Source organism: Pinus tabuliformis, chromosome 4_2 (assembly GCF_031772625.1).
Source record: "Pinus tabuliformis cultivar Carrire ecotype Pingquan chromosome 4_2, CPIR1, whole genome shotgun sequence".
NCBI classification, from domain to species: domain Eukaryota; kingdom Viridiplantae; phylum Streptophyta; class Pinopsida; order Pinales; family Pinaceae; genus Pinus; species Pinus tabuliformis.
The window spans coordinates 1,079,916,644-1,080,060,822 of record NC_142304.1 but is presented as its reverse complement, the minus strand read 5'-3'; the positions used below and the strand labels follow the sequence as shown (position 1 = coordinate 1,080,060,822).

General features: G+C 37.7%; 1 protein-coding gene and 1 pseudogene across 1 annotated transcript; one reads left to right on the top strand and one right to left on the bottom strand.

Moving 5' to 3' along the window:
- Positions 1–50,480: 50,480 nt before the first annotated feature.
- Positions 50,481–125,973, bottom strand: LOC149173393 (uncharacterized; annotated as a pseudogene).
- Positions 125,974–139,494: 13,521 nt separating this feature from the next.
- Positions 139,495–142,895, top strand: LOC149173392 (uncharacterized). The gene is made up of 2 exons (XM_089427925.1): positions 139,495–142,217; positions 142,350–142,895. Exons 1-2 carry the CDS (start codon positions 139,550–139,552, stop codon positions 142,799–142,801), a joined length of 3,120 nt encoding a protein of 1,039 aa, XP_089284051.1. The 5' UTR covers positions 139,495–139,549; the 3' UTR covers positions 142,802–142,895.
- The last annotated feature ends 1,284 nt before the right edge of the window (positions 142,896–144,179 follow it).

Below are 144,179 nucleotides of genomic sequence, written 5' to 3'. Positions count from 1 at the left end.
CTGGCAGCACCTTGAAGGGAGTTGGGATGGTAGCACTTCCGCGTGAAGCACTCCACCTCTTGCAAGATGGAGTAATTGCAGAAATGAGGGCCCAAGAGCACCGTGCCCTCTAGGTGATCAGTGAACAATGGATCAACAATGAACAGATGGCCCTACAAAGAAATGCTGCCATCGTCGCTGAGACCGAGGCGACCAACCAGAGAAAGAAGATCATGCAGGTCGTTGAGGAGGCATGCAGAATGGTCCCAGAGTTGGCCATTCCGAAGGAGGAGCCAGTCGAGGTCCACATCCGCAAATTGGCCACAAGGGTGCGCAACACTCGGACTGAGATGGCGCGAGTTCAGCTGGAGTTGAACCTGCAGATTACAGAGCTGCAGTTGAGGGCCCAGCCTTCAACACCGCCGAAAGTAAAGGAACAACGGGAGACTGTTGTCACAGAAGCAGTCGCGGCGATGGAAAGTGCAGTAGCAGACTGCACGCAGTTGTTTGAGCAATCATTTAAGGTCCTGACAAGCTTGCAGGAGGACCCAAATGTACAGAGGCTAGAGACGGAAGCGCATGAGCTACAATAGCGCTACGATGAAGTTAAGGGCACAGTGTGAACCATCGCAGTGACACAGAGGCTAGCCAAGCTACAAGAGGCCAAGCATCTGAAGGAACAGGTAGACGCAATGCTACAAAAGGAAGCGGTGCTGAAGGCGCGACTAAAGCCCTGGTTGGAGGAAGCTTACGCAGTCACAAGAAATATTGAAGGCAAGCTTGTGAATCTGCAAGCAACACAAAAAAAGCTTCAGGCTGACAGCGTAGGAGCAGTGATCGAGAAGATAGTGGAAGATGCAAAGCAGGCGGCAGCTCAGTGCACAGTCGAGGTAGTGGTCATACGGGTTGAGCTAGATGGGCTTCATGCAAATATCTCCACGTCTACCGAGTGACTCGAGGGCGAGTCACGATGTTTGTGTTGGGGGCCTGTTGGGAGCGGGATCCCCCAAGGGCAGTTTTGGGGCTAAAATCCCATGTTTGACTTAAATTTTTCAATAAAATGGTAAAGTCTCTGCATTTTGTGGCCGCGGAGCGCGAAGGTGTTATGTGTCATAAAGGGTAGTCTGCCCTTAGTTTTGTAAATTAAAGTCAGCTGTAAGAGTTCTACCCATGGTCCGCGGACCGTGGGATTGTATAAAAGGAGCTAAGCTCTAAGTAGTTTAAGAGACATAGATAGAATGATGAATAATGTAAGAGAGTCATAGCTCTGAAGTAAGAAGTCTAAGTCTTGGGTTGTAGCGTAGGTAGAGGCTCTACAGCTGAGTGCGCAGAGGCCTAGGGTAGAAGTCCGCAGCTGAGTGCGTGGACCCCTGCAGCTGTGTGTGTAGGGTGAACAGAGTCTGTAAACACTTGGAAGATATTAATAAAGAATGATATCTACAACTTCTTTATCTTTGTTCTGTTGATGCATCTGGATATTTTATGTATGAATTTCCTTTATTGTGCTTATATGATGTGCGAATGACCACAATTACATTGAATAATTGAACGTAGTTACGAATATCTGTTTACGCAGTATTAACTATAATTATTTGATAAGATAAGAAAGTCACTTAGATTAATTAGGGAATTTGTACGGCTCGCTGCCTTAGTAGCGCGAAAGTACCTGGGCAGCAGGCTAAGGCTGCGCGAAGGTTGATCGTACCCTTTCGTGGAGGTACTGAAGGCTGGAGTAGAGGGCTCGTATCGCAAACCCTAGAGTGAAGCAACCTACTCGAAGGCAGGGATAGAGGGAATTAAATGACATCACAACCATCTAAGGGTGCAGAAACTTGGTTTCAGCATCCCCCCATACTGCTTTGGGCGAGACTTCAGTCCGCGCTCCATGGGCTGATGCCGAAAGGGCCAGTAGTGTAGGGATTTGTTTGGCTAATTAACGCTGAACCTGGTTCAAACCCCCTCAAGCCAACAGAGGAAAATGAAGGAAAATAAATAAAAGAGAGACATCAATGATAAAAAGGCATAAGATAAATAGTTCACAACTTTTGTTAGTTTTAGCTTTGGCTCTCTTACACTCTTGCACACTTAGAGCATCCTTGGAGCACTTTAGAATTCACTTGGGTTTGGACAAAGGCAAGCAAACAAGCAAAGGAACACAAAGGGAAAGCAAAGAATGGTAGGATCAACAACTTCATCATGAGGATTTTGCAGCTAACAGGTTGCATGTATGATTTCCTTGTTGGGATGTGAATGCATGGTATATGCATTTGTTTATTTGGCTCATTTGTTGTCATTGGCATGGGTTTTTCCTGGTTTGACAGTTGTTTCACCCTTGCCTTGTCATTTCCTGGTTAGCCATGGTGTGACGAGATTCATTCTGGGCTGAGATTTGGATTGTCAGAAGGTTTTGCATCCAAGTGAGGTGGTCTCAGGAAAATCCCAAGGGTTGGGGGTGGAGATGGTTTTCTTTGGGAAGCCTTCGATAGTTAGGTGGAGATAGGAACATTCCTCAAGGTATGGTGAAGGAATTCTAAGGCATCCAAGTTTGTTTTGGTTTTGTGATCTCGAGACCGGTTTAGGTGAGATCATGATAACTTGAGGGTGGAGGTGGTTTAACCTTTGGAGTCCCTAGTTGGTTATGTCTTGGTTTATCCCATGAGATCCCACATTCATGCTTGGAATATGGCATGAGGGTGATTGGTTGAAAGAAAGATTTGGTTCAGCCCAATCTCTGGTCAGGTGGTACGTGGAAGTCCCTGACTTGGTTGGATTTTTCATATGTAACAATGAGTTATTTTCCTAATGTGATGAATGAACAAATGAATTTGTTATTATGTTGATTTCATGGCAGATTTGTCATGGTTTCTATTATGGTTATATGCATGGTTCTATGATGTGTTCTAGCTATGGCTCTTGTTCACGATTTGATAAGTTAATAAATGGTTGATGAATGCATGGGCTAACAAGTGTTGTTGTAGCTAGCTTGAGAGGGAATTGAGCCTTCTTGGTGATTCTCATATGAAGTTTAGACTCTTATGATCATATATGCATTCATGACTTGTAGCTTCTATGTTTACCATATGTTTGATGAAATGTCTATCATGGATTAGGAATGGCTAGGTCAAGTTCTTGTTCAAGTTCTAAATGGTTAGCATTATTAGCATCTTGTTTATGTTTTTGGAAACTTACAAGCAGTTCTAGGTTGTGGTCCAAAGGCTAGCCTAGAAAAGCGGCTCAGATCTCAGAACCGTTGGCATAGAACTGGAGTTTTCAGGTCATAACTGCATGGAAGCAAGCCTGTGAATGTGGTTATAGCCTTCCATCTGCATGCATGAAGTTTCAAGGGTGTGGTTATGGAGTCAGGTCAGAGAAAAAGGGTTCGTGCTCAGGGATTGATCACTTGGGGTGGCTATTTGGCTCCTGAGTGGTCTGTGGTCCCTAAGGGATGTCAAAGAGGTTTTCAGTTTGTAGGTCCCACTTCCATCACGGGAACTTGGATGTCCAGTCATGTCATAGTGACACTCAACTCATGTTTAACCTAGAGGGCTTGTAAAAGTGGGTAAATGTGGGGTGGGGCATTACACCTTGCCTCCACATATATCATTTCATTTATAAAACAATATCATTAATGCATATGTAAAATATAATAATAAAGTCAAAAGAAACTAAAATCCATAAAAATGGATAAAATGATCACAAACCCATGACCGTCTTTAACAACAAACAACCCCCATGATAAGAACAGTTGTAGCAGGGCGATTCCAGTGATCTGGAACTGAAATTTCATTGTTAATATTGACGACATCTTCATTCATGTTGTTTTTTTTTAGTAGATTCTCCAAAAAGAAAAATTCCTTGGGCAAGAAATAGGTTGACAACCTCGCAACACATATCCTTTGTTTTTCTTTTTTAAACATTTGAAACAAACCAAAAAGTGCTCTGCCTTTTGTAACTAAATTTCATTTATAAGCCTCCAAATTATGGCCTGTAATTCCTTTTAAACCATGACAAGTACCCTTCCATGGCAACTTCTCTCAATTTTAGGTTAAATTTTCACCATTTCCACCAATGCGACCTTCGTCAAACAGTTGGTGGGAAACCTGTAAAACCCTCAATTTTCCCCCAAAATTTGGCCCAACCAGGCCCAATGTTGGAAACTAGGCTCTGATACCACTCGGTAATGTCCCCAGCCTGATGCCAATGACACTACGCAGCCATAACAAAAAAAAATATTTTTTCCATAAGTTACCATGTGCCTGGCAAATTATAATTAACTAAATATTGAAGTACCATCTACCACACACATATATTTTACATCGCACACAACAAATATCGCATACCACAATGAAAACATAAGGAAATTATCTGAGCACACATATTATCATGATTGCACAGTTGAGCCATTTATAAAATTATGTGAAACCCTAGCTAGGGTTACAGTCCACACCCCACAAATTATAAGGTTTAACACACACATACAGAGGTGAGATACACAAATACCAAAACTTCCCATCTTAGGGTTTACCATCAAAGCATATAAAAACACACGAAGGAACCCATAAATCATTTCAGGGCACATAACACACGACATCCATAAAAAAATATAAAGTATACACAACAAAATTACCAAATAATAACAGACAGTTAAGCACGAAACACTATAAGAAGGGTTTCTCTCTATTTTAGCTCAACAATATCAAACATAAACAAATAAACTGATACAGGTAAATTTGAGGCACTTATCTGTATAAAAGAGGTCGACTGGCTATGGGCTCTCCACGTTCCATCCAACCATAGCCCTGGTGGTTCATAAGCTCAACCACCGGACCACCCTCAAGTTGGGACAACAACTCCAAAGGCAATGGTAACCAAAAATATCCACACATCCATGGCCAAGGTTCCAACCCAATGGTCACACTGCTCTAGGGCTCCAGACACCCTCTAGGCTATTTGCCAAGGTGCCAACCCAACAAAAATGACACTCTAGGGCTCCAAGCACTCTCTACGCCATAAAATGACATCAAGTTCCCATCAAAACTCCATTTCCGCCAAGCCATAAGTAGGGTCGTCAGACCCTTGTAGCACCAAACTCCCAGAGCCAACATAGGGGCTCACATCATAACGAGATGCATCCATATGGAATAATTAACTTAATAATTGGAACTCGATCAGTCCAGAGTCCAACCCCATGACTCACTGGACATTATTCAGTCTTAGAGTCCACCCAAAACTCATTGACTAATTCCTCCTCTAACCATCCCCTGGATGAATGAATGAATTTGTAGGAAAACATAACCTTTTATAACTGCATGGCCCTAACTAGCCAAGTGGCACTCCCTGGAGCCCCATGGGCCCCGGGGATCACTTTTCACCAAAAGAACACAATCATTTCTTTTTTGTCTAAAGTTGCACCCCCCATACTCTTTCTGTGGAGTGGGCTCCGTAGCTAGCCTTATTTTTATTATTATGAAAATATTTTATTCTATTAATGATAATTCATGCTCTAAGGCCTCACAACCTTTCCAGGCTTATAAATATTCAGGCACGTTGGCCCCACAATATATTTAACTTCGTTACATGGACACACTGGCCTCAAAATATCATTCCGGCTCACCATCCTAAATAATAATATTTAATGAAATTATGAATGGTGGGGGTATTACAATCCTTCTTTCATTGATTCTTTTGACATTCTTAGTGTCTTCCCACTAGATGGAAGCCCTTCCATTCAATTTGAAAATGGCCACTGCATTCTTTATGTTCCCTGAGTAGTTTTATACTTCGAAGCATTTCCCCAATCCTAACAACTGTTAAGGTATAAAAGGTGTCTTTTTAACTCCTATTTATCCTACATTAATTATCAATCCAGGTACGATTTTCTATTTCAAGAGTGTACTCAGTCTGAGGCGGCAATTTAATCCAAGAGTAATGTTTTCCAATTTGCAGTATAGTGCTTCAAATACAAGAGTAAACGGATGCTTGAAATAAAACCTACTTGCAATTAAAAGAAACTCAATGCTCTAAAACTAAATCATTCACTCAAGAAATTAACAGCAATTATCAGTCAAGGATGCAGTAGCAATAACTCTTTCCTTTGTCAACTGATGTAAATGAAATCAAACATAAACAAGATCCTCAATCTGAGAACTCTGACAGTAATAGCCAATGTCCTTTACAGTTGTTGATCTCACACTCCACACTAAAGCGACTGATTGGAAATGACAAGGAATTAAATCAACAATGCTACTAATAGAAATGGAATAAATACGCTAATTGTAATAATGCTAAAAGGCAAAACCAAATACTTGCAGAAAGGAAATGAACAACAATGCTATTTAGTAGAAATGAACAGCAATCTGTAATGAACAACAAAGTCAGTTTACTAGAATGAACAACGAAGCTTTATAATTGAAATGAACAGCATAACAATATAGTTTGCAGAGAGTGATAATCTTATTATGATGAAAAGGAACGGCAAAGCGATTCAGTTACAGCATATTCAATAAAAAAATTCATAAACTCTTGAACAAGGAATAGTAAAGCAATGTGATTCAAATAAACGAAAATCAAACCAAACCATCACATGACTGTGATTGTAAAGTAATGGTACAGATAGCAAGTGGATCCACCAGGGTCGGGCCCTTAGCCGCTAGTGAAGCACCGCCGGACTACTTCAGTATAAAAGAATGGAACAACAACCGACTTATGTATTAATCATATGCGAAAATGTTTACAGGCAATCATACTCTGTTTTAATCAATGAGAGTCGATGATCAAAGTGAAGATACAACAGTGAGTTCTGAATAACGATAATGAATTCCCAATCTTTACAAGCGTTGTCCCTTTTATAATGGCCAGGCGGATAAAACAAGAAATAACAGATAGTCTTTGAAATAGCGATCCCTCAGGATCAAGGGATCCTGAGGGATCCGCTCCATCTTCTAACTCCAGTCAACCCTTTGTCTTTTTGCGTTGATGCTGTGATTTTCCGTTCTTATCCTTAACTATGCGCTCCGATCTTGATCTGCTTGTCTGGATACGGCTTCCTGGTGAAGGAACAATAGTTACTCTATTTTGTCTTTTCCTTCAAAATGGTAGTTTTCCATTTCTTCTATTTCCTGCATGGAAAAAGACAATAATTAACTAATAATCAATAACTCCTTAGTTTTCACTATAATTCTTTGATATATTACCATCTTAGAACATAAAGGAGATACGATTAAGGAAAAAGACAAGGAAATAAATGTCAAATTCATACCTTTTCCCTAGCTCAACACACCCCCCTGCTTACCCTTTTTCATGCCCTCATGAAAACCATATAATTTGCATGCAAAGCAGTCAAAGAATAGGCTAGAGAGGGATTGTCATGAAGTGGTCTAAAACCATGATTTGTAGCTAAAACTTCAAAGATGGGCCCTGTCTGCCCTTCAGGCAATTCATATATGGCCTTATACCCTTCTGCAGGATACCAGATAATAGGGTTTCGGAACCTACAACCAAGCCAATACGGGCCTTCCCTCAAGATGAGGTTACTATAGGTAACCAGGCAATCTGCAGCTAACTTAAAGTTTTTGTAGTTGAATGGCTCTCTGTCCTGTATATTCCGATTGGAAGTCTTCCATCTGAATTTAGTTGTTGCCTCAATCATGTGACATTGAAAATGGGATTTGGTTTCTGGTTGGTTAATGAAGCTATTAATGATGTCGTCCTCTGTTTGGTCTTTAAATTCGAGGGCATCTTCTATGGTTAATGGTGATCTAATGTTTTCTGTCAGGTATGATACAGGTTGTTTTTTTGTTTTGATTATTGTTAAACTTGGCTAGGTTGGAGGGTATAAGGCTAAATTCTTGACATTACTCCCTCTTGCTATAGTCATGTTGCCTTGTCGATAGCCAATGTAAGCGTCAGCAGTTGCTAGCCAAGGTCTACCTAGAATTAAAGGGTGTCCATCTAGTCGGTTTTTGGGATTAATAATCAGAAAGTCTGCAGGGTATTCCCAGGAGTCTACAGATACCATTACATCATGTAGTGTGCCTTCTGGTCTGACTACCGATCGGTCAGCCAACTCCAATAAGGTTGTGGTTGGATCTAATGATGTAATGCCAAGCTTTTGACAAGTGGTGGTTGTTAGAATATTGATTTCAGCTCCTAAATCAACTAAGGCATTTGGGAAGGAGCATCCATTGATTTTCACCGTAACTATAGGATTCCCTGGGTCCTCATATTTTACAGGTGCTTCTCTTCCTGATAGTAAGTCAGATAGGGTGCCGACTACTTGGACAGTTGGATTAGTTGTTATTCTCCTCTTTGGCTTTTTTATACATAATTATTTGATGGTTTTTGCGTAAATTGGGATATCTTGGATAGCTTGGAGGAGTGGAATTTTTATACACAAATTTTTTAGTTCTCCCAGAAGATCAAAATCAGGATGTTCTATTGGGCGAGGTATGATTAGTCATTCTAGGAATGGAGGAGAAGAGGTGGTTGCTTGTTCATGAGTTTGTTGTCTAACCAAATTCTCTTCTTGTAGTGTTTGTTCTAAAGGTAACGAATTTTCAACTTGAGCATTTTTGTCTCCCTCTGTTTCTATTATGTGCCCAGATCTTAATTGAATGTCGTTGCACTCCCTTAACTCGGTTTCTAGTTCTGGTCCTTCGATTATTTGAACAGATTGAACTGGTCTATTATTGGGGTTCAGGTTGGGTTGGGCTGGGAGTTGCGGTCTTAAGTTGGTCTGGGGATTTTGTTGCAATGTATAAGGTGCTGGCAGTGTAGGTTGAGGGAGAGGAATCGTTCTAGTTAGCTGATTCATAGGTCTTTGCCAGTTCGACTGCCAGGTTTGACTCTGCGAGGTGGAGGGTGACCATTGTGTTGGATATGCATTGTTTTGCCAAAATGGTGGACAGTAAGGAAAGTTCGGCCAATTGGTTTGATTTGGCCATGATGATATGGGAAATGGTTGTTGTGACCAGCTGGGGAAAGGTGGCTGATTCTGCCACATTCCATTATATTGCTGAGCATTATATTGAGGAGACTAAAAAGAAGAGGATGGATCAATGGGCATACCTGTTTGTCGTGGCTGCCACTGGCGGCGCTGATTGAGTAGGTAAACCGGTTCTGTTTCTTCTTCTGCTTCTTTGTAGACTGCTTTCAATCTTGGGAGTGAGGGGCAGCTTTCTGTGGAGTGATCTTTCGTGCAAATGGCGCAGACTTGGACTGTATCCAGTGGGCACTCTTTGTGGTTGTGTTTCTTTCTGCATCTAGGGCAGAATATTGCCAAATTTTGCTCTACTTCTACTTGCTTTTGTTTAGCTTGCATAATGTCGAACTGCGTTGTCAGAGTCCCTAGAATATCAGTTTTGAAATCTTCTAGTAGATTGCTGATTTCTGCGCGGGTTATACCTCCACCGGGGACCTTGCTATCCCTTGTGATCATGTCACGTTCTGCTGGCTTTAGTCTTGTGCTGCCTCTCGAACTCCTGATACACAAATCAATGATGTCAGCAAAATTTTCCTGATATATGTCACCTTTGCCCATAATGTTTAATGTTTCAACCCATTGTTCTTTCATCCCTTTAATTAATGTAGTTTTTAACACATTGTCAGGCAAGGGTAAAGATGCATAAGGAGATCTTTGGAGATTTTATTGAAAGCATTCTACATATTCCTCCAGTGTTTCATTAGGTCTTGCTGTCATTTGAAATATTTCATCCTTTAATTCTCTGGATCTACAATAATCCTGATATTTCTTTAGAAAAATGTTCTTCATCTGATCCCAGTCATTTATAACACCTCCACCTAACCCCATAAACCATTGTAAAGCTGCTCCTTTTAATGTGGAGGGAAATAATTTTAGTTTTTGGGGATCAGTGGTATAGTCATACCCCCGACATAATACATCGAACTCAAACAGAAATGCATCCGGATCTTCTGATGTTAGGCCATGGAATGTAGGAATATACTGGAGAGGAATAACATTCATAGGTGCATTAACTGCAGTGTCCACAATGGGATATTGCAGTGTGGAGGTTTGAGGTGTTTGCTGGTTCTGGGCCATTTGATCAAATATGTGCCAATATCCTTCTGGGATTTCTAGGGAGTTATTCCTAGGCTGACTAGAAGGAGTAGGAATGACCTTAACAACACTTCCTTGGTCTGGGATAATGAGTGTTCCTTTCTGCACTACTATCTGGGGGGATCTTGGCTCTTTAGGTTCTTCTGCTTTGTTTTGGATGATCTTGACAGCACTCCCCTTATCTGGGCTGCTGAGTGTTTGAACTATTTCGAGAGGAGATTTTGGCTCTTCTATTTCCCCTGTTTCTCCTCCTCCTTCGTGGAGATTACTAGAGTTCCCTTCTTGAAAAGAAATTGGGTGAGAATTCTCAATTTCTTGAAAATCTTGCTCAATCTCTTCTGTTTTGTTGTGCACCTCAGCAAAGGCTATAGATGGTGAACCTGTGGCCCGAAGGGAGCCAGTAGGTTTTCTAGAAGCAACTTTTCTAGGGCCCACTAATGGCTGAGATTCGGCTTGCTTAATGATATCGTCTATGAAGGTTGATCGACCAAGGGTCACTGGTCCCTTAGCTTTGTCAGGTTTGGGTAGCGGTTTTGGATTATTTTCAAGTTTTTTCTTCTTAGTCATACACACAACTAAAATTTTTATTTCTACCCAAAAAAATTAACAAATCTACTGGAAAGCGGGTGGGGGAGCAGGGTTGTTACATGCTTCGTACGTAGGTTCTTACCTTCCGTTTTTAATACCCAATTCTCTCCTAGCAGGCACTCATCAGATGCACACTACTCTCTGAAAGAAGAAATGGCTACACTCTCCCCGGCAACAGCACCAAAATGTTGAGGTATAAAAGGTGTCTTTTTAACTCCTATTTATCCTACATTAATTATCAATCCAGGTACAATTTTCTATTTCAAGAGTGTACTCAGTCTGAGGCGGAAATTTAATCCAAGAGTAATGTTTTCCAATTTGCAGTACAGTGCTTCAAATACAAGAGTAAACAGATGCTTGAAATAAAACCTACTTGCAATTAAAAGAAACTCAATGCTCTAAAACTAAATCATTCACTCAAGAAATTAACAGCAATTATCAGTCAAGGATGCAGTAGCAATAACTCTTTCCTTTGTCAACTGATGTAAATGAAATCAAACATAAACAAGATCCTCAATCTGAGAACTCTGACAGTAATAGCCAATGTCCTTTATAGTTGTTGATCTCACACTCCACACTAAAGTGACTGATTGGAAATGAAAAGGAATTAAATCAACAATGCTGCTAATAGAGATGGAATAAATACGCTAACTGTAATAATGCTAAAAGACAAAACCAAATACTTGCAGAAAGGAAATGAACAACAATCTGTAATGAACAACAAAGTCAGTTTACTGGAATGAACAATGAAGCTTTATAATTGAAATGAACAACATAACAATATAGTTTGCAGAGAGTGATAATCTTATTATGATGAAAAGGAATGACAACGTGATTCAGTTACAGCATATACAATAAAACAATTCATAAACTCTTGAACAAGGAACAGTAAAGCAATGCGATTCAAATAAACGAAAATCAAACCAAACCATCACACAACTGTGATTGTAAAGTAATGGTACAGATAGCAAGTGGATCCACCAGGGCCGGGCCCTTAGCCGCTAGTGAAGCACCACCGGACTACTTCAGTATAAAAGAATGGAACAGCAATCGACTTATGTATTAATCATATGCGAAAATGTTTACAGGCAATCGTACTCTGTTTTAATCAACGAGAGTCGATGATCAAAGTGAAGATACAACAGTGAGTTCTGAATAACGATAATGAATCCCCAATCTTTACAAGCGCTGTCCCTTTTATAATGGCCAGGCGGATAAAACAAGAAATAACATATAGACTTTGAAACAGCGATCCCTCAGGATCAAGAGATCCTGAGGGATCTGCTCCATCTTCTAACTCCAGTCAACCCTTTGTCTTTTTGCATTGATGCTGTGATTTTCCGTTCTTATCCTTAACTGTGCGCTCCAATCTTGATCTGCTTGTCTGGATATGGCTTCCTGGTGAAGGAACAACAGTTACTCTATTTTGTCTTTTCCTTCAAAATGGTAATTTTCCATTTCTTCTATTTCCTGCATGGAAAAAGACAATAATTAACTAATTTGCAATAATCAATAACTCCTTAGTTTTCACTATAATTATTTGATATATTACCATCTTAGAATATAAAGGAGATACGATTAAGGAAAAAGACAAGGAAATGAATGTCAAATTCATACCTTTTCCCTAGCTCAACAACAACGATGCTTCTAGTTCCTCATCTTTCTTAATTTTTCATTTAATGTAGGTGAATTTTCCTTCTTGAACTCTTTAAGTAAGGAACTCCTACAATGTCTTTTCCTTATTTTCTATGGGAACTTAATATGATATCATTGATGATAATCTTTCAAAAGTGGGTGTCCTCTCATTGGAGGATTCTACTAAAGTGTCACCGCTATGTGCATCCCTCTTGGTACTCCTCTCCCTTTTTCTTTAGGAACTTCTCCCTATGTTACTATTTTCTAGCCTGTGGTTCTAAACTTGTAATTGGATTTGTACCTTTCTTGCATGATTCCTCTTTGTGCTATTAGCAGTTGGTCCTTGTTGCAAGTTCCTTTGTATTTCAAATAAAATCTGCAACAACACTACTTTCAATTTATTCTACTTCTCTTATTCTCTAATGAGCCTTTCATTATCATGTCTACAACTCTAAAGTTCAACCTTCAAAATTCTCATTCTCTCCACCAAATATAAAGGAGTTTCTATCAACCTCATCTCATCTGATTCTTCATCTCTAATATGGGAGGTCTCTTCCATATTGTGTTGTACCATTTTGTCGATATTTCTTTACTTCATGGTCTTCTAAGTGCTAAAACAATAAGTTACAAATAACCAATCATACAATTCAAAATGCATGTAGACAATTGGCCTTGATAATGCTTTCATTGACCTCTATAAGTACAAAACTTGGACTATTCTTGCTACAATTCACACTTAGAAATTTCTATTAGTATATCAGTATAATTAACTTTCTTGCAACATTCAAGCTATTTTAGCACTGATGCAAATATGTTATAACTTAAGTTCTTCATATTTTTAGACCCAAAGTAAGGAAATAAATATAAATATTTTGTTGTGAGACATTAAGGAAAATTTTGAATCTATCATTTTTTCAATTACAAATTTTAATCATACATTATCTCAACATACTTTTTTTTATGACTAGAGGAATTGACAAATAAACCAGTTTCATACTTGCGTGACACAGGGTCAATTCTGACTGCTAGCACTATAACCTCTAGGTTCATAACATATGTCAGTTTTGCGTACACAAGTAAATCGATGGGATTTGAACCTTGAATATCATGGTACATAACACTTCATTATCACGATGATTTCCAGTTGAGCTTCCCAACAAGGGCTTATCTCAACATACTAGTTACCATCATTGGCAATTCCATTCTCTTAAGCACATATAGCCTAAATGTTGTAACATTTCTCTAATACCACACTGTAACACACGTAACCTTCCAAGTCACCTTGAGGAGATGGGAGTCATAAATCACTGCTTCTCTCTTCGATTTTGAACTCGATTTCTCAGGTTATCTACATCCTCTACTCGCCAAGATATTTTTAATGATATAGATTTCATCAAATCTTGAGTTTGACGCGCCAAATTATAGATGCCCTTGGAAGATTCCACCATTTGTGCCACATTATCATGCATGACACAATGGACATGTGGTAGATAATGTGGAATCCTACGTCCATGTGTTGCTTCGAGGGTGGTGTGGCACCAATGGAAAATCTTCAAAGGGCTCTAATTTGGCACCGTAGACATAGAATTCAATGAAATTTATATCTTGGGAAAACTCTTAATAAATAGAGGATGTTGGTAACCTCATAAATGGGATTTTAAATAGAGGAAATATGTATAAATTTACGACCCTAATCTCCCCAAGGTAACTTAGGAGGCCAGGTTTGTTATTACCACATCCACATTCCAATTGCTTTGGACTTTTTTGTTCTAATTATTGATTGTTTTATAAATTTATATATAATTATATGTCCAAGCAAACAAATTTTTTCCCCAAAAATAACTTTATGTAATCATTAACTATTACCCAAGAGCCATGTGTGATTTGGCGTTGTTATCTCTAAAATGCTAAGGACGAGATTTGTGGTTGAAGAACTAGATCTACAACTAGAAACATGATGCCAAAAACAATAGGTATTCAATCTAATTTGATTTGGATCTTGGAGATGGTACAACCTACAAATATCTTTGAGAAAATGAAGAGGGGTTTATAAAGGTTTTCTCTGATACCATGAAGATGTTTACAATAACATCCCAAGAACATAAACTTTAGTGAAGTGATAAAACACCTTATACAAGGGATAATGGAATTGATCTATTAGATTTGTTGTATCAAATATAAGAGAATGTCTACTATATATATAATAGCGAGACTTCATTGTAACTTCATTATCCACCACAATGTTCACTAGCAATAATATAGATGGTTACGCGTATTATTATTATTATTGTTACCATTTTCTCTGGAAGAAAAATATCATTGTTGAAGAAAAATAATTTAACCTCATTATCATTGTTGTTGCAATTTTCTGAGGGAGAAAAACAATTTAACGTCAAATACCTAGAGCGGGAGAGGTGTAGTGTGAATGGGGTTTGATGATACAAGGAAAGTTGCGTACCAATGGGTTAGCGTAAGTGATACTTTACCATGACTTCATCATGGAAAACTCTCACCCATCCATTATTCACAATGACGTGCACCACGTGAAGGAAGTCATCAATATTAGTAACGAATATCAGGAAAATAATAATTTTAACCTCAACTTGAGCCGGGAGAGGTGTGTGGTGTGGATGGGGAAAATTACCTACCAATGAGTTAGGTGAGGTGATTCTTACCATGACTTCGTTGTGGACAACTCAACTCTTTCAACTATCAATCATTCACAATGACGTGTACCACGTGAAATGACTGTTGACAAGTAAAAGTCTTCACAATGACGTGTACCACGTGAAGTGACTATTGAGAAGTAAAAGTCTTTGTATGACGAATTATTCCACTTAATGTCTGTGTACGAACTATTCACTTCTTCCTTTAAAGTCTTTGTTAAAAAAGTAAAGATGGAAGTTTTTTTTTTTTAACCGTTTTTATTAAATTTATTAAAAAATAAAATTATATAATTATTTTTTCTTATTTTATATTTAAGATAAAATAATATAGTTATTTTTTTTTATAGTACATAGCTATAACAATAACATAAATAATATTTTTTTATTTATTAATTAAATTTATAATTATTTTCCATAAAATTTGAACTCTATAATACTAAGTAACATTCTCCATCATAATCATGCAATCGCTTTATTAAATTAAAAAACTGCCCCCCCAAAGTACATATAAATAGAAATCATTTTTATTTTCTAAACTTGTTACTTAATATTGCAAAGCTTAAAATTGCATTTACATTTAATTTGATAATATTACCATTAAAGTTCTATCAAATAATATTTTTTTGGCATAAAGATCATTGTCAATAAAGCATTGGGAAAACATTGAAAAAATATGTAATTTTAAAAGCAATTCAATGATATGAAATAATACTCGAAATTCTTACTATGAAATAACACTGGAAATTATTACTATTTGTTTATTTTTGCAAAAAAATTACTAGTGTACAATATTTGATGCATGATTTGCAAAACAAAAACACTTCCTAAATTTTAATTTAATGAATATTGTAATCTAAAATAGATTAAATATTAAATTAATTAATAATTTTTAATTTTAGTAATCCAAATTATTGTATCATTTGTTGAATTGAGGCTTTTGTGATCCATAATATTTATAAGTAGTACTTCGGCGTAAATCACATAAAGAGAGCGTTTCGAACCAACTAGTGTGGTTCATCGTCCAGACAAGTTTCTTCGATGAACCACACTAGTTGGTTCGAAACGCGTCGACAAATATCTCTCTTTATGTGATTTATGCCGAAGTCTTACTTATAAATATTGTATCATTATTTGTTTTTCTTCTTCTAATTAATTTTTGAATATTTAAAATAAATAATTATATTATTATTTGTTTTTTTCCAACAATTCAAAAATATCATTATTTGTTTTTCTTTTCCTAATTAATTTTTGAATATTTAAAATAAATAACTATATTATTATTTGTTTTTTTTCCAATAATTCAAAAATAAATCACATTATTATATTTGTTATTTTTAATTTTTTTATATATTTATATTTAAATTTGTTAATAGTAATAATAATAATTTTCATTTTAAATTAATACATGTGATTTAAGTCACAAATTTAATGCAAATATCTAATCATTAATATTAAAAAAAAACTACAAGGTGTATATAGTCTATCTTTATCTAAAGTATTGACTCCATTGCAAGTAAAAGTCTTTGGAGGACGAATTATTCCATTTAGAGTCTTTGTACTGCTTCACTGGTTAATGACTATTCACTTCTTCCTTTAATATGTCTTTGGATGACGAATTATTCCTTTTAAAGTCTGTGTACTGCGTGACTGGTTAATCACTATTCACTCTCTCCACGTCAGTCAATACTATTCTTTGGGTTATTACATGTGCATTTATTACCAAATCTCAACAACTCAACCTATTATTGATCTCAACAACTCAACCTATTATTGATTGGTCATTTAACAAAAAAAATTAACCAATAAAAATATCCAAATCTGGTAGCAATGAAAACTAAATCAAAACGAGCGAACTAAATAAATCAAAACGAGGAAACTAATCAAGATGGGTTGTAGATGGGTTGTGTTTAGGGTAGGAAATTTTATAAAGGATGAACTTTGGATTGTAAGGGCGAACTTTGGATTGTGTTTAGGTTAGGAAATTTTATAACAGGCTAATTATATTTTTATATAAATTTTTGTGTTTTTTTGGCCAGCAATATTTTGTGTATTTTTACTTTAAAACATAAAACAAAGAAAGAAAGGGAGTTAGTTTAAAAAATAAGAAATTAGCACACAAAACAAAGAAAAAAAGGGATTTAGTTTGAGGATAAGACATTAGGAGCGGAGTAGAGGCAAACCCTATAATTTCACATGAAAATTAGAATATGTGCACCATGAGATGACTGAAATTACATGAGGGTGACATGATAGCCATGCCCAAGGTAAAGGGTAAGGATACTTTAAAATATGAGGAAGAGGATATAGTATTTATTGACTATAGATTTACTATTACATATATGGGAAAGAAGGACATAAATTATTAGAGAATCTATAAACTTGTAATGTAGGATGGAAATCGAAAATGTAATTTAATGAATTTTGCCTTGTACCAGTTTTTTTGGGTGGAAATTTAAAATGAATTTAATCAATTTTGCCTTAGACCAACATTTTAGGGTTGATTTCACTAGACTAGTTTTTGCAACAAGTTAATGATGTATGAATCATTTGTAATTGTATATCTATGTTAATAGTTTCACTAGCTGCAGTTTGGAAAGTGGTATAATGGGATAGAACTTATTTTCGAAAGGGTTGTGTAATAGGATAAAACTTTATTTTCAATGGGATAGAACTTACTTTCAAAAGGGTTGTGTAATAGGATAAAATTTTATTTTCAAAAGGCGTTGTTTTCTTTAGGTGGGTGGAGTCCTCATAGTAGCCCTCATGAGGGTTGGGATTTGACAACTTAGGTAAATAATGATACTTAATTGAGTCTAATTGGAATTAATAATAACAATTGTGTACAAATAATAATATGGCTATGTACAAAAATAAAAAATAATATGGTGACGTATAAATTAAATAAAAAATAAATGGTTGTCTAAAAATGTCCAAAATACAAAAAATTCACTTATGAAGAACTATATCATTTTGTTTACAGGACTTACAATGAAGTACTTTTATTTTAATTTTTAATAATTAATTTGATTTTCAATTTGGTTATTGTGAAATTTTGATATAAAAAGATATTTTAAAATAGAAAATATGATATTATTATTGATTATATGGAAATAATCAGATTCAATAACTCATTTGTGTGTTATGGTCATTTTGTATTTTTTGTTATGATAAATATGTGACATTTTTAACATAATTGTGTCATAGAAGGGTAATCTTTTACTCAAAACATTTTTGGTGAATGGTTAATTTATTATCAAAGCATCACTGGTGAAGAATAAAATTTTAAACATAACATTTTTTGACAAGTAGTATGAAGATCTAAAATGTCAAAAAAAAAAATGTTTGACGGGTAAAGAAGAATCCAAATTCCAACCCTGCTAAAAACTCTTTAGAATCTCCAATATTTGACATATATGTAATATTAATAGTTAATCAAAATTGATTTAATTATATAAGAGTATATTAAAATAATTGAAAATTATTTATATATTTTTTATATTATTTATTGACTTTGTATTAGATAAAAATATTTTTAGATTATTAAATTTTGATGATTTATAATTTAAAATTTTGAAATTTCACTAGCTGTATTTTAATATAGAACACGCTTTCAACATAATAATCTCTTTACTAGGCAAATATATGACTGTTGGTTTGTTTTGGAAAGTTGATTACTTCATGATACAATATAATACACACTTTACGGGGGAGATAAAATGAAACCTTTTTCGTACCATCCATACAACACCATTCGACACCCTATGAGGTTCTCATTTGAATGTTCAGTGTGTCAATGATAACATCTATGGTGAAGGGAAATGATAATTTTTTCAGAGAAAAAAGCTTCATAGATTATATTAAGTCAATATAAAAAACCATTATAGGATACAAAAAATAGCAGCTTGTGAAGCCACGAAACAAAACCATCACTTGACGGAAACATGAAGAACAGATGTGCATAAGAGCACCTAGAACAGAAGACACATAGTTATATCAGAAAAGGACTGAGAGAAGAACAGGATGAACCATATACAAAACATCCAGAACCGGGCTCAGATTCAAAGCAATAAAGCACAAGAAAGCATATGCTGATAGAAGCTTGTTGCAACATATCCATCATATATACCGAGGACAAAAAACGCCACAGCCATAAGACGGGCCCAAACTATTTGGGCAGCTTTTTTGGGATTGAGTCAAAGATTGCGATAATGTTATGCAGGATGGACTTATAGGGGATCTTTGAGTCTTTGAAAACTTTGTGATTTCTCCATTTCCATGCGCACCATAACATAATGACGATGAGAAAACGCCTAGGCTCCCTTTGCCTGCACCACCATTCGAAAGCTGCATGGATAGAAACAAAAACAACATGAGGAAAACCAAAAGAGATGGCCAGGTCATACCAGATTTGCTGAGAGGATTTGCATTGGAAGAACATGTGAAGATTAGACTCCTCATCTGCTTCACACATCGAACACCTGCTTGGGCCATGCCAGCTTCTTTTCCTCAAGTTGTCCCATGTCAGGTTCTTATTGTTAAACACTAACCATGAGAAAAGAATCATCTTAAGAGGGCAACCCGATTTCCAGAGGACCGTCGGAAATTTTGAGCTTGTAGGCGAAACCTTTGAAGAAATAATATCAGAATAAATATCTTTTACTTGTGCTGTCATATGATCATTGGACAAGGACCATGCTAGGTGGTCATTTGGCCCTCCACGGCGAATCCCGCTTGCCACTAGAGCATCTTTGACATTGTTCCAAGATGAACTCAATTCGACTGGCAAGCCGATATCAGAGGCATCCTTCCATAAGGGTGTAAGGCCGCTCCAGTCAGAAATGAGCTTGTCCCATGTAAAATAACCAATTCTGTGAAAGGAAAAAATGAGGTTGTCTGGAATGGAAATGCTTCCCCGACAGCATGCAATAGGATCCAAACCAATTATGATATTGTTTCCAGAAAAAATCCTCCACTTTAGATTCTTCAAGAAATATTTCTCGACCTTCCTAAGACTGAGCCATATGGCAGATCCTTGTTTAGTTCCAATTGCTCCTGTTCTGAACCAATATTCCAGACTTTTGCCTTTCATATATTTTTGTTTTACTGTAACACTCCATGGCCCATCCCCAAAAATCCCTCTCCAGAGCGATTTACATAATAGGGCCTTCCCAAAAGCCTTCAGATCCATTAAACCCCATCCCCCGAGATGCTTAGGCAATGAAATAAAGTCCATTTTGGAGAGATGGAATTTACTCTGTTCATATTTTCCACCCCAAATAAAATTTGCCGTGATCTTGGTCATCTTTTGAATAATGCTTGCTGGAAGGACAAATAAATGAGCCCAAAAGACCGCCAACTGCAATAAAACAGATTGAGAAAGGATGACTCTGCCTGCCAAGGATAGACATCTATGTTCCCATGCCGATATCTTTTTATAGAATCTTTCTATCAGCCATTGCCAGTCATTCCTTGAGTAAGCTTTAGCTTTGAGATGAAAACCTAAATATTTGAGGCCTTCCTTGATCGATCTTGACTCTATCCCAAAAAGCTGAGAAATCCAATTCACCATTTCCATATTGGTATCATTGTGATAGAGTAAAGATTTCGCTTTGTTAATAAAAAGCCCAGAGGCTCTTTGGAATCTTTCAAGAATATCTTTTAAACATGTCCATGATGTTCTGCATAACATTGCAAATAAGAGGATATCATCAACAAAGAGGTTGTGCGAAATGAAGTTGTGCCTACAAATCTTAATAGGTCTGCAATTGTTTTCGGCGACCGCTTTATTGATGTGGATGCTTAGGGAGTTCATGGCCAGAATGAATAAAAGAGGCGAAAGGGGGCATCCCTGACGCAAGCCTCTCTCTGCTTGAAAAAAATGAGAGGGAATACCATTGATAATAACCGCATAGTTAACATTCACTATGCAAGCCATGATCCATCGGATGGAGTTGGATCTCAGACCAATCTTTGCCAAAAGACTTTCAATAAACCCCCAATCTAAGCAGTCGTAAGCTTTTTGCAAGTCAATTTTCATGATGGTCGCTTCTGTATTTTGAGAAGACATAGAGAACAGGCACTCCTGAGTATTAGCCACAGCATCCAGAATATTGCGGCCCTTCAGAAAAGCGTGTTGGTTCCTAGATAAAAAGGAGGCCAGTGTTCCTTTAATTCTTTCAGCAATAACCTTTGTGATGATTTTGAAAGAGATATTGCATAAGGATATCGGTCTAAAATCATGAAAAGATTCTGGCACACCCTTTTTTGGGATTAGGGCAATCAATGTGGAAGTAGTGATATGGTGTATGTTACCAGTCATCCTAGACGCTTCCACCATCCTTAGAAGATCCTGTTTAATGAGGTCAAAAAAGTGGATGAAGAAATCAATTGTCCAACCATCCGGGCCAGGGCTCTTATCTTTCTTGAAGGACTTCATAATTCCAAGTAGCTCATCTTCTGTGATTGGCTGGAACAAGGCCTCATTCTTCTCATCATCAAACATCTGAGGAACCAAATCAATACCCCATAGAATGTCCCGAAAGGCAATATCATTCCTTCTGTTGTATTGTTTCTTGAAATGACTGACAGCCTCCTTTGTGATGTCATCTTGAGATACAGCGAAACCTCCATTTCCATCCCTTATCTTCCATATGGAGTTTTTGTCACGTCTGGCATTTGCATAGTTATGAAAAAACTTAGTGTTTTTGTCGCCTTCCTGGAGCCATAAAGCCCTGCTTTTAAGCCTCCAAAAGGATTCCTCTTGCTTCAACAATTTAAATTTTTTCCTTTCAAGCTCTCTTATGCTACATTTCATGCTGAAAGAGCACGAGTTTGCATCTGATAATTTCAAAAGGCTATCCAATTCCTGTTGGACTGTCTGAAGTTCCTGCCTATCTTTCTCCCTTTTTTGAATTTGCCATTTCTTCACTAGCTTTCTCATTGCTGCCATCTTATCTCTGAATGTTAAAAACGGGGGGAGCTTAGCCTTTGCTGTTAGCTCTTTCCATGCATTGGAAATGTATTCATTAAATGTTGGGTCCTGTAAAAGAGTTCTGTTAAACTTGAAGGGATATCCCCTTCTGGAACCCTTTTCCGGCCATGATAAGAGAATAGGTCTGTGATCCGATACAAGTACATTCCCCACTACTGAAAAAGGCATGCCCATCTTATCTATAATGCTGATATGTACTAGGAACCGATCAATCCTTTTAGCAATATAGGCCTTATCAGTTCTGCCATTAACCCATGTCGGCTTCATTTCCGGAGGAACGATATCCACCAAATTTTTATTTAGAAGCTCAAGCTTTATGATATCAACAAGCGGGTCCTTTTTCTTCCCGAATCCCCAGCATTCTTCTGAGCTCAATGTTACATTTAAATCGCCTGCAATTAAGAGATGTTCAATATCAAACATATCTGATGAGAAATTTTTTTCCCAAAAGGGAGCTCTATTTTTATAAGGCGCATAAATGTTTAAGATATTAATAGGAATATCTTTTCCCCTGATGGATGTTGAAATGATGATCCCAGCAAAACATTTATATGCTTTAGCTCTTATTCGCATAGGATCCCATAGAGTTGCTAGACCCCCTGATAATCCTCGAGCCTCTGTAGCCACCATATACCAAGATGGAAGCATTTTCCTGAAGTAAGAAATGGTGGCTTCGCGACTGTGCATAGTTTCTTGGATAAGAATTATTCCCGGCCTGGAAGAGTAGAAGAAATTCTTCAGCGTTAGAAATTTGGGGTCAACGCCAAGACCTCTGATATTCATAGAGATAATAAAAGTCATTTGGAGGATTCACCAGCCGCGCTTGCTCTAAGAGGCTATGAATCTGGCATGCCATAAATAGGAACATCAACCAGAGAGAGATTTCTAACCCCGCTGTCTGTAACAGTGGTTCTTCCTCTAAAATGCCTGCTGCCACCCCGATTCTTTTTTCTTACAGTTATATTTATTGCAGAGTCCGGGCTAATGAACGGCGAAGCCTGGTTCCTAGGTTTGTGGATAGTTAAAGGCTCCAGTTCGAGAGACTTTCGATTGAGAAGAAAATCCAGATCACTATCGTAAGGATTAATTGGGGATGAAGCAGGGGAGTTCACTGGGGTGACAGACACACATGGTTCTTTTCCTTTTATATGGGATAAGAGATTTTGATTAGGGGTTGGTGATGAGGACGATATAGGAATAGGAATGGATCCGACGGAGAAGTCCTTTACCCGCATGGGACTCGGGGAAGGAATAGCTTTATCATCTCTTGGTTCCGGAATGGGGGAGCACTGAAAAGCTATAGGACTGCTTATCAAAGAATTATTGTTATTACCTGGGCTGCCAGGTCTGGTTTCTGGAAACAGAGGGGGGTCCTGTGACAATACCCGCGGGGAAGCTGTTGATTTGGGGAGATGGTCTTCCAGCAACTCTGTGGAGGATGGGCTAGTCGATGAGACCTGTCTCCTCACCTTTTGTCTGAGGCTCCTATTTTTAAGAAACTTGTGATTAGGACAATTTTTTATTAAATGGCCAGTTTTATGACAAGCTGCGCATCTGAACGGGATGCCCCAGAAGTCCAATCTTTGCTTGATTATCTGATCTCTCCAAGCAATCTCAATGTGATCTGGATATCCCCCCCTGTACGATTTTTCTATGAGGATCCAAGCTATTCTCTTATCCTTTTCTCCTAGACACCAAGGATCAACGTAGATAAATCTGCCTATAGAATTACCAATCTCCTCAAGGGTTTCTTTTGACCATAGTTCTAAGGGAAGATTTGGAAATTTTACCCATATGAGGTTATTTGAGGGCGTATTTTTCAGCGGGTCGAACCCAATATACCACCTATAAAGAGCAAGGAAGCTCCTTTTAAACACCCACGGACATTTTTGAATAGCTTCAGCATCAGCAGCATTAAGAAAATGGAAGCAGTACCACTCCTTCATAAGGTTTGATATAATAGGTATATATCCTATCACTGGTTTCCAATGGATTGCTATCCATTTCCTCATATCAGCATCATTCATTTCGGGGAAATGCCATCTACCTATAAGGGCAAGGTTCTGTAGACTCTCAATCCTTTCGGTCAGATGCACACTATCAATCTTGATTGCAGAAGGCGGAGCAGTAATTTTAACAGGTTTTCGCGTCTTGTTATAGCAGTTTAGGTGCTCATGAAAGCCCTGTTCCTTCTGCTCCCCTCTATCTTCTCTACGGGATAAGTGATGGGACCTTTCCCTGTCAGCACCTTGGAAAGATGGCTTTACAACCACATCATCCAAAGTTGTTTGCCATTCTCCGGATAACGTGGCATTCTCCCATGCCCTCTCAGCCTCCATGGTGGCCCGGATCAGGTCCTCCGTGGCATTTGCATCGGGCTCTCCATCCATACGCCTCCAAAAATCTTACCTTGGATTTCAGTAATATTTTAGTCAGTTGCAAAATCCGGATGAGTACTGAAGATTTAAAGCCCTCTGGCTTCGTCAAAAGGACCTGGATAGAATAAATGCTTGGATGGGAAAGGGAAAGGGAAAGGAGTTGTCCTGATACCAGGATAGGAATATAGAATAATCGGGAAATCATAAAGGACACTAGCCAGACATCTCCAAAATTAATGCATGTACCAGCTCAGAGTAAATCAGCAGAAAGGTTCGGCATCTTAACTTATGTATGATGGCATCTGGCTGTCATTTAGACCGCAAAAAGGATGTTCCTAGGAATTTGAAGATTTTCCAGGTACGAGACAGGATATTAAAGGACAATGCTTTCTAATCCCGATGCCAATTTGAAATTTTCATGAAAAGGACGAGCAGGAAACCGATCACCGGAAGAATTTTCCGGCAAAGGGGAGAGCTACTGTGCCACACCAGGGAGCTGGGAGGATTCGAAGGCAAGACTTTTGAGAGCTATCTAAAGTGATGGAGAATCATTACATGCAAAACAACAGCAATAAACCTCAAATATACACCACCAATCACCAATTCTGAACCTTATATCTGTACACGGCTTGTATACTACTATGAACTTTCTGATTTTGTGTAAAAGATCCTTTAACATCTTGAGGAGAGGGTTCTGAGGATGTTTCAAACTAGAAAAACTTCATGAATTAACGGTGACTAACTAGAAATATAACAAAGATTTCCGGTTCTAGCTGAGAAAACTTATAGAAATAAAACCATAATAACCACTGAAGCTATGAGGCATGAAAACATGTTTAGGGACCAGCATTTTGCAAAAGAAAAAGGAAACTGAATACTAACCTTTACCGCGAGCGTCCACCACGAGCGGGAGCGCCAGAGACCGCATTCGCATGAACATCAATCCATCAACACGCAAAAGAGACTTACTGAGTCTAAAAATAATTTGCAGAGGACAATGTTTCGGACTAAGGCGTGGGAAAGCAAGCGTGAACCTCCCCAGTCCAGACGTAGGGAGGATGAGAGGCCAAGAGGGCAGAAGGCCGTGCACGTTGAAGAAGGGACAATTTTATAGAATTTGCGAAGCCTTATGGAATGTACACCTTAACAGACATTTGTCCACCCCACATCGCACATGAAGCATCTGCGAATGACATGTAGTAAAACCTTAACGAGGACATAGGCTAGTATACCTTCATGCAGATGCAGATAGCTGATGATAGGTGTGAGGAGAAGGTTGATAATGGGAGGGAATGAGGCGTGGCGTGTTATCGGAATGGCTCGAAAAGAGAGATTTCAGAAGCCAAAAAACCATTGGTCCTGGATTTATGCTGATGATCGCTGGTTCGTCACTCGTCAAAACGCCTCATGCAGCCTTTGATAAGATAACTCGCTGATAGGCTGGCCTCGTAGCTAGAAGATGCTGGTAGGTCTCGCTGTAGGCACTCTCGCTGTGGACGCTCCGGCTCTGGCTCGTCCGTCTGTGAACAAAGAGCATAAAGATACTGCCAAAGGGCAATGATAATTATATTCCATTTTTTTTATAATTTTGTTTGCATTTTTCTTCATATGGTATTTATGTTTTATTTTTTAAAATTAAATTTAAAATAAAATAAAATAAAGATGGAAGTTTATTTTTTCCATTATTTTTATTAAAATTAAAATTAAACTTAATAAAAAATAAAGTGATATAATTATTTTTTCTTATTTTACACTTCAACTAAATTAATATAATTATTTTTTTAATAGTACAATTAGCTATAACAGTAACATAAATAATATTTATTTATTTATTAATTAAATTTATAATTATTTTTCATAAAATTTAAACTCTATAATATTGACTAACATTCTCTATCATAAGTATGCAATTTCTTTATTAAATTAAAAAATTGTAAAAATTATTACAATTGAGCTTGCCCACTCAAAGTACATAAAAATAGAAATCATTTTTATTTTCTAAACTTGTTACTTAACATTGCAAAGCTTAACTTGCATTTACATTTAATTTGATAATATTTCCATTAAAGTTTTTATTAAATAATATGCTTTTGGCATAAAGATCATTGCCAATAAAGCATTGGGAAAACATTGAAAAAATATGTAATTTTAATAGCATTTTTCGGAAAAAATCACATAAGAGATATTCTCGTGGACGCATTCTTCAGGACAAGATGAGGAACCAGGCAATGTAATAAATAGATGTAGAGAGTTGCTAACTAACCGTTAGCGAATAACAACTAATTTGACGAAGGGCAGAAATAAGTCAGGGCTTTGACCAAAAAAAGTAAGGGAATCTAATTAAATATTTTTTTTGATAAAATAATTTTATAATATGTTGATTTAATAAAATAATTAAATTTTTATTAAAACTTTTTATAACCCCTTATCACCCTATTAATAAATATTATTATATATAATATTCTAAAAATATTAATATTAATGGTTCAAACCTATTCATATCCCCAAATATTAATTAATAAAAATAATTTTAGAGAGTCATATTTGGGGATTTGAATAGGTTTAAACCATTAATATTAATATTTTTGGAATATTATATATAATAAAATTCATTAATAGGGTGATAAGGGGTTATACAAATTTATGCAGTTAAACACAGCAAAATAAATATGGGACAAAATCATTCAAAGCTATGAAGGCGATACCAAGGTAAAAAGTGCTAAACTCCAAACTCTCAAAATTCAATATGAAACTCTTAGAATGCATAATGATGAAAGTATTGCTAGTTTATTTGTACGTATAGATGAGATTTTAAATCACTTGAAAAGTATGGGTGAAGAAATAAAGGACACCACTTTAATAGATAAAATCTTAAGATCTCTAACTCCTAAATTCAAGTCAAAAGTGTCTACCATTGAAGAGAAGCAGGATCTGCAGACTCTTACTGTTGTTCAACTTCACGGGATCCTGACTGCTTTTGAAATGAGGAAAAGAGGTCCCTTAGAAGTCAGAGAAGTCGCATTTAAGGCATCTGAAAAAGGAAAAGAAAAGGAAGAACCCAAGGAATTGGGATATATATAAGAAGAATATGAGGTGAACTTTGTAAGGAAACTTCAACTATGCACCAGAAGGTTCAAAGGTAAGCTCCCCTTCAAATGTTTTTCCTGTGGTAGAGTTGGCCATTATGCTTCTAAATGTCCTCATAAAGACAACCATGACAAAGGGAAGGATACTGCAAAATGCAATATGATATGGTTGGACAATAGAAGAACTTATTATACTCATGAAGATAGTGAGGCCTTGTCAAATAGTGAAGAAGGAGAATCTGATCAAGGTCTTAAATTACTCATGGCTTTTGAGAAAAATACTAATGATTCTAATGATAAATTTGTGGATGCTTTAGAGGAAAAATATTTCTTTGAATAAATTACTCAACTCAAAATTTTCTTGGAAGAAAACAAAGTGGTCATAGATACATTGAAGCATAAACTCATAGAAAAGGAAAAGCATAATGAGAAGTTAGAATGTGAAGTAATAAGTCTAAGAAAGGAAATTGAGAAAATAAAAACAGAATCTTATTTTTTCTAAAGGATCTAAAACCTTAGATGAAATTATCAAGGTACAATGCTCTCCTCTTATGAAGACAAGTCTTGGATACACTGGAGAAACATCTCAAACAGAAAATTCTTCAGCCACCACCGGAAGCTATCTAAATGCAACAAAAACCAATCAGCAAAGCTTCAGTCCTCAGCAAAAGAATAAAGGCATTCCACAGGTAAATCATGTTCACTCTAATCCAAGGATGAACAACAACAGAAGCACCAGTCAAAAGGTAAACAACACTAGAAGATTATATGATCACATAAATTTCTTCTTTAATGGACAATGTTTCTCATGTCATAATTTTGGTCATAAGGTTGCTCAATGTGTTGCATACAAAACCATCATGACTAGAGAAGCAAGAAAACAAAGGAATGAGACAGGAGTCAAGAAGAACACTTATAATAACTTCTCACCTCTTAAAGATGAAATTGAATGCTCATTTTTCAATAACTTTGGACATGAAGAATCTGAATGCAGGAGAAAATTACAACCAACATCTCAAAAAGAGAAAATATCAACAAATTCTAAGGTATGGAAAGGAAGGAGTTACAATATGAAAGTTGTGGCATAAACAAGGACAAGAAAATAAATGGTACATTGATAGCGGATGCTCAAAACACATGATAGGTGATAAAGATAAACTTATTTCATACAATGCTTTAGAGAAAGAAAATAATGTCACTTTTGGAAATGACTCACCTGTTGTCATTAAGGGTAAAGGTTCTATTTTTCTAAAATAAAAGGTTAAAGCTGGTAATGTTATGTATGTTGATGGATTAAAGCATAATTTTTTGAGTGTTAGCCAAATGTGTGACCAAGGAAATGAGGTGGTATTCCGATCAAAAGAATGTGTGGTTCGTGAACTTGACATAGGAAAGACCATAATAAAAGGAACAAGAACCCTAAGAAATATGTATATATTGAAAGGTGGCCAAGAACAATGTTACCTAGGAAAGGCAGAGGAAAACTGGTTATGGCACAGAAGTTTGGGATATCTAAGCTTCTCCCAAATAAGAAAATCAAGCAAGCTCAAAAATGTTCGTGATCTAGCTAACATCACCCTACCAGAAAGTACCATATGTAAGTCATGTCAATTCGGTAAGAAAACCAAAGTTCAATTCAATGCCAAAGAAGGATCAGCAAGTAAGCCTCTTGAAATTATACATACTGATTTGTGTGGACCAGTAAGGAAAAAGTCACCTCGTGGAGAACAATACTATATCTTATTCATTGATGACTTTTCTAGAATGTGTTGGATCGGTTTATTGAAACACAAAGATGAAGCATTTGATAAATTTAAAGTCTTCAAAGAATTAGTTGAAAATGAATTAGATCTAAAAATCAAATGTCTCAGATCTGACCGAGGAGGAGAATACATATCAGATGAATTCTTTGATTTCTGTGAACAACATGGCATAAAAAGACAATTTTCTGTAGCTAGAACTCCTCAACAAATTAGTGTGGCCGAAAGAATGAATAAAATTATTCAATAAATGGCTTATGCTATGCTTGATGAGTCTGGAATTCCTAACAGCTTCTGGGGTGAAGCTACACATATCGCAATAAATATTCTTAACAAGGCTCATGTTCGTGTGAATAGTGATAAAACTTTGTATAAACTTTGGTATGGTAAGCCTCCCACTATAAAGAATTTTAGAGTTTTTGGAAGAAAATGTTTCATAAAAAATAATTATGAAAAACTTGGTAAGTTTGAAGCTAGAGCAGATGAAGGAATACTTCTTGGTTACTCATCTAGAAGCAAAGGATACAAATGTTACAATAAGGGACTTCGAAATATTGTTGAATACATTGATCTTGTGATTAATGAAGCATGCACAAATCCCAAAAAGGTAACATCAGCAAAAGAGGATGATTATGATGAATGCTTTCCTGCATCAAATTGTAATGATATAGAAGAAGAAACTAATGAAGCATCAAAAGAAGACACATCAAACAAAGAGAAGGCTCCATCCAGGTATGTTCAAAAGAATCATCCATAAACTCAAATTCTAGGAGAAAAGGAATCTGGGGTACAAACAAGAAGAACCCTTGTAGGATCTCCTAGTTATCTAGCTTTATTATCCACCATTGAACCACAAAATGTAAATCAAGCTAGTAAATATGAATGTTGGGTTAAGGCCATGGATGAAGAACTTGATCAAATTGAAAAGAATGATACTTGGGAATTGGTTCCAAGGCCTCATGATAAAAATGTTATTGGGAAAAAATGGATATTCAAAAATTAAATGGAGAGGCCATTAGGAACAAAGCTAGACTTGTTTGTAAAGGTTATGCTCAACAAGAAGGTATAGACTTTGAAGAAACATTTTCACTAGTAGCCAGACTTGAAGCCATAAGAATTTTTCTTGCATTTTCAAGTTTTTGACATTTCAAAGTTTATCAAATGGATGTAAAATCTTCTTTCCTTAATGGAGATCTAGAAGAAGAAGTATATATTGAACAACTAGAAGGATTCATTTTGGGGAATGATGAAAAACTTGTATGCAAACTCAAAAAGGCTTTATATGGGCTAAAAAAAGCTCTGCGGGCATGGTATTATCATCTTGACAAATATCTTCAACAACAAGGTTTCACAAAAGGATCTGCAGACAACAACTTGTACACAAAAATTGAGGATGATAAACTGCTAATTATTGTTGTTTATGTTGATGATATCATCTTTGGCAGTAATGAAGAATCTATGAGTCAAAAATTTGCTTATGTTATGCAGCAATAATTTGAAATGTCTTTACTTGGGGAACTAACCTATTTTATTTGTCTATAAGTGCAACAAGAAAAAGATGCCATCTTTCTCTCACAAACAAAATATCTCAAGAAGATTATGAAGAAGTATGGGACGGAATATTGCAAACATATATGTACTCCCATGATGACAGGATGTAGCCTCAATTCTAATGATGATTCTCCCACAGTAAACCAACCAGAGTACAGGTTTATGATTGGAAGTCTGCTTTATCTAACAAGTACCAGACCATATATCATGCATGCAGTTAGGATTGTTGGACGTTTCCAAGCCAATCCAAAGGAATCACATCTTCAGGTAGTAAAGAGAATATTCAAATATCTCCAAGGAACCCAAGACTTTGGTCTATGGTATCCTAAAGATGCAGATATTACCCTTCATGCATACACAGATGCGGATTGGGATGGAAATGTTGATGATCGGAAAAGAACTAGTGGAGGTGCATTTTACATGGGGCCCCGATTGGTATCTTGGTTCAACAAGAAACAAAGTTCCATTGCCTTATCTATAGCAGAAGCAGAATATGTGGTTGCTTCATCTTGTTGCACACAACTTCTCTGGATGATACAAACATTACAAGATATACAAATCAAATGTTCTCCACCCATCTCCATCCATCATATAGTATTTCAAAAAATCCTGTTATGAACTCCAAGACCAAGCATATTCCAATTAAGCATCACTTTCTACGAGAACGAGTGCTTGAGAAAAAGGTTAAATTGGAGTATGTTCCCTCCAAAGAACAAGTTGCTGATATATTTACTAAACCTCTTCCTAGAGAAGCATTTGAATATCTCATACAGAAACTGAGAGTTTCCTCTACCTCATTTTGCTGTTAATCTAGTCTTCTCAGTCTACAAGTGAAAATTTAGAAGGTTTCTTTCTAGTTTCTTTCTATACACGGGTTTCATGAAGTATAGTCTCATATATACACGAGTTTCTTTGCAGACAATCGTGTATGTTTTTATTTGATAGAAAAACAGTGGGACATACTCAAGATCAACCTCTGACATGCTACTGACAGCTATGATTTGATTTTTCTTGGTCTGGTGTTGATGGGTACAATCTGCTGATATGGTATTGAGTTATGTTTTTCTCATTGATATTTATCTGATTGATGAATATGCTTTGATGAATGAGTTGTTGACAATGAACAAGTAGCATAGGTTCAGGGGGAGCATTAGCCTTGCAGAATATAATGCATTGTTGGCATTATGGTTGTTGAATTATGCTACTATTAAGATCTTTTGGTCTCAGTTATTAATGTCATATATGTCATTTGATGTAAAGGTCATGTGGAGACCTATGATGTAATAATTGTCATATTCAGTCATGTATGGACTTTTGAGGTCATGTCAAATATGTAATCCCACTTGGTTGGGTGGTAGTGTAAAAAATGTAATCCCACTTAGTTGGGTGGTTGAGTCAAATATGTATCTCCACTTGGTTGGGTGATTGATGTAAGTATGAATCCTTGGTGATAGGAATTTCATAATCAATTGAGTTATAGAGTCATGTTCTTCATTCGAAATTTTTTCTGAAGATTCAACCTGTGTTCAGGGGGAGCATGAACAATATAGTGCAAATCAGATCTAAAGGCAGAGCTTTGGTCCACCCTTTTCCCTTGATATCGAAGGGGAAGAGTTAACATGTTTCTACAGGTTGAGGTGATCAACACCAACATGGTTGCGATGAAGTCCAAAGGGGGAGATTGTTGGCATTATGATGCATGTGTTGTCCTTGATGGCAACTCACTTGTAACAAAACAAGTATATGGTAACTAGATGAATCCACAGGTCAGTTCAGAGGTGACAAAGTGATGGAACATAATAACAGAATGATGGGACAAAGGTTTACAGATCAAAATCAAAAGTTTGATAAAAGTGAATATTTGAAGATCTATACATGGGTTCTTCAAGGCCAAGTCGCGTATACATGCAAGTACAAAGAAGCAAAGTCACGTACATGCTGGCACACTAATTTAAGAATACCAAGGGTCCTTACCATGGTATTAGCCCACAATATTGAGCGCAGTAACAGTTACTTGATCCCGTCCAAGATTACCACCGGCACTAGTGTAGTTTTGACTCATGGTATTGGCTAAGGCTCTAACTATATAAGGAGGTGAAGATCAAAGTGCTAAGTGTGCATGTGAAAGGGTTTTTGATGAATACTTCAATCTGAAGTATATTTGCATTGTAAGGGCCATAGTTGACACATAGATCTGAAATAATTATGCACCGATGAATACAATGATGGATCAGGATCATGAGACCTGAAATGAATTTCCATTATATGATATGCTCATGGATTGACTAGATCTAAGTATTGACACATGTTTTTATCTCTGAATATTATGATCTGGGTCTTTTTGAAGTTCTGAAGAGCTGCGTAATTTTATGTCAAAATGTGTAGATCTGTACACGAGTTTGTCTCGATTAAGTTGCGTATAAACGCGGGTTCGTTTCTTCAAATTCGTGTACATAAAGGAAGGGTTTTTGTTCATAAATGACTGATCAACTTGATCAGTGCTATTGTATCTCTGTTGTCTGTCAATGATGTCCTCATGTTGATCTGGGTTGAGTGATAATGTTTGAAGTAGAACTGATTGAATGATGAAGTTGAATTTGGTTACATGTTGATTGGTTGAAAAGATTATTGATGCTACTAACTATATGAGGGTTCTGTAAGCTAACATAATATTTTAGAATAACTCTGGTCAACTCTGTGTCTGATTCAGAATTACAAGTTTTTAGTATATTGAGATTTGTATGCAGGTTTCTCTATAGAAAAGCACATATACACGCGGGTTTCCTTAAGTGAAGTAGCGTATACATGTTGGCATATGAATGATCAGGGTTGCAATTGATTTTGTGTGTTGATGCAGTATTCTGAGTTCAGTTTTGTGTTCTGGTTACAGTGATCTCATTGTTCTGTTTGAATTAAGTTGGTGTTTGCTTCAGTTGATCTACAAGTTGTGATGTATTAAAGCAGGTGGATCCAGTGTGAAAATTTATGAAATGTGGTCCACGGATGTTGTTGAGGGTTGGAGCCTTCAGTGAGGAAGTCGAAGCTTCCTGCCAGTAGTAGTTGGTAATCAGATTAGGGGGTTGGAGCTCCCTTCTAGTATGAGTTGGAGAACAGGTGAAGGTTGTAGCCATCAACAGGTGGGTGCCTGCATACTAGCATGAGTCTGCACCAATACAAGAATGTAAGAAGTCATTTTATATTAATAAGTTTGAAGACTGAGACGACAACATCGGTGGTTTTTGCCCACATTGGGTTTCCACCTTAAATCTTAGTGTTCATGTGTGTTGCTTATGTGTGATACTTTATTATTTTCTTACTGCACCTACTTAATGCTTATCAAATGCCTAATAAATATCTTACATTCTGGTTTAATTTTAACATATAAAGAATTAGTCTTTTTACAAATTTACTAAGCATACGCTAGTTTCTTTTACAACAGTCGCGTACATACGTGAGTTAGGTTCAGTAAAGTTGCATACATATTTCAGAAAAGAAAATTATTATTGTGAGTTTTTAAAACACTTATTCCCCAACCCTCTCAGTATTTTTCCCAAAACATAACTCATTGACTAATTCCCCCTCTAACCATCCCCTAGATGAATGAATGAATTTGTAGGAAAACATAACCTTTTATAACTCAATGGCCCTAACTAGCCAAGTGGCACTCATTGGAGCCCCATGGGCCCCAGGGATCACTTTTCACCAAAAGAACACAATCGTTTCCCTTTTGTCTAAAGTTGCACCCCCATACTCTTTTTGTGGAGTGGGCTCCGTAGCTAGCCTTATTTTATTATTATTATAATATTTTATTACATTAATGATAATTCATGCTCTAAGGCCTCACAACTTTTACAGACTTATAAATATTTGGGCACGTTGTCCCCACAATATATATAACTTCGTTACATGGACACACGGGCCTCAAAATATCATTCTGACTCACCAACCTAAATAATAATATTTAATGAAATTTTGAAAGGCAAGGGTATTACAATCCTTCTTTCATTAATTCTTTTGACATTCTTAGTGTCTTCCCACCAAATGGAAGCCCTTCCATTCAATTTGAAAATGGCCATTGTATTCTTTATGTTTCCTGAGTAGTTTTATACTTAGAAGCATTTCCTCAATCCTAACAACCATGCTTCTAGTTCCTCATCTTTCTTAAATTTTTATTGAATGTAGGTGGATTTTCCTTCTTCAAATTTTTAAGTAAGGAACTCCTGGAATGCCTTTTCCTTCTTTTTTATGGGAACTTAATATGATATCATTGATGCTAATATTTCAAAAGTGGGTGTCTCTCATTGGAAGATTCTACTGAAGTGTCACTGCTATTTTTGTCCCTCTTAGTACTCCTCTCCCCTTTTCTTTAGGAACTTCTCCCTATGTTACTTTTTTCTAGCCCATGCTTCTGAATTTGTAATTGGTTTTGTACCTTTATTGCTTGATTCCTCTTTGTGCTATTAGCAGTTGGTCCTTGTTGCAATTTCTTTTGTATTTCAAATAAAATATGCAACAACACTACTTTCAAATTAGTCTTCTCCTATTCTCTAATGAGCCTTTCATTATCATGTCTACAACTCTAAAGTTCAACCTTCAAAATTCTCATTGTCTCCACAAATATAAAGGAGTTTCTATCAAGCATCTCATATGATTCTTGATCTTTGATATGGGAGGTCTCTTCCATATTGCATTGTACCATTTTTTCAATATTTCTTTACTTCATGGTCTTCTAAGTACTACAACAACAAGTTACAAATAGCCAATCATACAATTCAAAATGCATGTAGACAATTGGCCTTGATAATGCTTTCATTGACCTCTACAAGTACAAATCTTGGACTACTCTTGCTACAATTCACACTTAGAAATTTCTATTAATATATTAGTATAATTAACTTTCTTGCAACATTCAAGCTATTTTAACACTTATGCAAATATGTTATAACTTAAGTTCTTCATATTTTTAGACCCAAAGAAAAGAAATATAAATATTTTATTGCGATACATTAAGGAAAATTTGTAATCTATCATTTTTCAATTATAAATTTTAATCATACATTATCTCAGCATACTTTTTTTTAATGACTAGAGGAATTGACAAACATACCAGTTTCGTACTTGTGTGACATGGGGATAACTATGATTGCTAGAACTATAACCTCATAACATATATCATTTTTGCATACACAAGTAAATCGATGGAATTTGAACCTTGAATATCATGGTACATAACGCTTCATTATCAGATGATTTCCAGTTGAGCTGCCCAACAAGGGCTTATCTCAACATACTAGTTACCATAATTGGAAATGATTTATAAGAATTGACTTCATTATTTAAAAGTCTTTGAGTTATCAAATTATTTTATTTGAAATTCATGTCTGTGCACACATATATCTTGTCCAACACAATATTAAAATCTATACAAATCCCATTACTACTATTGACTCCATTTATATATTTTTCAGATAAAAATATTTCTAGATTATTAAATTTTGATGATTTATAATTTAAAATTTTTAAATTCCACTAGACCACGCTTTCAACGTAATAATCTCTTTATCGGGCAAATATATGACTGTTGGTTTGTTTTGGAAAGTTGATTACTTCATGATACAGTATAATACACACTTAACGGCGAGATAAAACGAAGCCTTTTTCGTACCATCCATACAACACCACTTGATACCAAGTGAGGTTATCGTTTGAATGTTCAGTGTATCCGTGATGATTGTTAGTCTCAGGTGAAGGGCAAAGGCAGTGATAATTATATTCCATTTTTTAATAATTTTGTTTACATTGGAAAAATGGTATTTATGTTTTATTTTTTAAAATTAAATAAAAAAAATGGAAGTTCATTTTTTCATTATTTTTATTAAATTTTGAATTAAATTTACTAAAAAAATAAAGTGATACAATTATTTTTCTTATTTATATTTGATTAAAGTAATATAATTATTTTCTTTACGGTACACTTGGTTATAACAATAACATAAATAATATTTTTTATTTATTAATTAAATTTATAATTATTTTTCATAAAATTTAAACTCTATAATACTGAGTAATATTCTCCATCATAATCATGCAATTTCTTTATTAAATTAAAAAATTATAAAACTATTACAATTGAGCTTGTCCCCACAAAGTACATATAATTAGAAATAATTTTTATTTTCCAAACTTGTTACTTAACATTGCAAAGCTTAAATCTGCATCTACATTTAATTTGATAATATTACCCTTAAATTTTCTATGAAATAATAATTTTTTTGGCATAAAGATCATTGTCAATAAAGCATTAGGAAAACACATGGAAAACATTGAAAAAATATGTAATTTTAAAAGCAATTCAATTTTATGAAATAATACTCGAAATTCTTACTATGAAATAATATTGGAAATTATTACAATTTGTTTGTTTTTGCAAAAAAATACTAGTGTACAATATTTGATGTATGATTTGCAAAACAAAAACACTTCCTAAATTTTAATTTAATGGATATTATAACGTAAAATAGATTAAATATTAAATTAATTAATAATTTTTAATTTTAATAATCCAATTTTTTTTTTCTTCTAATTAATTTTTGAATATTTAAAATAAATAACTATATTTTTTTTCCAATAATTCAAAAATAAATTATTATATTATATATGTTATTTTAATTTTTTATATATTTATATTTAAATTTGTTAATAATAATAATAATAATTTTCATTTTAAATTCAGGCACAAATTTAATGCAAATATCTCATCATTAGTATTTAAAAAAAAAAAACAAAAAGCGTATATAGTCTATCTTTATCTAAAGTATTAACTCCATTGCAAGTAAAAGTCTTTGGAGGACGAATTATACCATTTAGAGTCTTTGTACTGCTTCACTAATTAATGACTATTCACTTCTTCCTTTAATAAGTCTTTTGATGACGATTTATTCCTTTTAAAGTCTTTGTACTGCGTGTTTGTTTTATGACTATTCACTTTTCTTTGGTCTCTCCACGTCCGTCAATATTATTCTTTGGGTTATTACATGTGCATTTAGTACTCAATCTCAACCACTCAACCTATTATTGATTGGTAATTTAAAAAAAAATTAACCAATAAAAATATCGAAATCTGGTAGCAATGAAAACTAAATCAAAACGAGCGAACTAAATAAATCAAAACATGGAAACTAGCCAAGATGGTTGTGTTTAGGTCAGGAAATTTTATAGAGGGTGAACTTTGGATTGTGTTTAGGTTAGGAAATTTTATAATGGGTTAATTATATTTTTATATAAATTTTTGTGTTTTTTGGGCCGTAATATTTTGTGTAGTTTTACTTTAAAATATAAAACAAAAAAAGAAAGAGAGTTAGTTTAAAATATAAGAAATTAGCACACACAACAAAGAAGAAAAGGGACTTAGTTTGAGGATGGGACATTAGGAGCAGAGTAGAGGCAAATCCTATAATTTCACATGAAAATTAGAATATGTACACCATGAGAAGACTAAAATTACATGAGGGTGACATGATAGCCATGCCCAAGGTAAAAGGTAAGGATACTTTAAAAGATGAAAGAGGATATAGTATTTATTGACTATAGATTTACTATTACATATATACGAAAGAAGGACTTAAATTATTAGAGAATCTATAAACTTGTAATGTAGGATGGAAATGGAAAATGTAATTTAATGAACTTTGCCTTGTACTAGTTTTTGGGTGGAAATTTAAAATGAATTTAATCAATTTTGCCTTAAACTAGCATTTTAGGGTTGATTTCAGGACTAGTTTCAGTCGTTGTAGTTTGGAAAGCGGTATAATGGGATAGAACTTATTTTCAAAAGGGTTGTGTAATAGGATAAAAATTTATTTTCAATGGGATAGAACTTGTTTTCAAAAGGGTTGTGTAATATGATAAAACTTTATTTTCAAAAGGGGTTGTTTTCTTTAGCTGGGTGGAGTCCTCATAGTAGCCCTCACGAGGTTTGGGATTTGACAACTTAGGTAAATAATGATACTTAATTGAGTCTAATTGGAATTAATAATAACAATTGTGTACAAATAATAATATGGCTATGTACAAAAATAAAAAATAATATGGTGACGTATAAATTAAATAAAAAATAAATGGTTGTCTAAAAATGTCCAAAATACCAAAAATTCAGTGATGAAGAACTATATAATTTTGTTTACAAGACTTACATAAGTACTTTTATTTTAATTTTTAACAATTAATTTGATTTTCAATTTAGTTATTGAGAAATTTTGATATAAAATATATATTTTAAAATAGAAAATATGATATTATGATTGATTATATAGAAATAATCAGATTCAATAATTCATTTGTGTGTTATGGTCATTTTGTATTTTTTGTTATGATAAATATGTGACATTTTTAACATAATTGTGTTATAGAAGAGTAATCTTTTACTCAAAACGTTTTTGATGAATGGTTAATTTATTATCAAAGCATCACTAGTAAAGAGAAATTTTAAACGTAATATTTTTTTTATTAGTATAAAGATCTAAAATGTCAAAAAAAAATGTTTATTCTACCATCTCAATTGTTAGTCAAGATTGATTTAATTATATAAGAGTATATTAAAATAATGGAGAATAATTTATATATTTTTAATATTATTTATTGAATTTTGTATTAGATAAGAATATTTTTAGATTATTAAATTTTGATATTTATAATTACGCCGTAAGGCGTTCCCTATGAGAAAGACATCCCTAAAATGTGACGTGTATGATCTTGAGCCATTGATTCTGTGTGTTAGATGATTGTGGTGTTTTCTACCGTTGATTTAATTTGTTTTTTTCATAGAAAAATATTATTTTTTCTCCTAGCTGGAAAACAGAGAGGGAGAATCTGACAATGGGCCATGAAAGGCCAGGCTTCCTGGCCATGAGACTCTTGGCAGTAACGAAACGTGTTTTTCTTCTTGATTTTCTTCCTGCCTGAGGGCCGCGTAGCCAGCGCAGGTGCTGTTATATCACCCCATACAAACCGATATAACCATGCTTCATTATTCTCGTCAAAACCAACCACGCGGCCTTCTTGATCACGAAGGGTCGGAAAACGCGGTATTTAAAGAATTGAACACGTATTCTGTTAAAAAAAAAGAATTATAGTTAATATTAAAATTTAAAATATACATAAAAGCGGACGTGAGAATCCACTAGAATTTGGAGAAAGTCTTTGACCGTTTGAAATGAGGCGGATATATAACACTTTCAGAGAACCAACATCGTATTAGTTTAAGCTCATCTCTTCTGTTTTCCGAATTGGCTTCTTTTCTTATTATTTTCTTTTGGTCCAAGGCATGGCCATGCTTGTTTATGGTTTCAGCAGTCCATTATCTTTATAGAATTTTCTTTTTTTCAACTGGTGTTTGTTGATTTTTTTAGTTTTCTTTTCCTTGTGTTTGGATTGGTTGGTCGGTGGATTTTATTAAATTTTGCTTTGAAGCGGAGCAGAAGAGATGCAGCGCATGATTTCGAGTTTCTATGAAGGAAAATCACCAGAGCAGGTATTCTTTTTTGGTTTAATTTGAGCCGATATGATATATTTATATAGATGTTCTGCCAATAAACATATACATAATGGTATGCCCTGTGTTACAGAATGGAGAATGCTATGGTAGCTTATGGTTTTTTTTCGAGTTTTTATTTTTCATTTGTATTTTAAGGTATTGCAGGCCGGTTATAGGTATTCAGTTAAAGGTTATTGGGATTTCAATAAGAGAGAGTAATTTGAGGTTTTCAATAATAATTGACTCTTCCAATCTATTTGATAGGTCACTTGATATTTTTATTTTATGGTTGAAATGAGATCTGATTCCAGGAAGAGCCGCCCTCGAAGACAGAAGGAGGCAAGAGGATTGTATGTCTAAGTTTCATTTCAGCAGGTACAGTTCACATAAAGCTCTTCAACTTTTCCGCCCATATGTTTTTCGTACTTTCCGGATAGCCCGTAATATAATCTTAATCTTTGGTAAGCGATTTAGAGTTGATGGGTATCAGCTTTGCCATGTTCTCTGTTATGTTATACAATTTGTCACGCAGTCTCTCTCTCTCTCTGGACTTATATGGAAATTTATTTTGCTTCGACAGGCTGTTCCGGTTGCGGTTGGTTTGCAGTGCAAGGACGTGAAATGACGTGGAGTTTTTCCAGACCATTTCGTTACATTCCATCATTCTTTTTGGTACGAGAGTCGCCACGGCCCGGGTACCGATATATTCTACCATGATTACTCTGTCAGGCGTGGTAGTTATGAGCCGTATTAAAGTTCATTTGTTTTTTGTTGTTGTTTGTAATTATGTTTACTCCCATAAATCATGTTGATGAGCTGTAATCATGGCATACCATTAATGTAGAATTTGCGTTTTATTTGCATTTGGTTTCGGTCTGTAGCGTGTCGGGGTACGGATGCTCGGTTAAAGAGTGTATGTTTCATGTGCCTTGTGCGTTGGCTTTAGCGTTCTTCCCATTTCCATTTTTTTGGTTTTCATTTTTCCTTGGGTCACTGTTTTAAAAGTATTTCTTGCTCAGTAGTTGATTAGGTCATCTTATAAAGATTAAAATCAATATCATATGATCAAAGTTCTGTATATCTTAAATGTGATTGAGTTTCGAGTTTGGGTAATTTTTTAACCTAATAAATTATTTTAATGGTAAAGAAATAATAGGATTAATATATTTTAATGTATGATAGATTTTTTTTTTTGAATTTGTATAATATATATATATATATATAAAATTAATGAATTTGTGAAATTTAAATATATATTAGTTGATTTTATTTTATTTTTAATTTAAAAAACAATTTAAACTTAATAAAGAATTTGATTTCCTTGTAATGTCTTCCTTTGTTCTCTCTGGTAGATAAAGGTTTAAAACCTTAGATGACTATGTATGTAGTTCAAAGGGTGTTGTTGATGGTTTAAAATTTTACATGGTTATGTATGTAGTTTAAAGGGTGTTGGATGGTTTTTTTTATCTTTCATTTTTATTGAAGGGATAACGTATGAGGTATTTAGATAAAAATCATTGGGATTCTAATAGGGGAGAGTAATTCGACTTAAAGTGAGTTCTATATGAACATTCTTCCATTTATTTTATGAGTTACTGGCTTATCTAGGTTAAGGATATTTTTATTTTAAGTTTGAAATGAGATATAATTTAACTGCCTTCCATGAAAGTCGTCCATGAAGAGAAAATAAGGCAAGAAGATTACATTTCTAAACCATCTTGGATGCATAATTGGCGGCTTTGTCGAGTCTCCTGTTAGCTACAACCTCCACCAACCAGATTAACCAGTCATTAATTAGGGCCATACAGTAAAGCCAAGCCATTAATCCATTAATAAGGGTAGGTAAAGTATGATATAATCCCCCGGTCTGCCAGGGTTAACAGTTAGGAGTCCCTTCCCTATTGCAATCCCGCTGGTTTCTTATGGTATATTTAACTAAGATGGATGTACCAATACATTGTACCATGTTTACTGACCAATATGGAATGGCTAGGTGTCTAGTTGTGAGCCGTAATCATGTCGTACACAACGATAATCATAATTGTGGGCCGTAGTCATGTCGTACGCAGCGATAATCATAATTGTGAGCCGTAGTGATGTCGTGCTAAGTGATAATTCTGATTGTGAGCTGTATTTATGCGTTACTCATTAATGTTCATGTGTTTGTGTTGGCAAGTATGGCTATTAGGGCTAAAGCATAGCTTTGAGTTGTAGTCATCGCACACCATTATTGTAGCCTTTGCTTTTTTCCTTTGATTTGTTGTAGCGTGTCAGGTTATTACTTACATGTACCAGGTTACCGCTTTGCCTGAGCTGCCCTTTTTTTCATTCCTTTTTCGTTATAAGTTTTCCTAATTGAATGGTGGTTAGATTATTTTATAAAAATAAAATTTAAGATTATTAGATTATTTTATAATAAAAAAATTTAATACAGTAAGATTATATGTTTTAATGGAGTTTTGAGTTTGGTTATGTTTTTAATATAGTTAATGATTTTAGTAATTAGAAAAATAGAATTAAATTTTAAATTGAATATTATATATATATATATATTTTGATGTTTTCTTTTATTTATGTTTAGAATTTAATTTGAACATAATTTAAAGCTTTTTTTCCTATGAATATGGATCTTTAACCAAAATACTAAGCTAAGGTGTTTACTAAAGAATTTTGTTTCCTTGTAGATATGGATTCTTAACCAAAACAATAAACCAAGGTTTAATAAGATCCCATGTAATTTTCTATTTGTCCCTAACCTAATGAATATTAATATTGGTGATAGCATATCTTTAAAATGAACATATTGAGTTAATTTCCCTTATATAAAGGTCTTCCTTATTTATTCATAATCTTTGAATTTCAATTACATCATTGTTCTCATCCTTTGTCAAATGTTCATCAAGCAATGTCAGAAGACAATATTGGCATCCATCAAGGACCTTAGGATAAACCTTATAAACTGAAAGCATGCAGTCTATAACTAACATGAAATCAAAGTGTCAAATAAATTAATTTGTGCATTTGCTAATTGTGGTAACCTTAAATAATTATGCTCGAAATACCATCTATATCAATGAAATATGATCACATGATGTGTCACCATTGTCATACCACCCAACAACACTGCATTATGCAAATTTCTAGCAATACTATACTCAACGTAACCCCTATTCGACAATTTTTGTAAAATTATGGCCGATATTCAAGAAATGAATCAGGTAGAAATTCGATTTGTCTTATGAAAATGTCACTAACTATCCAGGTATGTTTTTGCTATGTATGCACCCTAGATTACACCGATGCTATGTATGCACCCTAGATTAGACATCAAATATTTTACTAATCCCCTCTGCTTTTGCATTTTTCCATTTTTCTCTATCAAACATATGCTTGTCACAAAAGGCAAGTAATTGCTTATGCTTGGAGTCACACTATTTTTTATGAGATGATTTGCAATTAGCATTACAATAAGCAGTGCAAGAACAGAGTCCATTCGAGAAACAATGGAAACAATTTGCATCTCTCACAACAATTCCCTTCCCGGTGATCATCAGAATGAGCTTTGTGGCATTGTGGCAACGCCCTCAAACACAAAGGTTCTTGGTAATATGAATAGATGATCTAGCCATTTGTTGATGATAAAAAATAACCACCGGTAAAGAAACAAAATTGCATAAAAATTTGACTTCTTTCTTCTATTCTGTTGTTTCTTATGTCATTTGCATAAAATTTTGACTTCTTTCTTTTATGCTGTTGTTTTTTATATCATTTCCTTACGGCGTTTCCTTTGCAACATGTGGTGCAAATGCTAGTTTATAATTTTAAAATTTCACTAGCTCTATTTTAATATAGACCACGCTTTCAACATAATAATCTCTTTACGAGGCAAATAAATATATGACTGTTGGTTTGTTTTGGAAAGTTGATTACTTCATGATACAGTATAATACACACTTTACGGGGGAGATAAAATGAAACCTTTTTCGTACCATCCGTACAACACCACTCGACACCCTATGAGGTTATCATTTGAATGTTCACTGTGTCAATGATGACGTCTATGGTGAAGGGCAGTGATAATTATATTCCATTTTTTAATAATTTTGTTTGCATTTTTTTCATATGGTATTTATGTTTTATTTTTTAAAATTAAATAAAATAAAATAAAATAAAGATGGGAGTTTATTTTTTTCATCATTTTTATTAAAATTAAAATTAAATTTAATAAAAAATAAAGTGAATATTTTTTGTTTTACACTTTAATTAAATTAATATAATTTTTTTTATAGTACATTTAGTTATAACAATAACATAAATAAGGGGCCTAGAGTATGCCCTAAAACTATTTCTGCTTGGCTAAGAGCTTGTCTTCCTTTCACATAAGGAAACAGTTAACAACCCAAGACCCAGAGGCATCTGGCAGGAGTGAAAGCCTGCTCCCTTATGGACCACAAGCAGGTTATTCCAGGTGTTGTGGTTTTCCTTGATAACAATGATGCGTCAACTGACATTCGGGGATAGCAACGAGAGATGGTTGTCCTCACTGTTGGTTTGACAACTAAGTTTGATAAGTTTTTCCACTTTTGAAAAAAAAACAGTAACATAAATAATATTTATTTATTAAATTTATAATTATTTTTCATAAAATTTAAACTCTATAATACTGACTAACATTCTCTATCATAATTATGCAATTTCTTTATTAAATTAAAAAATTGAAAAAACTATTACAATTCAGCTTGCCCACCCAAAGTACATATAAATAGAAATCATTTTTATTTTCTAAACTTGTTACTTAACATTGCAAAGCTTAATCTGCATTTACATTTAATTTGATAATATTGCCATTAAAGTTTCTATTAAATAATATGTTTTTGGCATAAAGATCATTGCCAATAAACCATTGGGAAAACATTGAAAAAATATGTAATTTTAATAGCATTTTTTTCGAAAAATCACATAAGAGATATTCTCGTGGACATATTTTTCAGGACAAGATGAGGAACTAGGCAATGTAATAAATAGATGTAGAGAGTTGCTAGTTTGACTAAGGGCAGAAATAAGTCAGGGCTTTGACAAAAAAAGAGGAATCTAATTAAATAATTGTTTTGATAAATAATATTATAATATGTCGATTTAATAAAATAATTAATTTTTTATTAAAACTTTTTATAACCCCTTCTCACCTTATTAATAAATATTATTATATATAATATTCTAAAAATATTAATATTAATGGTTTAAACCTATTCATATCCCCAAATATTAATTAATAAAAATAATTTTAGAGAGTCATATTTGGGGACTTGAATAGGTTTAAACCATTAATATTAATATTTTAAGAATATTATATATAATAATATTCATTAATCGGGTGATAAGGAGTTATAATTTTTTTTAATAAAAATTAGTTATTTTATTAAATCAATATATTATAATATTATTTTATAAAAAAATTAATTACTTAATTAGATTCTTTTACCTTTTTTGGTCAAAGCTTTGATTTATTTATGCCCTTAGTCAAACTAGCTGTTACTCGCTAACCCGTAGTCAGCAGCAATATCTCTTATGTGATTTTTCTGAAAAATGCTATTAAAATTATTATGGATCACAAAAGTCTTAACTCAAAAACTATGTAATGTTAAAACAATTCAATTTTATGAAATAATACTGGAAATTATTACTATTTCTTTGTTTTTGCAAACAATTACGGGCCATATTGCAAAACAAAAACACTTCCTAAATTTTAACCTAATGAATATTGTAATGTAAAATAGATTTAATATTGAATTAATTAATAATTTTTAATTTTAGTAATCTAAATTATTGTTTTCTTCTAATTAAATTTTTAGTAATTAAAATAAATGGCTATATTATTATATTTATTATTATAACATATGAATAGAAAGTTTAACATATAAGCAACATTAAACCATAGCAAATTTAACATATAATCAACATTAAACCATAGCATAAGAAACTAGGCATAAGGGCAGCACATGGAAAAACCACGAATTTGTTGTTGTGTTATAAAGTAAACACCCACTCCCTTTTTACATCATCTTTTGTAGGCACCCACCTACAGGAGGCTCCAACCTCTTTTCTATCTTGTGAGATACAACTTGTTGGAAGCACCCACTCCCACTTACATCAATTTTCTGCAGGCGTCTACCTACATGAGGCTTCTACCTCGATTTTCTTTTGTAACCTACAACTTGCTGGGAAACTCCTACTCCTTCTACAAGCTCTAACCTGCTCTTTTTTAGGCTACTATTGGAAAGGAGACAACAATCCCCTGATAAGATTACAAATTTATTTTTCTAGTTAACCTACTCTTTATCTTTGTTATGTACTTTGTCTCAACCTCCTCTTCCTCAATTCTGCTTCACATATGCTCTTCTTTCTCTTTCTTTCTTTACTGGGAAATCCACAAACTTGGTCTCACAACAACTCAATCTTCAAAAAAACTATCCTGCCATCCAAAAGCACATATATTTATATACATGACTTGTTGATTGTTAGTGTTCCATGTAGGAATCTGAAATGAAAGGTTGTCTCTTTGTATTTCACATATTCGTTTCACATTTTTAAGATTTTGAATATCAAAACAAAATTAATGGTCCACCCCCTGATCGAGGTGCGATACAGATCATCGTCCCTCTCAAGATTTTCGTCATGCATGAAAAGATTGGTGACAGGGCTGGAGGGCAGCTCGACCCTTGCCCTCACATGTACGATCAAGATAGTGGGGTGACAGAGCGCATGGGAAGGTTTAATGTTGAAGCGACGAGCTGCAGGGCTCTTAAACTCTAGGTGGGGAGGGCGTGGAGTCCCACTCATGCAATTTTCTTGTTTTGGAGCTCAATTCCTAGAGGTAAGCACAAACTCTCGGCTTTCAATCCTCTGTCTGCAAGAACGGTCAGGAAGTTCTTCTCTCGGGGCGTGACTGACCTCTGGTCCATGGCATGCGTGGTCGGATATGATTTTTTCCTTTTCTCCCTTCCTCGACCGCGGTTTGTTGACAATCTCTATGAATTGAATGTCGTAAGAAAAGGAATTGGTTTCTCAGAAAGTGGGAAAGTTTATGTGGTTTCGTTTTATGTTGTGTCTGTTGTTTCTATGCCAGTGTCTGTTTTCTTTGTTATTCTATTGCTTTGAATGGGAATGAATGGAAAATTTTGGGTTATTCGTCTTCTGTTGAAGGATTGTCTGCCTGATGGTAATGGATATCTTCGTGATTTGTTGGCCCTCAGCAAGGGAATGTCCTTTAAATCTTCTTCTCTAATTTTTTATGGTTATGGTGTGGTTTTCAATGGTATTCGGCTCGGGGAGCTGGTCTGTGGAACCTCCCTTCTGAGGCAACAGACTCTCTCTGGATTCTCTCTATCTACTGGCCCAATTGAGCACGAAGTGATTGTTATTATAATAGAGTGGCGTCGGTGGCCGCCCTTTTCGACTCTTAGTGTATATGTAAGGCTCGAGCCTAACACAGTCCGTTTCTTGCTCTTATTTTATGTAATTGTGTCAAGTTTTAAAAACTTGTGTAACCACCTATCCTGTGAGTAGACGACCTGGTCCTGGCCTGTGGCTTGACCTGTTCAGTTGAAAGTTTGTAATTTGATTGACTGGTTTCTATTTCAAATGGATTTTCCCTACCCTAGTGTCGGTTCATCTAGAAATGGGGGTCGGGGTCACAGCAGAAGTCGGGGAATTGAGGTGGTTAGGGTTCTTCCTTCGCTCGACCACCTTAGAAAAGCAGCCACAAGTCAGATGCTCATATCATCAATGAGGCGGCCCAGGAATATAATACAGGGACCCCAACCCACGTAAAACAAATGATTTTGACATGGGAAGCATAACTCAATCAGAGGGAAGAAGTTGAAGTGTAGTTATAAGACTGGCGAGTCCTAGTTCCAGAACCCAGACACACTCATTGTCGTACCACCCAGTATAAACAAATTGTTCATCTGTACTGGATGATGAAAAGTATTGTGGCCAGAGCTATTATGACCTCTCCTACAGGTTCTGTCAAATCTGATCTAGGTTTCCAGGAAATTCAGAAAGAATTTCAACTTGTCCAATTTCAAATCCAACAGCAGAATGTTCGCCTTGACCGTATTGAGAAGCACATTTTTCTAAGGACCCAACTCCTATGGATTCCTTTGATGATTAGTTGTTAGTTTCGATGTAGAAACTCCTTATTTTTTTTAATTTTTTTAATGTATATGTTGGTTAGTAGTAGTTATTATAGTTTGTTAGGTGAAAATCGGTTTACAGACACTCAGTCATATAAAGCTTTGTTTGACAGACTTAATTTATTTAGATTTTGGATGGCATACACGATGGCCAACAGACTTGGTTTCCCAATTGGCAGGTTGACGCCATTGAATGTCTTTCATGGATGTAATCTGCTTTTTGAAAATGAATGAATGAAAAGGTCCTACCAATCTTACAAGAACAAAAAAAAATCATGGTCCACCAAATATTATTTAAAAGAGTAACATCAGCTAATTGTAATGATTGCATAAGCCAAAACAATGTAGATTTATTTTTGCACATTGTAGGATGCATACACATATATATGTGGTCTTCTCATTGAACAAATGTGTATTTTCTATTTCATTATGGTTTTTCTTGCCATTTCTTTCAAGAACACCAATATGCTTCACTCATCTTTGACTGGCAATATATCAACAATATTAGTAGCAACTAAACACTCCAATACTCTGACAAGCATATCTTTCAAGACACACTAGAAATACGTTATCCTCAAGCATTTACATCACAATTTTTGCAAGCATTTGCATCCCAACATTTGCAAGCATTTACATCACTATGTTTGCACTTGTTGCAAGACCATACTTCTAACAAGCTTCATACTCACTCAAAAACTTACATGATCAACGAATTTACATGAGAAACAATACATACATAGGAAAAATAATACATATTCAGCAATATCAATGATGAATACCTCTAATACTAAATGAACATCTAAGTAGGCGCTAAATTGGGTGAACAATGTTCTCTTTGACATAATTTCATCTTTTAAACCTTAAAATTTATGTGGATGCTTACAAGAAATTGCTTCATATTACACAATGATCAACACAAGAAGGTTCATTCAACAACCTTTGCTATTAATGAGAACTTCACCAACAATCTCCCCCTTTGGCATTGATGACAACACTGATTTAGTCCTCCCACATTTTTTCTTGAGAATCATTCCTCCCTATTTCTTCTTATTGCTCCTAACCTCCCCCTTTGACATCAATGGAAAAAGGGACAATGAAAATCAATAAGGAGAGAACTCTTTTAAGACCACAAACTTCATTATTTGCACAAATAGGGAAACCATTGTTGTACGTAGCTCCATATATGTTAAAGAATTTTTTTCAGGTCCTATATAGAAGACAAGCATGATAGAAGATTGAACATTCATGGAACCAAATTTATGACATCACCAACTCTATAATAGATATAATATTGTCAATGAACACATTCATGGTTCAAATGGCACAATTGGATGGGTTTTTATGGAGTTTTCTCCATTTGCGCATTGAGGAAACCTTATTTCTCCACTTACCACAAAAAATTTCATAGAAGCTCCAATATTTTGAGTTGCAAAAGATAACCTCTGAAAATAATCCAACTACAATCTTTCTTACTGCCACGGAAGCAAAAGCATCTACTTAACTCTCTGTTGCAACTATTATGGGTGAGGATGAAGCATCTGCAACTTTCTCATGTTCCTTGTTTATAATTTTGTTTTTAATGAGATTATGAATGGAAATGACACTTCGAATAAGAGAGGAAAGATAGATTACCAACATCATGTCATTTTTTTCGCTATAAAAGCCTTCACTAACTCATTAACATTAAATTTGGGCAATAGATTGAATACATACTGAAGATTGTATATAATTTCATGGTTAAGTGGAAGCCTTCCATCAACTACTAGATCCAGGTATCCCTAGAGATTGTATATAATTTCATGGTTAAGTGGAAGCCTTCCATCAGCTACTAGATCTAGGTATCCATGAATCTCCCTCAACCGAGCCTTGAGACCCTTCAAAGATGTCAATTTCCCACTCACCTTTGTTGCAAGAGTACTGATAGTATATTTTTTTAGTATTATTTCCACTAGTAATCCGACCTATATCCTTTTCAAAATATTGTACCTGATCTATTTTTCTCAAGATGAATTTCATCAGTTGTAGAGGAATGCATACCCCTATTCTACATTTTCTATTGCATCTTTTTAATATAATCATCGATATCTTCATCCATAATAGATGGATCAACCATAAAATAAAAAGGGTCGCGTAAAACCATAACTTCTACTCCAATTTTCTCAAATAAATTAGAGACATGAAGGCAGTCCTCACGCAAAAAGTATAATGCGTGTGGATGATCAAGGTCTACAGACTGAGAAACATCAATAATACAAATGACCATCATGATAAAGAATATTGTATTCACTTAAATATCCAGGCACAAGTTTTCATTTATAATATAAGCTACACATCATGATGACAACCTCTAAACAACTTTCACGTAATTTATCCTCTGACAAGGAAACATCTTTGAATTGAAGTGCAACCCAACCATTTGTTCCTATGAATTACATGACAAGAATATGAAGTCTTAGAAACATTGGTGTTGGACACTGAATGGTGGTTGCCTTCAGGTTCGAAAGATTACTCACTTATTTTTCTACCTAAGTCTTCACCATTTTTCTTTGATTGTGCTTGCAATATAGATGCCTGAAACAACAATATTCTTGGACATATATTTCCTTATCCTTGAATACAAGAATAGAAGTTTTATAGACTTTCATAGGCAGTTCACAAAAGAGTATATTTTCTATAGGTATGCAGGACAATCAACAAGCAAAGGAGCGCCTTGTTGTATAGTCTACACAACTAGTACAAAATAGGGGTAGTTTATAACTTTTCCATCATCATGTTGTCCACAAATGCCATACATCGAGAAATATTATTTGGCATGTTAACATTGAGCAATATTCACCCCACACATATTCTTTGGCATGTTAAAATCAAGCAATATTATTTGGCATGTTAACATAGAGCAATATTCCCCATACATCGAGCAATATTCGCTCCACAAATGCCATAAACCTCTGCCAATGTCTAAGACATTTGAGTAGCTGCACCAAAATGGTCTCTCTAGCAAAGAATTTTTTGTTCTAATGAGTTCTTCATATTCACTAACTATAATAACGCAGACTAACATAACTATTCTAGTATCTGCACTCTATTCCTATGTATCCTAACAAAAGCTCTGCAATCTCTCTATATATCCTGCTAACATTCCACACCAAATTGTGTAATGTTCCACAGGTCTACTAGAGGTAATGCTTTATATTTTTTCATATTGCACTGTATATCTTCCATGATCTCAGTTCCGCCAATCCAATTGAAACTGTATTACATCCATCGATTCCTATCTATGTTTGGATGAAATTGATCAACATTTCCACGGCCATAGGTGATGAAGAAGACTATGTAATCATCCACCTTTGAAACGTAGAAACCATCCTCCAGACTCTATAATGTAGACTTTGTAACATTTAGACTTGTAATCTCATGTCTTCTGACTTGTAACTTTCTATATGATAACTTCTCTGGCATTTGCAGAAGCCTCTATGTATATGTCAGTATGACATTAACAAATAACATATTGCATATGTTTGAGATTCCTCCTTCTCTTATAACTGATACCACAGGTTCACATGCTAACTCCTCTAATTTGTAACCTCATATTCATTACAGGGCAGGTTATCATACCGTTGTACCACTATTATGCCAGACTGATTCCAAGAGCACATAATTTCTTCATAAAATTGAAACCATTTTGGCACATCAGTTTCATGAATTTGATCATCCTTTGTTGTCATGTATTTTTTTTCCAAAAGACTTGGCTCAAAATCATCCTCGAGCCTCTTGAAACCTTCATCATCTACTCCTACACCATCCATGCCTTTTCTCTCAAACCTTGCTTTTGATGAGATAAAAGTTCATCAACATCACCAAATATATCCCGAGCTTCTTGTAAAGTTCTTCATTGATTGCTTGCTTGAGGGAACTTGCATTTTTGTTGCATCTTCTGTTGATAAACCTCGATATAATTGTGCATTCAACTGCTATATGCACATGTTTATGGCAATTGAAGCACTTGACATCTTCCAATAGGGGAGCAAAGGAATTGTTATCCCTCCTTTGGAATCTTACAGGCTTCCTAAACTCATCTCTAGGTGCAAATTGCATTTTTCAAAATACACTTTCTTAGTCTCATTCCTCAGCTACTAGTTTTGATGCTTGTTCTTTCTTTCTTCTTTGCTAATCATGTTGATGGAATATTCTCCTACAAGCCTTTTTGGTGTTGCTTTATTATCTTCTGTGGCTACCTTTGAGCTCTTACTATTTTCTGACTTATTTCTCATGAAGACAACCTCTGATTCTAATATTTCACATTGTTTATCTCTTTCCTTCAGTTGGTTGTTGATTACCTATTCAACTCTTCTCACTTCTTCCAATTGTGTCCTCAAGCTAATGATTTCTTATTTGAAATCATGCTCTTTCTCATTACATATCTACAACAATTTCTTTTGATCTATGTTTTCACTTGTAAGTCTTTCTATTTCAAACAAGGCTAAGTCAAGATTGGCTTGGTCTTCAACTAACTTATCCTCGTGACAATTAAGTACTTTCACACTAGTAGAACAAGTCTCATTTGGCTAAACAATTTCTTTCTGAGAGTCCTTTTTCTTTTACTGGCATCTCTTTCATGCATGACCTGCAACCTGTCCCATATTTATTTTGCATATTTGAGACCTATTATCATCTCACGATCTATATTTTGAGGTTTGTTGTGAATTGTACATTTATCCTTGGCATTCCACTATTATTCTTACTTTAAGGGGGAATCTTTACTATATAAATCACATACTAGCTTCCAAACATCAAATCCATAAGCTATCAATTTAGACTTTACCTCCTCTCTTGATTCCTGAAAGCTAATAGCACCAAGCACATGAATACTTTGATAATCCATAATTAAACCAACTATACCTTCCAGTTGTTAGGCTGATATAGAAGTAACCTGCTCTGATACCAATAGTTGGAAACATGACTATACTAATAGGGGAGGTGAATCGATATAATGCATCTATGGTAATCAATTTACAATTTTTACTTTTCTTTTCAATAGTTATTTGAACTATGAGATGAGTAGTAGTACATCATATGAATAACATATTTAACATATAAGAAAAATTAAACCACAACATAAGAAACAACAAACGATGGAAACATATGTAGACACCAGATATAAGTGGAAACCCATAAAGGGAAGAACCATGAATTTGTTGTTGTGATGTAAAGCAAGCACCTAATCCATTTTTACATAATCTTTTGTAGGAACTGCTATAGGATAAAATGCACAGTGTATGGAGAATGGAGATACCCTCAAGGGTCTTCCCGAGACCCTTGGTAGAATGTAAGATTATCTACAACCGTCACAAAGTTACATGCATGTCCATAATCAATAACTAACTATCAAAGCAAAACGGGTTCATTACCTCAAGCCTCCATGTAGATTTGCTGGAGAGCACAATGCAACTAGGTGGAAGTCCCCTGAGTCGGTTCTAGATCAAGTCTTGCACATAGAAGAGACAAGCATAATCACAACATACAACCTTGATAACTAATACATGAACATATAAAAGACATCTAGTTACACATGACTAAGCTACTCATGCTAAAAGGTATTGTAAAAACAACTAAATGAATGATAGTGCCAACACCACATTGTAGACTATACAACTGCAGTTCTATATTAATGTCGGAAGAGTGATTACAACTGTCTGTCGCAATAGCCTTCCCTTACCCCTCCAGCTCCTCTCTCTCTCTCCCTTCCTACCAACTTATTATGCTTAGATTTGAGACTACGCTCAACAATCAAGTAAGCTATCCTTTAAAATGATCTGACCTCCATCACAATAGCCCTAGCTTTGCTTAAGTAGCATTCAAGTTAGGGTTTCCAAGTTCCTCCATGAGTTTCTTTAGGTAAAAGCAATGATGTTGCCATGATTTTGAGTGCTTTCCCGTTTGCCTCCTTCATTAGGACTAGAAATCCCACAAATAGGTCGAACTTGAGATGTTTCCTTGCTTTTCTGAGTAGATTTAGGAGGGAATATCTAGATATTTATGAGTTAATTCGCTCCTTTGACCTTTAGATTCTCATTAGGATCCACTAACGTTGTCCCCGAACCAACAAGTAGAGTTAGTAGGGTCACTAACGCTCCCTTAGGCTTACAGAGAAGCTTTATAAAGCATGTTGTCAGTGTATAGACAATGTTAGTGTGGAAACAAGGCCTGTGATCTTGGCTATTGCTTCAGCCATCATGTCTTTCTCCTCTAAGCTGATGAGGAGGTCATTTTGTTGTATAACAGATGCCCCCTAAAGTGTGAGATCAGAGGTTGCGACGATGGCCGAAATACTTTACTTAACTGTAATTTTCCTTCTTCAACAAAAAGAGAGAGAGGATCGGAGCTTCGGGCGGTACGGGAAACCTGATACAACACATATATATAAAACAACTAAAATAATATCCTGAGTTGGGAATTCCCATGCTCAGTAGCTATGTCAGAGTGATTTTCTCATAAAAAGAGATATGACGATGTTGGCCGCCGATAAGAATAATACAGATCTGGTGTCATAATAGGATTGTTCTGATGAGCTGTCTCCAAAAAAAAATATACGCAACTTGGGAGAGGAAACAAGGCTGAGTGATGCAAGCCTCTACCTAAGGTCTTGATTTCCGCTTCATCGAACATCATAGATAGATACATGTGAATATATGTGTTGATGTCGAACATGCACGAAATCGTCTGATTACCAGTCAATAATGGAGATCGTTAACAAATGTGAGGAAGGCCACCAATAATGGTGATGGTCTCCAAGATGCACAGTACAATCTAGCGAGTGTGAAAAATGTTTTTGTCATCGAACACTCGTAGAATCGCTTAACCAGGAGCCAATAATGAGAACCCCTGATCAAACACAAGGTGACCTGCCACTAATGTCTGCAAGTACCAAGGCATTAAATGTGTTTTTGGGTTGTCTTCCTAGATAGAGTGTTGAAGTCGATAGGAAGATATCTATCGAAATGTAGGCAATAATGTGTCCTACATCAATCGACACGAAATAGGACAGGAATACTTTTTATTTTTGAGGAATCTTTGAGCATTAGGTCAAAACGATAGAGGGCATGATGAAAGGATATGCTTGGTGGGTTGATGGAGGAAACAAAAGGTTAACCCTTGAACAATAGAAGGCATGACAACAATTTTAACCATGCAGCACTAGACTCATGAAACACCAAAGAGTGTTAGGATACAAAGATGCAAGAACATCAGGGCATTTAGGCTAAACTCATAGGATGGTAGGATTCATATTGAGAGGCCGTCACAAGGAAGGTTTATCTGAGGGATTTCCATGTTCAAGGGAACAACTGCTGCCAAACCACGCTTTCTAATATTGAATGCAGTTGTATTATCTACTTTCCCCGTATGATTAGTTTAGTGAGTCCAGACGGGTAAACTCGTCGATCTTTTCATATTTTAGGTGTCTGAAAAGGACCACAAAAAGAGTGACTCTATGCCATATGTAATTAGTTTAATGAGTCCAAATAGGCAAACTCGTCGATCTTTTCATGTTTTAAGAGTCTGAAAAGGATCGTAGAAAGAGCGACTCTATGCCCTACCTGATTAGTTTAATGAGTCCAGATAGGGAAATTCGTTGATCTTTTCATGTTTTAAGAGTCTGAAAAGGATCGTAAAAAGAGCGACTCTATACCTCGTCTGTGTAATTTAATGAGTCCAAACTATACAACTCAGTGGTCTTTTCATATTTAGAGAGTCTGAAAAGATCGTAAAGAACGACTCCAGGGTGGTCCCTTTGTCATAGTTTTTAGCCAGGTGCGACAAAAGTTTAATAGTATACCCAGATCGGTTACTTTTCCATGAGTTAATCTATTGAGTACGAGGAGGTGGACTAAACTCGATTTTCGTCATGAATTTTTAATGAGTCACACGATGACAAACTCAATACCTTCATCAAATTTTAACGAGTCAAATGAAGAAAAATCAAGGTATCTTTTTCAGTTTAGTGAGCAAAAAAAAATGTAAAAGAATTGCTCATTCCTTATTCGTAGATTTAATGAGCCCGAAGAAGGGAAAAACTCTGGGATTTTTTGATTTAAGAGCGACAAATGGTCCCAAAAAATCAAGTGCTCTTGTTGCTGCCGTAGATTTTTAACAAGCCTGGTGACAAAAACTCGATATTTTTCAGTTTAACGAGCGGGAAAAGTACCTAAAAGAATGTTGGGGTCATATTTATAAGATTTAATGAGCTTAAATAAAAAACTCGGGATTTTTTTTTCAGTTTTATGAGTGAGAAAAGAGAGCCTAAAAAGAATGCTCTAATGATCTTTCTCAGTTTAAAGAGTTAGAAAAAGAGCGAAAAAGAGTTGCTTGGACCATCGTCGTATGTGTTTAACGAGTCCAATGATGACAAACTCGTGGATTTTTCAGTTTTTAGAGCGAGAAAATATCCCATAAAAGAAAAGCACTCATTGAGAATTGCATGCAGTGATTTTTGCTTTTCATTCCTGAAAGTACTTTCATCAAAAGCGGAAAAAGTATAAAAAAGCAACAACTCCTATCCATATGGGGTCATGCATGATAAAAAATCATGGGGAATGGACTACTTCCTCTTTAATGATTTAAAAAATCATGTCTCCAAAAATAAATATAAAGAAGTTCTTTGAGCTTTCACATTCACCATTTTCACTATTTGAGAACTGTGAGAGCATTTTGGAGCTAAAGAGGAGCAAATTTTCCACAGACCATTGCAGGAGATCCAGACAACCATTCGATGTGCTGTCAGTCCCAGGTAGAGGCCAAAACCTTTCTCTATGCATTTCTTAACTTTTCTTATCATTTTTAGGGGTGGATTCTTGTAGATTTGGGGTTCCCTAAAGCAACGATTGTGCACTGACACCCTCTGGTTGGCCCATAGGGAGCGTTAAACGCCCTGCATGACCTGCTGGAGGGCGTTAATCCTCCCTGTGTACCTCTGGGGGGGGGCATTTTAGCTTGAGGGCGAAGTTTAAAACCCCATGCAATGATTCTTGAAGTTGTATTGCCCCATTTTGACTGATTTTTGGGTTATTTTGCACAGGTTTCAGGCCATAATGACTAGTCTATGGAGAGAACGGGCCCATGATAGCCAGGAATTACTGATGCGAAACGATCTAGCATGCATACTTGCATTTTGTCATTGCGGTTTACTGAAGTATGCAAAGTTGGAGCTGATGAAAGGGCGGGTGGATTTATTGAGATGGATTATCCAACACTAGGATGAACATGAGCAGGTGTTCAGGATTGTAGATCATGAGCTAGCCATTGATTGGGATGACATTTAATTTTTAACTCATTTTTCATGTTGTGGAGCACAAGAAAACCTCACCGTGGGTAGGCCTGATCCTCAATATACCCTAGAGCTGGTGCAATCCTACTGCACCCCTGAGAGCGGACTTGTCAGCAACAGAGTCCCCATAGAGAGGGTTAGGTCCCGGTCTATGAGGGCCATTTTATGGTTGATTGTGTGGTTGGCGGGGTCAAAGAGCCCCCACATTGCAACAAAGGCCCAACTATTACTTGTAGTTGATTGTGTCCAGTTGCAAATGTTCAACTAGTGTGAAGCAGTGCTTCGCTAGTTGAAGGCAGAGTTAACCGCATGCAAGACTCGAACCCAACAAACTTTTGGGTATGGTACGCTCATAGTCTCATTCATTCTTGAGAGGGTGACTGCTATGCACCCAAGGATGAGATTAGGTCCCTTTAATTTGAGGGAGCCGAGACAGGGGCGATGGTCATCACTCGATCCTCGCACAGGAGGAGGACCGATCCAACACTTCTTCGAGGAAGATTTCTTCCAGTGGCTTTGAGGCTAGATTGTGATGATTGACGACTATGCCTATGAGGGCATGGACTTCACCGGTGACCCTGACTTGATGCTGCCGCCCGAGACCAACTAGGGTCCTCAAGATGAGAATGATTTTTTATAGTACTTCAAGTATTTTTTAGCTTTTGAATGTTTATGTGATTTTTTTATGGGTGAACAAGTATTGACATGAAGCTTTATGCTTAACATAGATGTGGCACCATTACAACCTGTAGGCGAACCCCGCCATATGAGACGAGGAGGCCAACTACCTGCTGGGGGGGTGATGCTAACAGTCTTCGCGAGGTTCTGAGGAACTTGGAGGGCTTGAGCATGGGTGTGCCCCCCCTTCCTATGAGGGAGATTCTCGCTCATATGCAGTGGCACACAGTCGGTGTACCTGAGCGGTTTTTGGTTCCTCTTCGGAGGATAGCTAGAGCAGTTTTAGCATTTCAGGAGCAGTAGGCTCTTTTTAGTAGGTGTTTTGGCATAGCCAATGGGTGTTTGTAGCTAGGCTTAGTAGCCATTTTGTACTTAAAACATCCAAGTTTTGGAATATTTCGATGTAAAAGACTGGATTCTATCTATATATATATATATATATATATATATATATATATATATATATATATATATACATATATATAGATATATATATATATATATGTATATATATATATATATATATATATATATATATATATATATATATATATATATATACATATATATAGATATATATATATATATATATATATATATATATATATAGATATATATATATATATACATATATATAGATATATATATATATATACATATATATAGATATATATATATATATATATATATAGATATATATATATATAGATATATATATATATATATATAGATATATATAGATATAGATATAGATATATATATATATATATAGATATATATATATGTATATATATATATATATATATATATATATATATATATATATATATATATATATATATATATATCGAGAGAGAGAGAGAGAGAGAGAGAGAGAGAGAGAGAGAGAGACATTTTGATGGCATAAATGTTTTTGTAAAATTTTTAACTCTGTAAATTTTTAATTTTCATGCATGCTTCTATAGTGGATGAGATAGATGCCAATCTAATACATAGTTTCCATTGAATCAGCAACTGTATTAAATTCTCTAGGAATGTGTTCATATGTGATAACTTCGAATTGACGTTCCAAGAGTCGTGCCCTTAAATAATGATGTAACAAGGTTGGATTATGAATGTGATAACGATTTGTCAATTCCATAGCTAGCTGAGAGTCTAACTTGACCACCAAATTGGAGATGTCCCTTGATGACGCTTCAGTGAGAAGTGAAATTATGGGTTGTACTCTGCAATATTGTTGGTAGCGGTACCAAGAAAGACTCCTCTGAAACAAAATAGTTTCGACTCAAGTGTGTAGATGACCCAAGTAGATGATGCAATGTGTCGTGTGTGACGATTGGCACCATCCACGTATCTTACGTATGTTAAGGGTAATGAAGACATCTGCATTGCAAGAAGGATGTATGAGACAAATATTCCAATAATACACTGAAAAAGGAAGCAAAACTTATAAATACATAAAATTACAAAGCACATGCCCAATGCAATACTAGGCATAATACTTTTTCAGATAGAGCCCATTTTTGGGCTTAGCTAGTGGGACTCCCTCCCAGTCCTGAAGTTCATATGCCCCTTTTAAGAGGGCTTTCTTGACAATATAGGGACCTAGCCATAAGGGTTGAAGCGTTCCTGCCCCAAAAGGTCATGTTTTTTATCATAGAGAAAAACAAGATCCCACTCTTGGTAAGAACGAGGCTTGACCTTTTTGTCATACTAGGATTTTACCTGGCGTTTGTGGGCCTCGAGTGCCAATTCGACATCTCGACAGGTTTCATCTAGTTGATTGAGGTATAGCAGGTGCTCTTCTTCAGTAGTAGTTCCAGGCAAGAGTTCAACGACTATTTGTAGGGAAGGGATCTGACACTCAATTGGTAAAACTACTTCCAGGCCGTAAGCTAGTTGAAAAGGTGTAAAGCCCGTGGTAGTTTTTACTGAAGTTCAGTATGCCCATAGCGCTGAATATAACATTCGATGCCAGTTGGTTTTATGATTCCTACCAACCTACGGATCATGGTTTTTAAGACACCATTGACGGCCTCTACTTGACCATTAGCTTGGGGGTAGTAGGAGGATGATTGATCCTGATGAAAACCTAGCAGCGATGTTAAGTCAAACATCATGTGATTTTGAAAATGAGACCCATGGTTTGTAACGATCATGCGGGGTACACCGAAGTGACAGATGACTTGATTGAACAGGAATAGCACCGGGGTTTCCCCATCTGCCTGGGTAAGTGGGAAGGGCTTCGGCCCATTTCATGAAATAGTATACAACTACAATGATATAGTTGTGTCTAGCAGAGGAAACAGGATTGCAGGTTACGAAGTCTATCCCCCATTTGGTAAAGGGTCCGACAGAGATAACTGGGTGCAGTAGGGCTGGAGTAGCACGCATTTCCTTTGTGAACACTTGACAAGGATGGCATTGCCGGATGGCCTTGGCATAATATTTGAACAAGGTCAACCAGTAATAGCCTCCGCACAAGATTTTCTATGCAGTAGATATGCCATAAAGATGACCGCCACATGCCCCAGCATGGCAGTCATTTAAAACGTGTTCCACCTCTTCATGAGTGAGGCAACGTCGAAGAACAGAATCCACACCATGACGATATAATGTATCGTTAATCACTAGATAGTGTCACACTTGGTGACGGATGCGACGACGGTCACCGGAGGATAGTTCGGGGCAGAACCGTTGCGCTTAGAGGTAGACAAGAATGTCTCCATATCAAGGGTCAGTGGTGTCTATGAGATAGAGAGATTCATCTAGAAGAGGATCGTGGGCTATCTCATTAGGATCGACAATGGAAAGATCCAACAAAATTTTGGCGAAGACTAAGGAGTTCTTCGCCATGGCAGCAGTGAAAACCAAATCAAATTGTTGGAGGATCACGATCCATTTTGAATATGTTCCTCCAATTACTTGATGAGACAAAATGTGTCTCATGGGATTCTCCAAGGCAATGACAATAGTCTTTCACAACAATATGTAGTGTCAGAATCGGTTGACAACAAAGACGACTGCCAATGACAGCTTTTCCACATGTGAGTAGCTGAGTCCGGGCCCAGCTAGGCCTTTCGACATATAATAGATCACATGTTCACTTCGGTCATCATGTATTTGAACCAAGACCATTCCTAGAGAGGATGGCGAGGCTGCTAGATATAGACAAAAGTCGCAGCCATAGTTGGGAGCGTTAAGGAGTGGGACTGATATAAGCGCCTTTTTCGAGGCATCAAATGATCATTGAGCTTGATCATCCCATAGATACAACACTCCCTTCTTAAGCAGGCACATGAAGCATTTCGTTAACTTAGCATAGTTCACGATGAACCGTCATAAAAAGTTTGCTTTCCCTTGCAAACGTTGGAGCTGTAGAATGGGTTGTGGTTTAGGCAATAGAGTTGTTGCCTTTACCTTATCGGGATCAATCCTTATCCCATACCTGGAGACAATGAATCCAAGTAAGTGTCCAGACTCGACGAAGAAAACACATTTATGTGGATTCATACGTATGTTATAAAACCGACACCTAAGAAAGATGGCTCTTAAATGGTTTAGGTGTTGCGTTCATTGCTTGGAATGGGCTGGAAGGTCATCCAAGTAAGCTTGAACGATATGCCTGATATCATGAAATGCGTAGTCCATGGCTCTTTGAAAAGTTTCTCCAACATTCTTTAAACCGAATGGGAGTTTTCGATAGGCAAAGATTCCCCATGGGCAAATGAAGGTGGTTTTGTGCTGGTCTTTGGGTTTTATAGCAATCTGGTTGTAACTTGAGAATCCATCCATGAATGAAAATGATTCACAACTGGCACAGTCGTCGATGATTTGGTCAATGAATGGTGTCAGATAATTATCCTTGGGACATGCGGCGTTCAAGTCTCAATAGTCGACACATACACGAATGGTTCCTTGTTTCTTATCGATAGGAACCAAATTGGAAACCCATTTTGTTAAAGGAATAGGATATATGAAGCCAGCATGTAACAAATTTTCCACCTCATTTTTTATGGTTGTCGTTTTGCAGGGATGGACCGGTTGAAGTCACTGACGGACAGGTTTAGCATTGTTGTAAATCTTGACCTCATGCTCGACAGTAGACAGATCTATGTCGGGCATTTCCTCATATGACCAGGTGAATACATCACAAAATTCCTTAAAAAGGTAGGTGAAGCTTGCAATTTCCTCAGGATTGCAATCTGCTCCAATCTGGATGTTTTCCACGATGCCTGTCGTGACAGAAATATTGATGAGAAATGTTTTTGAAATATTGCCCATTTTTCCTTCTGCGTCCAAAATTTGGATAGTCGTATATGGTGAGGAAACGATTTTTGGTATGTTAGGTGACAGGATTTGAAGAGGTATCATGTCCGAATTAGATATCGAAACATGATGGTGTGAGTCCTCCCAAGGTCGCTCTTCTAAACTCATGATTGCTCTAATAGCTTTGTCCCCAGGTAGGACTTGATTGAGGATCGAAAGAAGGAGCAATTATGGAAGGGGTAATGGTACTATTGGAAGTAACCAAAGTGACCAGAGATTTAGATGTAGATTGAATGGCTTGGTAGGCAAATTCAGTTGGTGACAACAACATTTTTTCTCCGTATGTGTCAATGTCTGAAGGAGCTGGTAGGATCCATGGATCGGTCTGTTCATGAGGAATGTATGAAAGCATATTGACCCTCTGTGAAACCTGGGGCGGCTGAAGAGGGAAACAACCCATTAGGGAAGAAGCCTTCAGAAGATTGGTATCGATACTGACGTAAGAGTCGGGTACACCACCTACTAGGGGTACAAAGCCGCTTGGCAACGAGGAATAATCAAGGGTGCAGAAATACATCTGGTCCACTCTGACTATCTTTCCATCCAATGGGAATAGGATGATGCAAAAGACAGTAGAAATAATGGCCATCATGGCATACGTCCAACTATGACCCAGCAAGAGATTATAGTTGAGATTTTTATCTACGACTTCTATGTCCATCGTTACTGTTTTCCCATGTAAGGTGATGGGGTAGCTAGCTAGGTAACCTTTCGAGATGAAAGTGTGGTCGTTGAAAGCTTTAAGGGAATTCGACGGTGGGGTTAGGGTTGGAGAACCCAAAGCGAGCCAACATGAAGCCAACATGACGCAGGTAGAAGCACCTTCGTCAATGACAGTTCTATGTATACCTTTACCTTTCAAAAAGATTTGCACCTGAAATGCAAGCTAGTGGGAAAGGGGAGGTTTACACTTTTCCATGTCGAAAATTGCAAGCATGGAATCCTGTGGGTCGATACCACCAATGGCCGAAAGAAAATATTTCCTTTGTGCTAGACATGTTTGTAATACTTCGAGCGCAGACATAGCCAACGACGCTTGCGCCAAGTCTTCTACAATGTTGTAGTTTTGGGTGGCACATGCAGATGTATTGTGCGTTATGCATCAACGTGCCCCTTTAGTGGGGCGAATCACAAAGTCAATAACTGGCCTTTCGATATGGAAATCGTTAGGCGGCAGTGGGTTTTGAATTAAGGAAGGTTCCTCTGCATGAGCGACAAGAGCTCCATAAGATTTGGCTCTTGTTTGTAGATCTACCGTTTCAAAGGTGTAAATGGTAGAGGGTCCTTCACTAGTTGAAGGATGTTGTGAACCACCATTGCCCCCTTGCGGGGGTTGGGGTTGGTTTGCAATAAGGTGTTGCTGCTGCTGAGCGGGGAAACGATTATTTAAGACAGTAGGGGTCCTACTAGAATCCTTTTTAGCAATGAAATTTGTGCATTCCTGAAGACGCAAAAAATGATAGGTTAGGTCATCGTCAGCACATATTTTGTAAGGGAATTGGGCGGGTTTATCCTTTCCATTGTCAGGAGGTGCAACAACCTTCTGTTTTTGGTTTTGTTGCTCTATTGACTGCTCCTCAGAAGGAGCGGTCTTTTTCTTATTCTTCTTTTTCTTACCATCGGGTTTTTCTGTAGACTGCATAGAGTTTATCATGGTGGTAGGAAGAGAAGTCGATTTGGCAAAGGGTTCCACTGACATCTGGGAAATGTGACCACTGAGTTGTTTTATAGCAGTCCAGGAGGTTGGACTAATAATCCCATCGCTGTGTGCTCCGGGTTGTTGAGTAGAGGGAGCATTGGAGTTATGAGGGGCATTGGGGATTACGTCGTAAAGTGTGCCAAAATGTGAATATATCATATCTAAGTGTTGAGCATGACGTATGGATTGGTATTCTGTGACCGCACCACCTAAGGTGACATCTTTAGCGATTTGGGGGAGTAAAGACTTGCAAAACCAATCTACTAAGAGATAGTCTGGGAGGGGAGTTTTGACTCCTCTGCCTACGTCTCCATTCATGTATATGATTAGAGATGTGGGTGGAGGTATCCTGATGTAATGAAGTGAGGAGTTCCATCCCAGTTTCATAGTGGATGGGTAGCTGGAAGTGCTTTAAGAATTCCATCGATAGAGCGTCAAAAGTATTGACTGACGTGTGTGGTAACTCGATGTATCATTTTGCTTCATTGCCAGTGAGGGTGCGGGGAAAAATACATAACCAGATACTATCATCCACCATGGAGTTGGAAACACACCAAAGATGATAGGTAGTGTATAGGTACCTAGATCCTCCCCTTGTTTCCCTTCGAACTTAGGGATGTCTATCGGTATTTTATGTGGGATTGGTGGCCAAAGTAAGTTATAATAGATGGGGTCATTTGTAAGTTTGTACAAGTCAGGGGTATCCAATGTTTCCAAGAAAGGCAAAGTGTGTGATGCCCCCAAATCAGACGAAGGCGATGACATATGACTTGAGGATCCTTGCGGTTCTCCCATCATTTGATTCCCAATATTGTACACAGGTTGCATGGTATAGTAGCTGCCTTAGGGTATAGCATTGTAATGTGGATTTCCATGGGGATTTTGATGCCGGGGTATAGAATTTACCCTAAGATAAGTAGTGTCCCCTTAAATCATGTGAAGTTGTGAGTAGGGTGCCCCCATTGATTGGTTGGTATCTCCTTGAGGATTCCCGCCTGCCACAGAACTAACAATATGTCCTTGATTGGAATAAGGAGTGTTCATGCAATCAGTGACTGACCTTGCATGCCTAAAAACGGAGGGGGAACTGTTACATTCCCGACCGGTATATGCATATTATGAGTGCCCCCAGATACTTGAATTTGGGGTTATAACTATACAATGGACACCAACCATATTGTTGGTTGAAGGGACCCGCGCTAACTATGCTATATTGAGCGTTATAAGGATTGTTGTATGTAGCACTTGTCGAAGGTATAGAGTTTGACACTAAAGGGGTGTAACCTGGCATAGGCTGGGTTCCACTCATAGAGGGTGTGATGTTAGGGTTTGTACCTGGGACAAATGGGATAACAGGGTTCGCCATCAAAGGTGCAGTAGTGATTGTCGACTAGGGAAGTAGTGGGGGAACGAAAGTGTCCAAAATGTCCCACGACCCGTTAGTCACCAATGGGATGGGTGGAAGTGTTCCAACTAAAGTCAAAGGAGGTACAAATGAAATGAAAACCAATAGTGGGTCCAACAGATTCGTGATCGAAGGGTTATATGGAGGAAGAAATCATGCAATAAAGAAATCCTCTGGTAAGCATGAATTGTCAGTTTTCCAAACTGATTCTGTGTGAGATCTTAAAGACTGATTTCTAGAAGATGGGAAATCCGGTTCCTAACAATCGTCTAGATTGACGGCAAGCACTGGATGTAGCCACCGTGGATGATAATTTTTATCAAAAAAATTTATTGTGATGTTTATTAAAGTTTCAATGATCACACTCTAGCACCTAAAAAATAAAAAATACACTAAGTGAATCAATTAGAAAACAGAGGGAAATGACCATGCATGATAAGAACCAATCGCTGGAGATGAAACCTAGTATCATAATGAATAATAGAGAGGGCTGGCCAAATGTACAATTACGGTTACTCTAGAGCTTTGCCTGAACCTCAGATTGAGGGGCCAAGTACTCTCATGAAGATGAGCACCCTCCAAAAAACTGAAGACAGAGTAGGTCCATCTATGTTAGGTACCAAGGCAGCCCACCCTAGTCACCTTGTGTAAGTCCCTAAAAGTATGGCCACTAAGGATACCTCAGATCATAGACACCGCCTGGGGGGACATAGTCGCAGACAGTATGCTGTGTGGGCAGGATACCTGAGTCCTCGACTCAGCTCTGATATCCCTGAAGGGATCCCTGATACACAAAATACCCAAAGGAGTTGCAAGCGAAGGCGGGCTACCTTCACTTACAGTCTGATGTTGTCTCGTATTTAGCTCCGCTTTTACTGTAGTGGTCCTGGTAGTATGAGTGCAAAAGGATTTCTCTCTTTTAATGACACTAGTTTTGGTTTTTGATCTTGGGCAGTTTACTCACACAGCCTATCCCAAGATCCTAGCCTGAAATAATGTTTGTTTGCTCTAGAAAGAGTTATTGATTGATTTTAGGTAGATTTTAAGTGTACTTTTTTAGTTTTTTCGGTAGGGGTGTTGACATATGATGTGTGGTGGGACTCTAACTCAAAAAGTCATCCAAAAGACAGTGCTTGTAAATTTTCAATTCGATGAAATAAGTTGTATTCTACAAGGGAGAGTCTTTCATACATCAATATTCGTTCCATGCATCCTATTCATTACAACACTAGCATAACCGACATAAATTTTTCAATGCTCTCTAACAACTATTGAAACCAAATAATGCAAAAATTAACCAGCTAAGCAGAATAATGAATAATTTTTTTGAATTTTTCCTTTATGAAAATAAAAACTTTTAAGAAGAAAAGCTATTTCCTTAAAAAAATTATTTCAGGACATAGATCTTGCAAACAAAACACAGCTACAGATCCCTTATCAGTCCAGAAGCAAGTTTCCCAACCCTTTGAGGTCATAGATACTACTGCATATCAAAATTTGGGTCACTAATGCTCTGTGCTAGAGGCCACAGAGAGTTACTGGAGGCACTAATGCTCTATTTGTGCAGACACAAAGCTTTATAAAGCTCTGTTTACACTGCTAACCTGCGTTAGGGTGGGAAAACACTTCAAAATAGGGCTTTTGGGATCAAATCCAAGGCTGAATATATGAAAGAAGAGTGCTGCTAGGTCTTGATGGGTCAGAAAAGGAATGCAGAAGTACAGGAAGGTCTACAAGGAGAAAGAAATTAGGAACTTTCTGGGTAAACCAGGAACTAAATTATAGTCCCCAGCGGAGTTGCCAATTCTACTATAGGATAAAATGCACGGTGTATGGAGAATGGAGATACCCACAAGGGTCTTCCCGGGACCCTTGGCAGATTGTAAGATTATCTACAGCCGTCACAAAGTTACATGCATGTCCATAGTGAATAACTAACTATCAAAGAAAAGCAAATTCATTACCTCAAGCCTCCGTGTAGATTTGCTGGAGAGCACAATGCAGCTAGGTGGAAGTACCCTAAGCTGGCTCCAGATCAAGTCCTGCAGATAGAAGAGACAGGCATAATCACAACATACAACCTTGATAACTAATACATGAATATATAAAAGACATCTAGTTACACATGACTAAGCTACTCATGCTAAAAGGTATTGGATAAACAACTAAATGAATGATAGTACCAACACCACAGAGTAGACAGTAAAACTACAGTTTTATATTAATGTCGGAAGAGTGATTACAACCATCTGTTGCATCAACCTTCCCTTACCCCTATAGCTCCTCTCTCTCCCTTCTTACCAACTTCTTATTCTTAGATTTGAGACTATGCTCGACAATCAAGTAAGCTATCCTTTAAAATGATCTAACCTCCATCAAAATAGCCCTAGATTTGCTTATGTAGCATTCAAGTTAGGGTTGCCAAGTTCCTCCATGCGTTTCTTTAGGTAAAAGCAATGATTTTTCCATGCTTTTGAGCTCTTTCCCATTTTCCTCCTTCATTAGGATTAGAAATCCCACAAACAGGTCAAACTTGAGATGTTTCCTTGCTTTTCTAAGTATATTTAAGAGGGAATATCTAGATATTTATGAGTCAATTCGCTCCTTTGACCTTTAGATTTTCTTAGGATCCACTAACGCTGTCCCTGAACCAACAAGTAGAGTTAGTAGGGTCACTAACAATCCCTTAGGCTTAGAGAGAAGCTTTATAAATCATGTTGTCAGTGTATACACAACGTTAGTGTGGAAACAAGGCCTGTGATCTTAGCTATTGCTTCAGCCACCATGTCTTTCTCCTCTGAGATGATGAGGAGGTCATTTTGTTGTATAACAAGCACCCACCTACAGGAGGCTCCAACCCCTCTTATATTTTTCATGCTACAACTTGCTGGAAGCACCCACTCCCATTGACATCAATTTTTTTCATGCTTCTACCTATAAGAGGTTTCTACTTTGATTTTATTTTACAAGCTACAACTTGTTGGGAATTTCCTACTCCCTCTTCTATAGGCTCTAAGCTACTCTTTTTTAGGATACTACCTGAAAGGAGACAACAATCCATTGAGAAGATTACAAATTTATTTTGTTGGTTTACCTGGTCGTTGTCTCTATTTTGTACTTTGGCGCTGCCTCCTCTTTCTCAATTCTACTTCACATCTTCTCTTCTTTCTCTTTCTTTCTTTTCCAGACAATCCACAAACTTGGTCTCACAACAACTCAATCTTCCAAAAAACTATCTAACTATCCAAAAGCACATATTTTTATATACATCACTTGTTGATTGTTAGTGATCCATGCAAGAATCTAAAATGAAAGGATATCTCTTTGTATTCCACCTATTTGTTACATATCCATTTGGGAACATCACTCCCATTGTCTAGATTAGTGTTTCAGGGCTCATCAAACCCTAATTCTAGTTGCTACAAGCCCTAAACAAGTCACCCTTTTGAATGCCTCCTTCCTAGATAGTTTCATGACCTAAAGACATCCAGAAATAGCCTCTAGAATTACTAGCGCAGGTAGGCCCATGTAAGGGTGTGTTTCCGAGAAGTTAAGTCCATGCAAGGGTGATCTGCAAAGCACTTAGGCTTCCTTTCACCTACACTGGGTGAGTTTGAGCGAAATTCACATAGGATCTGGGGAATATTCTTATCTTGTGGAGTCATCTAGAAGGTTCCCTCGCTTATCAACTCATATGAGCTAAAAAATGGATGAGGAATGAGTTAAGATGCCCTATCCTCTCACCCCTTCCTCCATGGAACTAATTCTAAAGATTGATTGATTGTATGTGGATAACATTCCCTTTTGATTCATATTCACATCAAGGAAATCGAAAATAAATACATGCATGTTGCATTGAAAATTTTTGTGTGTGCTCATAGGAATAGTGTAGGGAAATTGCATTAGATTGTTCTCTTTGTTCTTTGATCGAAAGAAATCTGATTGCTCTATCCCTGGTAGCTAGGATTTTCATTGTTAAATTGAATGGAAGGAATGCCTATCATGATAGTTTCATTCCTAGGAATTTCATAATACATCATGTGGTGAATTTGAAAGGAAAATTCCTAAGCAAGATCAACTTAAAATTAACATCAATTTACCTAATGGAGCATTGTCATTAACGAAAACATTTAGTGGTTCTAGGCTAGAGACGTGTTCTGGCGTCATAAAAAAAGGTAGTTGTCGCTAACTTGTCTGAAATACATCCCAAGTGTGATACCTCATTACACGTACGTGAGTATATCGTAGCTCGTCCATGCACCTTCAGGTATATAGGGTGGTGTTACAGTACGTAAAGTATATGGGAATGCTCTCACTATGCGGTTTTGCATTAGACAATGCTTATACGGATTGGGCCTCCACATACCTTCGGGTATATATGGGAGGACAACACTAGGTTTCTATCCATCCTTAGGTAACCGAGTTGACCGCCTTGTACACTGTGATACATTGAACACAACATTCGGGGAGATTGTCTGCCTGTACTTCTTGGTTCGCCGGGAGATACTTTGCAATTAACAGTTGCTTGGTAAACCTTTTGCTTAGATTACCCCTTTTTGTTTATTTCTTTTTTAATAATAAAACTAATCAACAATCGTGGAGGAACATCAACCCTTACCCCGTCATTCATGGAGAACTACGAGTAAACCACCTTTGCCACCCGAAGCTACACCTATTCAGTTAAAGGGGTCTCACTTAACTCAGTCAAGTACATCAAGAACTCCTAGTTCTTCATCTGAATTACCTGAATCATTTATTTTGGTGGGTACTGAGACTCTAGTTACTCCAACTATTTCTGGTACATCCGTTTCTGAAGAAGAAGTTTCATAATTACCTGAGGACATTGTCACTGATCTTAGTGAAACAATAACTGAAGTTGTTCAATAACAAGTTGATTCTCAACTTGAAGTTTCTCAACAAGAAATTACTTCTGAACTTGAATTAGTTCAAATAGAAGTTAATCCAGAACCTATCACAATTCAAACAGAAGTTACAAAATGAAAAAGGAACCCCCTTGGAGTCCTCTTTAAGCTCTTTTCAGACTCTCTAAACATGAAAATATTGTCAAGCGCTTGTCCTTTTTAACTCGTTAACATATTGGAAATGACATATCTCTCATATTGTTTTACGCTTTTTCGGGCTTGAGAGATTAATCTACGAAAAAGAACTTGTGGAGTTTTCTTTTTGTCCCTTTTCAAAATATCTAAACATGAAAAGGACCGAGTTATCTTTGTCGTTAAACTCATTAAAGCATCAAATAGCGACAAACTTATCCATCTATACAAGACCGAGTTTCACCTTCGCTAGACTCGTTAAAACATCAAATAGCGACAAACTTGTCCATCTAGACAAGACCGAGTTTCACCTTCGCTAGACTCATTAAAACATCAAATAGCGATGGATTCACCCGAAGGGTGAAATTATACAACAGGCATATGTTATCCTCCTCAAGCTTGATAAAAATAAAAAGGTACTGGTCAGCAATGACTGGGGAAAATGGGAAAAAGGGAAAACCACTTTATGGTAGTAGGTCGCTTTTGAACATGACACTTTCACTCCATCACCGTGATGATTTGGGTTGGGTTATCAACTTGATGGTTATCATACCATTGGTCTATCATACCATCCATCACTTTGTTTTAGGTCAATGCTACCAATTCATTTTAGTGTCGCCGACATGTTCAAGAGAAGTCATTTAGGCAAAATTCATCCTTTGCAATACCATAAACCTTTATTTTCATGACCGCCATTCCTGAGCTTTGTATCGTCAGTCAAATTCCATCTCTAAAATCAATACACTTGTTTCATGTCGTTGATGTGGGATGCATCAAGGCCCTCCTGCGACAAGTCACTTCTTGTTGACATCAACACATTATCCAAGAAGTTGACTTAGTAACACCCTTCCAGTACCTTGAGGCTTGCATGCATCAATGGCAGGTTTCTCACTTCTGGTGATAGGTTGACATCAATGGCCTTCGACCGAAAAAATTTGTATTGTGTTCGACATCAAATCATCTTTTCACACCATGAAAAATGTACTACAGTACCTTGAGGATCATTATCATTATCATTATCAATGATTTCTCTCGCGTCTGTTAACAGCTTACATCATTGGCTAGTAATCAAATGGTGTCTTCCCATGTTCGACTTCAGATCACATATTCACATGGTTAGACTCATACTTGAGTGAACGATTGAAAAAGATAGAAGACCCTGGATACATCAACACCAAGGGGGTTGCTTCCACACCATGGTCATCACCCATGTCCTCATTTGAAATTGTACTTGATTCTTCTTTAACGAGAACTCAACTGTTTGATCCTGCATATCAATATCAAACTGGGTAATCTAGTCAACAAAGACCTATGTATCCATTACATATTGGATTGCCACCATATGGAGAGAAATATGCTTATTCACCTTACCCTCCTTATCCTGGAGGACCATCATATGGTAGTATCCCGCAGTATTTAGGTCAACCTGGAATTCAAGTTTTTCAATGGCAGCCAACAATTCCAGTTCAATCAAGGCTTGTGTATCCAACACAACCAATGCAAACTGTGTCAGCTATTCATACTACACCTATTGTTACCACTGTACCTCAGTCACAAGTTCAAACTATTGTATCTCAACCGGTACAAACTGGTCCTTCTACCTCGCAACCACAAGTTTCGGGTCAAGAAGTTCAAGTTTCTCAAGCTGTTATACACCACTTGTGTCCGGGGTCCAACAACCTCAGGTTAGTATACCTTTATCCGGAATGACTCAGGCTTGCACTGGTATAGTGTATTCACACCCTGGCCAACCTTTCATTGTTGGGCAACAACAACCATTAAATCAATAATAGTTGTACCAACAACAACAACAGTTGATTCAAGAACCGTGGCAGCCCCAATTTCAACAACCTCAATTCCAGTAATTCCAACCCCAATTCGGACCTGCCCAATAGGCTCAACCTGGGTTTGGACAATATCAAGCTTACTAAGGTCCTGGTCAACAAGGCTTTGTAGGTTATGGAAAACCGCAATTTCAACCTGGTTATCAACAACCACCTTATGCCAGATTTGTTCAACAACAACCTTATGAAGGTTACCAGATGCAGTTGCTCTATGTTGGTATGCAAAGACCTATTTCTCAGGCAATTCCATCATATCCTGGGTATGCACAACCTGACTTGAATTGATAGTTGCCTTTTGTATAAACTCTAGAATTACCAGATTTAAATTGGCTCACTAATGATCCAATACTATATGCACCTTGGTGGCCTGTAATTCCACATAAGTTACCTTCTGACATTCCAAAATTCAATGGAAACCCCGAAGAAGACCCATCAAATCATGTCATGACCTTTCATTTGTGGTGTTCATCAAACTCCTTGAATGATGACTCGGTTAAACTCTGTCTTTTCCAAAGAACGCTTACTGGTCCGGCTGCGAAGTGGTACATTGAGTTACCACGAGATTCTTTTGACAACTTTACGACTTTAGCCATGACATTTTTGACCCACTTCCAGTTACATATCAGATACGAGATTGGAACGGAACTCCTAACCGACTTTAAATAGACTACTACCACCCATATATCAGATCATATTCATGAGTAGTGACGTCATCGTCGAATGGTTAAGACATATGTTCTTGATTAGCTTTTGGTTGAGTGGTTCATCAAGTCCTTGTTGCCATCAATCACTGAGGATGTGGTGAAAGGTGGAGTTGTCACAGAAGGGAAAGTAATTGCTCGTACCCAATATTTGGATTTGATTTACACACAATCCAGCATGCTCCACGAAAAAATTTCCAATGCACCCCAACCAGCTTTCGGTGTTCCTCCTCCTCCACAATCAAGTAAGGACTCTCATGCCGACGATGGTGTGATCAGTTCTTCGAGCATGCAAACGGCAAGAATACCATTTGGTCAAACTCTTGCCATTACCAATCAAACTACCAATGCATCAGAAAACACTCTTGCTTCTGAATTCAATGTTGTGTTGATCCAGATTTAAACAGGAACGCAACAAATTACAGAGATAAGCATAAACACAAAGATGCAACGGAAATAATACTTCATTTCATTAATGTAAAACGCTGAAATATGCTTAGAAACAGAAATGGAAATAAACCAGCTAGGGCAATGGTAGCTTATCTCTGAGAAGAGATGTAGCGGCTACATGCCTCTGAACTGTGTTACAATGAGGCTTGAAGGCCTATTTATTGTTGAGAAACAATGCAAAACCCTTCACGTCCCAAAACCTAACCCTAGAAGATGAAACGCCAAATTGTGGGCCCCGTTTGGGTAAATTGGTACATCAATTTCCCGGGGTTGTAACTTTGGCATACAATCTCCATTTGACGTGTACAATAGCTCGTTAGAAAGATCTATCCGAGCACTACAACTTTGGGAAGGGAAACATTGGTCCATCGACCCATGTTTCCCCCAAATTTCCCAAAAACCATCGTTTAGGGCATCAAAACGGCTTTAGAAGTTCAGGACCCAAAAAACTGCTAAAAATAGTAAATTGTGCTACAAATAAGGAAACTGAAAAGCTGAAAGAGACAGTTGCGGGGGTCCAAGTGGGATAGGTGGGTGGCCACCAAAATTCCCTCGGATCATTCCTCCCCCCTTAGGAAGCAATGGTCCCCATTGCGTTGAGTTCCTCCACCTGTTGAACTTGGTCCCTAGTGAGCTGTTCTGCAATCTGGGACGTGTCGAGTAATGGTGAGAAGCATGGTCAAGGGCGGTACACATTGAACACTTGGTGCAGGCGAATGAATGGAGGAATGTTGTGCTCCAAATCATTATTTCCCACAGCCTTAGTAATGGTGTAAGGACCATGTCGGCGTGGTCGGAGCTTCTGATGGGCTCTTGTAAGGCGTTCTTTCTACAGATGCAACTAGAATTTGTTGCCCACTTGAAGCTTGTGTGGTACCCCTGTGGGTGAGGAGAAGTTGTTCCTGTGTTCTGCCATAACTGTATTCCTTTGCTACTGCTGATGGGTGGAGGAACCATTTGCGGGAGTCATGGATGTGGTGACGATCTTCCCCTTACTTTAGGAGAAAACCAGAGAGAAAATAAATTTCCTAGTCTGTGAGATGAGCTTGCTGCCTTTCTTGGAAGTGATCAAAGAGGTGGCAGTAGGTGGGGCTACCTCTGGTATCCTGTGTAATGAATTATTCAAAGAAATAATGACAGCACGAGGCCTTGACTCATACACAACATGTCGCCTCCATAAGTATGGCTAGCCTAATAGTACATCACAAACATCCAGAGGTGTAACATCACACAATACCTCGTCTTTGAAGGGCTTGATGCTGTAGGGAAGGTGGCACTACTGGCGAACTTTGAGATCTCGTCCTTCATGAAGCCACCCAATACTTTACGGCTGTGGGTGTGGCGTAGTTAGTAGGCCCAACAACTTCATGACCTCTGCTAAAATAAGGTTCTTTTGGCTGCCACTGTCGACAATGAATTGCAGCGGTGAACCCTTCACCCACATTTGTGAGTGGAAAAGACGTTACCCCTCCTCTGGATCTTCGGGTTCATTCTTCGAGATCTTGGTAGTGGCAACAGTGGCACTGGGATCCACATCAATGATCTACTTCCCTTTGCCATTCCCCTTGTCAGGTTCTGGCTCAGGGTCGGAACATGCATCTGATTCAGAAGCCTTCAATTCGGTCACCAACCACTGCTTGGTCCGACACTCACTTGTGTTGTGAGTGGGACTCTTGTGGAACTCACACCACTTTCCTGTATCCTTCTTCGACTTTGTGGTGTTGCTCTTTTCTTGTAGCTTCGATGGGTTGTCTTGGGTCACCTTGCCTTGGCTTTGTCCTTTGGTCTTCGAATTTGCAGATCCAAAGTCTCGCTTCTTCCATTTGAACTTTTGCTTGATTTTGACAGCATATCGGTACATCGTGCCGAGCAAGGAGATGTTTAGGAACTCCATCTCTTCCTGGATGTATCTATGTAGGTAGCCACGATATTTGAGTACAAGATGCAAATCAGAATTTTTGATACCCAACTATGTATGAAGGGTATGAAAAATGTTGGTGAATTTTGGAACGTCTTGGTCCCTTCTCTGTCGCAGCGTGGTCCATTTGATGTATTTGTCCTCATAGCTTTTGACAGGGTAGTACTACTCCTTACGACATCTCGGAATGAATCCCAAGTGGGTGCAACTAAAAATAGTGAGCCCGTACTTCCATTCTTCTGCTTGCAATAGGTTTCCCACCAGTCCTTGATGTGGGGGGATGCTTTGAGAAGAGAAAAAGCAATCTTCTCCCGACTTGAAAATCCATGAACAGAAAAATACCCATCTAGCAGATTTAACCTTTTATCTACAACATACGTCTATTTGACCCTCAAAGATGGGGATTTTAAAATTAACTTGCACCTTAAACGGTGTGGCATTTCCAAAGTAGTTTTCAGAAGCCGATGCGTCGCCTCTGGGTAGCCGCTGAAGGATCTGAACAAATCTATCCATCATCGCATGCTGCTCGAGGGCTTCTTCGAGCAAGATTTTGATAGGATCTACCATGGGAGGTCGTTGGGATTTGCGGGGCTGGTCTTGCAAATATTCGACTAGTTCAAGCCCTAACTCCCTATATCCTGATCTCGTTGGGGACATGCAAAGAAAAACAGAGAAAAAGCAGACCGCTCTGATACCACTAATTCAGATTTAAACAAGAATGCAACAAATTACATAGATAACCATAAACACAAAGATGCAGTGGAAATAATACTTCATTTCAGCAATGTAAAATATTGAAATATGCTTACAAACAGAAATGGAAATAAACTAGCTAGGGCGATGGTAGCTTATCTCTGAGAAGAGATGTGGTGGCTACATGCCTCTGAACTGTGTTACAATGAGGCTCGAAGGCCTATTTATTGTTGAGAAACAATTTAAACCCTTCACATCCCAACACCTAACCCTAGAAGATGAAACGCCAAATTGTGGGCCCTGTTTGGGTAAATTGGTACATCAATTTCTCGGGGTTGTAACTTTGGCATACGATCTCCGTTTGATGCGTAAAATAGCTCGTTAGAAAGATCTATCTGAGCGCTACAACTTTGGGAAGAGAAACATCGGTCCATGGACCCATGTTGCCCCCATATTTCCAGAAAACGTCGTTTAGGGCCTCAAAATGGCTTTGGAAGTTCAGGACTCGAAAAACTGCTAAAAATAGTAAATTGTGCTACAAATAAGGAAACTGAAAAGCTGAAAGAGATAGTTGCTGGGGTCCAAGTGGGATAGGTGGGTGGCCACCAACATCCACCTGGATCATGTGTCATCTAACAAAGACAAAAATCAAAAGCAACCAGGAGGCAAGAAGAAGGGGAAAAACAAGAAGAAACAAGATAATTCGCCTCAAGAGAAATCATCTGATTCCTATACTTCGGAAAGGAAAACTCGGTATCCATGTCTAATCTGTAATGACGATAATTTTACAAGAGATTGTCCACACTGCCCAGAAGTCTCTAAACTTCTAAATACTTCTAACATATATGCAGTGTTGACTGATCCGTTTCCAAACCCGAAGACACATTTGGTTGTGACAAACCATGCTTCCACATCCCAAGTACTTATGTTATCCTTCGAATTCGACTTCATCTGAAAATATTACACCACCTATTATGCCAAAATTGACAATAAAATTACCGAAGGGAGTTGTGCATAAATTAACATTTAACCCTCAGGCTTGAGCAGCTCAGAACTATAACATAGTGGAAGATCTTGCTCAATCACCTTCTATTATGTCGACACTCGAGGTGTTACAAAATTTTCCTTCCCAGAAGCAGGCTTTACTATCAGCAATTGGTGGAATAGACCCTATGGATTCCAATCTTGTAGTTTTTAACCATGCGGGATATACACCACAGTTACCGGGGCAGTTATCTTTCCTAATCCAAGTAAAATCTATCAATAAGAATGTTCACTGAACTATTATTGATGAGGGGGAATATACTTGCATTATGTCAATGAGCTGTTGGAAAACACTTGGTTCACCGTCGTTGTCACGATCACCAACCACGTTAAAAGCTTTCGACGGATGAACATATACTCCTTGTGGGATTTTGAGTAACCTGCAAATCGAACTAGGGGGCAAAACAATTACTGTTGAATTTGAGGTAGTTGACAGACCCCTCGATTACAACATTTTACTGGGAAGGCCATGGGTATATGCTATGGCTACTGTGGTTTCCACGTACTTTCATACTATTGCATTCCCTCATAAGGGTGGAATCACAGTTATCGATCAACTTGCCTTCTTTGCTTCTAGTTCACAGGCTACAAGAAGCATTCCGTTGGTACACGGACCCTCGCTATCACTTCAAAGTGTTGGTGTAGGTCTCTTTAAATATCCTTCCCTAATGGGTACTTTTACGCTACCATCACCATCTGATTTAGTGGAAGTGGCAAGGGTAGAGACTTGCAACATGATTTCCTCCACCTCATATGATTTAAGGAGGATTACCAACGATTCTGAAGTTGATAGTAATATTGAGGTTATCCTGCTAAGCCCCATTGATCTAGCATAGCAATCAACTTTTCCAACTTGTGCAGAAAATCCAAATCCACTTTCACCAATTGTATGGGTAGACCGTTCATTAGAATATGGTACTTCTTCAGATCCTTTTTCACGTATACATTCTACAGATGAAGGAATCGTCCAATCAATGGTGATAGGAGAAGAACCTTGGGAGGATTATCATCATCGCTCCCATCTTCCATATGACATCGAAGATTATTCAAATGAACTAAAACACCCTTCAGTTGTTGATTTCCTGTCGAATTCAGTTTTCATAGACATAATAGAATCCAAGAAAAACCTATCAAATATTGAAGAAACGATTTCTATTAATATCTCAACCAAGTCCAAAACTGTAGAAAACATTCATGTCGGCAAATCATGTTCCCCATTAGAACTTGATAGTTACCGTTCTCTCTTTCGTGAATTTATAGATATATTTGCATGGTCTTACGAGGAGATGCTAGGCATTGACTCTAGTATTGTTGAACATAAAATCAAAATGTGCCCTGATGTCAAACCAGTATGACATCGGCTTCGACCTTTTCATCCAAAGAAAGTCGCTGCTATCAAAGTAGAAGTTGAAAATCTTTTGCATGTTGGTTTCATTTACCCTATACCACTTACTGACTAGGTTTCCAATATTTTTCCCGTCATGAAGAAAACGGGGAAATTCAAGTGTGCGTCAATTATAGGGATGTAAATCAGGCATGTCCAAAAGACAATTATCCTACTCCTTTTATCGACCAGATTATTGATGAATGTGCCAGATGCAAAATATTCTCATTTATGGATGGTTTTTCAGGACCAATCAAAAACAAATTTTATTTGTCCATGTGGCACATTCGCATATAGGAAACTCCCATTCGGTTTGAAGAATGCAGGGGCTCCATTTCAAAGGGCAATGAATTCTTCCTTCCATGACATCAAGCACATTTTTCAACCTTACCTTGACGATTTACCTTCCCATTCACGAAAGCGGACTGATTACCCACAACATTTGAGAGCAATATTTTTACAGTGTCGACACTACAAGATGCGACTCAATCCGTACAAATGTGTCTTTTGTATTGGCTCTAGTCGATTGCTTGGATTTGTAGTGTCTAAAGACGAAATTCAACTCGATCCATTAAAGGTTCAGGTGATCCTTGACTTGCCTCCACCTTCAAATCTTTTACAGTTATAGAGAGTCCAAGGGAAGGCTAACATTCTGATGAGGTTCATTCCTAATTACACTAAGATGGCTAAAGGTTTTACACGTCTTTTGAAAAATGGGATACCCTTCCATTGGGATCAGGTTGTGCAAGCTTCCTTTAATGCTCTTAAAGATACCTTGATTAGAGTGTCATTAATGTATTCTCCAAATTATCAAAACGACTATTACCTATATCTCACCTCTACAGATACATCCATTGGCATGGTTTTAGTCCAAGAGGAAAATGGGATTGAACATCCGATATATTATTTGAGCCGCAATATCAGTGATACAGAAAGTAATTACTCTTATGTCGAGAAACTAGCTTTGGCAGTTGTGCAAGATATTCAGAGATTTCACCATTACATCCTACTCCGGAAGACTAATGTCATTTCGGAATGCAACCCTATGACATACATTTTGCCACGTCAATTGCTGGGGGGAAATACTCAAAATGGATAGTCATTTTCCAGGAGTTTGATATGGAATTCATCAAGTCCAAATCAAAGAAATCTCTAGCTTTCACTTACTTACTTTATGACCTTCCCTCAACCTCCATTGATTCAACATCTGAACCATCGATCTTGGATGAGTCTTTGTTTTTCATATCGTCATATGAACCGTGGTATGGAGATATACTGATCTATCTTTCTGGCCTGATACCTCTCGCTCGCAACAACGATGTATTCGATACCAAGCCAAATATTATCTGATCATTGGTGACACTCTTTATCGTCTGGGTATTGATATGATTTTACGGAGGTGCATCACACATGAGGAAGCCGAGAAAGCATTGAATGATTGTCATTCAGGTGCTTGTGGTGGACACTTGTCTAGATATGTTACTGCATAGAGAATTCTCCGTGCCGGTTACTTCTGGCCAACTATATTCAAAGATTGTATTATTGTTGTCAGAAGTTGTCACGCATTTCAGCTATATGACCGAAAAACCAAATTACCACCTGCACCACTGCATCCAGTCATTGTTGTTGGACCATTCGCCAAATGGGGCATTGACTACATGACATGTAACCCCACCTCGACCGGGGGGGCATGGGTATATTATAGTCGTCGTTGACTATTTTACCAAATGGGCCAAGGTGATGCCAACATTAAAAAACAGTGGCGAAACGACTGCTCTTTTCTTTTTTAACCATGTGGTTGCTCATTTTGGTGTACCACAAGCCATAGTTATAGATCATGGGTCACGTTTTCGAAATCACATGATGACTGAGTTGAATGTTAAGTTAGGACTCTCACATGATAGTTCTACCCCTTATTACCTGCAAGCGAATGGACAAGTTGAGGCCATCAACAAAGTCCAGAAGTGAATGTAGTAAAGAATGAGAGGGGTTCATAAATGAAATTGGAATTTAATCCTATAGTCTTCCTTGTGGGCATATCGAACCTCTGTGAGAAATGCAATTGGATTCACGCCCTTTCAGTTGGTGTATGGTTTGGAAGAAGTCTTACCGATACAATGCAAAATCTCATCTCTCAAACTTGCGATTGACCTGTTACTCAACACTTCTGACGAAGAAGCGTGTTTCTTGGAATTAATCTATCTGGATGAAACCCATTGTGATGCTGTGTTGGCTAACGAAGCGCATAAGAAACAAATCAAGGTACAATATGATAGAAATGCCAAGCCTCATATCTTCTCAGAAGGATACCTGGTCTTGCTTTACGATCAAGAAGCTGATAAACTTGGAGCAGGGAAATTTGAACCAGTGTGGATGGGTCCTTATATTATCAAGCGTGCTCTGGCAAAAGGTGCCTACGAGTTAGTAGATTATGATGGGATTCCATTATCGCAGCCCCGAAATGGGTTGTACCTCAAACGTTACTATGCTTGATTGAGTGTAGTAAAACTCATTGTATATATGCTTTCATTGCATGTGTGTGTGTCTTTTAGAATTTTTTATCTGGTTAGTAATCCGCTTTGCATTTGTTGCAGATGTCAGAATCCTCAAAACCATTTGTTGGTTATGTCCATGGTGCTAGTCGTAGTATGCAGAACGTATCTTCTGCAGCACGGGTTATTTTCACTCCAAGTGGCGAGTTAGTGAGTTTTCAAGGGATTTGTATTGGTCCATCGATGAACAACATCGTTGAGTATAGCACGTTGATTGAGCTTCTCTCTAATGCCATTTCACTTGGCATTCGCCGAATCATCGTTAGGCTGGAGTCACAACTCGTTGTACTACAACTAACAAACATTTATACTATCCGAAATCCAACAATTTTTCGTATGTTCCTTAGAGTTCGTATTTTGGAAAGGTATTTTGAACACATTCAATATCAACATATTTCCAGAAACTTTAACACATTAACTGATTCTCTAGTGAATTATGTGTTAAATAGACATTTGCGACACATGTAAAAGTAATATTTTCAATTCACATCATCAGTTGAATAGGATTGCACATAACCATAGAAAACTTTGAAAGTAAAATAGATAGTTGTTTTAAAAAGTTTTTACAAAATTTGTGTCCAAGACATGTTTGGTCATTTGACCCAAAAAACTCAAAATGCATGCAAAACATCCTAAGTAGATCTAGTGGTGCTCATGATAACAGGTCATAGCCTGTGCTATCATGCGCAAAAGCCTCACCCAACGGCTAGGAACACCAATAGTGTGGCGCTGTAGCCTCATAGGTAACTCCTCGATCCGGACATCCATAATACCAAGGGATAATCCCTCTATGTGATCCTGCAACTCTGCCAAGGTCTTGACCAAATCTAAGTCTTGGAGAACTTCTCTACCAATGTTTCTCCGCGATGGCCCACCTGCACCTTGTTGGTGCCCCACAGGTCGAACAGTACCCACATATGCATGCATGAGAATGATTTTAGTTTTAGTCTTGTAAACATTAAAAACACAAAAAACATGTAAAAACTTGAAAAAATAAAAAAATACTTTGGTCAAAAAATTTACCCATAGCACCCCATTGTGCTCCAACTGGTAGAATCAAATCTGGATCTCCACGGAAATCCATCCCTGAGTGTGGATGCCCCTCGATCATAAGGTGTTGTCACTCGAGCCAACTAGAAAATGTAGTGGAAAAAATGATTGTTGACTGACCTGCATGTTGTGCCATCAATTAGACCCACCTCCGCATTCATGGATCTCTAGAACCAGCTACACCCTTTAATACATGTTGTGGTTGCATCAATGGGATTATATCTAAGGTAAAAGCGATTAAGATCGAACCATAGCAGAAATTCTTTGTCTTACCACTTTTTACCTTGGTCAGTTATTCTTTCAGTGAAGAAAGCACAGCCTCACACCAGTTGAAAACTTTTGGCTCTAGACACTCTAGTGCATACTGCATATATGATCTGTTCGCCAAATGTAGTGTCACACTGCCAGCCAATTTTGAAATTGTGAAGAGGATCATTCTCAAAGGAATATCACCTACATCCCTGATGCTTATTTTCCCATCCTTGCTAGGCTGTGTACCTGGCTGAAAAAACTATCTAATATAATCTCGCACCAATTCACCTCCACGGGCAAATCCAGAAAGTGAGATGGGGGTACCTCACCTCGATAGTTCGGTAAGAAAGTAAATGTCATCAATGGTAATAGGGACCATCTTTTCCCTAATGTGAAAAGTCTGATCTGTCGGATCCCATGCATGAACAAGGAACTTCAATAGTTCTATTTGTTGCCTCATTTAGAACAACTCGAAGTATTTGAGTAACTCACAGTTCTTAAGGGACTCAACTGCACCCGGATTGTTTAAGGCAACCATGTCTTGTTCTTTGTGCTCTCTTTCTCGCCATGTAATTGACATTTTGATCCGATGAAAGCCTAAAACACAATCATAAGCTTAGTTAGGATCATTTCCATGCAAAAAACATGACAAATTTTGGAGCAAACAGCTTTAAATCAAACTTTGGAAACTCACCCAACACAGCCTAGGCTAAGAGACAGTGCGCTATAGAGTATGCAGACTTCTATCTGGGTGTAGTTTTCAATGTGAAAGCCTGCGTTGATCCCGAGGCGAGAAAATGAAACCCTAGGGGCCCCCAAAAAACCCTAAAACTTGCATGAAATGAAAAAAGAATGACCTGAAAAGAAAGAGGAGAGGTAAATCTCCTACCTAGTCTGGACAACACGAGAAATGGTTTGCAGAATCTCTCGCAATCAGATGATGAAGTTCGAGGTAAAAAACTAGCCCAAAGCACAAAACTGAATGGTAGGTTCCAAATGGTAAAAATATCATGGCAAAAACTTGTTTTATGTTTATTTCATGTTCATTAATCAAGTAAACATTAGTATTTTCCTATTTTTGCCTATGAAATAGGTATTTTTAATCCATTTGGTGGTGTTTTGAGCAAGTTATACAGCTGACTTACAGAATTCGACGTGCTCGATTGTAAATTGTACCTTTGACCATAGAGCACACTTTTATCTCTTTTTCAAACTCTGTTAAAAACAAAAACGAACACCCTTGGAGTCCTCTTTAAGAACTTTTTAGACTCTCTAAACATGAAAATATTGTCGAGCACTTGTCCTTTTCAGCTCGTTAACGGATTGGAAACAACATCTCTCTCGTATTTTTTTATGTTTTTTCGGGCTTGAGAGATTAATCTACGAAAAATAACTTGTGGAGTTTTCTTTTTGTCCCTTTTCAAACTCTCTAAACATGAAAAGGACTGAGTTATCTTTGTCGTTAAACTCGTTAAAACATCAAATAACGACAAACTTGTCCATCTAGACAAGACCAAGTTTCACCTTTGCTAGACTCGTTAAAACATCAAATAGCGATGGATTCACCCAAAGGGTGAAATTATACAACAAGCATATGTTATCCTCCTCAAGCTTGATAAACATAAAGAGGTACTGGTCAGTAATGACTAGGGAAAATGGGAAAACCACTTTATGGTAGCAAGTCGCTTTTGAACATGACACTTTCACTCCATCAGTGTGACTATTTGGGTTGGTATTAGCTTTATGGCTATCATATTGCTAGTTGTTATAGACAATTTTGTGCCTTACAGCAACAAGCATGAATTGTCAATAATCCAAGGGATCCAAAGTTCCCTAAACATGATGTTCCTACCCCTAGAGAAACAAGGTCAGCAAACCAACAACTCTCAGATCAGTTCTCCACCTGAAAACACTCAAAAACAAGCAATCCTGAAATCAAAGCAGGTGCTCCACTAGGCTTCTGCGCTGAAACACAACTGCTCCATGGTGTACCTGTGTTGCAAAGCAGGTAGAACAAAGCCCACCTGCGTTGAGCGAGTTTGGACATGTGGCACACTGAGTCATTGCTCTGGAATCTTCCAAAAATGACACTTGGATCAGGGATTTCACCTTGTGATGAGTCAAAGGCTTTGTTTCTCCAAGTGGAAGCAAGGTTCACCAAGTGGACTCAAGAACTGAAGATCAACTAAAGATTAACTGAAGAGAGAGAGGACACAAGGCAACTACACATCAGTTGCAAGCTGACTCATCCTTTCTCAATTCATCTATATATTGAGCTCTCTCCTATGAGCTCAAGAGGCTGGAATTTTGTGCAAAGTAATGATATGCTGTTGGTTTCATTATTGAGTTATTGGGTGATTGTTTGAGAGAGGTGAAGAAGAGCAATTCTTTCTGCTGGGAGGTGTTGCTGGGTTGGAGCCTGCAATGGTTGTAATACTCTCAGAACCTTTATTTCTTCATTAATAAAAGCTATTGAGGTTCTTCTATGTGCTCTTGTTTCAATTATATATTGTGATGATTGCATGTTTGGTTTACACTAATCCATGAACCAGTTATGATTGCATGCCTCTTGTAGTTTCCTTCTTTGTTATTGTGCAGGATCTCATTGTAGCTGGGCGAGCAGAAGAACAAGGAGCTAGGAGCAAGCAGCCAAAGAGAAGAGTTTGGATTCGACATTGAGCGCAAGGCAACGGTTAGTGCTTTCTCCATTCTCTTTTGCTTTCATAAAGAAGTAAACCTTAAGTAGTTTGTTTTACAGTTGTTGCTAAGGAACTGTCACCCTTAGAGTGGGATAGGGTCATCCGAGTCGGATACTTTTCCCTACAACAAACTGGCGACTCCGCTGGGGATCGTATCCGTTTGATTGTGTTTGTAGTATTTTGCTATTCATTTCCTGAACAAAAGAGTACCGAATCGAAAAGCTTTTGACTATATCAAAAGCGAAGTAGAGGGCAGCTACTCTTGCTCATTTTCTGAGCAAATTCATGATTTGAAGAGCTGATCTACAAGGATCCTTGTAAGCTCTTAGTGATAGCTTTGCACCTTCTAAATCATTCCTTTGAGTGTGCTTGACTGATTGCTTCTGATTTGAGCAAAAACCGTGCATTTTTGAGAAAATTATGACCCGGAAACTGTGAAAACGCAATTCTCGTTTTCCAAAGCAGGTAGTACACAGGCTACCTGCTTTGCAACGCAGGTCCCGAAGGGACCACCTGCGCTGAGAGCCAGTTTGGCTGTGCAGAGCCTGCGTTGGCCCAAATTTGCTTAGTGCATTTGGGCTTTCCTCCTTTCTCTTGCCTGTTTTCACTTAGTTTTGCTGCTAGGTGTCAGTCTTGTGCCTATTTTGAAACCAATATTACTTGCCATCATTCTGCCTCTGTTATATAACGAAATTGTACTTGTTCTTTGTATTTCTTACTCATTTACAATTTCCCATAACGAAGAGTAAACTAGTCATGCTTTTGGCCTCTTAGATCTGAACCTGTGTTAGGCGTTTTGCTGGTCTAAAAGAGTTAGCTTGTTTGCTGTCCATAGCTGATTAGTCATTTTACTTTCGTTATTATGGTTTGATTTCATGTATTTCCAGTGATTAAGCAAGTGAATCTTAAGGCGTCTTTTGATTTTGGACAAACTTGTTTACTTTCGCTTTAAATCGAAATCAAAGTTATATAACCACTTTCTTTTTGTATCCATCCACATTAAGAAAGGGAAAAGAAAATACATGCATTGTGCATTTTGCATTTGACTGTGTGCTTGACGATTTAGGAAAAATTTGCATTTTAGTGTGTGCTCTATGATCTGTGTGAAAAGATTTGCCTTTCTTTTCCCTCAGTAGTTAAGGTTTTCAAAGTTGAAAGATTGAAGAGTTTGCTTCTCATCTTAGACTGCATTCAGGAATTTGTTATATACATCTCGTGGTGATCCTTAAAGGCAAACTGATAAGCAAGATCAACATTAAAATAAATCCAATTTACATAACAACGCTTTGTAACATAACGCAAACACATAGAGGTCTAGGTAGAGACGTGTTCCGGCGTCGTTAAACATAGTGACTGTCGATCTCTACGAAGGTGGGTGATTCCTCCTGAGAGTCGGTGGCACTAATACGGACTTGTGCTCCCACGTACCATCGCGTATATATTGGGAGACCCCTATAGGCAATTATCCTTTATCCATAGGAAGCCGTGTCGGCCGCCCTACTGATCGCGATGCAGTGAACACAACATTCACGAAGATCGACCACCCGTACCGTAAAACGTATTCTGTGGTTTCGCGAAAAGGTTGGCACACCCTCTGCCTAGATCTCCAGAGAAGTTTCTTTTGGCCTTTTTCAAACTCTATAACTGAAAAAGTCCATCCGAGCATTTGTCACTTCGGGCTCGTTAAAACATCGAAGGCGACTAGAGTCATCTTTAGCTTTTTCTCGACTCTTAAAACATGAAAAAGCAAGTTTGTGTCTAAAAGCGTCGTTAATAAAATTTATTTTAAGCGGAACATAATCACCTGTTATTCCCACGTTGATCTTTCAGTTGAAAAGTATGGAGCCCACCAACCAAGGAAGTAACCTTGGCGGAAGTCCAAATCCCTTCTCCTCTTGGGGAGATGTTGGTGCGCCTCATATGGCAACATTGTCACTTCCAGGATTGACAATTGGCCTACCTGTATGGCTCTTTTCAACTAATGTAGTCCAAGTCGCCACTAATCCTGAGCAGTCGAATCAACAGTCAGAACAGTCTAGAGCTACCCACCAGCCTTCCACTTCTTATAATTCTTCCTCTGATCCTTCATCTTCACAAGGTAGAGCCGGCAAAAGTCAGCCTCCCATGGAGAAGAAGGAAAAGAAGAAGAGAAAAAAAAAGCAGAAGGGGCCTATGGCGAAGGCGACTGGGGGCAAGCAAAAGACAGCTGACAAAAACCCACACACTGCATCGACCGGGCCTAAATCGCCATGTGTCATTTGCAAAGGGGCCCACTTCCATCGTGATTGTCCCTGTATTCCCCGGATACTAAGGGACTGGTCCCCAAGGTTGCACAATCTGGTAGCATCAACCTCTGGTAGTCATGTTGATTGCAATCCGTCAACTAGCGAGAGTGAAGGACGAAGAGGGAGACCAAGATCACCCTGTATATTGTGTGAAGGCGATCACGCCATCCACAAATGTCCCTTCTTAGATGAGGCAAAGAGAGTTTTGGAAGATCGCCCGGTTTCACCGTTACGACTTCCTCCTGGATACCAAAAACTCGCGCCTAATCCCTCGATAGTTGAAAATCCAGCTGACCCGCCCAAGTGGTCAGCTGAAGTGTCGGTCATTGAGAACAAACCTACTGAATCCAGACCAGACGAAAGTCTAAAGGTCGAAACGGAAGTTGACCCGGTTCTTCCTTCAGAGGTTTCATCATCCAATGACTCCGTCATTGAAGACCCATCTTCAAATGACACCCTCACTGAAGAGGATAAGGATGACACCGTCCATATTCTTTTCATCAACACAGACTCTGATGAGCATCAGGGCAATGCGCCCATTCCTTTATCGTAGGAAGGAACATCGTCAGGGTCGTATCCGGCTGTGTATTCGGTCCCACCACCAAGCAACCTAGTTGTATCCTTTGATTGGAATCAACTAGGCAGACCCCGGTTACCAGCCAGTATCCCATTCAGAATCATAGTCCAAATCTACAGAATGGTGATGGCTGGAACTATCATTGATGAAGGGGCATCTATGAGTATCCTTTCCTCTATTGCTTGGAAAGCACTGGGTTGCCCGGCGCTTTTACTTGAGATGAGAAATCTATCAGGTTTTGATAAAGGAACCAGTCACCCGTTAGGGATTCTCCCCAATGTTCCAGTTACATTGAAAGGGAAGACAGTTCACATGAACATCATGGTCGTCCAGGGACCCTTGGCATATAACTTACTCCTTGGACGAGACTATATATATTTCATGGAGGCAATAGTGTCCTCGCTCTTTAGAGTCATGTGTTTTCCGCACGAAGGAAGAATGGTCAAGCTCGTAGACCAACTTTCATTTCCAGGATCATGCATTGAAAATAGTCAAATACCATCCCTTAACAGTTTATTCACTCAAGGAATGCCACCGCCCTCGGTTCTACTTCCCGATGAATGCGAGTAATTCGAGAAGAAAAGAATGGGGACCCAGGGGGCATGCACCCTGGCCTGCCTCGGGCAGAGAAAACCTTAGGTATAAAGTTAATTTCCGCAGAAGGATGGACTAGTCCGTACCCCGTCCGGCAGAGGAAGAGAGGGTTGTTCTAGGATAAAATTCTTTTGTCAAAGTTATGTTGAAGCGGAAGAATCACTCCCTTTGTCTAAAGAAGTGGGCTCTCCTAAGGAGGGGGTCTATTTGTGGCAGCAAGAAGGCACCATCTTTGAATGTCAAGCCTCACCCATTAAAACAAGCTGTTTTAAAAGAGAAGTAGGGGCAGTCTTCAAAGAAAGAGAGGAAATTGCTACAACAAGTAGTCACCATCCTTAGCAACCTAATGATAGACATCGCCGGAAAAGAATTTAGTTTGCGGCAGCAAACAAAACCATTTTTCAGATAATAAGTAAGATGGCAGAATCTCGAAATTATACTTTATACCTGGGGGCATGCAAACCTTTTAGAGTGCAAGCACGGGACGACTATTTATTTTTTAAATTTTTAGGTCCTCCCTTTAAACCTGTAGGTCTAACCTGTTAAACTCGTAGGATTAGCCGTTTCCAGCTTGCATAAAGAAAGGATGAAGGGCAAAAGTTAAAAACTGCCAAATTGGAGTAATTAGTGAGGTATCGCTCCTTAAATAAGATTACCTCACCTAAAGCATTCCTTGTATTAAGACTGGTATATTCGAGCAGTTTTAGCAATGTTCATGCTCGTTAAAAAATAAACGCAAGAATCGAGCAGTTTTTGTGTAGAGTTCATGATCGTTAAAAAATAAACATAAATTGTGAGCAATCTTTCCCTAGCAGTTCAAGCTCATCTAGAAAAAATGAACCGGTAAACAACCTCGAGAAATGTAACCTTTGAAAGCCATATTAAAAGCCCTTGGTCATGTTTATATGCCATCACCTCCATCCGTTCATTTGGCCAATCGTTCACCTCCATATGTTTGTTTACCCTTTTTGAGGAACAGCTGCGAAGAGTGATTTCACTTAGCCATCCTTGTGACACTGCCGTGATTGGAGAATTCCAACCTGTACCTGGAATCTGCTGCTATCCCTGTTCATCACTCGTTCCTCAAAAGACGAGTCTTCTTTGAGCTCTTTTCACTGACTCGTAAAATATGAAAAGTTTGCCGAGTTTTGGCCTTCCAGCTCGTTAAAAGGACCGGAAGAGCTATCCCTCCTCTAGATTTTAATCTTTTTGGACCTGAGGGATTATTGCACAAAAAGATCGAGCGCTTGTTTTGTTCGGCTCGTTAAAGCAATCAAAAATTCATCCCTTCTGTATTGTTTTATACTTTTTCGGACTTAAGGGATTAGAAGACGAAAAAGGAATTTTGGAGTTAACTTTTCGTACCTTTTCAGACTCTCTAAAAATGAAAAGAACCGAGTTTTCTTTGTCGTTAGACTCGTTAAAATGATTAAATAGCGACAAACTTGTCTTTAGACGAGAACGAGTTTCCCTATCGCTAGGCTCGTTAAAACATAGCGATAGGCTTGCCCGAAGGGCAGGTTATAGAACAAGCATATGTTATCCTCCTCAAGCTTGACAAAAATAAAGAGGTACTGGTCAGCAATGACTGGGGAAAAATTGGGAGAACCTCACAGCACTAATGGTAGCAAGTCGCTCTTGAACATGACACTTTGTCCTCCGTATCACATCGGGTTGGGTTGTTTCATTCACCGGTCTCATAACCATGGTCCTCGCCACACCATCCACAATTGGGGTAATGCTACCAATCCATCACATCAGTGTCTTTATATGTTCAAGAGATGTGGTTCTGTAAAGAGTCAACCGTGTTCCACCCACTACCATACATTATCCTTCATCCACCTCATGACCGCCACCCTGAATCATACATCACAGTTTGTTTTCACCTCATCACAATCACTAGCTCCGTTCCGTGTCACTGATGTGGGATTCATTAAGGCCCTCCTTTGACGGATCGCTCCTTGTCGACATCAGCTCATTATCCAAGGAGTTGATCTAGGAACACCCCCCTCAGTACTTTGAAGCTTGCATGCCTCAATGGCAAGTTTCTCACTTCCGGCGACAGGTATACATCAATGACCTTCGACCAGAAGATTTTGCATGGTGGTCGACGCCAAGTCCTTTATTCCCACCATGTAGATTGTACTGCCGTACCTTGAGGGTCATCATCCTTATCGATGATTCCTCTCACACTTGTTAACGGCTCACATCATTGACCGGTAATCAAGCGATGTCTTTCCATGTTCGACTTCAAGAAATTCTCACATGGATCGACTTGTACATCGAGTGAAGATCGGAAGAGATTGAAGACCCCGGATCTAGTTTCATCCATCCGGGCTGCGATATATATTCAGGACATAAAGACATTTGATATGTACATCATTACAGCAGATGATCATCCTTCTCAGAGGATGATAATTTCAGCAGAGAATTATCAGTCTACAATCAGACGATCGTCTGTTCTATGTACCAAAATGTATTTATAAAGCTGAGCATGGGAATGCCCGCCTCAGCTAGATCATGAAAAGCGTATGAAAAATAATGTATTGTATTGTATCTTATTACAGGACACTTCTCAGCAGATTGAATGAACTTCGGATCCTCTCAATAAAGCATTTCACCCGATAAACGACCTCATACTTTAGGGGGCATTTGTTATAGACAATTTTGTGCCTTACAGCAACAAGCATGAATTGTCAATAATCCAAGGGATCCAAAGTTCCCTAAACATGATGTTCCTACCCCTAGAGAAACAAGGTCAGCAAACCAACAGCTCTCAGATCAGTTCTCCACCTGAAAACACTCAAAAACAAGCAATCCTGAAATCAAAGCAGGTGCTCCACTAGGTTTCTGCGCTGAAACACAACTGCTCCATGGTGTACCTGCGTTGCAAAGCAGGTAGAACAAAGCCCACCTGCGTTGAGCGAGTTTGGACATGTGGCACACTGAGTCATTGCTCTGGAATCTTCCAAAAATGACACTTGGATCAGGGATTTCACCTTGTGATGAGTCAAAGGCTTTGTTTCTCCAAGTGGAAGCAAGGTTCACCAAGTGGACTCAAGAACTGAAGATCAACTAAAGATTAACTGAAGAGAGAGAGGACACAAGGCAGCTACACATCAGTTGCAAGCTGACTCATCCTTTCTCAATTCATCTATATATTGAGCTCTCTCCTATGAGCTCAAGAGGCTGGAATTTTGTGCAAAGTAATGATATGCTGTTGGTTTCATTATTGAGTTATTGGGTGATTGTTTGAGAGAGGTGAAGAAGAGCAATTCTTTCTGCTGGGAGGTGTTGCTGGGTTGGAGCCTGCAATGGTTGTAATACTCTCAGAACCTTTATTTCTTCATTAATAAAATCTATTGAGGTTCTTCTATGTGCTCTTGTTTCAATTATATATTGTGATGATTGCATGTTTGGTTTACACTAATCCATGAACCAGTTATGATTGCATACCTCTTGTAGTTTCCTTCTTTGTTATTGTGCAGGATCTCATTGTAGCTGGGCGAGCAGAAGAACAAGGAGCTAGGAGCAAGCGGCCAAAGAGAAGAGTTTGGATTCGACATTGAGCGCAAGGCAACGGTTAGTGCTTTCTCCATTCTCTTTTGCTTTCATAAAGAAGTAAACCTTAAGTAGTTTGTTTTACAGTTGTTGCTAAGGAACTGTCACCCTTAGAGTGGGATAGGGTCATCCGAGTCGGATACTTTTCCCTACAACAAACTGGCGACTCCTACACTTATGGCAAGGACATACCTCTAATAAGCTTCATACTCACTCACATATTCATGATCAAAAACTTTACATGATCAATAATACATACTCATCAATATGAATGATGAATACCTCTAACACTGAATGAACATTTGAAGAGGAGCTGAACTGTGTGAACATTGCTATCTTTGACACCACTGGATCTTTTAAACCTTAAAATTTATGTGGATGTTTACAACAACTGATTCAAGTACATAGTGATCAACATAGGAAGGTTCCTTCAACACCCTTTTCCATCAATGACAACTTTGCCAACATTATCAACTTTAACACTTACAAAATTATTTTAATATATTTTATATTTGTTTTATTATCAACATCATAATAATGAAACCTGTTAATTTTAAATCTCACTATTCACAAATTTTAAATTATTAATGATTATATAAATATCATAAAGGACATAGAATAAATTCTTGCCATGTTGTTATGATATGTGGAAATGACCATTTACAATTTTTTTTAAATGAATTAGGAAATTTATCTATGTGAATAAAAAACCAAAAGGATTAACTTAATGGATCAAGGAATTTAAAGTACACATGAATAATTGTGCATCAAAGATTTGGTGTGACTATCTACAACACTCCTAATTGTATTAGGGAATTAAAACAGTTAAAAATAATGATTATTTTGAATTAATTGTTTAAAATAGTTTTTGGGATAAACTTACGATAAAATGTTAATATATGGAAATTATGATGACTACTAAATTAAAATAGAAAGTTTAAATAAAATTATATAATAAGAATGAAATGTTGAAAATGTTATTATATTTTATGAATCAAGTATATTTGGTAGAAATGTGCTCCATTTTCATACACCACTTAATTTTTTCAGCTTGAAAATTAAGCACATGATAACTTGTTACAAACTTTGAAAAGGGAGACTCCTAGACTAATAAATTGAAATGAAAAATGTATATAAAGGAACATGAGAAAATAAAAAGTTAAGATTATTAAGATGTTAGATGAAATAAGGTTTTAATTAAAATGTGTTGAGGGGAATTGCAATGGTCCCCTATTAAAGACCATAATTCTTTTTGCAAAATCGGGTACATGATATATTTTTGAAAATTTCCCAGTGAGGAGAGAAACATGAAAAGGGGGTGAGAAGTATACATAAAAAGTTTTTTTAGGGGAGATAGATGTAACACTCCCTCCCACCCCTTCTACTATCTTGGGCTATGGGAGGTGTTACTTATTGAGCTAACCCAACCTCTAAGGTCTATTATGAAGATGGGGTTACAAGAATCCTCTTTTATGAACAACATCCAAACTCAAAACAAATGTCTTCATTGCATTAAGCTCATCAATAACTCTCCAATGATATAAATTTTATCGCAATCTGATTCCTGGATTGAAATTTATGCCCATTTGAAGTTTATCAAATTATATTAGGCCATGTCAACATTAAGTTTCCATGTGGCATCCATGTGGCACTACCACGTCAAAATGATATAGATCCAAATCATCATGGAGTTACCATGTAAGGTATCCACATGTAGGCCACATGACATTTCCACATCAGCTTAATTGGGGTCAACATCATCAATGGGATCCAAAGTGGCATCCACATGGTCCCTGGCATATCCCCATGTGATTGGCACATCAACTTAAGTGAAACCCCACTTGGCCCTTCCCCATTGTGTTTTGCAATGGTTTCACATTATATTTGGTTCCAGAGTAATCCATGGAGTCACGTAATTTTCCATTGCTGACATGCCCTAGACCCCCAAACTTTCAAATTTACTTAACTTCATCATGGGAGATCTGACTTAGTGAACATTCAAGGCTTCACAAGGGTGTGCACCACTCACCAATCCCAAATCCTAGATCATGGATCCCCCGAATATTATGTCGCTTAATAGAAATCTAGCCCTAGTCTTATCTTGGATCTCTCATGTCTACAAACTCACCCACATCCAGATTCCCCATATCTTGGATGCACTTAATACAAATATAGTCCCAGCCTTATCCAAGACCCCTGGCATATGTGTATCTTACCCACATCTAGACTCCTAGGATTGCAGATGCACTTTCAAATTCAATAGAAATAATCTATCCTTTATGCATGTGAACCTCCAATGTTGAGCCCCACCTTGGATTTCCGATTAAAAATTGAACTTAACCAAAAAATATGGTCCAGATGAAATCCATACCACTTTCATTGAGCACATGCCTTGTCCATTTAGATGACCAAATTCTTAGATCCATCCACAAATGAAATTAAGATCTTCTCTCTTGAATATTTGAATGCAATTAACACATGGAAATTGAAGACACATCTGACTTGGATAAAAAGTTCATTAAGAGGACCCACTGAAATTAGATAAATTTCAAATTACTAATAAGTCTTGCAGAGAAGGAAACTTAAGGTAATTTACCATAATTTTTCCTAAAGACCAGGACTTCTACCGAAACACTAGATATTTGGAACAACGGCCAAATCCTCAGGAAAAAACCTTTATAAGAACTATGTCATGTCCACAAGATCTACAAGGTACCAACATAGATTAACTTACCTTATAATCTAGGTAAAAGAAGGAAGTGGCTCTAAAAGCCATATTTCCTAAGAAAGCTTCAAACCAAGATTTGATCAATGAATTTCAAGGTATCACGACAATATACAAGTGTGCATAAAATATAGAATCATAGCATCACTCCTAACCCAAATAACCATCAACACAAATTGAATCATAATTTAACACACAACACATAAGTTACCTTCAGAGCATATGAGATAGGTTGCAATATTAAGCATGGCAGTGAACAATTAAACTCATAAACATGGTAGATGGATAGAAACACTTGTAATATCAAGTTAGTAGAAAAGCCTCATACAACCAGATATATTCATATAAGTAACCTTGCAGTTCATGAAGATAATAACCATCACATAGTGCCAAAAGTTCACATAACCATAAAGATAAATAAGGAAACTCATTCATCATGAACATGCAATAATTCAACAACCTTCCATGAACAATGTTGATATAAATTTACTAATAACGTATCATAAAATTTCATCATCCATAGTTCATTAATGTGTAAGTCAATATACTTATCTAAATAACTTGAAATGGATGGCAACAAAAGGAGGGACTTCAACTCTTAACCCAACCATACACTAGCTACCTCAAAATCATTCTTGTAACTAACCACTACTAAGTTAAATCCAAAGTCTCATGGGATGCTTCCTCAAGGAGCTAACCGAAAGATCAGTTGGGGTACTACTCAATCCCAACGGTCTAAATGCACTATCTAGGTGGTTTATTAGTTGTATTTTCAAAGCAAGCACTTTAGGATCCTATATCCTATTGTCTAGGTTACAAGCCTCATCACAAGCACCACAATGGTTCATTTCACCTTGTCAAGTGGTTTATTGGCTTTATAACAAGCAGTTGAGTGGTTCATTAGCCCATTCAGCAAGCACTAAGTGGTTAATAAGCTTATTAAACAAGAAATTAGCTGTTTATCATCTTAATAAACAAGCCCTCATGGTTCATTCCTCCTTTGAGCCTCCTACTAGCCAATCAAGGTTCGACACACACATTCCAACGACCTAAACACATCAATACAAGAAAAAAACACCCCAATTTCAAAGTATAGAACTTAGTTGCAACACCAACATTGCTTTTTCGTTCCATGTCTAGCATCTTCCACTTATTTTCATATTTTCCTCTCTTCTCTTGCTTGTTTATTTTTTCCTTCTTGCTTCATGTTTTTCATCGGGTCCCTCTCCATCATGCAAGACTACAAAACTTCACCTTCCCTCATGTTGTGGAACAAAATGTCTGCACTTTCCTCCATCCAATAACATCTTTCCAAATGTTAGGTGGTGGTTCAATATATTAATGTACCAGATGCCACTCTCCCACTTCTTCCCTCTCCCTTGAACTTAGGTCCGTGTGTCCCTCTCTTTATGCCAACATTTCATATTTTCATTATTTTCAAGAAAATAATTTATTGCTTGAATTTTTTATAGGATTGTATAAGCCATTCATGGTTGCCACATTAGCCTTTATAATTAGGACCACATATACAAAAATAAAAGGTAGAAATGCAAGACTATTACAAATCCCACCACCTTTAAGGAACATTTTCCTCGATATATTTCTAACTAGAAAGGAAAAGAACAAAACTAATCTTTATAACCATTGCTCTAACATATGCTTAATCATTAAACAAAAAAAATACAATACCCTTATTTGTTTTGCTATCTTTTAGGTTGCTTCATTGATCTAGGTGGATATTGGTGGTCACCCACCTATTCCACTTGGACCCCCAACTCTGTTTCTTTTAATTTCCTTAATTGTAGCACAATTTACTATTTTTGGCATTTTTTCATGTATTGAACTCTCAAAGCCATTTTGAGGCCCTAAACTATAATTTATGGAAAGCAGGAAAACTCATTATTTACAATAGGGGTTTGCAGTCAATTTTGTAGTCCTTGGATATATCCTTCTAACGAGATATCATATACGTCAAATAGATATCATATACAAAAGTTACAACCCCGAGAAGTTAATGTACCAACTAATCTCAATGAGGCCCACAAATGTTTGGTGCTTCATCTCCTAGGGTTAGGTTTTTGGATGCTTATTGTTTTCCCTTGTTTCTCAATAATAAAAAGGCCTTGTAGCCTCATTGTAACAGATTTCAGAGGCATGTTGGTGTCACATCTCTTCTCAAAGATAAGCTACTATCACCCAAGCTAGTTTATTTCCATTTTGCATGTGAAAAATTTTTAGTATTTGTTATTAATGAATTGAAGTTTGGTTTTTTCTATAGCTCTATGTTTCCATTTGAGTCTGTATTTCATTTTCTTCCTGCATAAATTTGGATGAGTGGTGTCAGAGTTAAGGTGGAGTGACCCAAGACAACCTATCAAAGCCGCAAGCAAAGAACAAGACCACAAAGACAAAGAAGGACATAGGAAAGTGGTGTGAGTTCCATAAGAGCCCAAATCACAACACAAGTGAGTGTCGCACCAAGCAGTCACTGGTGGCTAAGATTAAGGCTTCAATGTCAGATGCATGTTCCGACTTTGAGCCACAACCCAACAAAGGGAATGAAAAAGGGGAGCTAGTTATTGATGTAGATCCTAGTGCCACCATTGCCACCACCAAGGTCTAGAAGATTGAGCCAGAAGATCTAAAGGAAGGGGAGCATATATTCCACTCATAAATGTGGGTGAAGGGGTCTCCATTGTAGTTCATTATCAACAATGATAGCCAAAAGAAACTCATCTTAGCAGATTTCATTAAGTGGTTGGGCCTACCAACCATACCAAACCCACAACCATACACCATTAGGTGGCTCCATCAAGGAAAAGATCTTGCATTAGCCAATAATGCCACCTTACCTACAACATCAAGCCCTTCACAAATAAGGTATTGTATGATGTCGCTACTCTTGAAGTATGTGATGTGTTATTAGGCCAACCATACTTATGGAAGCGACTTGTTGTGTATGATTCTAGGCCTCGTACTGTTATTATTACTTTAGGAAAAAAGTTATACAAGATACTAGGAGTAACCCCACCTACCGCCATTTCTTTGATCTTTGCTAAACAATGTAGTAAGATCATCTCCCAGACTTGGATTTTTTTTTTTGATCCACTCTTTAGGTAATGGGGAGATCATGGCCACATCCATGGCTCCCAAGAAGGGTTCTACCACGCAGCAAAAGCAAGTGGATAAGGTTGTGTACGAATACATAGACATCTTCTCCTCATCCACAAGGATGCCTTTGTATTTTCAAGTTAAGCATTCGATCAATCTAAATCCTGGAGCATCCCTACCCAATTTGTCGATATACCACTGCTCTATCCTAGAAAATGAAAAAACAAGTTGTATATCTAAGAGTTGCTGCAAAAAGGGTACATATGACCAATTTCCTCACTTTATGGGAGCCCCATTGTACTTTTACAGAAGAAGGATGGGACCTGGAGACTCTACATTGATTATCAGGCACTAAATAAAATCACTATCAGGAATAATTATCCAAACCCATGGATTGGTGACCTTATTGACTAGCTCTAGGGGGCCAAGTAATTTAGCAATATCGATTTAAAGTATGACTATCACTAGGTTCTAATAGAGCCCACAGATGTATGGAAGACCACCTTCAAATCCAAGGAGATCCTTTTTAAGTGGTTGGTCATGCCATTCAGTTTGAAAAATTCCCCTGTAACTTTTATGAGGCTGATGGATGACATCTTACAACCTTTTACGAACTCGTTCATGGTTGTATATATGAAAAACATGTTCTTATTCATCAATAATTGGGAAGAGCACTTGTAGCACATTTGATAGGTCCTTCAAACCCTATGATAGCAAAAACTATGTGCCAACTTAGAGAAATGCACCTTTGGCATATTTAAGGTCATATATCTTGGTTACATCATTGATGAGCAAGGCATGCTTGTGGATCCGACTAAGATCCAACTCATTCGGGATTGTCCTAGCCCGACCACTCTAATAGAGCTTTGCACTTTTTTTGGGCCTTGCAAATTTTTATCAGAGGTTCATGTTGGGAATCTCTCATATCACTTTCCCTTTGAGTCAAGTTACAAAGGGCAGAGCGAAAGAAAAGATTTTTTTTCTCCGAGTCCCAACAGAAGGTGTTCATTCAGCTAAAGCGCCACCTTTTCTCTCTGTCAATAATCACATTACCATCCTTGCAAAAACCATTTGAAATTGTGACAAATGCCTTTGACTATGCTATTGGTGCAATTCTCACCTAGTAAAGACATTTGGTGGCCTATGACAGTGAGACACCTTCCAATACAATTCAGAAATACCCCACCTATGATAAAGAGATGTATTCCATCATGCAGACTTGCCGATAATGGAAACATTACATTCTAGGGAAGGAGACGGTCATCCACACAAACCATTGACCTCTTTAGTTTATAGAGACACAAGGGAAGTTCCAGAATGATTACTATTAGAATTGGTCAACATATTTGCAACAATTCCATTTAAACATTAAATGCAAGGCACCAATCACGTTGCAAATTGCCTTAGTCGATCCCTGATTGCAACAATGACCACTATTCTCAACTCTTATGGCCACGAGACATCTAAATGGACACAACTATACAAATGTGATCTAGAGTTCAGCACCACATACTAGATGCTATTGGATGACCAACAAGTTCCATACTTCCACCTCCAGGACACATTACTATTCTACCTGGGCCACTTTTTTGTTCCTTTAAGTGAGTGTGCTAAGCTAATTTTGGAGGCACACTACAATTGGGTTGGAGGACGCTTCGACATGGAGAAAACTTTGGTAGTACTACAAAATTATTTTTATTGGCCAAAACTCTTGCAAGATGTTGGAAAATATATTAGATCCTGGATTTCTTGTGCCATCGCTAAGCCAACCATAAAAAAGCAAGACCTGTACACCCCTCTGCCTACTCCTACCCAACCTTGGGAATCCATCTACATGGACTATCTTTTTGGCCTCCCTTCTACCAAGCATGGTAATGACTCTGCAATTGTGGTCATGGATAGATTTTCTAAGATGGATATATTTCTAACTAGAAAGGAAAAGAACAAAACTAAGCTTTATAACCATTGCTCTAACATATGCTTAATCATTAAACAAAAACAAAATACAATACCCTTATTTGTTTTGTTGTCTTTTAGGTTGCTTCATTTATCTAGGTGGATATTGGTGGCCACCCACCTATTCCACTTGGACCCCCAACTCTATTTCTTTTAATTTCCTTAATGTAGGTTTTAAACCCGTACAGAAATTACCTGCATACGAATTCTAAATCACAAAAAAATAAACAATGCGAGAGCATAACACATAAAACACATATACACAAAGATTTTCCCCTGGATCCCAAAATCGGGACTACCAGCTTGATTTTTTCATTATATTCCTTTCAATGTTACAATACATATTTATACATGCCGAAGCATCTAATACCATGGACCGAAAACCATCGCGTCCAAAACCATGGACCGAAAAACCATAGGTAGGTTTGCCCAACCTAATATAGGGTCCAAATTTCTTTTTCCCAGGGCGCTGCCCCGGACCCCGTAGAGGGGGGCTACCCGTCCCCCTCAAACCCCCGGACAGGACCCCCCCACTGCGCAATCAGCACAACAAAGGGGGGGCTTCACCCCCCCTCTATCCCCCAATTCACTACGTAAGTTAGTCGTGGAAAGAATATAACACAACCCAACAATCTCCCACTTGTTGTTTTCTTTCCACAAGGGGCCACAAGAGAGCTTAGTCATTTTTCCAGCCCTGAAATGCCCATTGTTTCTCTGCACCAAGAGAATTTCTCAGAGCTCACAGAGTTTGTCAATGCATCTGCAGTATTCTTCAAAGTGTCCACCTTTACCAGCAACACCTTTTTGTCTTCTATCATATCACTCACAAAGTGATACTGCACATCAATGTGCTTTGTCTTTGAATGATAAGCAGGGTTCTTTGCCAAGAAAATTGCACTTGGGCTGTCACAGTCTATTCTTATAGCTCCATGTACTAACCCCATACTTGAACACAATCTCTGCAACCAAACTGCTTCCTTGCTTGCATGAGTGGCTGCCATGTATTCTTCCTCTGTAGTTGATAGTGCCACTACAGATTGTTTCTTACTCATCCAACTGACTACACCTCCAAATAGGTTAAACACATACCCACTTGTAGATCTTCTCTGATCCAGATCTCCAGCCCAGTCTGTATCAACAAAGCCACGAATATCCAACACTCTATCCAATCCTGGTGGTGGGCTCCAGTATTGTAGCAATAATTCTACAACTCTTGGAACTCCCTTCTTTAATTTTATCAAACTGGCAGTTCGTAACAAACTTGGAAGCGATGGTGCTGTATGCACAAGACTAGCTCTTGTCGCAGCTGTCACTTGGTCAGCTGGCACAAGTCCACTAGGGGCTTAAGCCAACTTCTATGAGCTCTTAGAAGAAGCTTGTTAACTGATGGATGAAAGCTAACTCAAAGGAAGTTGATCTACTTGCGGAAAGAAACTGAAAGCCAAAAAGAAACGCAAACCCTAATTCTACCAGCGAGTCCTACTGACGCAAAGGAGAGCATGCAAACTACTAAAAGAGATGCCATTACTTGTATGAAGGTAAAATACATGTGTCTAGACTACCTCTATCTGAAGAAAACATCTTTTTGTATTTTTGTTTAAGTTGTTGGAATTATCATGCATGTGCTTCTAACTATTTTTGACTGTGCAGAGGTGGATCAAGGAGGAGAAATGCTTGGGAAAGGTTGGGAAGGTTCAAAGAGGATCTAAGGGGTCCCTAACACCCTTCCAGAGAGTCTCACAAAGTTTGGCTGCCAAGAAACCGTTTTTATGAGCTTCTACAGGAAGTCTGCAGGGGTTCTACAGGATGTTCAGGATTTCTACAGGATGTTCTGTAATTCTTCTACAGGATGTTTCGGAATGGGATTTTGGAGCATGGATGGAGGGAAAAAGATGGAGGAATGAGTATGGAGGTGAAATAGGGGTGTGAAGAGGTCTAGGACTTGGTGGATGAGGATAAGGAGCGATTGGATTTGTTCAAGGATGGAGGAAGCGATGATGCACAACAATGTAGGAATTAGGGCAAGGTGGGGAAAGTATGGCAAATGAAGGGTACGAATCATGGACTAAAGGTTGGAGCAGATTATCTGATGGATTATGGGTAGATAGAGAAGGATAACAGGTGCTCTACAAGTTATTTTTCGAATTTAACAAATGAATACTTGGAAAATCAAGAACCTAATTACCTTGACCTAATCTGACCTAGATAATAGCAAAAGAAATGGAACAGAAGTTTATTTGCACAAAATCAGATGAAATAACTATGCAACTAAGCAATCATAACCCTAAGCATGCATTCAAAACTGATATCAAGTTTGACAACTAAGAATCCAACACTAATACTTGCATGGTGAAGCAAAACAACGTTTTTGTGGGCAGGAAGGTCACCTTTGTCCCAACTCACGATCCCACTGAGGGAGAGGTAAGATCAGAGGTGCTTGAGCCCCTTTTTCCAAGGATCCTTTATGTTATTAATCTATCCAAATCAATCCGAACATGAAAATCTACTTTAATCATCAAAAGCAACCTAAATAACACAACAAGTTTTAAATCTAAATAGCAGGTTTTACTCTAAGAATGCAGCAAAGACACATGAAAGTAAACAAAGGAGGTACTGAGCGGTTGAGATGGGCCCAACCCCAAGAGGTACAGCCTCCTAAGAGAGATTTAGAGCTGGTGCAAAGCTGGATTCATATTTATTGAGCAAGAAAAGAAGAGTTACATCAAAACTGTCCACAATGGAAACTTGAAAATGTGCTAAAACCAAAGCTAATCTACTGCATAAAAATCGAACTACAAACTAGCTAACTTCTGCCTACAAAATGACTAACGATTGGCTACAAAATGACTAACCACCAGCTAACCAAAATGACTAACCACTAGCTAACCAAAATGAGGCCCTAAGCCTTCTTATTTATACAAATTGAGGACCCCAACAGTCCTCCTAAACTTTAGGGACTCGGCTGCCCAAGACTTGTAGTTAACAGCAGTCCTACTTGACTTGCTTGGCTGCCCTTGTGCTGATTGATTTGGTGGCCCTTGAACTCCGAGTTGATGGTGAAGAATTTGAGGTAAGGGCCCATAAATGAAGGGGACACCTTCCTACAAATCCTCTCCCTTGTTCTCCCACGAATTTGGCTGCCAAGTGCTCATTTACACCTTTGATTTTGTCTCCAAATGGACCAAAAAGGCTACAAAAAGCACACATTAGACTTGTTGGCATAATGACTAACCCAATTCACTCTATTAGCATAAATATAATAAAAAACATGCAATAAACTAATGAGAATGGTGGATTAAGTCAAATTAGGAGGTTGAATGAGCCCAAATAATTATCCATTTTTGGGGCTCATCACCTGGTCTTCCTTGGTAGCACAAACCATAATTACTAGTGCCACGCAAATACCTGAAAACCCGCTTCACTACTGTCTAATGCTCCTTCCCTGGTTTTGCCATAAACCTGCTCAATACTCCCACTGCATGTGCAATGTCTGGTCTAGTACAGACCATTGCATACATCAAGCTACCGACTGCACTCGCATATGGAACACGGGACATGTCCTCTTCCTCTTCTTGTGTCTTGGGACACTGTTCAACAGATAACCTCACACCTACAGGAATAGGAACCTTCACCGATTTACTATCCTGCTTATTAAACCTCTGCAGTATTGTCTTGACATACTTCCTCTGGTTTAACCAGAGCTTCCTCTTTGCCTGATCTCTTTTAATTTCCATGCCCAAAATATAGTTTGTAGCACCAAGATCTTTCATGTCGAATTTGGAGGACAATTGGGTCTTCAAGTCCTGGATAATTTCTTTGTCATTTCCAACCAGCAACATATCATCCACATATAAGACCAGATAAATAACACGGTCACCAATTAATTTAAAATACACACAGTGATCTGCTTTGCTTCTCGTGAAGCCAAGTCCCCGTATAAATGTATCAAATTTTTGATACCACATCCTTGGTGACTGTTTTAGCCCATACAGAGACTTCTTTAACTTGCATACCAGTTCTTTCTTACCCTTCACCACAAAGCCTTCAGGTTGCTTCATGTAGATTTCTTCTTCCAAATCCCCGTGAAGAAATGCTATCTTCACATCCATCTGTTCTACCTCAAAATCAAAAGCAGCGACAACATATAAAAGTAACCTAATAGAATTTACCTTGGAAACAGGAGAAAAAATATCACCAAAATCAATTCCCAGCACTTGGGAATATCCTTTTGCTACCAACCGAGCTTTGTATTTCTCCACCTTCCCTTCTGCATTTGTCTTCTTTTTAAACACCCATTTGCTGCCAATGGGTTTCCTTCCAGCCGGCAACTCCACCAGATCCCAAGCCTCATTTTTGTGCAAAGATGCCATTTCATCAACCATGCCCTCTTTCCGGAGTTTTCCATCCTCTGAATCTACTACTTCCTTCACAGTTCTGGGATCATCATTAGTAACAGACAAAGCAAAATTTGAACAGAAAGCAGAAGGAATATACCTTTCTAGTTGCCTTCTTTCTCGAACTGATCTTCTCATAGCCAGAGTTTGTGGCTCTTCATCTTCTGATTCCTCCTCTGCTGCAGAGTTTGATTCTTCCTCCTTTAGCTCAAGCTTTATCTTCTCTGGTTCCTTTGGTTGGACTTCATGTTTAATAACCTCTTTTACCTCTCTAAACACCACATCTCGGTTGTACACAACCTTCCGTGTGATTGGGTTCCAAAGCTTATAACCTTTTAAACCATCCTTATACCCAATAAAGATGCACTTTTCAGATTTACTATCCAACTTGGTTCGTTTCTCCTTTGGAACATGTACATATGCATCACATCCAAATACCCTCATATGTGAAAGAGAGGGTTTCTTACCAGTCCATACTTCTTGTGGAGTCTTATCCTCCAACGCTGATGAAGGTGACCTGTTAACCAAGTAACATGCAGTATCTACCGCCTCTGCCTAGAATTCCTATCCTAACCTAACACCACTGAGCATGCTTCTTGCCCTTTCCACCAACATCTTTTTCATTCTTTCTGCGACTCCATTTTGCTGAGGTGTATATGGAGTAGTCTTCTGCCGTAATATACCACACTTCTTATAGAATTCTTCAAATTCCTTACTGCAAAAATATCCACCATTATCTGTCCTGAGCACCTTTATCTTCTTCTCTGTCAAAGACTTCAGATTTCTTCTTAAGGAAATATATCCATGTATTCCTTGAGAAGTCATCTATAAATGATACATAGTACACAAACTTACCCAGTGATGGAACTTTCACAGGTCCAAACACATCATTGTGCACAAACTCTAATATCTGTTTCGACCTCTTAGCACCAGAGGGGAAACTCACTCGATTCTGCTTCCCATATACACAATTTTCACAGAAATAAAAATCCAGAGAGCTATTACTCATACCTTTACCATGAAGTATTCGAAGGCCCTTCTCTCCAATATGTCCAAGCCTTTGATGCCACAACATGGTCTTCTCTCCAGAGACCACTAGATTTTCAGCTCCACTTTCAAGAAGCACAGAACTGTTGCACCCATCAACAATAGTGCTACCTTGCAGCTTGTACAGAGTTCTAGTCCAAACTCGCTGCATCAATACCAGTGCTCACCGAACCATCTTGCAGGTATCCTTCTCGAACACTGTTTTTACACCTGCATCATCCAACTTGCTTATAGAAATCAGATTTCTGGCCAATGCAGGAATATGCAGAACACCCGGAAGTGTTCTAACCCTTCCACCTTGCCTCTTCAACTTTACTTTTCCGTGACCAATGATTCTAGCCTTCCTATCATCTCCTAAGAAGACATCACCACCATCATATTTCTCATACTCGCAAAACCACTCTCTATGGGGAGTGAAGTGAAAGGATGCACCTGAGTCAATCAACCATGCCTCATGATCTACATGTGTACTTGAAGAAGCCATTTACACATCCCCACCTTCATCTGAGGTGGTTTTCGCCTTTGCAGAAGGAGCATCATCAGATCCCTTTCCTTTATCAGGAGCTTTAGATTTACAGTCCCTTTTGAAGTGCCCTTCCTTCCCGCATTTCCAGCACACCACCTTTACAAGTTTTCCTGGAGATTTAGATCTCCCTCTAGATTTAGATCTCCCACTCGATGTCTTATTTTTGTTTCTATTCTGGGACCGTCCTCATATAGACAAGGCATCACCATTCTGGCTCTCCATATTTTTCCGTCTCATCTCCTCCGTCAGCAAGGCTGAGACTATTTCATCAAACTGCAAAGCAGTTGCATTGCTACCTATTGCAATAACTAGACTATTCCACGAATCTGGTAGAGAACACAACAAACTGATGCACTTATCTTCATCTGAAATTTTATTATCAACAGATGCTAACTGACTTACCACAGTATTAAATGCGTTCAGATGCTCTGTCACCGAGTCTCCATCTTTCATCCTTAGGTTATACAACTTTTTCTGCAGGAACAGTTTATTCACCAGAGACTTAGATTGGTACAAAGTCCCTAACTTGTCCCACAAAGCCTTCGTCATAGCTTCCCTTGATACATTCAACAATACTAAATCTGAGACACACAATCATATTGTGCTCTTTGCCTTCCGATCCAACTTCTTCCATTCTTAATCGGTCACTCACGTTGGTTTAGTACCTGGATCTACCGCGATCCACTGATATTTATCCACCAACAGATCCTCCATCTCGAGTTTCCACAACTCAAAACTCTGACCATTAAACTTCTCGATCTCTATCTTTCCACTGCTCGCCATCTTCTTTCACCACCAGAATCGATCTCGCAGATCTCCCACTGAACAGGTTCTACCACAGGCCCGAGCGAAACCCCTCAGCAACAAAGGCGTCCCCTTGAAGCCAAAACAGCTCCGATACCAAATGTAGGTTTTAACCCCGTACATAAATTACTTGCATACAAATTCTAAATCACAGAAAAATAAACAATGCGAGAGCATAACACATAAAACACATATACACAGAGATTTTCCCCTAGATCCCAAAACCGGGACTACCAACTTGATTTTTACATTATATTCCTTTCAATGTTACAATACATATTTATACATGCTGAAGCATCAAATACCATGGACCGAAAACCATCGCGTCCAAAACCATGGACCAAAAAACCATAGGTAGGTTCGCCCAACCTAATATAGGGTCCAAAAAAAAATTTCTCGGGGCCCTACCCCGGACCCCGTAGAGGGGGGCTACCCGCCCCTCGCTACACAATCGGTGCAACGAAGGGGGGGCTCTGCCCCCCCTCTAACTCCCTGGTTTACTACATGGGTTAGTCGTGGAAATAATATAACACAACCCAACACTTAATTGTAGCACAATTTACTATTTTTGGCATTTTTTCATGTCTTGAGCTTTCAAAGCCATTTTGAGGCCCTAAACTCTGTTTTTATGGAAAGAAAGAAAACTCATTATTTACAATAGGGGTTTGCAATCAAATTTTGTAGTCCTTGGATATATCCTTCTAACGAGATATCGTATATGTCAAACAGATATCATATACAAAAGTTACAACCCCGGGAAATTAATGTACCAACTAATCTCAATGAGGCCCACAAATGTTTGGCGCTTCATCTCCCATGGTTATGTTTTTGGATGTTTACTGTTTTCCCTTGTTTATCAATAATAAAAAGGCCTTGTAGCCTCATTATAACATATTTCAGAGGCATGTAGGTGTCACATCTCTTCTCAAAGATAAGCTACTATCACCCAAGCTAGTTTATTTCCATTTTGCATGTGAAAAATTTTCAGTGTTTGTTATTAACGAAATGAAGTTTGGTTTTTTCTATAGCTCTATGTTCCGTTTGAATCTGTATTTCATTTTTTTCTTGCATAAATTTGGATGAATGGTGTTAGAGTTAAGGTGGAGTGACCCAGGACAACCTATCAAAGCCGCAAGCAAAGAACAAGACCACAAAGACAAAGAAGGACATAGGAAAGTGGTGTGAGTTCCATAAGAGCCCAAATCACAATACAAGTGAGTGTCGCACCAAGAAGTCACTGGTGGCTAAGATTAAGGCTTCGTAGTCAGATGCATGTTCTGACTTTGAGTCAGAACCCAACAAGGGGAATGAGAAAGGGGAGCTAATTGTTGATGTATATCCTGGTGCCACCATTGCCACCACCAAGGTCTAGAAGATTGAGCCAGAAGATCTAGAGGAAGGGGAGCATCTCTTCCACTCATAGATGTGGGTGAAGGGGTCTCCATTGTATTTCATTATCATCAATGATAGCCAAAATAAACTCATCTCAGTAGATTTCATTAAGCAGTTGGGCCTACCAACCACACCAAACCCACAACCATACACCATCAGGTGGCTCCATCAAGGACAAGATCTCACATTAGCCAATAATGCCACCTTCCCTACAACATCAAGCCCTTCACAAATGAGGTATTATATGATGTTGCTACTCTTGAAGTATGTGATGTGTTATTAGGCCAACCATACTTATGGAAGCAACTTATTGGGTATGATTCTAAGCCTTGTACTGTTATTATTACTTTAGGAAAAAATTTATACAGGATACTAGAAGTAACCCACGTACCACCATTTCTTTGATCTTTGCTAAACAATGCAATAAGATCATCTCCGAGACTTGGATTTTTTTTTTTTGATCCACTCTTTAAGTAATGGGGAGATCATGGCCACATCCATGGCTCCCAAGAAGGGTTCTACCACGCAGCAAAATCAAGTGGATAAGGTTCTACCACATAGACATCTTATCCTCACCCACAAGGATGCCTTTTCATTTTCAAGCTAAGCATTCGATTAATCTAAATCCTGGAGCATCCCTACCCAATTTGTCGATATACCACTACTCTATCCTAGAAAATGAAGAAAACAAGCTGTATATCTAAGAGTTACTACAAAAAGGGCACATCTGACCAATTTCCTCACATTATGGGAGCCCAATTGTACTTGGACAGAAGAAGGATGGGACCTGGAGACTCTGCATTGATTATCAGACACTAAATAAAATCACTGTTAGGAATAATTATCCAAACCCACAGATTGGTGACCTTATTGACTAGCTCAAGGGGGCCAAGTAATTTAGCAATATTGATTTAAAGTATGACTATCACTAGGTTCTAATAGAGCCCACAGATGTATGGAAGACCACCTTCAAATCCAAGGAGATCCTTTTTGAGTGGTTGGTCATGCCTTTCGGTTTGAAAATTACCCTGTAACTTTTATGAGGCTGATGGATGACATCTTACAACCTTTTACCAACTCATTCATGGTTGTATATATGAAAAACATGCTCTTCTTCATCAATAATTGGGAAGAGCACTTGTAGAACATTTGGCAGGTCCTTCAAACCCTGTGATAGTGAAAACTATGTGCCAACTTAGATAAATGCACCTTTGGCATAAGTCAGGTCATATATCTAGGTTACATCATTGATGAGCAAGGCATGCATGTGGATCCGACTAAGATCCAACTCATTCGGGATTGTCTTGGACTGACCACTCTAACAGAGCTTTGCACCTTTTTGGGCCTTGCAAATTTTTATCAGAGGTTCATGTTGGGAATCTCTCATATCACTTTCCCTTTGAGTCAAGTTACAAAGGGCAAAGCGAAAGAAAGTTTTTTTTCTCCGAGTCCCAATATAAGGTGTTCATTCAGCTAAAGCACCACCTTTTCTTTGTGCCAATACTCACATTACCATCCCTGCAAAAACCATTTGAAATTGTGACAAATACCTTCGACTATGCTATTGGTGTAGTTCTCACCTAATAAAGGAATTTGGTGGCCTATGACAGCGAGACACCTTCCGATACAATTCAGAAATACCCCACCTACGATAAAGGGATGTATTCCATCATGCAGGCTTATCGATAATGGAAACATTACATTCTGGGGAAGGAGACAATCATCCACACAAAACACTGACCTCTTTAGTTTATAGAGACACAAGGGAATTTCCAGAATGGTCACTATCAAAAGTGGTCAACATATCTGCAACAATTCCATTTAAACATTAAATACAAGAATGGAAGCACCAATCATGTTGCAAATTGCCTTAGTCGATCCCTGATTGCAACACTGACCACTGTTCTCAACTCTTATGGCCATGAGACATATGAATGGACACAACTATACAAATGTGATCTAGAGTTCACCACCACATACTAGATGCTAATGGATGACAATCAAGGTCCATACTTCCACCTCCATGACACATTATTATTCTACCTGGGCCACCTTTGTGTTCCATTAAGTGAGTGTGCTAAGCTAATTTTGGAGGCACACTAAAATTGGGTTGAAGGACACTTCGACATGGAGAAAAATTTGGTAGTACGACAAAAATATTTTTATTGGCCAAAACTCTTACAAGATGTTGGAAAATATATCAGATCCTGGATTTCTTGTGCCATCACTAAGCCAACCATAAAAAAGAAAGGCCTATACACCCCTCTGCCTACTCCTAGTCAACCCTGGGAATCCATCTCCATGGACTATGTTTTTGGCCTCCCTTCTACCAAGCATGGTAATGAATATGCAATTGTGGTAGCGGATAGATTTTCTAAGATGGATATATTGGTGGCCTGTAAGAAGAGTATCAAAGTAGAGGACACTGCCGAACTCTTCTTTGAACAAGTATAGGTATATTTTTGGATCACATAGACCATTATATTAGATCAAGATAGTAGGTTCTTGAGCACATTATGGTCAAGGTCGTGATCATTATTGGACACCATGCTCACCAAGTCGACTGCATTCCATCCCCAAACTAATGGCCAGACATAGGTCATTAACATGATGGTCGTGCACATATTGCGCATGTACAACTCTAAGCATCCATGAACATGGGATGAGAGCCTTCCCTATGTGTAACAAAACTATAATATATCTCTCCACAGCTCAACGGGCTGCAACCCCTTTCAAGTGGGTTTGGGATTTTAACCATTATGTCTGACTGATGTTGCCATGCCTCATGTGACTACAGAGGAAGAATCCACACATGTATGGTATGAGGTTGATAAAGAAACTAGGTTTATTAAACACATCCAACACTTCCACCAATAGGTTCACAAAATCTCGGATAAATCCAATTCCATGTACAAACAATGGCATGATCAACATCAGGTGCCAAATATGTTTTAGGTGGGTGAAATAGTTTGGTTGCATTTGCAGAAAGAATGCATTGTCGAAGCCCATTGAAAGTTATGACCACTGTAATATGGGACTTACACCATCACCAAGACTAGGGAAGATAATGATTTCGAGACCAACATTCCACCATTCCTTTGCCTGCACCCAGTGTTCAATGTGGACCACCTTTGTCCATACTTTCCACCATTGTTGGACACATTGAACATTATCAAACAACTAACACCAACAAAGCTCAACCTAGACTACATGGAATTGGCTACAATTGGTGGATCATGGATGCACATATCAAGAACAATTTCCAATAGAGGATCCAACTATATCGAGTTGTCAAAGCTATCTAACTCCTACTCCAAGGAAAGTGGCTCACCAGGGACCAAGTTGAATAGAATTTTCCTCATCTCATGGAGGCACTTAATGCATTGGGGGCCATTTCTTCCTAAGAGGCGAGGATTGATCCAGGTGGATATTGGTGGCCACTCGCCTATTCCACTTGGACCCCCAACATTGTTTCTTTCAATTTCCTTAATTGTAGCACAATTTATATTTTTTGGCAATTTTTTGGGTCTTGAACTTTTAGAGCCTTTTTGAGGCCCTAAATGACATTTTTTTGGAAAACGGGCAAACCTGATGATTGTGGCAAGGGTTTGCAATTAAATTTGTAGTCCTTGGATAAATATTTCTAAAGGGGTCTCATATACATCAAACGAAGATCATATTCCAAATTTATGACCCCAGGAAGTTGATGTACCAACTAACCCTAATGGGGCCCACTAACTTTTGACGCTTCATCTCCTAGGGTTAGGTTTTGGATGTTTAGGGTTTTCCCTTGTTTCTTAATAATAAAAAGACCTTAGAGCCTCGTTGTAACACAATTTAGAGGCATGTAGTTGTCACATCTCTTCATATACATGTGCTACCATAGCCCGAGCTAGTTTATTTCCACTCCACATGTAAACAATTTTTAATTTTTGTTATTAATGAATCGAAGTTCAATTTTCACTGTAGCTTTGTGTTTCTGTTTGAAATTGTATTTCATTTGATTTATACATAAATTCATATCATTCATTTGGTCCAAAGTGCTTCCATTTCACGTTAACCTATTCTATTACTCGATTATGGAGTGCATTCTACCTTCGGTCTAGGATGCAAAATGGTTCTAGTTGGAACTCTCCCTCAGGTTCCAATTGTATGATATAACCATCAACAACATGATTAGTATCATGTACAAACTTCTTAAAAGCAAAGAAAAGTGAAAAACATCATGTGCTTTCACTTTGGATGGTAAGGCCAATCTATAAGACACTAGCCCTAATCTTTCCAGAACTTGAAATAGTCCACAAAATATGTGTACCAACTTAGCAAAAAACCCCACTTTTAGTGAGCTCTTCCTTGGTTTGATGCAAAGGTGTAAATGCTATCCCAATGTTGAATAATGTAGCTATGGTGGGTCTTCATAATCCTTGATGTATTTATAGAACTATGTAAAAACACAAAAGAAAATTAAATGTTAAATTATAAGAAAGAAAAATAAAAGAAAGGAAATAAATAAAACCACCTAAAATTAAAATCCTTGAAAGTAGATCATACTCACACAAATAACATATTTACCAGTAGCTACTACCTACCATAGTTTAAGCAAGTATTTGCATTGTTAACACTCAGGTAGTCCCTAAAGCTCCTTAAAGGTATACGGCCGAGGTAACCACAAACCAATCTTTGGACTGCAGGTCCTAGCCTACCTGCAGTAAGAGAGGGCTCTCTCTTTATGATTTAGCTTTGTTGAAGATGATATTAGGCTATCTAATGAGTTTAAGGGGGTTTTTTTAATTTTTGGTGGGAAGGAGGATGCTTTCAAGTAGAGAGGCAATGCATAGTATGATAAGTTCAAACCATTGGGCATGGAGTTATGGAGTGAGACTGCTCGTGTGTTTTCCTGGTCACAAGAGGAATGAGGAGCAAGGTAGCTGCTCATGAAACAACACTTAAGTTCTAAAAGGATAGAATGCGGGCTAAGGAATGAGAGGCAACAAAGAATCTCTCACTCAGCTTAACAGAGGGAAGATGAATGAGCTCTATCTAGGAGCAGCTAAGAATTCTTAAACAACAGTCATTCATATGTGAAATAGATCAAACATGAGCCATAAAGGAATTCATATTTATGCCTAAGTCAAGAGGAAAACATTAAGAAGCCACAGAAACTGAGCATAGAGTGCAGCTAAGCAAATTCTAGACCAATCTTTTGTTCTGTGACTTGAGCATGTACGAAATTGAAATAAGAGAGGTGAGAAACACTTATTGATCCATATAGCAGCACATGAATTCCATCATTCACTCTTCAACCATTAAAAACGCTTCAAACAGTCCATCCTCCAAGCTTTAAGCAGTCTTTGTTTAAAGAAATCATATCAGATACAGAGCAAGTCTCTAGAGGAGTCATACAACCCACCCCCGTAAAATAGTGCAGAGGGTGGTATATAAAGAAAAATAGCTACAGACCTCCCTTGAACAGGTGTCAAGGGGGAAAATATCTCATAAATATCTCTCAAAACAGATCAAAGAGATCTGTGCAGTCATTGTCACTGAAACTAATCTATGCTGGAAATAAATGCAAAAAACATATTAAAACAGCTGTGCTGGGGCAGCTGGCATCTCAAGTCATGTAAACAAGGGCTGCGCATGAGGCTGAAGCCTCTGAAATGAGTGTAGAGAGGTCTTTGAGTCGTGTGCTGGCCTCATGGCCATAACTACGAGTTGGGGAGCCATAACGGCTTAATGATGCTTAGCTGAATCTGCTGGGGCCCTTCTGTTTTCATCTGCTTCGGAAGATTTTGACTGATACTCTCTGCCGCTTCCCTAATACTCTTGGCTTCAAAAATGCTCTAAGCTGTCACATCATCTCATTATGGTCGTTATTTGGCCCAAGTACCTGTTGCGAGGCGCTTTGTTACTTATGGGTGGTTATCGGCCCTTGGCCGACTCAAAATGCTTTAGCAACACTTAAAATCACGAACTGGATAATAAAGGGTCATTGAAGGCCCGCCGAGGTGAAAACCCTGCGTTTGGAGCTAATCTGGGCCTGGGGCGATCAAAATTGATTAAAGAATGACTTTGTTCCCTTGATGAAGAGGCGCGCGTGGCATATATATGAATAATATGAAAAATAGCCCCTTTTCCTTTATAACAGGCAAAATGCCCATTTTTCCAGCAAAAATCGCGAAAATATGGGCGGGCGCGGCACTGTTCATTAGATTAAATGTTGGCCGTTGGATCCGGCGCGGGCCGATCCAACGGCTGGCGCCAAATCGCATCGGGGCGGACCATTGGTCCCAACATATAAAACCTCCGATGGAGCGATATAGCTTGCGGACCCGAAATGCTTATAGGCTCTTTCTTTATGGAGATCGGGTCCGGCCCATCGGCGAACCCAACTCGGCGGATTTTAATAAAAATGATAAGCGGACCCGAAACCCATTCAAACTGCTCTTTATAACTTTTCGGCTCCGGAATATCGGAGACCTCCCTTTTCGCTGTGCCCGGGGAACTTACGGACCCGAAAGCTTTTACAAACCCGCCCTGATAATATTTCGGCTCCGCCATATCGGAGCCAAACATAAGGGGTGATCGCCGATCAAACATGGGCCGTTGATTTGGTGAAGGCGATGGACGGAAGAGATTACGTCGGCATTTCGCTATCGGCGGGGACATGGGGGCTACCACATACAAACGCCAAAAACCCATCGGACTCGAAAAGTTATACAGGCCCTCTTTATTTTATTTCGGGTCTGACCCATCGGCGGAACCCAAATCGGCGGTTTTAACAGTGGAATGGGTCCGCGGACCCGAAAACCCTTAACACTGCATTTGATAACTCATCGGCTCCGGCCAGTCGGAGCTTTCCCACTTGTCTGTGAAAAGGCCCCTTTCGGACCCGAAATCTTTTATGCGCCGCGCCTTATAACTTTTCGGCTCCGCCAGTCGGAGCCATATGGGAGCGATGCGATTAATCTAGGGCCGTTGATCTGGGGGCCCGAATGGGCGGCTGAGATTAACTCGGAATTTCGGCAATTGACGGGGCAGAGGGTTGACATATATGTGATCGCCGAAGCAGGCGATCGCCGAAATGGCGAGGGTCATTGTTCTGGGCGGGGGCGATGGATGGCTGCGATTAAGTCGCAGCATTGCCTATCAGCAAAATGGCCATCGGCGAAACATATATATATATATGGATTGCAATGCACATTTCGATACACTGATCGCCATCATGCGATAGGCAATAAACAATCAGAGGCCTATATCTATGATGTTTAACATGTGACTGCCCCCTCCTGACAGCGATATCACATCGGAGGGGGACCAAAAGGGAGCTTTTTGCATCGGAGCAAGGCTTTTTGATAAAAGAGAAGCTTTGATGAAATCAGAGGGGTCTCCTTTGGCATTTCAAATGGTTTGTGAGCCATTGGAAGGGGTCCGATGGCCCAAAAAGGAAGAATTTTATGCCATTTGAGGGATTTTCATGGTTTTTTGCATGTTAAATGGCCCAAAAAAGGGGTCTATGCCTCTTAAAAGGCAAAACAAGGCAAAAAGATGGTTTTATATACATATGAATGGAATTTTATGCTTTGTGAAGGAGTCAAAAAGCATTTGGGAGGTTTTATGGAGTGATGAAGGGCTTTATGCATTGGAGGGAGTCCAAAATGCATGAGAAGATGGTTTGAGGGGGGGAATGAGGGTTCTTGCTAAGTTTCAGATAAACTTAGCAATTCCCAAGGATGTATATGATTATTTTTCAACCAGGGGGAGGGGATAAGTATATAGGGGAGTTATATACATAGTTTTAGTAGGGGAAGGGGAAACAGATAGGGAGCTACATAGTAGTGTTAGTAGTTAACATGACAAGTGATAAGAAAGTGCTAAGTATGTGAATCTTAGGCTATTAAGAGGGAAAATGACTTATAGAAGGAGCATGGACATTCCTTAAGTGAAGCAGATCTTCACCAAGGCAAATGATATGGAACATGATGAATCTAAGAGGTATCAAGCAGATCTTGACCTCTTTTAGGGGAAGTTAGTGAGTGATTTGGGGAAAGAGGAAGAAGGGGAAGTTAGACATGCATTTCTTGAAGTCCTCCAACTGAACAACTGCGTTCAACTTGTGATATGATAGATATAACACTTGACAATATGAAATGGATCACAAGCCATGATTCTGCAACCACAAAGCTACCTACCCGACCTCCTCACCTAGCATTTTCTCTTCTTTTGGTTTGGGTGCACTTGAACTAGCATACCCAGCTTTTCATTCTTTCTTGTTGCTAGTGCTCCTATCTACTTCTACACTTATTTCAGCCAGGGGCTCAGATTAAGCTGTTGAGCACCCTTGTTTCTCTACCTAACTACAAATCTGCCAAGATTAAGCTGTTTGGCCTTCCCATGCTTGAAAACTGATCAAAATGGATTACTCATCCAGACTGGAACAAAGTAGTGGCATTTAGATTAGCTCACTTTCACGGATACTTCTCTGGCCATCTGTATCAAATATGGAGCATTGCAGCAAGAAAAGTATGACATATTTGGCATGTAAAAATGTCAATCATGAAAGATGTTTAACCTGCCACAGCAAGAGGCTAACAGTGGATCCACTTGGGGATGGCTTTTCAATGTGACAAGCCAAGAACAGCAGGTCAGAATGCCTTGATCCTCGGTAGTTTTTGTTTAATTGAAAATTTCTTCTGTGCTAACTGCTGAATGACTGGACCTTTAACTTCTGAATGCAGCACTCCTCCTTAACTGAAACACTGTGAAAAGTAAAGCATCGCCTGCTTTCTTCTGCGTGCTTGATATTGCATACACTTTTGCTTGAGAACTAAAAAAAAGGGAACAAAACTGGAGCTCTTCTTTTCTTGTCTTTGAACAGGCTGTAGATGTAACGCTAAAAAAAATCCTCTGTTTTGATACTACTGACTGAAGAACTGGAAGCCTGAATGCAGTATTTTTAATAGAACTTGCTGTTATAAGTAACAGCGCTACCCTTTTGACACCGAATGTTCAGAACAGCGTTGAACTCTGCTTTGGGAAGCCATCTATCTCTTATTTGCGCACAGGTATCAAAACTGAATACTTTCTTTGAAATATTTCAAAGAACAGAGAACTGTAATGCTGCATTTTTTGCTCCTTTAACTCAAAACTGTGCTGCGTTTTTGTCCTAGCAATCGAATTGCTTTATTCAAACATAAAAGGAGAACGTTGAGTCTAAACAAAGACTAATATACAAATATATACATTGGCCTGAGTTGCATTCAATAGATGGGAACATGGTAATGCTTTAATACTCGGCCATTAACCGGGCCTTCTTCAAGTGCGGAGGCATCTTCAGATTTGAGGAAATAAGTATTATTTCCTTGCACAGTGCTGATGATAAAAGGGCCTTTCCACAGAAAGTCAAACTTGGCATGCTTTCCCTTGTCTTCTCGTCTTGAGTCCCACTTTAGAACCTTGTCGCCAATAAAGAAATCCTCGGCTTTAGCTCTCTTGTCAAACGCCTTCTTCAGCCTCTCTTGTAACATTTGAGCTCTGTCATACACCTGTTCTCTGGTCTGGTGAAGGTGAATGGTCTGATTGATCCTTCGTTGAATATCATTTGGTTCAGCTTGAACCTCCTGCAACAACCTCATAATGGAAATGCCCAAAGAAGATGGGAATCTGGCTTCCATATCGTAAACAAGCTCATAAGGGCTCATCCCAATTGATTTTTTTGTTGAAAGCCTGTCTGCCCAAAGGGCATTGGTGAGCTTTTTATGCCAGTTCTTCTTGCTTTCTTCCAAGGTCTTCTTAATGATACTGATCAGGCTCTTATTATATGACTCGAGTAAGCCATTACCTTGAGGGTAATAGGTTGTGGAATGGCCTACAGTGATATGGAATTTATGGAAAAAATTGATCATCTTTTTGGATTTGAAAGCAGCGGCATTGTCAGTGATGATCTTCTCAAGGCAGCCAAATCTAGAAAGGATATTGCACTCAAGGAATTGGATAATGGTGGTGTCATTGTCTTGCCTACATGGGATGGCCTCAATCCATTTAGTGAAATAGTCAGTGGCTGTTAAGATCCACTTATGCTGGCCTGAGGAGAAGGGATGGATTTCTCCAATGAAGTCAAGACCCCATTGTTGAAAAGGCTTCTCGATTGAGATGGGTTTAAGAGGCAAGGGGAGCAACTTTTTCTTGCCTTCAAAGATTTGGCAATTGTGGCATGAGGTGGCAAACTTCTTTACATTTGCAAACAAAGTGGGCCAATAGAAACCAGCCCTTAAAATTTTATCAGCAATGGACTTCCAATATAGATGTCCTCCACAGTGCCCTGCATGGAATTCTTTCATGACATTGTTAGTTTCATTGACAATCAAGCAGTTAAGTAATATACCTTCATGATTTTTCCAAAATAATGCACCACCTAAGACACAAAATTTCAAAGCCTTCATTCTTAAAAATCTCTTCTTGGTCCTGGACAATCCTGGGGGAGCACAGAGGTTTAACAATACAAAGCAAATATCAGCATACGATGGGGATTGCAAAAAGGTGTCACTGATTTGTGGAGTCGCCAGCTCCTGTTCATTGTCCAGTTGGTTGATGTCTAAGGCTTGAAAGTTTGTTTCGGACATCAGTTTAGCTAAACCTTGTCCCTTTATTAGCTTGGTTTGTTTTATTTCTATGTCATACTCAAGAATGTTAGAAATCCACTTGCCTCTTTTGCCTTCTAACCCCTCTTGGGTTAATATTTCTTTTACAATAGCATTTGGCACATAAGCAATCACATGTGAATATAAAATATAAATTCGGAATTCCTTGATTGCTTTAACAAGGGCATAGGCTTGCTTCTCCATGATTGGGTATTTCAGGGGTGCATCTCTTAAGGTTCTGCTGAAAAATGCAATTGGCTTTTCAGTTCCTTGATCATCCTTTTGCAAAAGGACAACAGCTATAGTATTATCAGATGCAAATGAAAATATGATAAAGTCCCTATCAAATTTTGGACTTGTGAGGACTGGGGCTTGAGTTAAGGCTGATTTAATGCCCTCAAATGCTTGCTTGGCCTCTAGAGACCACTTTACCTTGGCGTCTTTCTTGAGCATGTTGTTTAGCATTCTTATAAGCTCAACCAAGTTTGGAATAAACCTCCTTAGGAAATTGATTTTCCCAAGGAATGCTTGCAATTCTTTTATATTTCTAGGATATGGGATTTGCAATATGGCTTGGATCCTTTCCGGATCAATTCTAATACCATCCTTTGAGATGATATGTCCAAGTAATTTTCCTTCTTCAAGGCCAAAGAGAGACTTCTTGGGATTCAAGGAAATGCCATATTTCCTACATGTGATGAATATTTGCCTTAGGTGTTTGAGGTGCTCTTTATCAGATTTGGAGAAAGGGGTTAAGTCATCAAGGTAGGCAAATAGGAAATCATGGATTTCCTTGGCGAATGCAATGTCCATTGCCCTTTGAAAGGTGGCACCAGCGTTCTTTAGGCCGAAAGGCATTTTAACATACTTGAATGTTCCCCACGGTGTGGTAAATGCTGTCTTGTCTTGGTCATCCGGGTGAACAAGTATTTGGTTAAAACCTGAAAGACCATCGAGCAGGGAAATTTGTGATGACCCCACTACTCTCTGTAGAATGTGATCCATTTTGGGCAAAGGATAGTGGTCCTTTAGGGAGACTTGATTTAGATTTCTGAGATCTACATAAAGTCTGATCTCATTTGTTTTCTTTCTTGTGGGAACTAAGTTTGACACCCATTCGGAAAATCTGATGGCTGCTATGATTCTTGCCTCATAACTTCTTTACCTCCTTCTCAACCAAGGGAAGGAGCACGGGGTTGATTCTTCTAAGTTTTTGTTTGAAAGGCTTTTGATTTGGTTTTAAGGGAATGGTGTGTTGGATTACTGAGGTATCATAGGACTTCAAGTCCTCATAACACCAAGCAAAGACATCTTGAAATTCTTTGAACAAATCCACATACTTTGGTTTTTGATCAGGAGGCAAAGATTTAGACAGTTTGATCATTTTGGGCTTCTCTGCTATCCCAATGTTGTATTCTTCTATGGCAGTGTTTATAGGCTGCATTTTTGGCTTTTTGGGCACATCATTTTCATCAAACATGTCTTCTAGTGGAGTGAGGCCAACTGGGAGAAAATTGTCTTTTAGATCAATAATCTCGGCCTCTTTTTTATCTATTTCCTCTAAATGCATTTGTTTCAACTCTTCAATGTTTGCATTGTCAAAGACTATTGGGCTTAGGATCTGTCTGGCTGTTACAGCTTGCTGATTTTCGTTTGATGCTTGTTGTTGTGGGTCCTCCATGGTATCCTTATCAATGTTTAGGCCTGCAAATTCATGCTGTAAGGTAAGAAAATTGTATATTTGAGCATCATCCTCGAACACTTGCCAGTATTTAATGTTATTTGGGACAGCAGGCCTATGCTTTATTTTAAAAATGAAATGGTGATTTGGCTCAAAGGGAAGCTTGCATGTACTAGCAAAAGTGGCAGGTTGTGAGCATGAATGTTATGATTTCTTGAAATCTTGGCAAGCTTGGATTCAGTGAAGGTATCAAGTATTGCAGTGGCAGCAGTTCTATAAGCTCTTAGCCTTCTATCATTGGTAACAAAGTTGCCTTTCATTTGTTGGATTACTAGGTCTGAGTCACCTAGAATGGAAACTTTGGCAGCTCCTAAAGCTTTGAGCAGATTAAGGCCTAAGAGGAGTGCCTCATACTCAACCATGTTGTTGGTGCATTTGAAATTCAGTCTATAAGCATGACCCTCTGCATGGTTGTTATGTGTATTGTGAATCCATATTCCTGCCCCTGCTCCTAACTTGTTAACAGAGCTGTCAAACTCTAAATACCATGTGATTTCTTGCTTGTGGTTAGTATTAAGAGTTTTAGTCATTTTAGGATTGGGCAGACCTGAGTCTTGTGTTTCGGGAGGTTTTTCTTGTGTGCTGGTTGCATTGGCTGTTGTAACAGTCTCATGGGTATGTGCAACCGATTCTTCATTGATGTGTGCTCGTTGTACTAAATCCATAGGCTTATCATCAGTTGGAGGACTTGTTTCATCATTAAACAAAATAAAATAATCCATATCATAATGGATTGAATAGATAGGGAAATTCTGGGGCTTTTCCTCACTACTTACCACATATTTCATCAGTGTTTCTCTATGCAGTCTCTTTGGTTGCCCAAAGACTGAAATAGTGGCATAGGAGAGGTCTAATTGGAGAGATCCTTGGAGTTTTCCCCCCCAAGATCTTGATAAGAGCATGCCATACTTTGGTGGGATGTCAGCAACCACCACGTCCATTAGGATAGTCTTGTTGGGAAATTGGACCAAGGAGACACATAAGTCTTTGATTAAGCCTAAACACTTGACCTGACTTGAGTCAAAGGAGAATAGATCTTTGTAGGGTCTTGTGACATCAAGGTCTAGTTTCTCCATTACAGCTTTGGGCATAAGATTGTGTGAGGCACCTGAGTCAAACATAACATTGTGCAATACTTTGTCATGAATGTGCAAACTGACATAAAAGGGTGGAAAAGATCCATATGTTGATTTTCCATTAACTTCAGGACCGAACAACAGCTCAGGGGTATCATCTAAAACATTTACATCATCCTTGACCTCTGGCATTTGAAGTGATCTTTGAATTTGTTGCCTATACACATCATGTTTGGCAAGTTCTGAGAGGGGGATGGATATTTTAAGTTTTTCAATCTCTGCCTCTAAATTAAATGGCCTTTCCAATGGAGTCTTGGTGTTGATGATGGCAGTTTTTTCTTTTTCATTTGAATTATCAGCGATTTTCTCTTGTATATCAACGTTATGGGAATTGATTGCTTGCGGTTTTTCAGTTTTAAGAGGGATTTTTGGAACGCTGTTCAAGTTCTCTTTCGAGGAAGAAGGTGGCAGAGGCTGATCAACAGAAGGTTGTATGTCTGTTATGTCCTCTATAGTCACTTGGTGCGGGTTTGGGACAGTTATATCAGCTGTTTCTGTTATAATAGCCTTGCCTCTAATCTGGTTGGGCTGTTTGCCCTCCTTTGGTTTAACTTTTTCGGGCACATCTATGGTTCTTGTCCTCAGCTTATACTGTTTGTGGACTTCATAAATAGCTGAATCATAACCTTGTTTAAAGTCAAAAGACTCACCAGAGTTAGTCTGAAATTGATTTATCTCATGGTCATCTTGGTCTTCTTGGGTTAGAAAAATTTGTTGCTCACCCTTCAAATCCATTAAGTTCATGTGAGTGTCCTCTATGGGTTCATTAGAAGTGGATGTCTCTGCGTAGTTTTCTTGAAAAGGAGGTCTTATATAATGGTCTGGGCCAGACCTACCAGCATTTGGATTTTGATTTTTCCTGAAATTTGGGTTCCTGACAGTGTTAGCTTGCTGCCCATCCCATGATGATTTCCTCTCAACACTCTCTACTCTGTCTCCCAGCCTATGCATGCCGTTGATAATAGCATCTAGCTTTTGATCTAAGGCTGAGGGCTCTTCCTTGAAGGTGGTTCTTCTCTCAGTTCTAGCTCTGTTTCTTTTGGCAATTAAATTTTCCTCCACACTGACAGCCACATTTTGCATGTTTGCAAGGCTGTTAGGGGCTCTTTCTTTTAACTGGTAGGCCATATCTGGGTCGAATCCATTAGGGAATTTATATAAGGCAAGGTCAGGTGGGGGCCTTAAGTTTTGTGGGATAGCATTATAAACGTTATTGAACCTTGCACAATAGTCCAAGATTGTTTCTTGTGACCTCTTTTGATTGTATCATATTCAGCTAGTATGTGCAAGGTGTCTTTCTTTTTCTCCCATCTGTTGATAAATGACTGGTATAAGGCTTCTGGGTCTTCTATGGAATTAGCTGGGAGTGCTCTAAACCAAGTCCTGACATCTCCTGTCAAACTTTGGACAAAAATCTTCATTCTCACACTATCATCGTCAATCTCATAGCTTTCAAAGTAATCCTGCATTTTCTTTGTATGCTGAAGGGCTGTGGAGGCACTTGTGCCATCAAAATATGTGATTTTAGTTTGGTAATTGCAAAGGTGCATATCTGTTAGCCATATTCACAGGGATAAGAGGGACAATAGGAACAACTGGGATAATAGGAGTAGTAGTGGTAGTATGTGCAGTGAATGGAGGTGTGGAAGGAGTTCTTTGAGACGTGGGTGATGAACAAGGGGAACTAGGGGTTGAACAAAATAGAACTTTGACAGGGGTTGGGCCACAGTTTGGTTGAACTATCACAGGAGTAGAATCAGCAAAATCCTCCTTTAGTTCTAATTTCCTGAGGTTTCTTTGGATCAAATTCGGATTTTCAATGGCAACTGTGGGATTTGGGTCTGGATTTGACCTTGTATAGCGTGAATTCTTCCTGGGAGCCAACTTCTGGCTTGTTTTGTGGGAATTTTCTAAGAATGTATGGGTTAGAAAGAAACTTTTGAAGGTCTGGTTCTTTCCCAGTGGAGCTTTCCAACTTGATTTGTGAAATTATCTGAGGATTTTCCCCAGTCGAGTCGCCATTATGTTAACACTTAGGTAGTCCCTAAAGCTCCTTAAAGGGATACGGCCGAGGTGACCACAAACCAATCTTTGGACTACAGGTCCTAGCCTACCTGCAGTCAGAGAGGGCTCTCTCTTTATGATTTAGCTTTGTTGAAGATGATATTAGGCTAGCTAATGAGTTTAAGGGGGTTTTGTTTATGTTTGGTGGGAAGGAGGATGCTTTCAAGTAGAGAGGCAATGCATAGTATGATAAGTTCAAACCATTGGGCATGGAGTTATGGAGTGAGACTGCTGGTGCGTTTTCTTGGTCACAAGAGGAATGAGGAGCAAGGTAGCTGCTCATGAAACAACACTTAAGTTCTAAAAGGATAGAATGAGGGCTAAGGAATGAGAGGCAACAAAGAATCTCTCACTCAGCTTAACAGAGGGAAGATGAATGAGCTCTATCTAGGAGCAGCTAAGAATTCTTAAACAACAGTCATTCATATGTGAAATAGATCAAACATGAGCCATAAAGGAATTCATATTTATGCCTAAATCAAGAGGAAAACATTAAGAAGCCACAGAAACTGAGCATAGAGTGCAGCTAAGCAAATTCTAGACCAATCTTTTGTTCTGTGACTTGAGCATGTATGAAATTGAAATAACAGAGGTGAGAAACACTTATTGATCCATATAGCAGCACATGAATTCCATCATTCACTCTTCAACCATTAAAAACACTTCAAACAGTCCATCCTCCAAGCTTTAAGCAGTCTTTGATTAAAGAAATCATATCAGATACAGAGCAAGTCTCTAGAGGAGTCATACAACCAACCCCCTTAAAACAGTGCAGAGGGTGGTATATAAAGAAAAATAGCTACAGACCTCCCTTGAACAGGTGTCAAGGGGGAAAATATCTCAAAAATATCTCTCAAAACAGATCAAAGAGATATGTGCAGTCATTGTCACTGAAACTAATCTATGCTAGAAATAAATGCAAAAAACATATTAAAACAGTTGCGCTAGGGCAGCTGGCATCTCAAGTCATGTAAACAAGGGCTGCGCATGAGGCTGCAGCCTCTGAAATGAGTGTAGAGAGGTCTTTGAGTCGTGTGCTGGCCTCATGGCCATAACTGCGAGTTGGGGAGCCATAACGGCTTAATGATGCTTTGCTGAATCTGCTGGGGCCCTTCTGTTTTCATCTGCTTCGGAAGATTTTGACTGATACTCTCTGCCGCTTCCCTGATACTCTTGGCTTCAAAAATGCTCTAAGCTGTCACATCATCTCATTAGTGGCCGTTATTTGGCCCAAGTACCTGCTGCGAGGCGCTTTGTTACTTCTGGGTGGTTATCGGCCCTTGGCCGACTCAAAATGCTTTAGCAACACTTAAAATCACGAACTGGATGAGTAAAGGGTCATTGAAGGCCTGCCGAGGTGAAAACCCTGCGTTTGGAGCTAATCTGGGCCTGGGGCGATCGAAATTGATTAAAGAATGACTATGTTCCCTTGACGAAGAGGCGCGCGCGGCATATATATGAATAATATGAAAAATAGCCCCTTTTCCTTTATAACAGGCAAAATGCCCATTTTTCCAGCAAAAATCGCGAAAATATGGGCGGGCGCGGCACTGTTCATTAGATTAAATGTTGGCCGTTGGATCCGGCGTGGGCCGATCCAACGGCTGGCGCCAAATCGCATCGGGGCGGACCATTGGTCCCAACATATAAAACCTCCGATGGAGCGATATAGCTTGCGGACCCGAAATGCTTATAGGCTCTTTCTTTATGGAGATCGGGTCCGGCCCATCGGCGAACCCAACTCGGCGGATTTTAATAAAAATGATAAGCGGACCCGAAACCCATTCAAACTGCTCTTTATAACTTTTCGGCTCCGGAATATCGGAGACCTCCCTTTTCGCTGTGCCCGGGGAACTTACAGACCAGAAAGCTTTTACAAACCTGCCCTGATAATATTTCGGCTCCGCCATATCGGAGCCAAACATAAGGGGTGATCGCCGATCAAACATGGGCCGTTGATTTGGTGAAGGCGATGGACGGCAGAGATTACGTCGGCATTTCGCTATCGGCGAGGACATGGGGGCTGCCACATAGAAACGCCGAAAACCCATCGGACTCGAAAAGTTATACAGGCCCTCTTTATTTTATTTCGGGTCCGACCCATCGGCGGAACCCAAATCGGCGGTTTTAACAGTGGAATGGGTCCGCGGACCCGAAAACCCTTAACACTGCATTTGATAACTCATCGGCTCCGACCAGTCGGAGCTTTCCCACTTGTCTGTGAAAAGGCCCCTTTTGGACCCGAAATCTTTTATGCGCCGCGCCTTATAACTTTTCGGCTCCGCCAGTCGGAACCATATGGGAGCAATGCGATTAATCCAGGGCCGTTGATCTGGGGGCCCGAATGGGCGGCTGAGATTAACTCGACACTTCGACAATTGATGGGGCAGAGGGTTGACATATATGTGATCACCGAAATGCCGAGGGCCGTTGATCTGGGCGGGGGCAATGGATGGCTGCGATTAAGTCGCAGCATTGGCTATCGGCAAAATGGCCATCGGCGAAACATATATATATGGATTGCAATGCACACTGCGATACGCCGATCGCCGACATGCGATCGGCGATAAACAATCGGAGGCCTATATCTATGATGTTTAACATGTGACTGCCCCCTCCCGACAGCGATATCGCATCGGAGGGGGACCAAAAGGGAGCTTTTTGCATCGGAGCAAGGCTTTTTGATAAAAGAGAAGCTTTGGTGAAATCAGAGGGGTCTCCTTTGGCATTTCAAATGGTTTGTGAGCCATCGGAAGGGGTCCGATGGCCCAAAAAGGAAGAATTTTATGCCATTTGAGGGATTTTCATGGTTTTTTGCATGTTAAATGGCCCAAAAAAGGGGTTTATGCCTCTGAAAAGGCAAAACGATGGTTTTATATACATATGAATGGAATTTTATGCTTTGTGAAGGAGTCAAAAAGCATTTGGGAGGTTTTATGGAGTGATGAAGGGCTTTATGCATTGGAGGGAGTCCAAAATGCATGAGAAGATGGTTTGAGGGGGGGAATGAGGGTTCTTGCTAAGTTTCAAATAAACTTAGCAATTCCCAAGGATGTATATGGTTATTTTTCAACCAGGGGGAGGGGATAAGTATATAGGGGAGTTATATACATAGTTTTAGTAGGGGAAGGGGAAATAGATAGGGAGCTACATAGTAGTGTTAGTAGTTAACATGACAAGTGATAAGAAAGCACTAAGTATGTGAATATTAGGCTATTAAGAGGGAAAATGACTTATAGAAGGAGTATGGACATTCCTTGAGTGAAGCAGATCTTCACCAAAGAAAATGATATGGAACATGATGAATCTAAGAGGTATCAAGCAGATCTTGACCTCTTTTAGGGGAAGTTAGTGAGTGATTTGGGGAAAGAGGAAGAAGGGGAAGTTAGACATGCATTTCTTGAAGTCCTCCAACTGAACAACTGCCTTCAACTTGTGATATGATAGATATAACACTTGACAATATGAAATGGATCACAAGCCATGATTCTACAACCACAAAGCTACCTACCCGACCTAATCACCTAGCATTTTCTCTTCTTTTGGTTTGGGTGCACTTGAACTAGCATACCCAGCTTTTCATTCTTTCTTGTTGCTTGTGCTCCTATCTACTTCTACACTTATTTCAGCCAGGGGCTCAGATTAAGCTGTTGAGCACCTTTGTTTCTCTACCTAACTACAAATGTGCCAAGATTAAGCTGTTTGGACAGATGTTCATTCTCTATATTCTACAACATGAAATTGAAACCCAGGGAAGCCAAGATTAAGCTGTTTGGCCTTCCCATTCTTGAAAACTGATCAAAATGGATTACTCATCAAGACTGGAACAAAGCAGTGGCATTTAGATTAGCTCACTTTCACGGATACTTCTATGGCCATCTGTATCAAATATGGAGCATTGCAACAAGCAAAGTATGACATATTTGGCATGTAAAAATGTCGATCATGAAAGATGTTTAACCTGCCGCAGTAGGAGGCTAACATGCATAAAAGACGGAATAGGAACAAGATGTAAATAAATATACTTATAAGGAGTTACTTCCCACCATTATTTATGTGATCTTAAACACTCTACAAATATGAGTAAAAATGTAAATGTGCAGACTTTTTAGAATTTAATTTACAAGGAGATATGGTTTAATTTAAGGGACATGTCTCTTGGGTATCTTGGGTATAAAATACACTTGAATTTTTTCATTTGACATACACACTTATCACTCACATATCTCTCTCTCTCTCTTACATTGTGATATCTTCTTTATTTTCATGGTTATTAGTTCAATTTTTGAAGTTTGATTCTTTGATGAAGATAAAATAACTATAATATCTATTCATAGGTAATTACCATAGGTCATAAATAAAGTACTTGTATCAATTGTATTGAAAAATCAAAACCCAATTGGAATTATTTTTGTATTCTTTGCTGATCTACCTAATTCTTTTGCCTATCATGAGATTCCTTCAATTTTTGTCAGATTTTGAGCACTTCTTGCTCCATTTCCTTTAGCATGTCTAGTTCAAGAAAGACAATATTCACTGGATCATCCCGATTAAAAGGAGTGTTGCATTTTCGGCCATAGAATGCCTCAAAAGAGCTCTTATTCAATGACTCTTGGTACCCATTGTTGTATATAAACTGTACTTGATGGGCCTCTAAATTAGACATAAATTAATGCCCATATGACCATCCTTCAACATATTAAACCTTTATTTTTGCATTAGATAAAGTATTTTTAACTTTAATATGTTTATTAGGAAGGCTTATGGATAATTTCATATTTGTGCCTAATACTATTTATTTCTATAGACTATTGTGAGAATATTGGGCAGATTATGAAGATTTGGAGGAGACAATAATTGAGGGACTTTATCCCTACTACATGAGGATCAATATTAATAATTAAGAAGATATTCTGAAATAATTGCACAGATTCTGGAGCTCCAATGATTGAGAAAATCTAGGAATGTGTTCCTTGTCATTTAATGCAGATTCCTAATATTCAGAACCAGATCCACTAATTAAGAGATTTTGGTGGAGAAAGCTTCCTCCTTTTATGGGGAATGCTTCCTAATCATTTTATATAAGTACCAAGTCGAATTTTCCCCTAGGGGTGGATTTTTATTAGTCTTCTTGCGGAGAGAACTCGTATTTTTGTAGCTCCACTTTCATTTTTTGTAGGGATGTAATTGTATTGAAGGAAACAATGAAGATTTGTGTCATGTTAAACTTCTAAATCTTGGTCTCCTCCATAGGATTCTGAGTATCCTTGGGCTTGGCCATCCTAAGACCCTCAGAGCCCTTTTATATCATTTACTTTTCTTCCTTTCACTTCTTTTTCACATACATCTCTTGTTCTTGTCTTTTTTTCTATTTCTGTATTTAGTATTAATGATTTCTTGTTGTAGGATTAGGTTAAATGGTTGAAGTAAGTTATTTTGCAGGATCAAAAGCATCATTTCATCATTGAAACAACTTTGGAATCATAGTAATCATTGAGCTACTTGGATTAGTTTGTTTATTCTCAAATCTAGATTTCTGGAAGTCCCTTCTGGCAAATAACAGTAAATGTCTGTTATTTTTTAGAAAATGCTAACGAGCTTCAATCGAGTTGATTCCACTTGCATTTATATATATATATATATATATATATATATATATATATATATATATATATATATATATATATATATAATAACAAAATTTTCCCCAGTGCATTTTCACTTGATTAGGTTAGGCATTTGATAGATTTACTAGCTCACTAGTTCTCAAATTTTTAGATTCTAGACTACTAATTTTCTTCTATTTTTTAACATGGGTTAACCAAGGTCTATTCGAGTGATTCCACTTGGAATGGACACTTAATACATCCTAGTCAATAAAAAAATCATCCTATCCAATTTGGATTTGATTTTCTTAGTCATTTGGTGAATTACAACTCACTATAACAAATTTGCAATTTCCTGTGGTAACTACAAGATCTTTTGTAGCAGCCTACCAACATGTATATACTTGCCCATATTCACTCAAGAAGCTTGGTTATTGTCCCTTAGGGTTGAAGCAAGACCCATAGACTATAAATCAATGATTAGGGAAGACTAAACACCACTTAGGATTTGCCTCTTTACCCATGCAAAACATTTCAGCATTTGGGTTAATGGACAAATTTATGAATTAGATAATACAATGATGATTTTCTTGATTGCCACATCCAATGAACTCTATTAATGGATATAAACTCTTTGAAATGTAATGGTTGATTTTTAGTTCACAATCTCTACTTTATGCAATTAGAATAGGTTTCTTTCCTTGTATATTCTTTCTTGCAATAGGTTAAGGTTTCTATTTCGAGCATTTCATTTTCTACAATTAGTTTAGGATCTGATTTTATTACATTCACTCCATTACATCATGAAAATAAAGGAAGGACACATTGTATTCTGCACATATAGTTCTGATACCTCTTAAGTTTCTGCGAACCCCGGATTGATAATTAAAGTTGGTATCCTTGGGACTTGCAACATTCTTCTTGTAATACTGAGCCTTATCAATACTAATGGTAGGAATTCTTCCCACCTCTTTTGGCTGATGCATGAAATACATTTTCAACATGTCTTCCAATATTCTATTCACTATTTGTGTTTGTTTGTCAGTATTAGGATGACATGTTGTGCTAAATGCTAGCTGAGTTTCAAAGCCAACAAATAATGCCTTCTAAATTTTTTAAGTAAACATAGCATCTCTATCTAAGATTATTTTCTTAGCTACACCATGCAATATGAATATCGCCTTCATGAATATCTGAGTTATCTCAATGGCTTTATGGGTGGACTTGGAAGCTATGAAGTGGGATTCTTTACTAAACTTGTCCATCACCACCATAATGACATCATGTTGTTTGTTTTTTTTTGTAATCTTGTAATGAAGTCCATGGATATGACTTCCCACTTCCACTCAGGAATTGGGATTGGTTGCAATCCTACTGGGTTCTTGCATTCTATTTTAACTTGTTGGCATTCAACCGTTTGGCAATGTGTTCAACGACTTCCTTCTTCAATCCTAGCCAATAATATGTTTTCTTTATAGCTATTATTGTTTTATGATAACCAGAATGACTTAAGTAAAGTATTTTATGAAACGCATCCATGATTAGTTTCCTTAAGTCAACTACAAAAGGAACATACCATATATCTTTGAATAACAACAAACCATCATCAGTGAGCTTGTAGCTCTTGCTAAGTTAATCCATTTGGCTCCTTCTGCAAATGTTCCTTCACATGCTAGCAATGCCCATCATGAAGTAATGCCTCTTTGATCCCTTCCTTGATTTCAACTTCACAAGTGATGTTTGTCTAGAAAATTCATATTGACACTTGAAAAGTATCATGTTATGATCCAATATGACTAGAAGATTTCATTGAAAAATATGGTTTTCGTAAAATGCATTTGTTGTGACATTGAAAAAAGGGTTTATAAGGTGGACTTGTAGAGTGAACTTAATCAGGATTATTGTGCCTATTAGCGCAACAAATAAGATATAGATGGTGTGATAGAGAAGGAAAAATTTGGAGCTGGAAAGGAAACAAAAGAAAAAGTGTTTAACAATATAAATCCTATGTTTTAGAGAAATCATTGAATTCAATATATGAAGTGCATATATCTCTTAAAAGTCATCAAATATTGACTTATCTTTTTAAAAAGTCCATTTTTAGAAAATTATCCTAAAATTTATTGATGGAAATGACAAAGGGAAATCATTCAACACTATTTGTTAAACCTTTAGAAACTTCTTCCAAAACTTCAAAAAAATTTGTAGGGATGTAATTGTATTGAAGGAAACAATGAAGATTTGTGTCATGTTCAACTTCTAAATCTTGGTCTCCTCCATAGGATTCTGAGTATCCTTGGGCTTGGCCATCCTAAGACCCTCAGAGCCCTTTTATATCATTTATTTTTCTTCCTTTCACTTCTTTTTCACATACATCTCTTGTTCTTGTCTTTTTTTCTATTTTTGTATTTAGTATTAATGATTTCTTGTTGTAGGATTAGGTTAAATGGTTGAAGTAAGTTATTTTGCAGGATCAAAAGCATCATTTCATCATTGAAACAACTTTGGAATCATAGTAATCATTGAGCTACTTGGATTAGTTTGTTTATTCTCAAATCTAGATTTCTGGAAATCCCTTATGGAAAATAACAGTAAATGTCTGTTATTTTTTAGAAAATGCTAACGAGCTTCAATCGAGTTGATTCCACTTGCATTAGATTATATATATATATATATATATATATATATATATATATATATATATATATATATATATATAGATATAATAACAAAATTTTCCCCAGTGCATTTTCACTTGATTAGGTTAGGCATTTGATAGATTTACTAGCTCACTAGTTCTCAAATTTTTAGATTCTAGACTACTAATTTTCTTCTATTTTTTAACATGGGTTAACCGAGGTCTTTTTGAGTGATTCCACTTGGAATGGAGACCTAATACATCCTAGTCAATAAAAAAATCATCCTATCCAATTTGGATTTGATTTTCTTGGTCATTTGGTGAATTACAACTCACTATAACAAATTTGCAATTTCCTGTGGTAACTACAAGATCTTTTGTAGCAGCCTACCAACATGTATACACTTGCCCATATTCAATCAAGAAGCTTGGTTATTGTCCCTTAGGGTTGAAGCAAGACCCATAGGCTATAAATCAATGATTAGGGAAGACTAAACATCACTTAGGATTTGCCTCTTTACCCATGCAAAACATTTCAGCATTTGGGTTAATGGACAAATTTATGAATTAGATAATACAATGATGATTTTCTTGATTGCCACATCCAATGAACTTTGTTAATGGATCTAAACTCTTTGAAATGTAATGGTTGATTTTTAGTTCACAATCTCTACTTTATGCAATTAGAATAGGTTTCTTTCCTTGTATATTCTTTCTTGCAATAGGTTAAGGTTTCTATTTTGAGCATTTCATTTTCTACAATTAGTTTAGGATCTGATTTTATTACATTCACTCCATTACATCATGAAAATAAAGGAAGAACACATTGTATTCTGCACATATAGTTCTGATACCTCTTAAGTTTCTGCGAACCCCGGATTGATAATTAAAGTTGGTATCCTTGGGACTTGCAACATTCTTCTTGTAATACTGAGGCTTATCAATACTAATGGTAGGAATTCTTCCCACCTCTTTTGGCTGATGCATGAAATACATTTTCAACATGTCTTCCAATATTCTATTCACTATTTGTGTTTGTTTGTCAGTATGAGGATGACATGTTGTGCTAAATGCTAGCTGAGTTTCAAAGCCAACAAATAATTCCTTCTAAAATTTTTAAGTGAACATAGCATCTCTATCTAAGATTATTTTCTTAGCTACACCATGCAATATGAATATCGCCTTCATGAAAATCTGAGTTATCTCAATGGCTTTATGGGTGGACTTGGAAGCTGTGAAGTGGGATTCTTTACTAAACTTGTCCATCACCACCATAATGACATCATGTTGTTTGTTTTTTTTTGTAATCTTGTAATGAAGTCCATGGATATGACTTCCCACTTCCACTCAGGAATTGGGATTGGTTGCAATCCTACTGGGTTCTTGCATTCTATTTTAACTTGTTGGCATTCAACCGCTTGGCAATGTGTTCAACGACTTCCTTCTTCAATCCTAGCCAATAATATGTTTTCTTTATAGCTATTATTGTTTTATGATAACCAGAATGACTTAAGTAAAGTATTTTATGAAACTCATCCATGATTAGTTTCCTTAAGTCAACTACAAAAGGAACATACCATATATCTTTGAATAACAACAAACCATCATCAGTGAGCTTGTAGCTCTTGCTAAGTTAATCCTTTTGGCTCCTTCTGCAAATGTTCCTTCACATGCTAGTAATGCCCATCATGAAGTAATGCCTCTTTGATCCCTTCCTTGATTTCAACTTCACAAGTGATGTTTGACTAGAAAATTCATATTGACACTTGAAAAGTATCATGTTATGATCCAATATGACTAGAAGATTTCATTGAAAAATATGGTTTTCGTAAAATGCATTTGTTGTGACATTGAAAAAAGGGTTTATAAGGTGGACTTGTAGAGTGAACTTAATCAGGATTATTGTGCGTATTAGCACAACAAATAAGATATAGATGGTGTGATAGAGAAGGAAAAATTTGGAGCTGGAAAGGAAACAAAAGAAAAAGTGTTTAACAATATAAATCCTATGTTTTAGAGAAATCATTGAATTCAATATATGAAGTGCATATATCTCTTAAAAGTCATCAAATATTGACTTATCTTTTTAAAAAGTCCATTTTTAGAAAATTATCCTAAAATTTATTGATGGAAATGACAAAGGGAAATCATTCAACACTATTTGTTAAACCTTTAGAAACTTCTTCCAAAACTTCAAAAAAATTTGTAGGGATGTAATTGTATTGAAGGAAACAATGAAGATTTGTGTCATGTTCAACTTCTAAATCTTGGTCTCCTCCATAGGATTCTGAGTATCCTTGGGCTTGGCCATCCTAAGACCCTCAGAGCCCTTTTATATCATTTACTTTTCTTCCTTTCACTTCTTTTTCACATACATCTCTTGTTCTTGTCTTTTTTTCTATTTCTGTATTTAGTATTAATGATTTCTTGTTGTAGGATTAGGTTAAATGGTTGAAGTAAGTTATTTTGCAGGATCAAAAGCATCATTTCATCATTGAAACAATTTTGGAATCATAGTAATCATTGAGCTACTTGGATTAGTTTGTTTATTCTCAAATCTAGATTTCTGGAAATCCCTTATGGCAAATAACAGTAAATGTCTGTTATTTTTTAGAAAATGCTAACGAGCTTCAATCGAGTTGATTCCACTTGCATTAGATTTTATATATATATATATATATATATATATATATAATCTAATGCAAGTGGAATCAACATATATATATATATATATATATGTTGATTCCACTTGCATTAGATTTTATATATATATATATATATATAATAACAAAATTTTCCCCAGTGCATTTTCACTTGATTGGGTTAGGCATTTGATAGATTTACTTGCTCACTAGTTCTCAAATTTTTAGATTCTAGACTACTAATTTTCTTCTATTTTTTAACATGGGTTAACCGAGGTCTTTTCGAGTGATTCCACTTGGAATGGAGACCTAATACATCCTAGTCACTAAAAAAATCATCCTATCCAATTTGGATTTGATTTTCTTGGTCAGTTGGTGAATTACAACTCACTATAACAAATTTGCAATTTCCTGTGGTAACTACAAGATCTTTTGTAGCAGCCTACCAACATGTATATACTTGCCCATATTCACTCAAGAAGCTTGGTTATTGTCCCTTAGGGTTGAAGCAAGACCCATAGACTATAAATCAATGATTAGGGAAGACTAAACACCACTTAGGATTTGCCTCTTTACCCATGCAAAACATTTCAGCATTTGGGTTAATGGACAAATTTATGAATTAGATAATACAATGATGATTTTCTTGATTTCCACATCCAATGAACTCTATTAATGGATCTAAACTCTTTGAAATGTAATGGTTGATTTTTAGTTCACAATCTCTACTTTATGCAATTAGAATAGGTTTCTTTCCTTGTATATTCTTTCTTGCAATAGGTTAAGGTTTCTATTTCGAGCATTTCATTTTCTACAATTAGTTTAGGATCTGATTTTATTACATTCACTCCATTACATCATGAAAATAAAGGAAGAACACATTGTATTCTGCACATATAGTTCTGATACCTCTTAAGTTTCTGCGAACCCCGGATTGATAATTAAAGTTGGTATCCTTGGGACTTGCAACATTCTTCTTGTAATACTGAGGCTTATCAATACTAATGGTAGGAATTCTTCCCACCTCTTTTGGCTGATGCATGAAATACATTTTCAACATGTCTTCCAATATTCTATTCACTATTTGTGTTTGTTTGTCAGTATGAGGATGACATGTTGTGCTAAATGCTAGCTGAGTTTCAAAGCCAACAAATAATGCCTTCTAAAAATTTTAAGTGAACATAGCATCTCTATCTAAGATTATTTTCTTAGCTACACCATGCAATATGAATATCACCTTCATGAATATCTGAGTTATCTCAATGGCTTTATGGGTGGACTTGGAAGCTGTGAAGTGGGATTCTTTACTAAACTTGTCCATCACCACCATAATGACATCATGTTGTTTGTTTTTTTTTGTAATCTTATAATGAAGTCCATGGATATGACTTCCCACTTCCACTCAGGAATTGGGATTGGTTGCAATCCTACTGGGTTCTTGCATTCTATTTTAACTTGTTGGCATTCAACCGCTTGGCAATGTGTTCAACGACTTCCTTCTTCAATCCTAGCCAATAATATGTTTTCTTTATAGCTATTATTGTTTTATGATAACCAGAATGACTTAAGTAAAGTATTTTATGAAACTAATCCATGATTAGTTTCCTTAAGTCAACTACAAAAGGAATATACCATATATCTTTGAATAACAACAAACCATCATCAGTGAGCTTGTAGCTCTTGCTAAGTTAATCCATTTGGCTCCTTCTGCAAATGTTCCTTCACATGCTAGCAATGCCCATCATGAAGTAATGCCTCTTTGATCCCTTCCTTGATTTCAACTTCACAAGTGATGTTTGTCTAGAAAATTCATATTGACACTTGAAAAGTATCATGTTATGATCCAATATGACTAGAAGATTTCATTGAAAAATATGGTTTTCGTAAACTGCATTTGTTGTGACATTGAAAAAAGGGTTTATAAGGTGGACCTGTAGAGTGAACTTAATCAGGATTATTGTGCCTATTAGCGCAACAAATAATATATAGATGGTGTGATAGAGAAGGAAAAATTTGGAGCTGGAAAGGAAACAAAAGAAAAAGTGTTTAACAATATAAATCCTATGTTTTAGAGAAATCATTGAGTTCAATATATGAAGTGAATATATCTCTTAAAAGTCATCAAATATTGACTTATCTTTTTAAAAAGTCCATTTTTAGAAAATTATCCTAAAATTTATTGATGGAAATGACAAAGGGAAATCATTCAACACTATTTGTTAAACCTTTAGAAACTTCTTCCAAAACTTCAAAAAAATTTTACATCTACCACTCAAACACATTCAACTTCAATTCCAAAAGAGGATTCCTCATAAGAGTGTGAGAAAATCAAGGTCACAAATGCCCAATATTTTCTCCTTCTTCACTAGACACATTTCTCTGTCAAATTATATACTTGGTTTGTGTGTTCACTTTGCTTCAACATAATATTTAGAGTGGACAAATCAAAGAAACATTAGTTGATGTTGTCCTAGTCAATATCTAAGAGGCAAAGCTTAAGATGAGTGGAGGTCTCATTTTTATGTGGCAAATAAATGGTAGGTAAGCACTAAAAGCCACCAATAGAAGATCACATACTTTTATTTCCAAGATAATGTAAGTCTTCAAGATGTGGATTTCTCCTCCAAAAGTTTGTCAGATGGAATATCCATGACATCTTAGGGAGAAAAAAAAGTCTAAGACACTTTGGTAGGGTCTCTTCATCATCAAACATTTCCTCAATCACATCCTCACATACCCTAAGGGTGGTCTCTTCAAAGAACCCATAAAAAGGTTATTTGAATATTTTGTACCGTTGAGTAATCACCTACTTCAGACCACCTCCATTTGTATATTCCATTTTCTAAAAATTTCCACAGGCCTTTTAGTCCTTTTATGAGCATTACTTCTTTTTGGTGTTCCTAATCACTTGATCTTTCTTGATTTTCCAAATGAATCATTTTCCAATGTATCACTTCAATTTTTTTGATGGTGCTAGTTGATGGTCTTGGAATATCACCTCTATGTCTCAGACCATTTATTCTCCTTCACACATGCTACTTCAATCAAGGCCATGGCATATGAATAGGTCTAGCTATGAATAACTAAGTAGAGTTTGCTACTATGATTAGCCTATTGATTGATGTTATGCAACTCCATATCCAACACCTCAACATGCTCTTGGATACTCAACTTGTCATCTCATAGTCAAATGATGTTAACCATGTTTGTGATCCCTATCTGTATAGAAAGAACCTAAAAGTAAACATTCCATCAAGGAATTTTGAATCCATCACTTCCATATATATTCCTAGAAGTGCAAATCAATTTGTAGACAACATTACAAATGAAACTTTAGAAAAACAATTATCACATTAAAACATTATTTTCACAATTAATCCCATCATTGTATGCATCTTTTTATTTTATCATCATAATTACATAAATAATGCAAAATAATGCAAATATCACAAATGCATCCATTACATCATCACATGAACATAGTGAATAGTCATACAAAGTTTGTGTGTATGTGTGTGCACGTACAAACAGTTACAAAAATGGGTACACCAATATATCCAATTAACCTTCACTATGGTCACACCATCAAAATATGTGTTCCATGCACAAAAAATATGTGGGCCTCACCCATGTACAATATGCCATATACAAAAATATGTAGGCCATGCCCTTATGCAAAAAACATCATATCTATGTCATGTCCACTATGGTTGATAAATATGTAAATATCTCCTAGTTGGGTTTTCTTTAAAACTATAATTGAAAAAAAAAATGTTTTTTGAAAATATTTGATAGGAAAAATAAGTTTTTTTTCCAAACCCAAGAAAGGAAAATATGTTTTTGGGATAGCATTAAAAAAGGGTTAAAAATTTCGTTGATAAAAAAAAAGTCCTTTTGATAGTTTCACAACTTTTTGACTCTAAATCAACCCTGGCCGGAAACTGGTACTGCTTCAAGTGACTTTGCTGCTTGAACCACGTCTTTAGGTAATAATAAGTTTATGTCCTGAAACAATCCTTGTCTTTGCACCTTATTATTAGGTTATCTATCAATTGCTTCTGGAATTTAGGGTAACTGCCTATGCTGCTAGTGGCAGGACCTGTGCTTTTTGCATTACCTGTTGTGCTTTATGCTTAGACACCCTTGTACCATTGGAAAGGTCTCATTGGAATCTACAACTTTGTAACTATATCTTTCCATATTATTACATTATTTTCTTTAGAATTTTGGAATAAATATATAGTATAGAAATCTTTTATGGTATGTTCACAAATACTTTTGATTTGATACCATTTTTGAAATGTGTTATACCATTGGAAAAACATTAACATTCACTATTCACTTCGTTAACATTATTATTACACACACCATTATAAACTCTCAATTGTTGTCGTTAAATCAAATACGTTTTTTATTTGGAGAGATATGTCAGTATCGATTACATTTTAGGTATCGATTACATTTTTATAATTTTAAATTGAACTCTCTTCTATTTAAGTAAACCAATGCATTCATTTTTAGTGTTATACTTTGAGAAACGTTCGTTCACTTCTCTTCTTACTGTTATACTTCCTTCACAAACGTTCTCTACCTGTAGGAGATGGAGATCTGTCACGTTCCTTCACTTCTCTTCTTCCTTTATTTCATTCTCTCTCTCACTCCTCACCTATTTTCCGCCGTTCAATTACCTCATCATGGGCATCCTCATCTCAGCAATGCTTCTGATCAAGAGGCTCTGCTTGGATTCATGTCTGCCATCACATATGATCCATACCAGTCATTGCCCACTTCTTGGAAACCAAATGTTTCCTTCTGCGAGTGGACCGGCGTCAAATGCAGTCGGCGCAGACAGAGAGTGGTTTCCCTCAATGTTTCAGGCATGGGATTACAAGGTACAATCTCCCCCCTTCTCGGCAATCTCTCCTTTCTTACAATACTCGACCTTAGCAATAACACTTTTCATGGTCTCATTCCCTATCAATTGGGAAATTTGTTTCGCTTAAAGGATCTTTACCTGTCTCAGAATCACCTCTACGGTTCTATTCCGCCCACTCTGAGTAGGTGCCATCGTTTAGAGATCATCTCTATGAAAAGAAACAATCTCACAGGTACAATCCCGGCCTGGCTGGGAAACATATCCTCTTTGCACAAGATAGGCTTGTCTACCAATAACCTTCACGGGAGTATTCCATCCGAATTGGGCATGCTAAGCCAGGTAAGATTTATAAATCTGGGGATGAACAATTATCTCAGAGGACAAATTCCATCTTCCTTGTCTAACTGCACCAGTCTTCAAGTATTGAATATTGCCATTAACCAGTTTACTGGTAACATTCCCGCCGAGTTGTGTACCAAGAGCACCCAGTTGACCCAACTCTTTATGGGCGCTAATCAGTTGAGTGGCAGCATTCCTGCTTCCCTCTTCAATTGTACCAACCTTCAAAAGTTCGACGTACCATACAACCAGCTCAGCGGAGTAGTGCCCATGGAGTTCGGTAAACTGACGCAGCTCAAATGGCTTAACTTAGGCCGTAATAACTTGGTTAGCAGCAGCACCGCGAGCTTGCCCATTCTTACTGCTCTTACTAACTGCTCCTCCTTAGAAAAGCTATACTTATTTCGTAACCATTTTAAGGGGCGTTTGCCCTTCTCTATAGGTCATCTCTCTGCTAAATTATCCTACCTAAACTTGGAAGTGAATCATTTAACAGGAGAAATACCTCCGCAGATTGGAAACTTAACTAGTTTAACCGAGCTTTTTTTAGACTTCAATAATTTGACGGGGCATATTCCTTCTGCACTTAATACCCTTCAAAACTTGCAACAATTGGATATGTCATCCAACTATTTACAAGGAAACATCCCTTTCAATATTGGGCAACTCAAAAGTTTAGGGGCTTTAGATCTCTCTGAAAACAATTTTGATGGCAGAATCCCTGATTCTATTGCCAACCTCCAACAGTTAAGATATATGTATCTTTCTTATAATCAGTTATCAGGTAATATACCTCCAAATCTAGGGAAATGTGTGAACCTATTAGATCTAGACCTATCATACAACAGTTTCACTGGCCAAATACCTCCAGAGGTTGCAGGGCTTGAAAATTTAGCTTTCTCTTTCAACCTTTCGAACAATTTATTTCATGGACTTGTGCCTTTAGGACTAAGCAAGATGACTATGGTTCAAGCTATAGATATTTCTGCAAATCAATTAACTGGCCACATTCCAAGTACACTCCAAAGCTGCAAAGAACTAGAGTACCTCAATCTTTCCAGAAATGCACTCGAAGGTCCAATTCCAATTACACTCAATGAACTTCAAAGTCTTGAGGACATGGATTTATCCTACAACAATCTATCAGGTGGAATACCCTTGTCATTGGAAAAGCTCAAAATGCTCGTTCATTGTAATTTTTCTTTCAACAAGTTGTCAGGAGAAGTCCCTAAAGCAGGAATTTTCAAAAAGCTTGGTGCCATGGCTTTCATGGGAAATCCTGACCTCTGTGGACCTTGGGTAAGTCTGCCACCATGCTATGCTCACAAACATAAAAATATTTGGCATACAAAAAGAGTTATCGTACCTATGGTTATTGCAACAGTGATTGTTGTATTGTGTTTGTTTTTGGGAATCTTGCGGATTCAAAATCGCAAGAAACATACTCATACAGAGGTCGAGACATCCTTCACTATGGGCCATCGAAGAATTTCATATGGAGAGATCATGACTGCAACAAATGAATTTAGTGATGCCAACTTGCTAGGAGTTGGTAGTTTTGGAAAAGTGTACAAAGGGGTTCTAAATGATGGCACAATTGTTGCTATCAAGCTTCTCAATTTGGAAAATGAGGGGACCAACAAGAGTTTTGACAAGGAATGCAAAGTTTTGGGTAAAGTTAGGCACCGGAATTTGATTAGAATCATAACATGTTATTCAAACCTCCAAATGAAAGCTTTGATATTTCCATTAATGCAAAATGGAAGCTTAGAGAAGTGGTTATATCCTAATGGCCAAGAAGAAAGTAATTTGAGCTTGTTTCAAAGGTTGAATATAGCAATAGATATTGCACAAGGAATGGCATATCTCCATCACCATTGTTTTGTGCAAGTGCTCCATTGTGATCTAAAACCTAGCAATGTGCTTCTCGATGAAGATATGACAACGTATTTAACAGATTTTGGTATTGCTAGTATATGTTTTGCAAATTCGAAGGATGCAGAGATCACTTCAACACATGCACTCAAAGGGTCAGTAGGCTACATTCCTCCAGGTATTATGTGAAATAGATATCATGTCAAACAAATTATAGATATTTTATAGCATACTAAGCAATGTTTGCAATTTCCTATTTTTATTAAAATATGTATATTATAAATCTTCTAATGAGAATGTCTCAATGTAGAATATGGATTGGGTGGTCGTGCAACGACAAAAGGTGATGTTTATAGCTACGGAATAGTGTTATTGGAGATGTTGACTAGAAAGAAGCCCACACACAACATCTTTGTGGAAGGAATGAACTTACATAAATGGGTGGATAGTGGTTTTCTTAATGGAATAAAAGACGTGGTTGATGGGAGTCTATTGAGGAGGACAACTATGAGCACTATAGAAGACAAGGAGCTCAATTGCCTCAACCAACTCATAAAGGTGGGTTTTCTCTGCACAACAGAATCTCCTGAAGGACGGCCTGGTATGATGGACATTGTGGGTACATTGCAAAGCATCAAAGAGACTTTTTTGGGAGCTACAATGATTCCAAAATTCCAATCAAAAATATCACATTTAATGGGTAGTACAAGTACTACTCATAACAACATTGGTGAAGGCCAAAGTTCTTCTAGTTTATTGTAAGGGAGTAGTGATTTTATAATTGAATCATGAAATAATTTGATCCAATAGTTGTATAATTGAACCATGAAATAATTTGATCCATTGTCATTTGTTTCACTAAACCATGATGTAATTTGAATCTTTTGTCATTAGTTCCATCTAATTCAAGTCTTATTCTTTTCTTATACCCTATACAACATATTTGTAGTTTTAATCCCCTTCTCCTCTATGTGGCATGTCTATTGTAACTTGTTGGATGCACCAACGTGAAGAATAAAGCGACATTGAAATATGTCATAAATGGCGCCTTTCAAATGTTTTTACAACTATAAAGTCCCCTATCTTCATTTTAGAAATTTTTTTATGTATATCAATCTTATTGTTCAATATTCATTTACATCTATAATAAAATGCAATGCAATTTAGTTTTATTTGTGTTCTTCCGGGTAATGCAATTTAGTTTTATTTGTGTTGTTCCGGGTAGATAAATATACAAAGGAATTTCTATTTGTTTTAAAAGGGCAGCCACAAGCATTCATGAAACATGAACATGTTGACAAAAATGAAGCTTACACTTTTTTTTTTAATGTTCCTCCTTTACACCAGCACTATGAAGCCACAGTTGTATCAGAAGATCAATCTGTACCAGACAAGGTTCTGCCTTATTACCAGAATAGTTAGGAATTAGGTTGGACACCTAATTTTCATTAGAGGTAGCTGTAGGGTGAAATCTGTAGCACAATTATTATAAGCAATTTAAAGATTTGGCCTTGAATTATGTTTTAGAATATTATTGTGGCATCGGTTTTAAATAACCTGTTATCTCTGACCGGTCATGAAGGTAACTTTTGTGATTTTCAACAGAAGATATGATCTACAACAAGATACTATGGATTTTAAATGGATTTGGGGGTTCATAGAGAACATTCTGGTCTGTTTGTTTATCAGCACGAACTCTTACAGAGATGAACACTGAATAATCTATTTCAGAAATATTCATTTGTTAATATGGAACAAAAGTGTTGAGAATATACACATGTAAATCAGATTTTTGTTTATATCCATAGAGCAGATGCCAGTAATGTGCCCTTCATTAGGAGTATTGTATTTGACAATTGGGAGATATGTCATGACATGAATTTCCAGTATTTCACGAAGGCTAATCTTAGTTAAAAATAATGGAGAAATGGTTATATGGTTGTAACGTATCTCCTTAGTTTAGGATTAGTTCCTAGAGTTTAGGAGGTTGTTCACAACTACCTAATTTTCAGTGATGTATTTAATATTGTAATATTCATTTGATGTAATGTAGAGTGAACGAGAGTGAGAGTCTCCTCTTTGTTTGAGTGCAGTCTCCCAGGTGCTGTACACACCTATGAGCTGCAACTCCTTCATTTAA

What these genes read in the sequence shown, in the direction of transcription:
- LOC149173392 (XM_089427925.1), top strand. Translation starts at nt 139,550, where the DNA reads ATGGAGATCTGTCACGTTCCTTCACTTCTCTTCTTCCTTTATTTCATT. An exon ending in AGTAGGCTACATTCCTCCAG is followed by an intron (nt 142,218 to 142,349) that starts GTATTATGTGAA and finishes GTCTCAATGTAG; the next exon opens with AATATGGATTGGGTGGTCGT.